Here is a 119,685-nt window from a genome sequence, read left to right on the forward strand (position 1 = left end):
AAGTTTGTATTGTCGCAAACCACAAATTATGAACTTATTAAGAGCATTAGCTCATCCAAACACATTTGACAATAATAAAAATACTACATCACTTTATTAATAAGAATGGTAGTAGTATATAAATACGAGTTCTTTTATGATTTCGTTTGACCCATTGAACTTAAACAAATTTAAGATGGGTGTCCATCACAATCCACTCCACAATAGGCTTTAAACTTATTCCTTGTGCTGACTCCAACACTAATTTTCTACAAAGGCCTTTGGTGAAAGAATCTGCAATATTCCTCTCTGATTTTACATACTCGAGCGATATCACATTATTTCTGATCAGACTTCGAATTATAGCATGCCTCAAGCGAATATGTCTTTTCTTCCCACTGTAGAGTTGATTATTCGCTAGTCCCATTGCAGTTTGTGAGTCACAATGCATTGAAATTGATGGAGTTAGCTTCCCCCACAAAGGAATATCAGCAAGTAAACATCTTAGCCATTCGGCTTCTTGACCAGCACTCCAACGCAATAAACTCAGATTACTGTGTGGATTTAGCATGACAAGTTTGTTTTGAAGATTTCCAAGTTTGTTTTGAAGAATAATATTATATAATACCAAATAATATTATATGGAAATAGTATTATATAATATCAAATAATTATATTATAATATTAAATTGTAACAAATAATTATATTATTTTCTCAAAATATATTATAATAATATTATTTTGATGTATTATATAATAATATAAAATCATTTGATATATTACATTATATTATTTGATATATTATTAAATTATTTGATATACTATTGTTTTTCTATTTTTTATTGTTTGATCGAAAATAAAATAATAACTTTATTTTTTATTTTTTATATTATTATATAATATATAATATTATTAAAAATAGGAAGATATTATATAATCCTCAAACCCTGAAATTCGTAAAATTACGGTATCAAAAGTGAATACAAAAATCTAATACAAGGTCACAATTAATATTATGTTTATAAATATGATTCAATAAACACTATTATAGTATATATAATCCTCGAATCCTAAAATCCGTGAAATTATGGTATCAAAAGTGAATACAAAAATCTGATATAAGATCACAATTAACATTATATTTATAAATATGATTCAGTAAACACTATTATACTATATATAATCCTCAAACCGTGAAATCCGTTAAATTATGGTATCAAAAGTGAATTCGAAAATCTGATAAAAAAGTCACAATTAACATTTGAGAACATACACCCAACTTTGGTTATACCAAAAGATTGAGAACAATTAACATTTGGAAACCTACGATGGGTCCAGTTTCATCATAAGGAGGACAAAGCATGGGTATTAAATGGTGGACCGTGGAGTTTTGACAATGCCATGTTGCTTATTGAACAAATACCGTTGGGGGAAGAACCTCTCAAAGTACCTCTCCGGTGGCTAAATATATGGATCTAGATTCATGATTTACCTAGTGGATTTCTGTCAGAGGCAGACTGGCAGTAGGTCAACAACTTGGTAATTTTTTCAGAGAGTTTCTTCAGTACGATGAGAAAAATAATGGTAGTATTTGGAGGGAGAGCATGAGGGTGAAAATTCGCCTAGATGTTAGAAAGCCCTTGAAAAGGAAGAAGAAAATCAAAAGAAGAAATGGAACTGAGTTTGTAGTAACATGCAAGTATGAGCGTCTTGGGGATTTATGTTTTGTTTGTGGGTTGGTAACTCATACTGAAAGATTCTGTAGGAAATCTATTGATAATCGAACTGAGAATGGTGTTAAGGAGTGGGGTGCATGGTTACGAGCACCGTCGCGTAGAGGAGCTGGCCAGGGCGGCAGTAAGTGGCTGAGGGAGGAAGATGATACAGGCTGGACGGCGCGAATTGGGTGAGAGAATAACCTCCCGATTGTTACGGGCGTGAATTCAGGAGAAGAGATTTTGGATATGATTGATAAGAGTGATATTCAGAAATTGATCCAAGATTAATGCTGTGCTGGCACAGGAAAAGATCCCAGAGATATCATGGAGTAAACTACTTCAAGTTCAAAGTAGAAATTTTGTAGTTATTCTTATCTCTATCAAAAGCATTTGGTGAAAATATAAATGTATACTGGGATAGAGAACATAAAATCTTGGTACCTCGACATCAATTGCTGATTTATCTACTGGGCTGGATATTGAAGAGAATACAGAATTGGACTTGGAAGAGAGGAAAAGAAAAATAATTGGCCCAAAATGAAACACGACTATGGATACAGATGATTTGCCAGGGTTTAAACTTATGACACATGGTGACCCACTTCTGTAAGAACAAAAGGAAAATTTAGCTTGAGCCGATTCTGGACAAATTGATCCAAAATTAATGCTGTGTTGGCACAGGAAAAGATCCCAGAGATATCATGGAGTAAACTACTTCAAGTTCAAAGTAGAAATTTTGTAGTGATTCTTATCATAGAGAACATAAAATCTTGGTACCTCGACATCAATTGTTTTATGTTAAAATGCCATCTCGGACATAAGATCATAAACTATAGGATTCTGTTCAATACCTTCCATTGACATTCCAACACCAACCTGGATTATACAGATTAGAGAATGATTATAAGAACATAACATTTTACATGTACTGTGAAAGAAACAACGATACAAGTATCAAATGATTATGCTAATGGTATCATAGGTGGTATTTGGGCTTATACTTTTATGCCAATTTAGTAGTTAAGAGAGACTAATAACGTCGGGTCAACAAACTTGCCATTGTTGAGTTTTCACTCATACGAGCTTCAACAGGTCCAGATCCTACAGTATCTAACACCCCGTACATTTCAACATTTGCAGCAAAGTTGTGTAGCATACACCTGAACAAAGCAATGTAGCAAAGTCGTGTCAGGGTTCACATTCAGCAGTATCACTGACACACGTTCACATTCAGCAGTATCACTGACACAACCTTTTAATCGACCACCATGGCCAAATGGTTCAAGTTACTCAGGCTGAGGACAGGAAATAAAGAAAAGAAAGTTACTTTAGTGCGATCAGTGGCTTGCGATTGATAGGAAACCTTTTGACCCAACTCAACAGATTAATACTGCTTACAAGAGCAGTTTACCAAAATCTTCACAATTTAAGCTAAATTTCAAGATCAGCTGGCATATTTTCTCACAAATGACAGAGAGGTGACATGTATATACTTAAAATTGAATTGTTATGTATCTTCTCGGCAAATTATATAATTTAGAACTAAGTTTTTATTTAACAACTGCTGAAGTACTAAAATCTGACTATTTTGTATGGAAGAGGTTTAACTTACCATATGTAGGGAACACCGTAAAACTGCTCTGAAGGAGGCCATATTGGTAACACTTCCGCAAACAAGTCGAGGACAACCATCTTTCCTATTGGAACAGAATGAAGATTCGCCTAAAAATTGTGTGTGATTGCAGCAGAGGATTTTAGAATCTTAACCAGGAATAGAAATGGAGAAACTAGAACAAATTGAATCTGATCTGTTAAATAGCCTCACAACCTCTAAATTCTTACATGAAACAACATATACTTAAAATCAAAATTTAGAAACAAATACAATATGATTAATGATTGGGATCACACATCTTGATAGATTAAAAGATAAACAAAGAACAAAATGTAAATGCAAGGCAGGGAGCAGACCTTCATTTGTGGAGGCCTCCAGAATGGGTCATAAGAATAGGTCATTTGCGCAGACCTCCATTAACCAAAAAGCTTTGTCATCTCCACTTTGCATTCCCTCAAAAATTGCTGCACCTAGTGAGGATATGCACTCTGGCTCGTCTACAGGGGGAGTGTTTTCGTCAAAAGTATTACTGCAAGTTAAGATAGATGTTACTGTATATGTTTCCAATATATTGCAAAATAATTGATAAAATCCTAAAATGTTAAGGTGCCATCTAGCAAAAACCAAAATTTTAGTCATCAATATAATTCCCCGTTAATGAGATAGTTTGTTTCATCCATCTTGTGGAACATAATACTCAGTGGAAGGCTAATAAAAATCAATATAAAGAAATGATGATTTACCAGTTGTATATGTGACCACCCCTTCCATACTATGAGCAAGAAGGTAAATTTAAGTATCAGGGACTGTAAATACGTTTTTATAAAATGATACCTGCTGTACGACTACCAAATCAAGAAGAGGTTTGCACAAAATGTCTTAAACATACAAACCTTTCAATTGTTGCTTAATGAAGGCTTTTCCAATTTCAATGAACGAGGGATCAGTTGCATCTAGAAGATAAGTGCAGCACCATCTAGGATCACTCCCCACAGTAAACCTTAATGGTGACAAAGAAAATTACACTGAGTTCAACAAGAGCAAACCACAGAAAAAAGAGTTAAATGGATCAGCATCATTTGCTTCAGAAAACACAAGATAGCTTGCTTAAGGAAGAAAGAGTTAAATGGATTAGCAGTTTTTGCTTCAGAAAACACCAGATGAATTACTTAACAAAGAAAGTGGAATAGTGGAGACATTGTAACAATACATTCTTGAAATTTCCAAGACATCGCAAAATAATACAATATTGTTTTACACATATTCTCTATCACAAATAGCAAGCAAAAACGTATCAATGTGCTCTAGTTGAAATTAATTCATAAGGCGACACTAAGGTGAATTAAAATTCCATAATGGAGATACCACTGCATGTTATACTGCTTTTTCTGTTCTTTTTATCATTTTCTTCCTTTCATTTGCAGCGGCAGTCAAGTCCAAAGATTAAAATATGTATCAAAATGAGTTCAATATCATATATAAACAAACCAGAAAAAGCTATACTTACCAATTTCCTAAACGTTCTATCTTTGCAGCGGGAAATACACTTTTTAATGCTGCAGGAACATTTCCAGAAAAGGCTGGAAGCACTGGAAAAGAAATGTCAATATTAGTAGGAGCCTCGACATACAATAAGAGCACAATAATTGGTTAACTAGTCCCCACAAAATATCTGAATTTTCTAATATGTATAATTTGTTTAGCATTAGAAGACGCTGCATATTAAATTAACCCAATGTTTACACTCCACAGAATGGCAAGAAAAGCAAAAACTCAACTAAGATCCTAAATTTATCGTCAAATACAAGTCTGTGCAGAACAATCATTTATCAGAAAAGAATATACCTGGAGTCATCCCCAGTTCATACATTCTTGCTAGAATTTTCTTCTGCATTATAAGCTGCTGATCAAACCAGCTCTGTGGTAATGGACCACCCCATCTAGAGATGAAAAATAAGATAGATAATTCTGAATTAATAAGCTTACATAGCGGCATAGGGACAGTTTACCGTCAGATACTTCACATCCCTTGTATTGACAAGGCTGAAATAAGCAAGAAAGGAAACAACTTGTATAACCAGTTTATTTTTCACAGTTCAATGAAAAATTCCGATACATTGTTCTTGCATAAGGTAAACGATCATAACTTACATAAGCACCATCGGTACAATTGTAAATTGTGCGATATAATATATTCCAGGAATCTTGCATGGTTTAAACAAATTTCCCATGCCGTGTTTTAGAGTACAGATTGACCCCATGTCTGTAAGAAGACAAGGAAAGTTAGCTTGAGCTGATTTTGGACAAATTGATCCAAGATTAATGCTATGTTGGCACAGGAAAAGATCCCAGTGGTATCATGGAGAAAAATACTTCAAGTTCAAAGTAGAAATTTTGTAGTAATTCTTAACTCTATCTAAAGAATTTGGTGAAATAGGAATGTATACTGGGATAGAGAACGCGAAATCTTGGTACCTCGACATCAATTGTTTTATGCTGAAATGCCATCTCAGACATAAGATCATAAACTACAGGATTCTGTTCAATACAGATTAGAGACTGATTATAAGAACATAACATTTTACATGTACTGTGAAACATATAACGATATAAGTCTCATGTGATTATGCTAATGGTATCTTAAGTGGTATCTTGGCTTATAATTTTATACCAATTTAGTAGTTAAGAGAGACTAATAAATTCGGGTTAACAAACTTGCCATTGTTGAGTTTTCACTCATACGAGCTTCGACAGGTCCAGTTCCTACAGCATCTAACACCCCGCACATTTCAACATTTGCAGCAAAGTTGTGTAGCATACACCTGAACAAAGCAATGTAGCAAAGTTGTGTCAGGGTCACATTCAGCAGTATATCACTGGCAACCTTTTAATCGACCACCATGGCCAAATGGTTTAAGTAATTACTCAGACTGAGGACAAGTAATATACAAAAGAAATTTGTTGATGTGCGATCAGTGCCGTGCGATTGACAGGAAACTTTTTGACCCAACTCTCAACAGATTAATACTGCTTAGAAGAGCGAGTTACTAAAATCTTCACAATTTAAGCAAAATTTCAAGATTAGCTGGCATATTTTTTCACAGATGACGGTGAGTTAGTGAGGTGACATGCATATACTTAAATTAAACTGTTATGCATCTTCTCAGCAAATTATATAATTTAGAATTAAGTTTTTATTCAACATCTGCTGAAGTACTAAAATCTGACTATTTTGGATGGAAGAGGTTTAACTTACCATATGTAGGGAACACCGTAAAACTGCTCTGAAGTAGGTCATATTGGTAACACTTCCGCAAACAAGTCAAGGACAACCATCTTTCCTACTGGAACAGAATGAAGAAGCGCCTAAAAAATGTGTGTGATAGCAGCAAAGGATTTTAGAATCTTAACCAGGAACAGAAATGGAGAAACTAGAACAAATTGAATCTGATCTGTTAAATTTCCTCACAACCTCTACATTATTACATGAAACAACATATTCTTAAAAATCAACATTCAGAGAATATAGTAAAAGGATAACCCAAATTGGAAACAAACGCGGAAGAAACTAGCATAACTATGAAAACTTCCCCGTTCCAAAAATATGAGAGATTACAAAACCTGAGTAGGAATAGAAAAAAAGGTATTGTAAAGCACAGATACCACATAATTTAGAATGGCCTTATGCTCTACAACATGAAAACCGGAGTTTCAAGTGAACAGTTGAGCTGTCTTTTAAAATGGCAAATGATCTCTTAGCGAATCTATTAATCGCAAAGGAGTTGTGGAGTGCTGACCAACTGGAGGAGTCTGGTTTTTTGAATAAATAGAGGTCATTCCTTGAAGGGAAACCAAACTAGGTGTATGTGTAAAGCAGTCGAGGATGAAACGTGGTGCAGTGCTCGGAATGCACTCAAACGTTCCCATCTTGTGATTGTAGCGGTAAATCTCAGCGTTATCATAAATTACAATCTCATCGCCATTCTTGAAACCCTGTTGCAGGAGCCTAAAACGCCTAAATTCTTCAAATGGCCCGAAACAGTACATCTTACTCCAGACACCACCACCACATCCATTCTCCTCGTCCAAAGAATATACCTCGAGCTTACGAACTGGACATAATTCATAGGCCATGAAACTAAGAAGGCCCTTCATATTGAGGACTTTAAATGTCTTTTCACAACTAAAATCGGAAGAGAAGTCAGGCAACAACTTGAACTCATTGCTTGTAGCATCAAATTTAAGTGCAACCAACGATAGATTAATCTTGTCCTTACGGGATGAAACTATAGTAGAACACGTCCAGTACGGAGAATCCTTAACCATAGTAGTTGGAGTGAAAGAATCCTCAAATTTAGAAATAATAATCTCGTAATCATGATGATCAAACTCATGATAAGTCCATGTACCCGAACGACACGAGTAAACAGCATAAAAAACACGCAAAAACTCAAGAGAGTTATAACAAATTGCAACCTTGTAATCATTACTTACATGATCAAAACCAAATCCTACGCGTTTCAAACAACCATAACCTAGCGGCGGAAGATGAAATTCCATAGATTGACGAGTGGCAGGGTTCCAAATTGACAATACCTCGCCACTGCGTATGCAAACTAAGCCATTAGCAGAACCAATCAAACGATAACCATAGCTACGTAGGACAAATTTCTCGCCGTAACGAGAGAGAATAGCAATGTGGTTTGATTTATGAACAACGAGGCAGTCATTATCGTCGGGATTTTGATAATTGTTGTGTTGTTTTACGAATCGCGGGTCGGAAAATAAACATCGCCATGATTTACATACAAGTTTGAAACGTACCAGTGATGTGATTGGGAGCCGTGGCAATATCTCCTCTTGGATTAATTCCTCTGGTAACGACACCGTTTTGTGTTTTTTACTACCTGGCTGTGCTCGTTCTGGAGAAACCCTAACCGCAAAGCTCTCAACGCCCATCCCTAGTTTATTCTTTCCCTCTCTCTCTTCTTCTTTGTCCCTCTCCCTCTCTACGGTTCTGTTTATATAAGCAAGTCTATCAAGTTTAATTCGACTAGAATTAGAATTATTTTTCACTTATCGAATTATATTTCGAATCCGAACCTGCGAGTCAGATTCCTTGTGTAAGTAGATAAATGAAAAATATAAATAATTATAATATTATAATTTATTATTATTATTATTATTATTATTATTATTATTATTATTATTATTATTATTATTATTATATATTCCCTCCATCCCATTTTAAGTGTCATGTCTTGACTTTCAACGGTCAAATTGACCAATATTTGATCAAGCATAAATAACAAATTCATTATTATTTTCAAAAAATAAAAATTACATTTTATAGTATATTGTATATACTTTATAATGATATAATTTTTTATTTTTAAAAATTATATTATATGTGTAAATTACAGTCAAAATATGATCAATTTGACCATTCAAAAGTCAAACAGGACATTTAGATTGGGATAGGGATGGGCATTCACCCCGCCCCGCTCGATCCCGATCCGATCCCCGCCTCGTTCGGATCGGGGATTCGGGGAATTTTTCGGGGTCGGGGCGGGGATCGGGGAAAGTTTTATAAAAGATTCGGGGATCGGGGCGGGGTCGGGGATTGGTGTCTCCCCACCCCGATCCCCGACCCCGATCGTATATATATAAATAATAATATATTTATATATATTACAATAAATATGTTATTCAAAATAGATAAATTTTATAATATAATTAAAATTAAAAAATAATTTTTATTTTTATTGATTAATTATTAATATATTGTGATACAATATATTTTATTAATTTAAATTGTTATTCATTTATATTATAAATCAATTTTAATATGATTTGATTTGATGTTGAAAATATAAGATAATATTATTTTATTAGGAGTTAGTAGTTTATTTTTTTATTAAAAAATATATTATAAATTATAAAATTATTAATTTTTATTAAAAAAATAAAATTCCCCGAAGCCCCGCGGGGATCCCCGTTCCCCGTTCGGGTCGGGGATCGGGGAGGAAAATAATCCCCGTTCGGGGTTCGGGGTGGGGTCGGGGATGGGTATTGTATTCGGGGATCGGGGTCGGGGATTGCACTCCCCGCCCCCGAAGTGCCCCCGTGCCCATCCCTAGATTGGGATGGAGGGAGACAGGGAGTATCTAACGGAACATATGTGATATATACCTTTGTTACTTTTCTTGTTCAGGACTTTTCTACGCGATCCATTAACAGGGCAGCACTAATCAGCGCCGTACATGACAACTTTTTTTTTTTTCCCTCCAAATAAGTCAGTTTTTGGCTTGTAAAGAGAAATGCTACATGCACAGAACATGCTACAGAAAATAGTTACAGAATGATGTGGCAGTTTGAGTTGGACGGAGTATTTAATATGTTGTCTGCCACTAACCTAGTTACAGGTCCTTTATCACTGTTACCTTTTATTTTCTTAACTTATGTTATCCTTTGTTTGTACTTTGTAATATCTTTTAATATTTTAATATTTTAAATAATTATTAATTTTAACATATTTCAAACTAATATATATTATTTTAAATTTCTTATTTGAATAACTCATATTTACATAAACATACGTATTTGTATACTATAATTAATGAAGATGAGGTGTTTAATTCAAATATTTCACTTGTGATTTTTCCAAAAAACTAAAATAATTTCAGAAAAAAATACTTTATATGAATTATATTTTCATTGTTTATTTTATCTTCTTCTTTATGTGATTCACCTTTTAATTTTTATTATATTTTTTTAATTATTTGTCACTTATTTTAACTGTATAATATTTTGAACTAAATTAATAACTTTACTACATTAGATTCGTGAAATATATAATATGTGAGGGTTTTTTTAATTATTCTTATACTTTTTTATATGTAATCAAACTTTCTAGTTTTTATTACTTTATTTTTCGATATATTTATGTCGGTTATTTGTATAATATAATCAATGAAAATGAAAAGTCTAATTTAAATATTTCACATGCGATTTTTTAAATAACTAAAATAATTTCAAAAATATATATTTTATATGAATTATATATATATATATATATATATATATATATATATTTGTATTTCACCTTTTAATTCTCATTATATTTTCCTTTTAAATTATTTATGTCACTAATTTTATTTTCGTAATATTTTGAGGTAAATTGATAAATTTACTATATTAGACTCGTAATATATATAATATGTGAGGGTTTATAGTTATTCTCTTGCTTTTTATATGTAATCACTTTTTTTAGTTTTTTATTACTCTATTTTTCAATGTATTTAAAGTATTTTGTTTTGAAATTATCTTAGTTTTTTGGAAAAATCAGAATTTAAATTAAACACCTAATTTTCATTAATTATAGTATACAAATACATATGTTTACATAAATATGGGTTATCAAATAAGAAATTTAAAATAATATATATTAATTTGAAATATTTAAGAATTAACAATTATTTAAAATATAAAAATATTAATTAGAAGATAGTACAAACAAAGGATAACATAAGGAACAGATTACAAATGTGAGAAAATGCTGGTAACTAGGAAAGTGGCAGACAACATATTAAATGCTCGGTCCACCTCAAGCTGCCACATCATTCTGTAACTATTTTCTGTACCGCTTTCTGTGTCCGTGGCATTTCTCGCTTGTAAATTCATAAGAATTTATTAGGGGTATTTGCCTAATCAATTTATTAACCCTACTTATATGCTGATAAGTTGAAAGTTAGTAATGACGTAATTTTTTCCCAACTTATTTCTTATTACTCGATTTCTTTGCTTGTTTAATAATTGATAACTTTACACTTGTATTTTAAAATGCATTCCAATGTTTGACTAGTCTTGTTTATGATCACACTCTGATGCACATAAAAGTAGAGCTAGTGATCGAAGGTCTCTGTTTCAGGATCACGCAAGTATTTGTGATATAGCCAGGTAGATGTGTTGAGGGCATTGCCGATGGCCTTAACAGGGAACAATTTTCGACTTTTCTGCCAATCGTTTGTGAGCTTCACCCAGTCCCTCCTCCAGCTGGTTAAGTCGAAACCAGTACCCTTCTGCAGACTCTCTCGCAGATATTTGAAATAGATTGCTGCTCTCGGGCCATAATAATCGCGTAAAAGTCCACTCCAGTACTTGTTTCCTGGAGAAACAATAACGGAGAAATAACAAACATTATGAACAGAAGGGTCCGGATCCTGACATACGTATGTTAGTAGCATATGTTCAGCAGATAAAAAGCGCTCGATAGCTTAACCCTAAGTTTGGTGGACGTATACTATTATCATTCGTATGTTGTGGACCAGTTGCCTTAATAGAATGAATGAACTAGACACGATATCACTCTTAAGTAAAGAGAGGTTTGCACATACCATAGTCACGAAGCAGGCTGGCTTCTTCCTCTGTGTTATCGAACCACATGGTTATTTGAGTCCTTGCATTCCACTCGAACTGTAAATGTGGTTGCAATAGTCATTCTACAGGTGTGATTGTGCAAGTACAGTTACGAAATTGAGAGGTTCTTACCTGTTTTTCTTGTTCTCTGTCTTGCGCCAGTTGTTTTGCACTCTCCAACCACGGGCCTAGTAGAAATCCCTCGTGGCAAGCTAAAAGTGTGTCCATATCGTAAACAAGCTCAAGAAACCTCTGACTGAGGAACTCAAGTGTGTCTGCGTCTTTCAATTTGTAAGATTCGATGACCTCTAGAAACAGTTGGTTTGCGTACTTTGCCAAAGCCTGTCTTGTCAGGTCAACGAGGTCGTATCTGAAGGATAAGACGAATACATCATGCACAGAGATTACATAAATGATCAATTAGTAATAGCTGGTAGAAGAAACATAGATTTGTTCACCTTTTTAAGAGGTGATTCATATATAAAGGAAAATTCACCTGTAGGTGTTACTTCCTGATAGTTGAGCTCCACTGGCAATAAAAAGTTCTAGAGCACGTATCACTTCTGAAGTCGAGTACCAGAGATGAGGCTGGTCAAAAGTATCAGTTAAATCTTTCAAAGAATCCCTTCTTGATAACACCATGCTATACTTTTGATGCTGCGGTGCAAATATCTGGGCTATCGAGATGAAAGATGGATCAACATCTGGGAATGCCACAATGACATCTCTGTTTTTATCCTGTTTCAGCAGAGACATGGATTGAGTCAAGAGAATGTTCATCTGACATTAAGCCTCTCTCATGGTGACAAAGGTAAACGATGAGAACTTACATAAGCACCATCCGTACAATTGTAAATTGTGCGATACAATATATTCCAGGAATCTTGCATGGTTTGAACAAATTTCCCATACCGTCTTTTTGAGTACAGATTGACCCACGTCTGTAAGAAAACAAGGAAAGTTATCTTGAGCCTATTTTAGACAAATTTATCCAAGAGTAAACTACTTCAAGTTCAAAGTAGAAAGTTTGTATTAATTCTTATCCCTATCTTAAGCATTAGGTGTAAATATGAATGTATACTGGGATAGATAACGTAAAATCTTGGTACCTGGACATCAATTGTTTTATGCTGAAATGCCATCTCAGACATAAGATCATAAACTATGGGATTCTGTTCAATACCTTCCATTGACATTCCAACACCAACCTGGATTATACAGATTAGAGAATGATTATAAGAACATAACATTTTACATGTACTGCGAAAGAAATAAGGATATAAGTATCAAATTATTATGCTAATGGTATCTTAAGTGGTATCTTGGCTTATAATTTTATACCAATTTAGTAGTTAATAGAGACTAATAAAGTCGGGTAACAAACTTGCCATTGTTGAGTTTTCACTCATACGAGCTTTAACAGGTCCAGATCCTACTGCATCTAACACCCCATACATTTCAACATTTGCAGCAAAGTTGTGTAGCATACACCTGAACAAAGCAATGTAGCAAAGTCGTGTCAGGGTTCACATTCAGCAGTATCACTGGCACAACCTTTTAATCGACCACCATGGCCAAATGGTTCAAGTAATTACTCAGACTGAGGACAAGTAATATATAAAAGAAAGTTATTGATGTGCGATTGATAGGAGACCTTTTTGACCCAACTCTCAACAGATTACTAATGCTCACAAGAGCGATATACTAAAATCTTCACAATTTAAGCAAACTTTCAAGGTTTGCTGGCATATTTTCTCACAGATGACTGAGTCAGGGAGGTGACATGCATATACTTATAATTAAATTGTTATGATCTTCTCAGCAAATTATATAATTTAGAACTAAGTTTTTATTCAACAACTGCTGAAGTACTAAAATCTGACTATATTGTATGGAAGAGGTTTAACTTACCATATGTAGGGAACACCGTAAAACTGCTCTGAAGTAGGCCATATTGGTAACACTTCCGCAAACAAGTCAAGGACAACCATCTTTCCTACTGGAACAGAATGAAGAAGCGCCTAAAAATTGTGTGTGGTTGCAGCAGAGGATTTTAGAATCTTAACCAGGAACAGAAATGGAGAAACTACAACAAATTGAATCTGATCTGTTAAATTTCCTCACTACCTCTACATTTTACATGAAACAACATATACTTAAAAATCAACATTTAGAAGGAAAACAATATGATTACATGGTTGGGATCACACATCTCGATAGATTAAAAGATAAACGAAGAACAAATGTAAATGCAGGGCAGGGAGAAGACCTTCATTTGTGGAGGCCTCCAGAATGGGTCATAAGAAAAAAGCCATCCCTGTGAAATAAAATACATCAGAAAAAGAGTAAGAAAAGAAAGAAAGAAATCCTACAGGAACGGAAAATATTTAGAGATCTTCGGATACAGAGAAATTAACAGTCCCATGATCCCTGTTATTTTTACACAAAAAAAACTGTAAGCACAAACAGATGAACTCCTCAGTACCATTCTAAGATTTTGTTTGCATATATTACTTGCACCAATTTTTCAGATGTGGATATTCACTTTGGTATGGACCAAGATCACTTAAGATATTCATATATAAATCATAAGACTTTTAAATATTGACCTGCATTAACCAAACAGCTTTGTCATCTCCACTTTGCATTCCCTCAAAAATTGCTGCACCTAGTGAAGATATGTACTCTGGGTCGTCTACAGGGGGAGTGTTTTCGTCAAAAGTATCACTGCAAGTTAAGATAGATGTTTAACAAGGTATATGTTTCCAATATATTGCAAAATAATTGATAGAAATTTTTAAAAATGTTAAGGCGTCGTATAGCAAAAACCAAAATTTTAGTCATCAATATAATTCCACGTTAATGAGATAGTTTGTTTCATCCATCTTGTGGAACATAATACTCAATTGAAGGCTAAAAAAAAATTCAATATAAAGAAAGGATGATTTACCAGTTGTATATGTGACCACTCCGTCCATAATCTGAGCAAAAAGGTACATTTAGGTATCAGGGACTGTAATTACGTTTTCATAAAATGATACCTGCTGCGCGACTAGTCGACTACCAATTCAATAAAAAATTCTCTGTAAAATGTCTTAAACTTACAGACCTTTCAATTGTTGCTTAATGAAGGCTTTTCCAATTTCAATGAACAAGGGATCAGTTGCATCGAGAAGATAAGTGCAGCACCATCTAGGATCACTCCCCACAGTAAACCTTAATGGCGACAAAGAAAATTACACTGAGTTCAACAAGAGCAAATCACAGAAAAAAGAGTTAAATGAATCAGCATTGTTTGCTTCAGAAAACACAAGATGGCTTGCTTAACGAAGAAAGTGGACGACATTGCAACAATGCATTCTAAGACAAACAGAATAATACAATATTGTTTAACTCATATTTTCTATCACAAATAGCAAGCAAAAATGTATCAATATGCTCTAGTTAAAATTAATTCATAAGGCAACATTAAGGTAAATTAAAATTCCATAATGGAGATACCACTGCATGTTATACTGCTTCTTTTTTTTTTTGTTGTTGTTCTTATTTATCATTTTCTTCCTTTTCTTTGATCTTTTTTGCTTAAAAAAGGGATTCTTCTGTCATAAGTATTTCAATTGCAGCAGCAGTCAAGTCCTTGGAGTAAAATATGTATCGAAATGAGTTCAATATTATATAAACAAACTGAAAAAAGCTAAACTTACCAATTTCCTAAACGTTCTATCTTTGCAGTGGGAAATACACTTTTTAATGCTGCAGGAACATTTCCAGAAAAGGCTGGAAGCACTGGAAAAGAATTGTCAATATTAGCTGGAGCTCTCCACATACAATAAGAGCACATCAGCACACAAATTGGTTAACTAGTCCCCACAAAAATCTGACAACAGAATTTTCTAATGTGTATAATTTGTTTAGCATTAGAAGATACTGTATCTTAAATTAAACAAATGTTTACACTCCACAGAACGGCAAGAAAAGCAAAAACTCAACTAACATCCTAAATTTATCGTCAAATACAAGTCTGTGCAGAACAATCCTCCATCAGAAAGGAATATACCTGGAGTCATCCCCAGTTCATACATTCTTGCCAGAATTTTCTTCTGCATTATAAGCTGCTGATCAAACCAGCTCTGCGGTAATGGACCACCCCATCTACAGATGAAAAATAAAATAAATAACTCTGAATTAATAAGCTAGAATAGCTGCATAGGGACAGTTTACTGCAGATACATAATATCCCTCATATTGACAATGCTAAAATAAGCAAGAAAGGAAACAACTTGTATAACTAGTTTCTTTTTCGCAGTTCAATGAGAAACTCCGAGATATTGTTCTACAGCAAGTATTTGTGCACAAGTTGCAAACATACTTCTTTTTCAGACCTCACAGAATTATTTAATAGTATCAGGATTGTTTAAAGAGACTATTTGCTGCCTAGAATTGGTTGCTTGGACAGTATTACTGAGGAGATATATGTATCTTTGCTTCCCTTGACATCTTTCCATTAAAAATTTGATACGTATAGGCTATTAAATGAAACTACATAGACTTCAAAGCATATAATTAAAGTAGATTATAAATAAAGTGCAAAAGCCAAGAACTAACCTATGTAGATTTCCCATACGTGACCATGCAAGGAAAGCTGGGCCTCCAAAGAAATCATCCAACTCGGAACTAGTTATATTGAAATTCTGCAAAAGGAGAACAAGCCCTTGTGTCAATTCTATAATACAGTTCAAACTTCCAAACTAAAGCTCTTCTATCAGAGTATTGATATGTACTATGGAATATGATAATACTAGTTTAGCTTGTAAATTTGCAATCAGAAAACCTTCTCAGATTCAATTAACATAATATCGTCTGAAGTCTAATATGGCACCATCTCCGTGCCTTCTTGCACACAGAAGGGCTGCCTCTTCTGCCTCAAAAGGATTGGGGCTTTTGGAAGATCTATTGCTAAGTAATAAGTAACTACATTGTGTCTTTGGTAAACTGTGTTTTCTGTAGTGCTAAGTAATATTCGACATCGGTTGGCATCAAGATGAAATTGACTACCTTCGAATATTCAACTTATTTTGCTATTTAGGAACTACTATTGTGGTTTCAAAGTTATCATATCAATTTAAAAGTTTCTTTTGGCCTTTATATGAAAGAACTTACGGGGAATGATGTGGTCAAAGGATGTGTCATCTTGGCTAACAAATTCTAAATATGTTTAAGATTTGGTAATACATGTCATTCAGCTAAGCCTTTTAAGTTTTCTATGCTATGAATTACAGAGTAGAAGTAGGATAATTAAGACCAAGCTAATATGATGAGTGAGTGTAAAATAGATAACAACCTGGAAAACTTTTTGCCAAATTGCCTCCTGTCCGGTAAATGCTAATGGCAAGTTAATACCCTGTAGAGCCATCCAATCGATCTCCTTTTCCCATCTTCCCCAGTCCCACCAAGCAAACGAATCTTCCAGGTAAAGAAAAAAGAAATTAAACTTTGGGTGAATAAAACTTATAGAATTACTCTATGACCATTATAGAATTCAATAGATGAGCTTACAGCTTGATGTAACTGCATTCTGGTAATAATTCCAAGGGACAGGTCTCTTGATCAATATTCCTGCATCTTGAATCCGAGGAAGGGAGCCAGTATTTGGAACTGAAGCTAGTTGGATACCTCCAGTTTTGTCCCATGATATATGTGCTCCACACCAGTATTTCAAGTACCAGTGCAGACCAGACAGTAGCTCTACCCCGGTGAACCCACCTATTCTAGATAAACCAGAAGCAAAATGTATGTAAATTAGCACATCATCATAGGATCAACTTCTCTGTAGTAATAGTATTTCAACGTTTTGCTACACAAGTAACGGTAGCAAACCTAACAAAAAGTATGTGTTGCCAAAACATGTAAAATTGAATACTCCTCCGTTCAATTCGTTTTGACCACATTTCCTATTCCATCTGTCTGAAAACTACTGTCCACACAGTTATTATGGTGAATGAAGTGTTAATTATGTTAATATTTTTGAATAAGAATACAATTTGTTGGTGACTATCAGTATCTTTGATATAATTGAGTAAAAGGTGGAAATCTGACTGCGGACAAATTGAATGGGATGAAGGAGTACTGAACATATTTTACTTACTTGACTACACTTCACCTGGGCTGATCTACCATCTATTAACATATAATATAGAATTTCCCACATTTCAAATATAATTCGACATAGTTTAGAAGGCGAAAATGCAGATTTGTAAATCGATCAACATTGTACATCATCATCTTTCGGCACACCTGTACAAATCATGACGTATGTGAAAGCACATTACTAACATAAATGCAAAATGCAGGACTTACAAAATTGCAGGAGTGCCGGGTATATGGGAAGTGGGATGGTTGCTTAAGGTGAAGCATGATTCACCGCCACATCGTTCCTACACAAGACAAAAGAAATATTCTTCCTTCGTCACAACGTAATTATTATTTTAAAGAGGTTTAACTAAGCAATACCTTGGACATAATATAGATAGCGTATTTTTATTCTCGATAAAGTAATATTTTTCATTGCTCCCAACGTTATTTCTTTAAGGAGGTTTAACTAAGCAGTACCTTGGAGATGATTTGAAAATCGAAGCTAGAAGAGAGTGAAGGGAAGACACGTTTGACAACAGCACGAACTGCATCAAGTTGAACTGAAGGAGAAGCTCGCTCGCTGTCCTGAATTCGCACGAGTTTAGATATGTGTCGGACCCCGAGAGTCGATGAGTGAGCTAGGCCGAACAATAATACTGATACCGAGAACAAGGTGAGAAAGAAAAATATTCGACAAGACGCCATGAATGCGAAAATGCAATCGTGCAGAGTTGATTATGTGAATATGTAGGCATTATATGAATTCGAGATTCGCAGGTGAGTGATACGTGACAAAATGGAAGCCGGCAAAAAGAAGACAAATATGAAATGTTAGAAAATGACAATGTGGAGGTGATCACAGCGACATCTCAACTACTTATATCAGTTTGGTTTTGAACAAAACCTGTTAGATGATAATGTAATACATATGTATCACAATACTTAACGTGATTCACGACTTAGAGTGACTTATTTGATAAAGTTAAAATGTTTATTTGGATAATTTTGACTTATTAATGAAGTTATTAAAAATTTAATAATAAAAATAAAAGTGATTTATGAGTAATTTATGACTTAAATATAATTTTTATGAAAAAAAAAGTTCCAAAAAAATTTAGTCACCAAAAAAAGTACCTCAAATTAGCTTCTATCTTATTTCTGACTTTAAGCCGACTTCTAACTTATTACACAAATAGATATTTTTCAGCTTAAAGTCAAATATGACTTAAATTCCTGGCGTTAAGCATAGACAAACAGGCTCCTCAATCCGAAGAACACGTGGCATATATGAATAGGGGCGTATAAACCAATTTTGACTAGAATCCGGTGAACTCTGTACTCCCCACCTTAACAAAAAGCAGAGATCCGAAATACCCAACAAAAAGCAGTTGTTATTGTGTGCCCCGGAGCACACACTAGAAATACGCGATAAGTATCAATGGATAAATCTTTTACATGCTCCGACTGTCCGACCGACGCCATGCTAGAGATCCGAAGTGATTCACTTTGCGAGTCAAGTAACTGGAATTTCTTTGGAGGTGAACTATAATCATGTCCTATAACTATAAAGTCGGCCTTATTTTTCTAAGTCAGGCTGTAACACTTGCAAGCCTGTTTCATTGTCCAGCCCAACTAAACTTTCCTAGTAGCCACGTGGCCCGCGTCAGTTCTTAACTATAGCCAAGGCCCAAGTAGCTAACTATACCCTCTCAATCATTCTGATTTATTTTATCATCAGTTAAATAGTACTACAACTTTCTCTAACCACTAGTTTCTTCTTAATTCCAGTTCAATCAGTAAAAGTCGCACCACACTGATGTGCATCTTTTTATAATCAAGGGAAAAGAAGATGCCTGGGCTCCAGGCTCTTACATAAATAAATGTAACAAGCTTTTCCTCAGAACCTTGTGACTCCTCACTTCACATTCGTTTCTTATGAAATCTTTTGTTAAGATTTTCGTTCAGCAATGTCATAGGTATAAAATTAAGTACAAAATTTTACAGACATACACTGTCTATTCAAATAAAATTTATCATATGTCATTTTATATAAGATCTTATGTCTAATTTTGTACGTGAAGCATTTTGCTTTTACTCAAATCATGTTGTTTATTATATTCGAGAAACAAAAACCTGAACTTTCGCACAAATTGAGCTGAATCAAATTTTAATCTCAAGAGTCGAGTTCAAAACCTAGCAATCCAACTTTCCAAATTATGTTTTAAAAAAATATCAAAAATGGAAAATTGCTAAAAGTGGAGGGAAGAGAACATCAAAAAATTAAACTACAAAAGGCTGGGTGATCTTTTCAGGCCTTTGCTTGCTTTATCAGGGTCAAAGATACAAGTCATTCGGCATATATTAATGCCAGAAAAAACTGGGGGAGTTTCGAAATCTAAAGACAACTGGAATCTTTTACCCTCATTCCATTATCCACCTTTTCAAATTTATATTCTCGAAATAAATTATACCATTATAAATTATAAAAAATTTTGATTCCGCTGATATATCTGTACCATTGATTCCTCTGGGGCTTTCTTTCTCTTACAACCATACGGATACTACTTGTATATGTCTCTGCCACATTTTCTCTTTACCGATATTCGATAAAGCTCAAATATTCTAAAATATTATCAGGATATATTTTATTACTAGGAGAATGAGACACCCGCATACGGTCACAACCAGCCTTTTTGCTGGTGCTTGATTATAAAATGGTGGAATTACATTAAATATTATTTTAATTTAATGAAATTGGAGTCATCTCCCACTGAGTTATGGAGTCTGTGATGTTTAACTAACCTCATGCATCCATGTGAAGCCACTGATAAAGGTTTAAGACTACGAAATTAATCAACAGTGTAGGGCTCAACTTGTTGCATGAGATGTTCATTCGAAATGATTCGAAATCTTTTAGAATTGGATTTTTGTTTATAAAATAAAATCAAATTTTGACTCTTTTAATAATAGAGTTTTTCTAGTGTGTTATTAGCACATATTATCAATTACTCTTTACATTCCTCTTATTTCTTGCAGTTTAATTTTCTTTAACTGTTTGACATGTAGTTTAATGTAAATACAAAACATAGGTTCACAATCTTTTTATAAAAAATTCTTGTTCATCAAACATTAAATTTATATTAAGAAGAAAAAAAATTAAAATAATAATCAAATTATATTTTAAGAGAGTCTTAAAATATTTGTCGAGTCCTCATCCCCAATATAAATAATTAAGGGAGTTAGAGAAATTATTTTTTTACTTGGACGAAAGATTTTGACTGATAGGAGATTTTGTGAATGGAGTGACCATCATTGTTAATAGGATTCAATTCAATAAAAATCCATCACCTAATTAAAAAATATATGTTAATATATCTATGAATATTAAAAATCTGTTAATAATTTATCAAACAAAATGAGATGGAAAATAACAATTTTTCTACGAATTTTTTAGTGACTCCATGACAACCACTTTTTATTCGGGTGTTTCATTTTTATTGGCTTTCATTACATTAATAATGATGGCCCCCTACATGCACGAAAATTTTCACCAATAAAAAATTTTTCACCTATCTAATCTAAAAAAATAGTTGTTGTGTGCTCATGAGTCATGAGTACAAATTAGAAAGACCCATTTTTCGGTCTAAATAGGTTCAAGTTAGCCTTCCTGATTCCGCGCTCATACCATATAATATACATAAATTTCATCATAGTTGCCATGCTTGTATATAAATATACACTTTCAGGAGCAGTCCACTACAGCAGCAATCATGATGCTCTCTACTTCCTCCTTCTCTTCAACTTCTACTTTCACAGGCTTCAAACACACCAGCTTCATAACTCATCATTATTATCTTCATCATCAGCAATACTATGATCATGATCACACCCTCATGCCTCCTACTTTTCTTGTCATCCACCAACCCAAAAAGCCTTCATCATCATCACATTCACCAAAGTTACACTTTTAAACAAGACTAGAAGAGAGATGATGATTAGTGAAGAATGATATCAGGGTTTGCTTTAAAAGAAACCAAAACCTAATCATCTCATAATCCAATCTCTTTCTAGCTATTGCTGCAATTATCATGCAACGTTGTAAGTTGTGTGTCGATCTCGGGGAATCAAGCTGTCTCGGTCCGATTGTTTGCTAGATCAAGCAATGTTTAGTTAGTTTAATTTCAAGCTCTCAATTCTCTTCTTCTTGTTTTAGATGTTATTATCGCGAGTATTAAGCGTGTGTATCTTTGTTCTCTAGTTTTAACAGTAGTAATCTGCTAGTTATATTTTTTTTCATAATCCGGTGTTAGCACACTCGATCATATCTACCAAGCTAATCTGGAGAACTACTAGCACACTCGTATCAACTGAGCATGACAGTTCACTTACTTACGTGCTTTCCGGTGAAATTGAACATGTAATCTTGAAGGAGTAAGCCTCTAAAATCAAAGTCACGGTCTCGACTAACTGAGAAAGTCGTGGTGCGTTGTGATCTACTAGTTCTTGCTCACATACTTGAAATTTGGATGAAATTATGGTTTGTTAGAATTTTTTATGTCCTGCGTAATGTAATGCATTTTTGTCTTGTACTTTATGTATACACTTCTGCGAGTTATGTTGTCAGTTTGATTTGCGAGTTCTTCTGCAGAATACTACTGCATTCTTGTATTTATGTATGCGGACGCTCAATTTCCAGATAGTTTATAAAAAAAGTGACTGGGTTTCAAAAATGATAATATTGTGGTGTTATATATATATGGCTGGCCGGACTTTTCCTCAGTCTTCTAAGATAATGGTGACCTGTCAACTCCTCACTAGCGGAGAAGGGGCAAAGTGGTCTCTTAGCTGAATTCCGTCCGGGAATAATATTAGATTTTGTTAATTTCCCATGTCTTCCCCAAATCATTCATTCTCTATAGAATCTCTCCATAATCTCTCCAATTTTCAGCACAATATCAATAAGTTTCGTGATGAGTTTGTTTTTAACGGTGGTCGTCGGCGACGCCCCGTTCTTCTCGAGATTCAAGGAGTAATAATTTTTGAACCCTAGATTATGAGATGTTTTTGATTCTGTGTCTGTCTGTTGATTTTGTTATTGTGTTGTTTGCCAATTATATCATGAAATATTTTTTATATTTAATTTGCATTTCAAAAATAAAAAATATACTTGACAATATTACGCTCTAAATATATTCCGGTCTTCCCTGTAATCCAGTAAAACTACTCCCTCCGTTTTGAAATATAAGTCGCTTGACTTTTTTGTACGAATTTTTAAATTTTTTGACCGTATGCTTAAAATTATTATTTTTGAAATTTTCTTTTTTAACAATAATATCAATCATATATTTTTATTCAAAAAAAAAATGACAAAAATATGATTTTTATCATGCGGTCAAAGGATTTAGAAACGTGTCAAAAAAATCAAACGACTTATATATGTTTTAAAACAAAGAGAGTATTATAAATGATTATATTTATCGAAACTCTAGTGTAAAAATTTATAGCAAGAATATACATAATTTGTTACCATGCTGAAGCGGCATATATAGGGGCCGTTTGGGCAAATTTAAAAGAAGTGATTTTTTTCTTAAACTGGAGAAGTGATACAGAAGTGAAAAATAAATAAGTGAATAAAGTGTTTGGAAAAAAAGCAAAAGCTGTGAGAGAGAAGTTAGGATTCTCAGCTTCTTAAAAGTGCTTCTGTTTCTTTACACAAACGGGTCAAGAAAAGTAGAAATCAGAAGCAGAAGCTGCTTCTAGCAAACAAACAGACCCATAATTAATATTATTTTTTTTTTTTGACAGAAAATACACTTGCTCGTATCGATAAAACGCCAATACTCCGAGGAGTTTCTTTCATTCAAAAAAGCTTATCATCTAACCGAAAGACATGAAAATGTCTCCGGAAGTTTAGACAATAAGACCTTAATGTCCGAAAAGAAATGTCCCAACTTGTAAGACCACGCTACCTGAAACAAATACAATTCATTAATAACATGAAAATATAATAAATTTAATAAATAAAATCAATATAGTTTATCAAATTAAAAGATGGTAAAAGTGAATGAAATGATAAATATAAAAATCATTCGACAAAAAAAGATAATATAAAAAACAGAAAAAAATATATATCTAACCAAAGGGAGACCCTTTGGCTAGATATATCACAAGATAAATAATTACTAAGAATAATTAATGATAAAAGTATTAATATATAAAAATTGCAATCTTCAAAAAATATCTAAAATTTTAAGTAACAAATTAAATAAAATGTAATAAACAAGCCAACAAAATGGCACTGAATTGCCGTTTATTAGGCCAAGAATATACGCCATCAATCATGGCCACCCATAAATGGTACAAATAAAAGCCAAATCAAGACTGCAAGTCAATATACACCAGTTGATATTAATTGAAATACAACATCTTGAGATTTCAATAGGTTTTAAATAATATCATACTAGCCTATAACCCGTGCGAAGCACGGGCGACCATATAATTTTAATTTGATTATTTATAAGCTTAATATCATTTTATTAGTGTTTTTTTATTAATTAAAAAAAATGATATTAAATTATATTAGTCGATTAATTATATTTACTTTTGAAATTTTGTCTTGTACAATATTTTTCTGTATTATAAGATATCAGTACAAACAATCAATTTTTTTATATATATGTGAATGTTTTCTTAATATTAATATATGATAATGTGGTTTTTGATTAATATTACCTCATATTTTTCACATTTCATTGCATAGCACATGATACCATTGTATTGGAAAAAATTTAGTTATATTAAAATATTGAGCTAAAATTTTTAGTTATTGGAAAAAAAATCTATTCATTTAAAGATTTTAGTTATTAAAATATTTTTATTATCCATATGTGAATTTTTTTCTTAATATTAATATATAATAATATTGGAAAATGCTACGACAATAAGGGTGATGACTCCAGAGCAAAAGCTGCTCTTTGTCTGTATTCTTGTTTGTCTAATGTGTAGAGCAGGTGAACTAACACGTTTGTTGAGATAAAATAAAATAAAATTATTTTATTAAATCTTTGTTGAGATATACAATTTAATCTTAATATTCCATTATATAAAATTTTATAATTATTAAAAAATACATAAAAGTGTATATTGAAAAATATTTATCAACTAAGATATACCAATATCACCTAATCACCCATTCAATAATATTTAAACGATAACTAAAAACTTGTAAGTCATAACTTTGTTCAAGGTCACAAAAAATTATAATACTAAGTATTAAATTAAATTGATATTATAAAGATATAAGGATACAAAGAAAAAGCAAAGATATTTTGACAAATAAATAAATTAATATAATATTGTACAAATATTTTAGATGCTTACTATTTATTATGGATAACAATTTTTGATTTCCATAAATTCTAATTCAAAATATATATGTTCTTGTGAGAATATTATAGTCTCCCTGTAATTGCTTAGTCTTCAACCAAACCCTCCTGTTCTAGAACCAAAAAACAATTTTGCTGGACTATAGTCCTAAAGATCTAGCCAGCATTCTCTTCTCAGGTTCAATGTTAGCACCTTGAATCAAGAAAATCAAAAGATTCATCTTCAACAGATATAGACAACCACAGTCTGGTTACACGAATCAAAATCTTCCGGTCCGTCTTTGTACTGTTAAGGCTTGTCATGTTTTGATACGACACGACCTCATCCACCATTGCCATGTTGTGATGACGAATGAATAAGGGACTCTGCACCTACATTTTTTATAAACAAATTAAAAAAGTGTATTATTATGACACTCCTTATAATGGGCAACATTAAATTTAAACATTACCTAGGAGTTATATCAAAAAATAGCACAACTATATTGCTGACAAACAAATGACAGCACATCTATATGAAATGCCAACATATGACATATTTGATGATATAAAACCTATATCACCAATTGATTCAAATTATAGAAAACAACACTTCAGCTAACAGACAGGGAGGGAGGGAGATTTTAGGTAACCCTGCACTACTTTTGCCACGTTATCATAAGTATAAACAAATTCATCATCTTTCAATGCTACAATGTAATCCAGAGGAGCAAGTCGTTCATGGTTGTCCCAAGCGTAGTCTGTTAAGGTATATAAGACCTTATAAAATAAATAATCTAGGCAAAATATTTAAAACTAACCACCAATTAATAACACCAGACCTTCCATTATATTAGATTCCCGAGAATACTTTGGTAATACTTTTAATGATTATATCTCAACTATTTGGGACATAAAAAGTCACACAACAGTCTGTTATTATTATAGGCATTTTTAGTAGTCAAGACTTGAATATATATAAATATAGTAGCAGGAACATAAACACAGTAGCAGCAGTTGGAGGTTACTTCGCTTTTAGTCAATCAAGTAAATACAATGAAAATAATTACAATATATATATAGCCAAAATATAATCTTTAAGCGAAATAAAAAGCAAGCTCGACAATTAAATGCTAACTAACCTGGTGATCAGTTCTTGAATCGGTCAAAATGAGGAGACGGGGTCACTAAACAACGTCTGCAACTGATTAGTAAAAGTACCGGGAGTGTGACGGCCAGCAATAGCATTGGCACCCGTGTACTAAGCAAATTTCAACACCGCTCTCTAACCATAGGGCCTGGCAGACTGGACAATAATGTCCTGGGGGTTCTCCATGGCAACACTGACTCTGGCTGCCATCTGAAGCTTCTCCCATGTCTTGCCCAAATTGATAATATAAATACCTACTCATTAAAATACACCTAATCAAGCCAACACAATAAACTATCTAATCACTCTATATCCTATCTGACCCTTAAAGTACACAATTCCGACATAAGCTACTCCCAGATTTAACCAATATCAAGACATATATACAACGAAACTAATTATTCATCCTTCACGGGAGTAATAAACAACATTTATTAAAATTATTAATTTACCGAGATTAAAATTTCTATGTGAGCGCGATATACCAAATATGTTTGGTTTGGTTTGATTTATATATCGGATATAAGAAAGTAAAGAAAAACAAGAAAGAAACAAAATGTGATGTAAAAAGTACCATCGTTGCGGCGCTTGAAGACATAACGTTCCATTTGAAAGTCACAATTTTTGGCACCGAGATGCACCTCAGCCGCCAACATCTTCTGAATGTCGGCCTCTTTGGAAGTGAGTTCTCTAGCTATGCCGCCGCTCGCCATTTTCAGATTTCGATCAACTCACTTTAAGCGGCAAGCTCGACTTGTGCATATGTGTTGTATATAGATATATAGATGACCCAAAATTGGTTTTGTCTGCAATCTCTATTGGGAGAGAGAGTCCTGAACAGGAGATTACAACTACAGGGCAGCGTATAAGTGGGTGAAATGGATTGAAATTCATCAAAGATATTATTAAGACAAACGAGATATGTAGAATAAATAAGCCAGATAGGATGTTCCCACGTTATGAGAGCATTAGAGCAAGGATTGACAAATATACCCAAGTATAGTGTTACAAGAGTCACAGCGACGACGCACTAAATGCCAGCTACGAATTTTTTAACTCGAAACATCAAGAATTGTGATATGCTAATTCCCAAATACCACATAACTTTTAGGCAAATGTTACTGTGATGCATAAGTTTCGGTGATGCCACCCAGTCAGTTAACAGCTCGAAACACAACTTGCTAGGAAAACATTTGCAGAAAAAGAAGCCGCAAAAGGAAAACTTGAAACTGGATAGAGCCGCATAAGCAACTTAACAATTTTTATACTTGCCAAGTAACTGATTTTATTTCACAGCTTCTTCAGTGAGGCTTTTAAGTGTGGCTGAAGGCTTACAGATCCAGTTGCCATTTCAACTTCATAGGTGAGTTCTCCATCAACCAGCTTAAAAGTCCGAGTAATATCCTTCACCTGTTTGTAACAAGAGAAACATGAAATATTTTTAGCTTCACCTTCACCTGTTTGTAACAAGAGAAACATGAAATATTTTTAGCTTCTCCAGTAATGCCAAAATTTAACCTTTTTATCCAAATTTTGCTATGAATGTACATATGTTCAACTATGGAAACAGAGCCACTCTAACCCAGAGAAATTAGTTCAGGAAACAGAGGATATGCGCTAGATAAAATATGTGCAGTATCACTGAGGAGCAGAGGCTGCAAATTATCTCCTCAGTCCTCATTGTGCAGGCGTCAAGAGTATAATAAATGAAAAGGAAAGACAATCTCAAACTTATCAACCACACAAAAACCGACTGCTAGAATCCGGCAAACGTTCAATTACCAATAGCAACAACTGTCTGATCTCTGCTAAAATTCTCAATTGTTGATAGGGCTTTTAATTAGCACCACAACAAATTAATATCTGCCTAACAAATATCGTGCACTTGTATGCTCCAGTGACCATATAATACCTTAGCAGCATTGCCCACGAGTTCACTCCTAAGCTTCACCGCTTTCTCTTCTGCATCAAATGTTCCTTTCTGGAACCAGTAAATCCAATTAACACAACAACACAACAAAAACAATACTCGAAAAGAACACGAAAAAAGCGGTATACCAAAAAACGTGAATAAAAAGTAGAACTACAAAATATACCTATGTTGGCTTATCCAAGTGCATATAGTCAGCCTCAAAATAAAAAAATCAATAAAGAAAACTGCATATAGTAATTTGACAGTGTCAGTACTCTGATGCATACGTGTAGTACAACATTATCTGACATATATTCCATATTTTTTGTAATCTAAAAATAATTAATGTACAAAGTATTATTTCTTTCAACTCTGAAAATTAAAGGCAAAGAAAAGAATTTTTAATTTAGAAGTAGAATAAATCATAAATATTTGTTACAGAAACCGAAATGTGAATCCGAATAGAAAGCCGTGACAAATTTTCATGTTAATTCTCGTCAAAATGTTTAAATCAATATCTAAAAGAGATGTTAAGATTTTAACTCAAATTTATGTAAAGATTGATGAAAAAATCCCCCTCTTTATTTTTATGCTGGCTCCGCCACTGTTTACAAGTAACAAGTGATATCCAAACTTAACAACTGAAGGCAAGTAATGACTAACCTGCATGATCTTTTGGACTAAGACTATCCCCAGCCTTAGCTCCTGGATCTCGACTGGAAGATCTGATTAGAAATCGCAACCAGCATTAGTAAAGGCAATGGAATCAAATAAAACAGATTCACAAGAGCGAATATAGCTTACATTCGATATAGTACCATATAGACACGCCTACTTAATTCATACTCCCCAACAATAGTTCCTGCAACAATTCCTCTAGCTCCGCGATATGGAAAATCATACCATCTAGTTCTAGATTTCAGGAAACTTTCTAGAAAATCGTGCAAGGATGTATCACCTGCCACTGTAACAACAATAGAAAAAATAAACAGAATGCTGTAATAATTATTCCATTCGTTAAAATCGAAACAATTGTTCTTTTTTACACTGGATTAGTATTTGATTTAAGACCAATGTATCACCTCAAAGTCTTACCATATTCACTCTTCTATTTCTAATATATCATTCTATTTTATCATAATAAATAATCATTTGTGTGTGAAATATAAGGTGTCAAACATACTACTAAGTACGAACTAAGTTGTATAAATTCCAGCAAAACTGTGAGCTGAATACTAAGCCACTTAAGATTATTATTATTCGTTAAATTAACAACGCTATGATAAAATTGTAAGAACTACTCTGCAAACTTGAAAATTGACATCAGTAATCAGCCAAACATTCAAAACAACAAACCACCAAAATATGAAAGCTATGAATTTACAACAACATTCTTTCCAGAATTCCCGAGGATTCAATTTCAGCAAACGCGACAATTCTCGATTAAGCAAATCGACAACACGTTGCGACTCAATAGGATCCAATCCACATCAGCAGCCAATCCGATCCAGAAGCAACCGCCTCATCATGTGGCAAATATTTTACAAAATTGCCACTCCACGTCTAATTAGGCACCGAAGCGTCGTCTTTCCGTGTGAGCCTGTTTCCGGCGGTCGCAGACGATGCGACGGCGCTGGAATCGGAGTGACGGAGAGAATCGGAGAGTTTTTGTGCTGATGAATTAGGGTTTTTGGGGACGAATTGTTGTTTTCTAGGATTGAATGCGCCTCTTGAGCCTTCGTTTTTGTTGTGTGTGTAGCGATTAGACATTGTGTATGTATGTGTGTATAACTCTGTGATTCTTGTGTGGAGTTTGATGCGTCTGGCAGCAGTGTCTTTTAGAGATGCATATGTATGTACTGGGAATTGGTTTTGTCTGCAATGGAGAGAGAGTCCTAACAGGACACGGTTTTTTAGACAGTAGTATAGCACGAGCACGGAAAGACGAAACGGAGAGACGAAACCAAAAAATGTGAACAAAACGTAGGACTACAAATTATACCCATGTTGGCTTATTATAGTATAGTATAGATATGTTCAATTTAGTCAATTTAGTCAACCCCAACCGGAGATGCTACTCTCTCCATTTTAAACTATATGTCCACTTTTAAAAAAAAAACACAAAAAGATGACGGTTTATAAATTAATTATATCAAATGATTATAATGTATGGAATGAGATTGATCTAAATAACATATGTGTAAAATAGAATTGATTTTGAAAATATAATTTTAGACTGAAAGTTGAAACGACACAACTAAATTGAAGGAAAATTTATTCTTAAAAATTAGAGCTTTTTTTCGTAACTGTCTAACCATTTTGAAATTTTTTACAAAAATAACTTTCAATATTTTTAAAAATACCATTTTTTATAAATTATTTATAAAAATACGACTTGCGACTTCTGCAACCTCATTTGCAACCACATTTAACAACAATTGCAACAACTTGCAATTTCTTTGCAACACCATTTGCAACAGTTGCAAATTAGAAATTTCATTTGCAATTTATGCAAACTCATTTGCAAGTTGCAAATTCATTTGCAACTTCATTTGCAACAGTTGCAAAATGAGATTGCAGAAATTGCAAGCCGTATTTTTGTAAATAATTTGAAAAAAATTATATTTTTAAAAAAAATTAACTTGACAGTATTTTTATAAATAATTTCTAAAAAATTAGTATATTTATAAATATTCCTAAAAATTAACATGTAAATTAAAACAGATATATGGAGTATTACATTGCATTTCAATTGTGTACGTGTAACATGTTAGCGTGTTTTATGTAATATGAGTTTCTTGATGATTTTTTTTTAAAATTACGTATTAACTAATCAGAATACAAGATTATTTTTTCCTTTTCTTTGTAGAAATATGGATTATCACTCAAATATAAATTGAATATTTTTGTTAATTAGAAAATTGAATATTTTATCGTTTTTAATATATAATTAAAATAAAATAAATTAATTAATATATCTTGTTAAATGGGAGTACTGCTATTACAAAACCATGTTTAAATTATGATTTATTGAAAAATCACCGATTAATTTATAAATAATTTTTAGAAAATATTACATAGAAATTTGATTAATTTTTTTCTATAAATTTTGTAGAGGTCAACTACATAATTTTAATTCCCAACTGAGTAGTAATTTTAATAATCCTCAAAAAGACCAAGAATTAATTATTGGCCCACGTTGCTGACTTGTCAAACACCCATTGGACCAAGCTATGCGGTATCCGACCAGCTCACCCGAGTTCAATTGCAGTCCTAAATACACACAAGACACAACACAACTCGATAGTACTAGAATAATACTACTCCTATATCCAATACCTTGTGTATCTGAATCCGAAGACCAGGAACTAGTTTCACCAACAGTAATAAAGAAGTCAAGAACTGGGTGATTATTACATGTGATGATGATGTTGTGTTCTGGTGATAAAAATATAGGTTTAGCTACATGGGCCATCATGTTTCTCTTAATTTCTCCGACCCTTTTCTCTACCTCGTCAATTTCTGCTCTTGATCCCAAATGGGCTGCTAAGAAGAAGCGGATGAGTCTCAAAGTTAGAGATATGTATGTGACTTTGAATTTTTGCATAGCCTTTTTGCTCATTTTCTTGTTTATGATCTATTTGATTCCCCTTTATTGATGCTGATTCATGTTATCTTATGTAATTGTTTGTGGATTGTGTTTGGTGATGTATAATTGAATGTAATGTTTATGATTGTTGGTGAATTTTTCAATTTGGGGTAAATCTTGAGGTTTGATTTTAGTTGTTTTTTGTGGTTGTGCAGGTTTTATCATGCCTATGATAACTACTTGACACATGCTTTTCCGGTTAGTTGAAGTTAAAGTTGCTATAATTATGCATTGGTTTTGCTTTTAAGGGTAGAAATTTGATTATGGTTGTTGTCGGTTAACAAAAAAGTGGAATTGCAGCATGATGAACTTAAACCTATGTCCAAATCGTTCACAGACTCTCTTGGCGAGCTTGGCAATTTGAAGGTCGTGACCGACTTAGAAACATCATAATAGTTATCCGCCAGTTGGTAGATTATCTAACTTTTTGCTTGTATCTGTTTCAGCTTGAACACTTATCGAAACAGTACAAGGGATTAGCCCTTACCCTTATTGAGTCACTATCGAGGTACACTATCTCTGTAATTCTCTTCTTGGCACTCTCTGTCTATGTTGCGACCAATGTGTATTTATACTTTGTTTTCTGGTTCCCTCTATATAGTTTAATACTTTACTTGATTACGTCTTTGATGATCATTTTCTTATCCTAGTCTTGTTATCATGGGGAACATCACAGAGTTTGAAAGAGCAGTCAATTGGCTATCTGACAACCTTACATTCGATGTTGATGTGAGGGTCAATCTTTTTGAGGTATGCTTATCGAAAAGCCTTTGTCACATTAAGAAGCTTTTTTCGAATTACACAGTTCAAAATTTCCCTGGTATACCCTTTATGGCAAGAAGCTTTTTTTCGATTTAAGCAGTTCAAATTTTTCTCTGGTATATAGCCTCATAAACGAGTGATGATAATCATAGGTTTAGTCAAAGTAATTCGATTTAATTTCTCCCTCCATTTCTATTGTGTAGTGCAACATAAGAGTTCTTGGAGGACTTGTTTCTGCTCATATACTTGCAACTGATTCTACAAACAGGTTGGGTCAAAGAGTCTACAACAACGAGCTGCTCAGCCTTGCTGAAGATTTAGGGCAAAGATTTCTTCCGGCATTTAATACACCCACTGGATTGCCATATGCATGGGTTAATTTGAAGGTACTTTTGGCAATGTAGATTTTTGGATAATTTGTACATTTACCATTCTTGAATGTTACTTTAGGAAACTAATATTTTGCATTAAAGATTGATTGGTTTACAATTGTGTGACTATATTTAACATATTGCTTTTAAAAACTATCTATCTAGCCTGTATAGTTTTATTTGCGTCTTATAAGGTGTAGGTGCATATATCATTCTACTATTGTTCTTACCTTTTACAGGACATACTTGACATCTTTACATAAATATTTCTTTAAACAGTGGAGTGCATGAAAATGGTTTATTGGTTTTGTTTGTAAGAAGGATAATGACACCGCATCAATGCGGAATTCTATGGACAGTATGGCGTAATGGAGAATGAGACAGCTGAGACAAGCACTTCCGGATGTGGTGAGGAACATATATTGGCAGTTTAGGAAGCTATCATTGAATTTTATGTCCAAAGGCCAACTATTAAACCTTTTTGCGGGTTCAGGTTCACTTATTCTAGAAATGGGAGCATTATCACGATTGACGGGGGACCGCAGATATGAAATTGCTGCTTTGCGTGCTCTTCGTAAGTTGTGGAGCATGCGTAGTTCTTTAAATCTTTTGGGAACCACTCTGGATGTGGAAAGTGGAGAATGGCTTGAGCACTCATCCGGAATTGGGGCTGGTATGTGCAAAGTCTACCTCTTAATCCTTCTTCCCTGCAAAACGTTTTTTTTTTCCATTTTGAATCATATAGATTCTTGTCTTATTACAATTGATGATATATTTGGTATAATAGTGTAAGTGTATTTTGTTAATATTCACCCATAACTCTGTTATATTACTAAAAGATGATATTGAAGTGCTGTAAGCTGTTTATGTTGAGATCCAATTTCCTACTTTTCTGAATGCAACACATTTCTTTTGAACTTCTTTAAATGCCTCGATATCTAATATGTTTGTGTTACTGTATCACCTTATTTGTTCTTCTACAGGTGTTGATTCTTTTTATGAGTATCTGATCAAAGCACATATTCTTTTTGGAAAGGATGAATTTTGGATGATGTTCCAGTCTGCTTATCTTGGTGTGCAGAAATATTTCAGACATGGGCCATGGTACTTCGATCAGTTCTTGTTTACAACCAATATATTAAATGTTACTGCTTATGCAAGACATGAGTATTATTTCAGACATTTAATGGAAAAATGATCGATTTGATCTCTTTATTATTGGAAACAAAAAAATACTAGTATTTGAAACCAAAGAATGATTTGCTACTCTGGCAGGTACCATGAAGCTGATATGAGGACAGGAATGGCAACCTTTTGGCAACTTACTAGCCTTCAAGCATTTTGGCCTGGAGTGCAGGTAGGTTCAGACAATTTGATCTTTTGGGCAGTTGTGCAAACTCCACCTATTGTAACCGTCTTTATGGTAATTAGGTTTTTGTTGGGGATATCGCAGCCGCTAATTCTTCGCATCGCGAGTTTTTTTATGTGTGGGAGAAATTCGGTGTACTACCCGAAAGGTATCATGCATGTGCTTATTAAATTCACAGAATTGTCTATAATTAGTTTATCATGGACCCAGTTTGCTCTCAAGGTTCTTTACTGTTTTAGTTTTTCACTGGCTTGAAATATAACAATTCAGCGTTGTTTATTAAGGTATTTGTTGGAACATCGCATGGTACACCCAACTGAGAGATATTATCCTCTACGCCCCGAGTTAGCAGAGTCCACATTCTACCTCTATCAAGCAACTAAAGGTTAGCAGCTGTTCTACTGATTTTAGTTCTTGATTTGATTGAATGTAACTCTCTGAGCAAAGCCTAGGCAATGAGATTCTTCATCTCTTTCCCTCCCATCTCTCTCCCTACATATATTAGTGCAGTCAACTAACATACATTGACTTACGCTACAACCAGTACTCATATTGTGCATTATACATCTGAAGTTTTAGACTGCATTTGATTTTTGAAAATTTGACGAGTCAGCTGTTAACAGATCCCTGGTACATGGAGGTAGGAGAATCAATTGTAAACTCTCTTAATCAATACACAAAGGTTGAAGGTGGATTTGCAAGCATTAGAGATGTGACAACTATGCAATTAGAAGATCATCAGCACAGTTTCTTCCTCGCTGAGACGTGAGTATTCTGAATATCTGGTTTTTCTGTATAATTTGTAAAGATGTTGTACTTAATCTCATTTGGTTTTTGTGGATCTATTTCTACCGGGTTTTGGCTTTCAATAAAAGTTCATTAGCTATCTTTTCCAGTGCATCTTGATTTGTCTCATTTTGTTTTCTATTTATTGTAGGTGCAAGTATCTATATCTTCTCTTTGATGACTCATTTTTGTCTGGGCGGAATTACGTATTCACAACGGAAGGTCATCCTCTTCCAGTTTTGAGTTCTTGGCATGAGAGGCTTCCCCAGACATACCTCCCAAGCAACTGGACTTCTTCTGAGGTAATCTCTACCTTTCTGCATACTGTATTTCTTGAAAAGCTTTCAAACAGTCAAACCTTTTGTTTGGTGATAGTTTTGGTTTATAATGGTAGCCATTGTTATTTAAGGTTTAAGGTGAGAAGCGCACTGAGGTGCAAAGGTTTCTAACAAAATCTACGCGCCATGAAGTGAGGCACACATCTCATCGAAGTTAGGCACACGAGTTACAATAATTTATTGTATTTACACACGCATGACGCATACTACATGTAAACTGAGTAATTACTAAATAAAGCATATTAAGAAGTTAATAATGAATTTATGTAATTAAGGAATTTATTACCTTTAACAGCAAGAATAATAATAATTCTAATAGCAGTAATAACATATCCAAACAAAAGTGCATACACTAAATTAATATTTACAAGTTGAATACACAACAAAATACTCCCTCCGTTTCAAATTAGATGTCCACTTTCAAAAAATCACACAGTTTAAGAAAAGTGGATGTTCACAACTTAATTGCATTAAATGATCAAAATATGTGGAGTGAGATTGATCTAGGAAATATAAATAAAAGATATGTGGAGTAGAATTGACTTAGGAAATATGAATTTGCATTGAAAGTTGAAGTGGACAAGTAATTTGAAATAAAAAAATTTCTTAAAAGTGGACATGTAAATTGAAACGGAGGGAGTAATAAAGACTTGCTGCTCAACATATTTAAATTGTTTTATATAGAACGTATAATTTTGTATCTCTATCAGATGAATTTTCAGCAAAACGTTTAAGAGTAAATTCTACATAAATATGTGAAATGTGTGTTTGCAAAAGATTAGAACCATAAATTAACTTACAAATTTTGTTTGTTATATATGTATATTCATTTATATCCATAATTAACAAACACATTTAAAAAAGTAGTAGCAGCAGATTGTGTAAGGTAAGCAGAAGTTATTGCAACGATGAGAGGAGTTTGTAACAGATCGGCCTTCTGGTGGTAGCCTCTCATTAGGCATACCTATAACAACAGTGGTGGTAGCGAACTAGCTAGCTGTGTCCGGTTAATTACTTGCGAGTTTCTGTCTTCGTCCTCCTTTACTCTAAATTGATGCAGATATGAACAAAAAGAAAATGAGTCAATTCCTACCGATTGTTTGTGCATGATAATATTAGCTAATGTTCCGAGAATGATATCTCATTTTGTGCAGAGTATACACCAAGCTAAACGAACAAGTGCAATGTCCTCACGCATCTGCCCTGCTATTCCATTAAACTCTCAGCACCCTAATCGACAGATCGAGAGTGCTTGCCATGTCTTAGATGCCCGTGAAGATCACAGATGTCTAACTGATGAGGATTGCGGAGTTGATGGTATGAGTTGTAGGCGAAGAACTTGCAGTATAGCAGGTTATTGTGGCCTATGGTTGATCATATAAAGTCCATCGAAACTAAAATTCTTTTGCACCAAATCAATAAGCTCTGACATGGTTCAGGACTGCCTGCAATATCTCTTACTCATACAAATGTTGAATTTAAATCATAGCAGGGAGAGAAAAAGTATAGTAGATATGTACACAAGCCATGTAACTTCACAATTTCATACTCCACATGTATGTCTGATACACACAGCCAAGTAGATGCACACATCTTTTGACAGAAGACACACAAACAATTTACTGATTTACTCCGACATTCTTGTGTATCGGATTCCATTAGTCCCATGGTCGGGAACTAATGATTTAGATATATTAGTCACTTGATTTTTTGACCTTCGCAAAAAAAAAAAAAAAATTGATCACGTGATTAAAAATATAATTTTTCCTGACTAAAAACAAAACTGATATTTATGTCTCTGATCATTTTTTTCTTTTAATTTCTAAACGTGTCTGAAAATCAGGTGATTAACATATCCAAATATGAATTATGATCATATTGACAGATTAAATCTCGTTGAAAACAAGATGTGTGCGAGGGGATAAATGATTGAAACAAAGGATCGTGATGATTATTTTTTATTTTATTTATTTTTGTCAGGGATCGTGATGATTAATTGAATGAATAGATTGTGTGGCTATGAGTGAATAATTATACGAAAAAGGGGAAACGAGGAAATGTGGATCACACAAAATTGACAAGACGTGAAGGAGGTGAATTGGGATGATTAGTCTTGTTGATGCAGCTCTTTCATGGTCTATTTATTAACCACCATCTAGTGATGAATGGTGAAGCATAGCCTAACGACCAACCTAATATACAAAGTTCAATTGCCATGTGATGGGCAAATAGTTGGATATTGACAAACTTTAGGTTGTTTGGAACTTGGAAGTAACAAGTTACTCATTTTATTTAGCAAAAACAAAACAAGTTACTCATTTTGTAGTTGCAATATGTTAGGTTATTAAGATTTATTTATTTTAACATCTATAAAAATATTAGAGGTCAATGTTCCAAAAATGTTTTATGTTTATCTAGTTCTTTTGATCTATGGCTTAAATATTTTATAATTTTTTTATATAATTTGAAAATCGATTCAGCTTGATTTGATCTAAAAAGATAATAAATATTTAAAACTCACAAACCGAGTTCTGAGTCTTTTGATATTATTTATGATATAAAGATTTATGTCTCATACTCTATAGAAGTAAGAAAAGTATTTAATTTTTTTGTTATTCAAGTTTTGAGTCTTTTCGTATAAATTTTGATCGAAATCTACAAAAATCAAATTGTGACCGAAGTCATTTATGTGAAATATAAGATTCAACATTTTATATATCTGTGATATAATAAATAAAATGGAAGTTTTAAATTAATTATTTATTGATACGATGTTTTGAATTTTGACACCTATGCTTAGGTGAATTCTGTTTATCAAAAAAAATTTGTATGATCAAAATTCTCGAATGTCAAAATTAAAATATTTATAAAAATAAGAAGCGACTAAATTGTTTAGGATGAATAAAAGATTACGTAGATGGAGTCATGGAGATCGCAGACTTGTGTAACATTAGGGATGAGTAAAACCGAACCGAAACCGGAACCGAAACCATAAAAAACCGAACAAAACCGCACCATTAAAAACCGAACCAACTAATAACCAAACCGAATAAAAACCGAACCAATAATATGGTTGCGGTTTGGTTTTAGATTTTTTTAAACCGAATACAAACCGAACCGAATAAAATTATATATATTTTTTATATATATTTATATATTAATTCTACTATTTTGTAATATTATTCTCTACATTCTATTTTATAACTATCATCAGGTGCTCATCTATTCCCTGACTTCTGTAATTGTTTATATGCATATGTGGCACTAGCCATTCCATTCTGTATATTGTACAAAGTTACATAAGATGTGTTCTTGTGATTTTTACATTAGGAATCAGATTACATTCAATCACAGCATGTCTGGCAAGAGTTGTGCAGTCACTTCCTCTGCATATTTTTATGTCGATGTTTACTGATGTTAATTGCAATACTAGTACTAGTCTTACTAAAATTAGATAAATAAACACAACAAAAAAACATTATATATGTTCGGTTTTGAAAGCGAAACCGCACCATTTAAAACCGAAACCGAATTAAAAAAACCGAACCGCACCATTCATATATGTAGGGCTGTAAATCGATACGGACTATCCGGTGTCTCGGCTCATATCCGGCTCGAAAATATGATACATGTCTCATATCTGTTTTGAGAACGATCCAAATCTGGCGAAAAAATTAAGTCCGTATAATATATGATCCCGGATACGAGCACACCTATACCCGCTCAGATTCGGTCTCATATAATTTTTCATGATATGATCCTACCCGAATAACCGAATATGATCCACGGTTCATATTCGATTCAAACTCATATACATATTATATTTTAAGACCATCATATTTGCAAGTAAATAGTCATCATTTTATAAAATTTTAATATCTTATTTAAGTTTATATCTTCATAAAATATGATTTATTTAATGTGGTCATGCTTATCTTCTTCATATATATTTAATAAATGATATATACCAAAATATAACTATAAGTTTAAATTAAAATTATTATACTTTATAATATTATGTTTACTTAGAATAAATGATAATTATTTGAACAACTAAAATAATAATGATATTTAATGTTAGTGGATCATATCCGGCTCATATTCGATGGATCATAAACTACCCGGTAAAAAAATAGAAAATGCGATATTGGATCATATCCGGCTCAGATCCGAATCTCAAATACCAGGGATCGGTTTATATCCGGATAAAACGATCCCGGACCCAAATCTGGACAAACTAAAAATAATATGATCCGGTACTTGAGCAGAGGGGTACCCGGGATCACCCGGATCATTTTACAGCCCTACATATATGGTTTGGTTTTGGTTTTTGATTTTAGCAACCGAATTAATATGATTACGATGCGGTTTTAAGTCAAAACCGAACCATACTCATGCCTATGTAACATGGCGTATCCCTTTGACTAAACAACGAACTTGCAACTAAAACTCTAAACGATAATTTCATCCTCTGATCTCAACTTAATAATCTCTTTACAAAACTATTTTAAGTATTTTTACATAATAATAATTATTATTCATCTTTTCATTCCACACAAAGTTTTTCTCATTTTCTAATAGTAACTCCACGTTGACCCCACTTACCATAATGTCTTGTTTTTTCCTTACGCTGTATTTACGCGCTTTTGTGGGCCCCGCATCTTCTCCCCATCCAGTCATCTCTCTCGAACCCAATCTCTCTCCCTTAATCTCTCTGCCCCTGACCTCTCTCTCTCTTTGTTTCCCTACCACGCTGTCCACGCTCTCACCACCCCTCTTATCACAATCACGCTGTAGTATATACGCAGATAAATCTAAGAGCAGCAGTAGTAAAATAAAATAAAAATAAAATAATTGAATAAATACAAGAGACCTAATATTATTCCCCTATTATCTTCATCTGACTAACATCGCATGTTGGTTCTTCTGTCTCCTCAACAAACACACCCTCATCATTCCACTTTCATCTTCATGGTTACTCCTCTTCTCCGTACACATCCAACGCTGTTTAACCGCAAACCTACTCTTAATTATGTCGCAGAAGCGACATCAGCGGTTGTTGCAAGACGAGGATGGTTATAGCTCCGATGATATGCGCCGCAAATCTCCTAGAAGGTCATCTCTCTCTCCCTCCCTGTCTCGTCTCTCTCTCCCTCTCTCTAGTCTCTCTGTCTCATCTCTCTCTCTCTCTCTCTACTTTGAAATTGTTAATTTTACTCAACTGATGTATATGTGTGATTTTATTGGTGACAGTGCAATGCGGGAAGTGATGAAGTTTCGAAACCTTCAGCAGCATATTGTTCCGGTATTGGAGCCCTTGATCAGGAGAATTGTGAGTTTAGCTTACCTAACTTTCACTCACTCGTTTGTTTAGTAAATTAAGTGGGCGAGTTTTACATAGCTAATTAACTAATTAGCTACTGTGAGTTGTCATGATCTGATGGCATTTTAATTGCATAGTTAACTTCTGGGTATTAGTGGACACTGTTTAGCCATTAGGTTAAAAGCGGCTTCAATGAGGTAGGAATGAATAGAGAGTTTGTGAACAAAATTAAGAGTTTGTGAAAATGAGTAGGAATAAGAGTTCTATCCCAAAGTAAAAGTTTGCTACGAATTTGGTCTAAGATGAGCTATCTGAACAACATAAGCAGGAATAAGAAGTTGATCTCAATATAAGAAGGAATATGTTCAAAATAAGAGTGGAACAAAATATGCAGAAATAGGAAAAGAAGTCTATCTCTAATTGCTAGGATTGAGTTGATTGACTTCTAGTTTAAGGCTCCGTTTGTTTTCCCGAAAATAACTTGATTTTGGAAAATATTAAAAAAATTCTGGAATTTGACGACCATGAAAAAAATATGAAGATTGGTGATAAATGTTCAATTTGGAAAATGTTTTCCTCTTTTGGGAAGGGGCAGTGTGTTTCCAGGAATTTATAGCATTTATCTCTTCTGGAAAACATTTTATTTTACAAGGACCAAACAATAGCACAAGGTTTATAGAATTTCTATTTTTCCTTCGCTTGTGTGACTGTAGAAAATATTTTCCAAATGCTGAAAAGTCACATCTTGGAAAATATTTTCCGACAAATAAGCGAAGCCTATTGTGTAAATGATATGGATGCGTGACTGAAAATTTTAAATCTTGCTGACAAAAAGTACAATTGCATCCTTTAATAAAAAAGTAAATTTTTTTTCCATCCCATACAAATTCATTCTTTCAAGTAAAATTCATTCCTCCAACTAAACTGAGTAAAAATCTAAATATTTTGAGGGAACCAATGAAGTAAGGAGCAATTGATTCTTGGCATGTTATATGACCAAAAAAAGGACCAGTCCTGTTGCCACTAATAATGAACTTGTGTTTAAAATAATAAAAATATATAAATAACGATTGGTAAACTTATCCTGTTACACTAATGATCGAACAAACCATGCACTTACTCCAACATCTTATGTTTTAATTAGCATGAAATTACCCCACCAACCATATTTGTTGGAGATGCCAAGTACTTAAAATACAAGTCCATAATTTTACTCTAATCCTGAAAATGGGGGTGGCACAATACATGATTTTCATCATGCAAACATGCTCTGGTTTCTGTGTTCTCCAGTTGTGGCTCTGGGAACTGTTGCTGATTATATGAGCTGTTTGAAATTTGTTGCTCATCTGTGGCTGTTGGTGGTGCAGGTTAAAGAGGAAGTTGATTTGGCTGTGAGAAGGCACATGGACAGTATAAACTGGTACACATAATAGTTATTAGAGTCCTGCACTATTAAATTTACTTAATGGGGAGAGTCTCGTATATAAGAATCATACTTCGTTTTGATATGCTTCCACCTTGTTTGTTTAGGGACTCTTCTAACGAGGAGATGCAGCCTCCTGACTCAAAGAACTTACAGTTACACTTTGTTAAGGGTATCTCACTTCCAGTATTCACGGGATCTCGTATTGAAGGAGATCAAGGCGCTGCCATGGAAATAGCTTTAATTGACGGTGTATCTGAGCAGGTTGTTACTAGAGGGCCTATATCCTCGGGAACTGTTGAAATTGTCGTTCTTGAGGGTGACTTTGATGGTAATGAAGGTGAAAACTGGACTGCTGAGGAATTCAAAAATAACCTTGTCAAGGAGAGGGCTGGGAAAAAGGCTCTTCTTACTGGAGATGCATTACTGACTCTTCAACATGGTGTTGGTTTAGTTGGTGAGATTTATTTTACAGATAATTCAAGCTGGACAAGAAGCCGCAAGTTTAGGTTGGGGGCAAGAGTTGTGGATGATAAAAATGGAATTAGAGTAAGAGAAGCAAAGACAGAGTCATTCATTGTCAGGGATCACCGTGGAGAATGTTAGTATTATGAACCTCATCATGTTTTATGCCATTATCATTACTCTCTTGCCCTTTTTTTTATTTGTTTTTTTCATTTATCAAATTCAATACTCACAACACAAAATTGCCATTTCCAGTGCAAACAGTTTAGACAAAAGAAATGAAAAACCAGTCAATAGTATTTAGGATAATTATGGGAGTTCGTTGTTCAGTTACTGGTTTTATAAAGAGGGAGATGAAAGATAAGACTTGCTATAAATTTAAATTGGTATCTATTATATGGTGATGTGGTGCAGAAACTTTTATAAATTCCTTGTAATGATCAGTTTATATTGTCCATGTTGCATGATAATTACCTCTGTATTATGTACTGTAGTGCATGCTAAATGTTGTCACCGACAGCAGTCTTAGTGTCTTACCAACTGTTATGCTGTTAAAAGAATGCATGATGGATAAACCTGCAACACAAAACATGCTAAACTGGTACAATATAGGTCATGTAGCTGAATACATATACTAATAAGGTCTTTCCGTCTTTTTTCAGTATATAAAAAACACCATCCTCCATGTCTGTCGGATGAGGTTTGGCGGTTAGAGAAGATCAGCAAAGATGGAGCTTTTCACAAACGTTTGAGTGTAGAAAATATCAAGACTGTCAAGGATTTTCTGACCTTACTCATCCTAGACCCTGCAAAGCTGCGTGATGTAAGAATTTGCTTTCCAGTACATCTTTATAATTGCAAGTTCATTATATAAGTTGGGATTTTGCTAAGGAAGTTAAGTCTTCTTCCAGTGTATATATATTGAAGTGCAATGTAATATATTATGTTTAAAAATTGTTGATTGGTGAATAACTCCTCTGCTGTGGCAAAACAAATAACAGTTTTATCAGTGCCTCTTTTCCTTCTATATTGTGCACGACTTAACCACTTTGAGGACACGTTCATGTTAAATTTCAAATGCATAGCTACAGTTGGCAGACTAGTTTTAAAGTAATATGTGATCTTTGGCAGATAGTCTTCATTTGATTTATAATGAATAAACTTCATGATGTTATTACCTCTACTAATTTTTAAATATGAAGCTTCCTGTTGGCGCGCCGGGGAGGGGTGGGGGGATTGGTTCCTTGGCATTTAAAGTAATTGTACGCTGCTCCTGCAGATCCTTGGCGCAGGAATGTCAGCTAGAATGTGGGAAGTTACTGTAGATCATGCTAGGACATGTGAACTTGGTAGGACAGTACACGTGTACAGCCATACAGCTGAGAAAAAGACTGCTGTGGTCTTCAATGTTGTAGGACAAGTGATGGGAATGGTTTCAGAATGTCAGTATGTTTCTTCCGATAAGCTGTCTGAAACAGAATTGGTACGCCTGTGCTTCCTTTATTATGCAAACACCTCAGTTATGCTTGTTGAATTAAGACCTTTGTTTTTAGGGATGTACTAGTAATAATACTAATCTTTTATAATATACATTGTCTTTAGGCGGAAGCCCAACGTCTGGTGATATTAGCATTTAAACAATGGGAGGAAGTAACCTCTTGTGATGATGAGACCTTTCTTGTTAATGGATGTTCGTTGTTATCAGATGTTCACTACCCTACAAATTCATCACCAATGGCCGAGAGCTCTAATATCATTGATATTTCATCTCTTGATAGAATTAGCTTTGATTATCCACAACTGATTGCCTCTACTCCAAATATTATGCCATCTATTTTTTCCATTGGGTGCTCCAGTAAGGTTGATGACCATGGCATACATTTTATAGAATCCATAGATTCAAGGTTTAGCGAAACTATGATTTTCCAGAATCAGGCCACAGAATCCCTCATCTGTGAACCCGAACCCTTCACACCAAGCCTATGCGATGAACATCTGCAGTATCTTGACACTGATTTCTCTCTTCAGAATGCAAGTCTAGGATCACAATCCGATCAACATGGGATGGTTGACGGTTTCATGTATGCTCATTCTGCGGCTGCTGTTGCTATTGTCAAAGCTCACAGGAGATGGATAATACTCTTCAGTGTTCTTAGATGGTTCTCAATATTGAGGATCGTTGCAAGGAAATCCCTGTAATAGGACAAATAAAGAAGCATGTCGTCGGAACAAATTCATTCGGACCAGGAATGCAGACATTAATCCTTCCCGACTAATTAAGGTGTGCAGTTTTTTGAGGGAGAGTTCTAGGCGTATATACAAACTGTTAGTTCACAAGTCATTAAGCTTTGTACTAGCGAATTGTCAGAACTTGTCTCTTTGAACCGTTTGATTGCACCTTATTTTCCTTGATTTTCAATGAATAAGCTGTGAATTGTAGTTGCACAATGGTATGTAATCTTCATTGTATATAATTGTGGAGTTGAAATATAATTGTCGTAAATGCAACATAAATCTAGATATTCTCGAACTCCCACTTACATAAAATTATATTTCGAACATGTATCTTTTCATTTATAGAACAATGTATACACTGAATCTATATAATCAAGGAGATATTCAATCAATAATTATAAATACTTATGTGTAAATCAATAATTATAAATACTTATGTGTATTTAGATATATCTTAAGTACAATTCTTTTTGAAATACATCCTAATAAATACGTCTATTTTTCTGTTGATTCTTATATTTAATATTTTTTAAATTCTCTCCTATATCTCGCAACATTAAATATGAAATTAGATTTTTTATAGATAGCAAAATAAGCAATAAAATAACTTTACCTACTATTTTATGATATATGCCTCAGACAAATGTATATATGGAAGCCTATCATGTAATTATTTCCCAGCTTGCGCAAATATAATCATGAGTTCGTAGTTATAATGAAACATCAATTCATATTTTCTTCGGTTCACAATGTCACGCTACATCGGCCGTTTATTGTCAATTGTCATACATTTGCTCTGCTTTCATATATTTATAACTGTACAAGTATAAAATTGAAAAAGTTATTTAAATTTGTCAAATTTAAAATGAATTCTATGTCCTCAAAATAAAATGAAAAAGATAATTTACCTAAACCAAGACTCCGAGTCAATGGCTAACCCACACAAACTCCAAAGATTCTATATTTATACGGTGTGAGCTTTGTAAATTTGCCGTGTATACAACACGCGTAAGGGTAGCTTAAACTGTTGTTAGGTTCCTAGAAATTCTGATTATGAAACCTTTTCTTTCTATAAATAAACGCTCAGACACCATAATCTAATTATAGCAACTCACAACTAACTTGGCCACTTCAACCTCAAACACTTGCACAACATACAGTTAAGTACTACTCAAGTGTAATTATGACTAATCACTCAAAATTTCAGGATGAACTTTCCAAGATCCTTGCAATAAGAAAGTAAGTGATTTCGAGCACACTATTTTCTCAAACTGCATTGTTATCTAATTACTAGTATCTATGTTATCCGGACTCTAACTAAAAGTGTTCGATATGTGTACGAGTGTCGGACTCGGTAATATTGTGAGAGTTTTACATGTTTTTGACTTAAAATAAGTGTCAATACTCATGTTCAAGTGTTACGACGCAGGTTTCTGACCCAAATTGAAGAGTCGGATAAGATAGAGTATATCTTTTGATTTATTTGCTTGCTTGTTTTCCAGGGTGGAGCCTGAAGTGATTGGGGAGTTGTTCCGTGTGTTTGTGCCAGAGATTGTGAGTTCATTTTTCGTGTTTGTTGTGTGTATTAGTAATTATATGGTCGCAGTTTATGAGGAACGGGTCTTAATGCGAGAACGGTGAGAATAGTTATTTTGTATTCTTGAAAAATCACGGATTATGTATTTTTTCAAGAGTGCAAAATAATTATTCTCACTGTCCGACCTATAACTATATATGCAGGGATTTGTATCTCTCAGTTTATAATGTTTTTGAGCTCAATTATGTATAAATTTTATGTCTTTGCTGGGAGATAGCCGGCTGCCTCGGAAAGTTCTGAATATTGCTGCTGCTGCTGCTTCTTTTTTTCCTTTTTTTTTTATGTCAGAACTGAATATTGCTAATTGCCTGTGTATTTTAGGTTGAAATGGCATTGGAGTTATCTCCTAAATGGTATGAAACTGTGAATTGTTTTTGATTAAATATATCTGTTTTTTTTTTTGAATTCGGATGTGGTAATAAATAGCGCCCAACCAAGACTACTAGACACTTGTGAGTAATACAATTTTAACCCTTGATTCTGTAGGCCAGCCACAGCCAGGCTGCGAAAAATAATTCTACTGATATTTGAAAAACAATTGGGATATGGTTTTTATTTCAATTGACTTTTGAAATTTAGCCGAGGTCTATTCTAGCTTTTAACTCTCATATACCTGACAAATCCTTTGCTCCTAATAATCCAGCAAATGTTGTAAACTATTGTTAAGTAGTTCGGAGTCACAAAGGTTCGAATTGAAGTTCTTGGACAGGATTTCTACCCCGGTTTTCACTGGACAGAAAATCAAAGCAGAAGGATGTGCCTCAATCAGAGTGGCTTTATATGACTGTGCAACTGGAGCTGTTGTTACGTCAGGACGTGAAGCCAATGCAAATATTGAACTAGTGGTTCTCCAGGGAGATTCCGATGGTCATGGAGGAGATAATTTGACAGTTGAGGAGGACTTTGAGAAGAAGATTGTCAAAACAATAAAAGGAAAGAAATCTTTACTCAAAGGAAACACTATGTTGAAGCTCAAAGAAGGATGTTGTGACATAGGTGAGCTTTCTTTCATTCATAATTCTGGCTGGGTGAAGATCTGTCAGTTGTCACTTGCTGCAAGGGTTGTGGATAACTTCCCTGGTACTACGATACAGCCAGCAATGACAGAGGGTTTCATGCTTAAAGATTCCCGAACCAAATGTTAGTATCTCATACTTTCTTTTGTTTGTCGTATTAAATTACTTGATGCTTCCATTTATATTATTGCTGCAGTAATCGGTTACAATGACAACCAAGTATACTTGATGCTGGGAAAAAAAACATTGTGCATAGACATATTGATTGTATTATAATCATTTGATTTTGGATCTTTATGTGTTGGAGATTGGATTGAAAACAATGGGAACTACATTAGCATCCTCCGTGATGTATGTCAATTCTGTCTTGCTTTCAACCCAACTTTCTCTCAAGATGCTAGATATAAATTATATCTTAATATAGTAATTTAATTATTTACATATTGAATTTGGATTTCATTTGGATGAATTGTATTAACAACCATTATTAAGCTTTAGTTCGAATGCAGGGAAGTACATGGATTATCTTAAGCATATAAATATTAACAAAATTCGGTCACTCAGAATCCTATGAAGTTTTATTACCAAATTATAGGAAATATGCATAGCATACTTGTTTTTGCCTATCTTGTTAACCTGATGGTTTTCATTTGCAGTATATTTGAAAAAATATCCACCAGCTTTATCTGATGAGATATGGAGATTAAACAAGATAGGCAAGAGAGGTACATTTCGTGAGCGTTTGAGGGGAGAGAACATAGAAAGCGTGGGGGATTTTCTTAAACTCCTTGTTATGGAACCTGAAAGACTTGAAAATGTAATTCTGCCTCTTCCCAATTTATGTTCTTAAAAGTATTCCATAAGTATATTGTGAGATTATATTAGAAATTTTCATAGCTAATGAAAGGTAATCATAATCATATGGTTATTGTGATGTCCGTAGATACTCAGAGCTCATCCTAAAACATGGGATGCGATAACAGAACACGCACGTACATGTTTAATTGATGAAACTGTGCGATATTGTTATCATCCCGATCCAGAACATACACATGGTGTGGTTTTTAATGTTGTGGGAGAGTTGAAGGGAATACTCAGGGAATCCCAGAGTGTTCCTGTTGATAGACTGTCTGATTTAGAAAAGGTGCAGTCTCGACTCTCAGCCTTTTCCTTGATATTCTTTTATTTCATCTGTTCTCAGGAAAATTATGATATTTTGAATTAATTTGATGACAGACGAATGCCCGCAAGTTGGTGATGCGTGCATTTCAGCGAGGCGAATTAACCCCTTATAATGATGACAATTCTTTCATAAAAACCAGTCCTCCCTTTTCAGGGTCACTAGGGCAGAAGAATCCTAATGAAAATACAGATGATTATGCACAGCCTGCAGGTACCTTGCCTCAAGCTAACATTCCATCCATTAGTTGTGTTGCTGAATCAAGTAGGCCGGATCAAGGTCGCATTCGGAGTGATGGTAGCATGGACTTTCTTCAAGTGCTCCTTAATTACCCAATGTACAGTCCAGAGAGTGCTCATCATCACAGCAATGACACCATGCTGCCACCGTTAATCAGCAACCATCAATGCCAGACCCCGAGCATGTCGCAGGGTGATCAATCCACCCCCGGAATCCTTCTTCTTAATCCTCAGGCTATTTCCACTATCGATGTCTGGCAAAGATGGAGGAGAGTTCTTACTATTCTGAATGCAATAGTGACAGTGAAGTCCATCGGAGCCATGGGAAGGTTTGGTGCTCAGAAAAAACGCAAGTTTTCTTCAATGGTACACAAGTAAAACCTGGACAAGAAACATTATGTCACATTTCTGCAATTCTGCTGCTGCAAAACTAGGAAAGAATTTGGTTCCCTATTTGTTTACATTGAATTCGTTCTCTTTGTTATAGTTCCTTAACAACTGTTCATTTGTTCCTACTTATTCTTCATGTGTAATTTCTTTTTGAAGCCTAAGCTTATTGATATGTTGGACCACATTGTTCATACTTCTACTGCTATGAATTTGTTCCTTCAACTCTTATCAGAAAAAAAACAGTGGTTAGTTAATTTGTTGGTGCATTTTTTGAGTGTAAATGTGCAGTACCCCAGTGGTGCTTTTTGAAACTTTGATGTTATGTTTGGCTGATAGAAATAATGACTAAATATTTAAAAACCTGAAAATTTGAAATAAGTCACTTATTTATTTTGAAAAAAAAACATATAAATATAATTTTTAAAAATAAATGACTTATTATTAAAAACGCTTATTAAATAAGATATATAATATTAAAAAATATTATATATATATATATATAAATTTTTCTTTTTAAAAAATAAATACAGTACTCATTTTCTTAAATATGACGGCTTTAGAAAATATACAGTATTAGCCTATAGTTTCGTTTCTGGAGTGGGGAGACTGAAACCAAAAATCTCAATGGCTTTCTTATGCAATAATTCTCTCTTCTCTCAGCTTCGATCCCATGCTCAGGTACCTCCCTTCTCTCTCTCTCTCCCTCTCCTCTCTCTCTCTCTCTCTCTACCTCCCTCTCCCTCTCTCTCAAATCATATAGATCTATGTATGTAATTTAATCTATGTCGTGTGCAGAAAACAAATGATTTATCACGTCAACTGAGGCGAGGAATACACACGGAGCTAGGTGCTCGCGAGAAGGCCGTGAGTGTTTTTCTTTACCCTTTTAATTGAATTGTAGTAGATAAATGATTCAAATTTTATGTTTATTTTTCGTGATTAAATTTGTTTTCATGAAAAAGAAATTTGAGGGGAAATTTTGTAGTTTAATAGTTAAGATACTAGTAGGTCAGTTAATGTGCTGGTAAACAATAATCACGGATTAATATAATTTGCTAGGGTTTAGGCTGGAGGAAACTAGTTGATTGAATTGAAGGCGTAATTGGCTTTATGAGTGTAGTTTTATGATGATGCTTGGTTTTATTTCAAGTATTCCGATGCTCTTTAAATTTGTTCAACTGTTTAAATTTTCATCTAAAATGACTTTGTTCAACCCGGTGAGGGAGTATGAGTATCCCCGCTAAAATGAACAGGCAAGTGTTTAAAAATAGCCTATAGGATTACTATGGCTAAGTATGATTTTACTGCACCACCGCCCAATAAAAGACTCCAAGCCTAAAGTTGAGTAAATGACTCTTTATACTTTGCAACCTGACCAGCATAAAGGATGATATTGGCTACTTCTGTATAGTTATGGTGCAACTTCGAATACATCTTGTCTTGCATAGGACACATCTTTGGGCATAGCAGTGTTCAAGCTGCTCATTCGTGAATTCATTATAGAATGAATAAAGCAGAGTTGAAATATTTATATCTAAGTTTTAACCAATAATCGTGATGCAGTTGTGTAGAGGACAAAAAGTGCCGCTGTTTGTTACTCCCTCCGTCCCCCTGAGTTATATACATTGGGGGACGAGGACGCGGCACGGACTTTAATGTTCCTGTAAATTATAGTTCTATAATTTATTTTTAAGATTTTTCTAATCTGAATAAAAGTTTGAATGTTATATTTTTATTCAGAAAAAGAAAATTTTAAAAACAAGTTATAGAACTATATTTTATAAGAGTATTGAAGTGCGTGTCGAGCAGTGAAAAAGAAACATATAGAATTAAATTAGACAGAGGGGGTATTTGTTTTTGTATTTTTCTCTTCATATAATTTTTGGTTATAAGTAGGGCTCTGAGCTCCTTATGGATCATTAAAATGGAGCACCATTGGCAAGATATTTATGATGTTAAAATAAAACAGTTCTAATAGCAGGGGATTATATTGCTGCTTTCTGTTTTTGTTTCATGGCGCTACTGGTTAGCATGTTTAAAGAAATTCAGTCCTATCTACCAGTAGAATAAGATTAAAGTTATGCATTCTTTCTTTCTTTTCTTATTTGTGAGAGATGGCAAAATTTGTGCACTCTCTCTTTTTTCTATAAGAAATGTTCTTGGCATGTCACATTAAACATATTTGATTCATGTAATTCACTTGATTTGATGGTTCTTCTCCTATAATATCCATTATAATGATTGTTTCCTATTTTGCAGCTATTAGCACCAGACCCTGCTCTAGATCGATTTAAATCATACAAGAAAGATGTGAAGCGTGTTAAGAGGATAGGAGATGTTCTCACTGTTGTCGTTGTTGCTGGTATAATATTCTTACACTACAAGCTTAGAAATGAATTATTTGGATATATGATTAATCTCTGTTAGAAGCTTATAATAAAATATATATACTGCCAAGCATACATACTCTAGGAACATTCAAGATTCCGTCTTATGGTAGAGAAGATAGGGATGATTGCTTATGTAGAGTCTGTACTTATTTGAGCAGTATCTTCTCTACAGTTTAGCAAATACTCCAAACATGACCTCTAATTTTTTTTAAAGTCAACTCTAATATGTGCTTTCTGCCTTACCATTGGTATTTTATTTAGTGAATATCAACCTTGTGAGTTCGAAATGCCTAAATTTGCCCAAATGCTTAATGATCTGTTGTTTTTCATTGCATTCACGTGTAAAAGTCATTCAAACAAGGAGATGGTTTTTCATCAAGTTCATTATATTTCACATGAACTTGTTTAAAAATTTTATCTGTACTATGATACTATTTATGTTTTCGGTGGCTCTGTTTTGGAGCTTCACATGCTTGTAAGTGTTTTTCTGTGGTGATTTAGGTGTTGCTAGCAGTAAAGTTTACATTTTTTTCTGGTATTTGTTTCAGGTTGTTGCTATGAGTTATATGTGAGAGCTACAACGTAAAAAGAGGCTAGGAGTTGAGCTAGTTGAAGTGCATAATGAGCCATTTTTCTATTATTCATCCGCGCTGTTCTACATTTCAATAAACCATAGAAGCTATTGGTGGTGGATCGTTCTAGGTTGTTAACGGAAGATAATGCTATTGTAATTCGAATTATTTGGCGGCTGATCTCAGCCATTGTTGACTTGAATTATGGGTTGTTCTCCTTGTTTGATGGTTTTAATAATTTCAGCATGAAATGGTTGTTTCTTTTTGGGAAATTAAAACCCAGAGAAACTTTCTTGGAAAGGACTTGTAAACCTGAGAGTTTTTTTGCTCTTGTGACCGCAGCGATTTGTATCCGCTTGTATTCAATGATCAAATCCACCACAAATAAAGTGAAATTATTAGGAGTAACAGTGTTTTATTACCTTGCTGACTGGCCTAAATAAGATTATCATTTTTGACGTGCAGTCTCGAATTTGTCATATCCAAAAGAAAGAAAAAAGTTAAAACCACCTGCTCAACTTTACCCAAATTTCCAAATCTGAATTTTTTGCAATCAACTGTTTTTCATATATGTGTATTGCTTATATATCAATTTATATTTTTTTTAATCGATAAATTAATTTATATTGAATATATGTAAATGCATAATTATCATTTTTTTTAAATGGAGCAATATAAAAACATATCGGGTATACTCTTAAAAATTCGCTGTAAAAAGCTTTTTTTATACAATGATATATAGACGTCAAGCAAGCTAATTTAGCTGTGTATAATTTCGCAAATTTTTTTATTACCGGTGTTAAGTTATATTCTTACAAACAGTACTACGTAGCCGACAGAAGGGCCATTTGTTTGGCTATGCAAACTACAAGTTTACCCAAGACAGGCCAAGTACTGTACTAGTACCTCCCTAGTCTAACCCAAAACCTCTATTCACACCTTTAAAACCCTGCACCAAATATACAGTCCAAACCTCTCTACTTTCTTCACAAACCCTTGATTTTTCATTTCTGTTTTATGGTCTTAGCATCTAGACTTCATAGCTTTACAAAAGGGTGATCTCAGGAATTTGAAGGGGAGCAAGAAGGACCATGGCAAGCTTTGCAGGAACAACACAGAAGTGCAAGGCATGTGACAAGACTGTGTATTTGGTTGATGAACTTACTGCGGATAATAAAGTTTTTCACAAGTCTTGTTTTAGATGTCACCACTGCAACTCTGCAAGGGTACTCTCAAGGTCTGTTCTTTATTTATTTTTTTATTTATTTTATTGCTTTACATATATGATCTGATCACAAAACCATATTTAGTACATATGCTTGATGATATAACTCTTCTTCTTCTGTTAATGATAGAGGGTTCTACTTGAAGCTAAAGATTGTTGAGGATCAGTTTTATTTTTACATGTTTAATTTGTAAATTGCAGAATTGTGTTGAGTTCTTTGTGATACTATTAGTGTATGTTACCCCGGCTCTTCATTTTGTTTGAAGTACCCCTCTTCATTTTGTATGAAGTACTCCTGTTGGACACTCGATACTTGGACATGGGCATGGACTCTCCGACACTTATTTTAGGCCAAAAACATGTAAAAATTTTCAGAATATTGCCGAGTCCAACACTCAGACACGTATCCATGTGAGACACTTTCAGTCGAGTCCGGATAACATAGCTATTAGTTGCCTATCTTGTTATTAACAAGCTTTGTTGAAATTAATTATCATCCGGGTATGGAATTGGATTGAACTGTGTGACTCTTTTATTCTGGATTTGTTTTGTGAGGCTCTGTCTTACTTTTTTTTTTTTTTGCATTTTGTGAAATATGTGATATTTTTGATGTTGTGTTGGACCCGTGTAAAGAGCGATGGATATCTTTTCTGAACTGTAGTCTGTAAAGCTTATCTTTCATCATAATGTTAGGAGCTATATCTGTTAATGTATCTACATAATCAGGTTCTCGACGAGCTTATATTCAGAACTAATAAATCATTTGTTGCCAACTTGGTCGAGCATCATAGTGAAAGGAGTCTTATTCTGACCATAAATTTACAGTATATATTTATGTCTTCCTTTTAACATTGATCTGCTTACTTTGTTAATCATAGATATTATCGTTAGCTTGTACATTTTATGTCAGGAAACTTTAAAATTGAAAGTTCTTAAATCACAACTTTACCTTGTTGGGTCAGCTATACTATCTGAATCTAATATGTGCAAATTCATAGATTCCCTTTATTTTAGTACCAGCTCTGTCTAAATCTAATGAATTCGTACCTGTTAGAGCGCTCACTTCTCTTTAGACAAATAGCTTCTCCGGTGTTTCTTAAGTATAGGTTATCAATGTGTTCTCAGTTCTCACTGCCCCTTTACTTGCAGCTCAGTAACTATTCCTCCTTCGAGGGAGTTCTATACTGCAAACCTCATTTTGTTCAACTGTTCAAGATGACTGGCAGCCTTGATAAGAGTTTCGAAGGTATTTTTTCACTTTCCTGTTACATTTTATCATGTAACTCTGTTAGCTTGATGTATCTTACGCTCATTTACCCCCTTGGATTTCACTAGGCACTCCCAAAACGACCAGAGTGAACAGATCTTCTGAACAGGTAGTCGAACTTTCAAATCACCTCTCCAACACATTTGTAAATCGGTTTGCATGCATTTCAAAGTTGTATCAATATGTCGCTTAGTGATTACATTACATAATTCTCAGGGCCATAACAACAGCAAAGTCTCGAGTATGTTTGGCGGGACTCAAGAAAAGTGTGTTGCTTGCAAGAAAACTGTTTACCCTTTAGAACAGGTATGAGTTTATATGTGATTGAAGAATTTTAAGCTCACAGTGGCTCATTACTTTTTTGGCTGTAAAATAATAGTTGGGAACTCGGGAGTCTGAGCTCTTATACCATGTAAAGTGATTCTCCTAAAAACCTCAAGGTGTTAGGAGGAGGCTTACCAGGATCATATTGTTATTCTAACAGTATTTCACATTTAAACAAATAATTTTGCACTATTCACTTGCACATCGACAGTTCATTTTACGTTTGCAATATTAATGTAATTCCTCTTGAAGATGCTGATGGCTGTTACTTCAGGTGGCCGTTGATGGCACTGCGTACCACAGGGCTTGTTTCAAGTGCAGCCACGGAGGCTGTGTGATAAGTCCGTCAAACTATGTGGCTCATGAACATCAACTTTACTGTAAGCACCATCACTCCCAACTTTTCAAGGCAAAGGGAAACTTCAGCCAACTGGACAAGCATGATTAATTTAAGTTAGCGCGATGACTGAGAACACTAAACCTATGCGATTTCACCTAAATTTTCGGAGTAACCTCCCAAAGGTACTTGTTTCCGCAAGTAAGGATTGTTTCGATGAGATCTCCCTACCAAGCACCCTCAAAATCATATAGGAAGGTTATGTCATGAGACAATTTTGAAGAGGACAAGTCAGGTTTTTAATGCTTTTTTTTATTAAGCTTTTACTAGAACATGTGGAATCTGAATAAGTAAAATTTCTGTTTTCTCCACATTACATGTAATTTTTTACATCATTGTGTATCTTCATAAATAATTTCAAAATATAATACATATAACTTTGAGGGGTCATAGGGTTAAGTAGCTGTTAGAATTTAATATACACATTGTTACATCTTAAACAGTTAAAATTAATGCTTGTATTTAACGGAGTGATGGGTCAGGGTTACAAACTGAAAGCTAATACAAACTTTAGGGTACGAACTGTCACGTTTCAAGATGTAGATGTGGGTACTGATTTGCCAATCACTCAAAGTCCAAAGGTACAAAGTGCAATATTCTCTTTATAATATTGAAGGCATCTAGCTACCTAATTATCAATCCATGGGCTAGGGCTCTTTACATCCACAGATAATCCAAGGCTTTGTTAACTAATAGTGCAACTTTAACTTTCCCTTATTAAATCAAAAGAAATATCATAAATTTATCTTAATTGTAGTGGAAATGTATGTGTAGAAGGATCTAACGGCTATGTGGGTCTGGTCGAATCTAAGAATGCACTAAAGATATGGTGGATATGATTGCCTTAAGGAGTCAAAGTTGTAAAGCATGATGATCACTTATTTGTTTACTATTCAATTGTTATCCAGTGTTTTAGAGTTTAATTTCATGATTACCCTGTGTTAAGCATGAATGATTTGATTATCTCGAAGTGAACATCTTCTTGAGCTTGATAATGATGTTAAGCATGTTACGTGTGGCTCAGGGTTATGATTTCTAATGATGGGACAGTACACTCTTAATTTTGTTTTATTAGTTTCTTCACACTTTCATATTAATAATCGTGCTTGACCATAGTTATCTATTACGAATTTGGTTCTTATTTTTTTTTATATAATCTCATTATGAAAAAGAGTCAAAACAAGGATGATCAAAATATAAAAATACGAGAATGAGTTTTATACGGGAGTCTTGTGAATTAGGGCTGTAAAATGATCCGGGTGATACCCCTCTGCTCAAGTACCAGATCATATAATGTTTAGCTTGTTCAGATTTGGGTCCGGGATCGTTTTATTCGGATATAAACCGATCCCGAGTATTTGAGATTCGGATCTGAACCGGATATGATCCGGTATCGTGTTTTTTATTTTTTTACCGGGTAGTTTATGATCCATCGAATATGAGCCGGATATGATCCAATAACATCAAAAATCATTATTATTTTAGTTGTTCAAATAATTATCATTTAGTCTAAGTAAACATAATATTATAAGGTATAATAATTTTAAATTAGAACTTATAATTATATGTTGGTATATATCATTTATTAAATATATATGAAGATAATAAGCATGATCACATTAAATAATTCATATTTTATGAAGATATAAACTTAAATAAGATATAATTTATAAAATGATAACTATTTGCTTGCAAATATGATGGTGTTAAAATATAATATGTATATGAGTTTGAATCGAATATGAACCGTGGATCATATTCGGTTATTCGGGTAGGATCATATAATGAAAAATTATATGAGACTGAATCTGAGCGGGTATAGATGTGCTCGTATCCGGGATCATATATTATACGGGCTTAATTTTTCCGCCAGATTTGGATCGTTTTCAAAACGGATATGAGACATGTATCATATTTTCGAGTCGGATATGAGCCGAGACACCGGATAATCCGTATCGATTTACAGCCCTATGTGAATTTGTCGAGAATTAGGTATACATGTATTTGAATTTGGCGACAACTGGATACTCCCCGTTTCATTTTAGTTGTCATATTTGGTATTGTACCGGTCAAATTGACCAAAATTTGAATGAAATTTATTAATATTTTACGAATTGAAAATATTAAAAAAAATGTCACCGAAAGCAACTTTTAATTTATTTTAAGATGTAATTTTTAATTTTTTAAAATAATAAAAGAATGACCTATAAATTATAATCTTTGATCAAAAGTTAGTCAATTTGACTAACAAAATAGAAATATGACAACTAAACAAAATAGAAATGTGACAACTAAAATTGAACGGAGGGAGTATATTTGTTACGAATTTAGTTCTAACTTCTCTTAATAATCTCGTTATGAAAAAAAGAGTTAACATAAGAATAATCGAAACACGAACATACGAGAATGAGTAGAAAGTCTTGTAAACTGGACACGACTACTATCTGATCCCTGAACAACGTTTCCGGACAAAAAAAATCAAATCAGTTGAAAAAAAACAAATACCAGGTTACATGGATTTGAAATCGGATTGCCCTGCTTATGCTTTACATCGCTCTAAACTTGATTATAGCCCTTGATAAGGCGATCTGAGACGTGTCTCGACTTGTTAAAACAGAGCTTATCAATCGCAGAGGTCTTCAAACATCTAGGATGTACTGTTATATTAAAATTCACCCCATATGTGAAAGCTTAAACACAAAAGATCAGCTCAAAGATCAGCTCGCAGTCTCGGTGATGCTATGCAGTGAGGGATGCCATCCTCTTGGTCTCACAGAGCTGGATTTTGATGATGTCTTTGTCGGTCTATCGTGCTTTATCACCTGCAATTTTAAAGATCAGTAAGGTACAAGTTGAAGAAGAAGAAGATGTTAATCAAGGTTTAACAGAGGATTAGCAAATGAGAGTCTAAATTAAAGTGTAATTAAAGCATACCAGTTTGTTTTTGTTCTTCAGAGTACTTTCAGCACTTGAATTAATGACTTCAGATGATGCTTCTGATTGTTTTTTCTTCTGCATCTTTGCATGCTTTTTAGCCCACACCCCTTTCATCACCTCTACAAGTTCACAAATCAACAAAATAATTTTCCGAAACATAAAAAAAATTAAAAAAATTTAACTGTTCTCCACAGAGAGCGACCCTGGTACCTTGGGAACTGACGAGTCTATAGGTATGGCCAAGAACAAGAGTATCCGTGGGGCGGAGAAGTTTGATCCGAGTAACGCGAAGAGGAGCCGAGTCAGCAGTGGTGGTGGAAGGTGGATACAGAGTGGTGGTGAGGAGAAGAGCAACATGGTAGCCAGGGTTGGTCTTCATGACATAGCTAGCAGGGAGGGGCCAGTAAGCTTTATCTACTCTACCACAAGGCTGTTGTATTGCCAGACTTGCATTATCTATGGCTTGGCAATTCCCCATCTCTTAGACTCCTAGCCCTTTTCTGTGTGTTTTTAGTGTGTGTAGCTTTGGAGGCTGCAGAGCAAGATGGATGAGCAAGAAAATAGTGTATGAGAAAATGGGAAGAGTTTGTTTATATTGTGAGAACCAAACTCAAAGTCTCAGCCCCTCAATAATAAAAAAGACTATTATTTCTAGAGGGGCCAATTCTATTTGACTATATTGTATAATAATGTAGGCTTGGTATGACAACAATGGTAGTTAGGTATATTAAATTATTTCACTATCATCCACTCTAAATTCAGCTCGATAATGAGTGAGAGCTTGAAATTGAGTGAAGTACCCTATTTATTCAGATATTTATTTAGGCAGGGTTCAAACTTTAAAATTATACTCCCTCCGTTTCAATTTACATGTCTACTTTTAAGAAAATTTTTTGTTTCAAATTACTTGTCTACTTCAACTTTCAATGCAAAATCATATTTCCAAAGTCAATTCTATTCCACATATCTCTTATTTATATTTCCTAGATCAATCTCACTCCACATATTTTGATCATTTAATGCAATTAATTTGTGAACATCCACTTTTCTTAAACTGTGTGATTTTTTTAAAGTGGACATTTAATTTGAAACGGAGGGAGTACTATTTATATAATGGAAAGATTTTTAAAAATTTTGGAAAATAGATATCATATCGTGTACTTATATTATATAAATGATAAATATTATATGTAGCTGTTTATAGTTCCATGAGTACTAAAATTATTTAACATTAATGAGTTCGTTAAAGAGAATTGGAATCTCAAACTCGTATATTAGTGTTTGGATTAGTTTTTATGAATTGAAATGGGAATATGATTCTCCTTAAATACCCTATTTTTTTACTTCATTTCCATATATTCTCATTTTCGAGTTATATTCTCGCTCACGATCTAAGTATCATTTATCTACATTTTTATTCCGATTTTCATCCTCGCATACAAAAACCTTCTTAAAGAAAGAAATTGTGTGGAGTAAGAAGACAAGTGAAGTGGAAATGTGCACGGAAATGGAGAATGTAGAAGTGGCAGAGAATGTTTCAAAGATAAGTTATGATGATGACTATAACATCCGTGAATCCATTTTTTTTATGGTAGGCCATGACCACATGTTAAGCGCTATTGATTGATTCTCACTTCTTAATAATGGTGAATCTTCTGCATATACACCAATCACATTAATCAAAATATACAAATGTAAAATTTTTCGCGATTAGCATGTGTCTATGGGGACACACTAGACAAACCGCAGTCATCTAATTATAACTTGTTGAACCGCTAAAATTCTGATTAATCTTCAATCAAATTGATTAATTTCCGTTCAATTTTTTTGAGCAAATTAATTTCTGTTTAATTATTTTTTTTTTTGTATCGTGACTTTATTAATCATATCCGATTTCCGCTTTTTACGATACTCTATATATTCTTCAGAATGTACAAGTTGATACATTATTTTAGTTAGTTACGTGTATGGAAATGGTAGTGAGAGATAGACACGTGTTAATGATGAACATCAATACATCATAATCGTGGCGCACGTAAGTTACGCACGCCCGTCCCAAAAATAAATGCAGTTCCGTTTGTCTTTGCACTCCGGTCAACAATATTCCCCTTTGATTGGATACCGTTTATCCACTCCTTACTTCTATTCAAAGGTTACCAAACACTTGTTTATTGAATCTTTAACTGAGTTTAACAATCAAATATTAATACAAGCACAAAGCACTCCCTCCCTCGCAATTCAGGTGACGTGTTTATGTTGTGTTTGGTTGGGATGAATGATTCTGGAAAGAATTGAATGAAAAATGAACCATATGATTTTTAAAAAATTTCATTCTTTCTTCCATTCCATTCCTTTATTCCATTCCCTATATTATATGCTAGATATCACCCCTTCCATTTGAGATGGAATGCTCTATTCTCTCTCATCCTCAATTTATTCTCAAATCTCATCATAACAATTTTGCACTCCTTCAAATTTTTTCAAAATTTTCTTCCTATCTCTATTAATTTCAAATATTTTTTACTCATTCCATTCGCCCCAACCAAACACAACATTACTTATTTCACACATGAGAAGAAGTATTATAATGATCGTGTCTCATTCCATTTTTTTTTGTTAACTCGCTCCATCCTTTTTCAGTTGACATATTTATTAAAAAAAAATTATCTCTAAATAATTGTCTCATTCTTGTTCTAATACATATTTCTTCATATTTAACTCTTAATTGTTAGTTTTAATATTTGACTTAAAAAAATATATATACTATTATCTTAGCATTCAATATATTAAATAATTAACATTGAAAAACATCGAAAACGATATTCAAGATAAAAAATGGTAAAGGGCGAGTCTGACGGAGGACTATTATTTTCGGGGCTCTCGTAAGCTCTAAATTTTTGTACAAGACTGCTACAATTCTTAAACTCTCTGTCTCTCAATCAACAACAGAAGCCCTAACAATCGCCTGTTGTTTTCACCATTCCTGCAAGTTGCAAACCTAGTTCTCCAGGGATATAAGCTCACAGAAGAAAAAGCACACGATGAAGTAGAATAACATGAAATATATGGAGTTGTATAGGGATGTAATTGTGTTAGAGAGAGCATCAATTATTAAATAAAGCATTCAATTTGACCAAATATACGGAAGTCATGAACGGAGGTTGTATTTGCATTACAACTTGCCAAAATTTATATCGAAACAGAGACATCGAATGTTCATTGGACACCGGCCACCATATATGTTGCCAAGATTTAAACCCATTTTGTGCCATGAATTTGTATTACAATATTAATGATAACAATATTGATTGTGATGGATTAGACATCAGTAATACTCTATCCATCCCAAATTAGATGAGCTCGTTGACTTCGGACACGCACTTTAAAGTCCATTAACCGCATAGCTACATTACTTATTTTTGAAATATTATTTTTGCAAATAAAAATTTAATTACGAAATTTTTTTTTATAAAAGAAAAGTTAAAAAAATAAATTTCATGATTATACGGTCAATGCACCTTAAATTACGTGTCCAAAATCAACTAGTTCATCTAATTTGGGATGGAGGGAGTATTATGATCCATAAATTGCGTAGATAAGTCACAATACTTGGAATAAATTTGAAAAGTCCATGTATCCACCACCATTCTCGTGCTACTGGACACCGGCTGAAAGTATCCCGTTTATTATGTATTTACGTCCGAGTGTCGAGTGTACGAATCGCGGGATGAAATTTACATGCAACGATACCTTACCATGGATTTGACAATTCCCAAGAATCTGATGGGCATCGGAAATCGCACCACATGCTACAGAGTGGGTGGCTAAGCTTTTGCGCAGAATGACTTTAATTTGGCCTTTTATCAGATTGAGGGGGCATGAAATATATGGTGAATTGATCCCTTGCATGCTCTTCAGTGTTCACCTCCTCCACAAGCATTTTTATATGTACTGTAGCAGATATCAGAGGGCTTTTTCACTTTTGCTCAGTAACTGCACTTGTTTGGACTCATGTATCTCTCACACACAAATCACAAATGATTTATTATTCTTGGATGATTTTGCTTTCGAGAAAAGCTGTCATATATTTAAAAGAGATTTTGTGTGCTAAGTATAAATCTCTCACTGATACATGATGAATGAGATACTCTATGTAAAAATTTTAAAATTTTAAAATAAGTTACATCGTTTATGTAAAAATAAATAAATTTTCAAATTCTAAATCTAAATACGTATTTTAAAAATTATTTTAAATTGTTTTATATCGTTGTGTGTGTTAAGAAATAATTTCCAAATATGATACATAAATTTTGAAGGGTCACGTGGAGTAAAGTAGCTGTTAGAAACTAATATACACACTGTTACCTCTCAAACCGTTAAAGTTAACGGCTCTCAAACCGTTAAAGTTAACGGCTGTTTTTAACGGATGTGTGGGCCAGAGTTACAAACCGAAAGCTAAATGAAACTTAGGGTTACAAACTGTCACGTTTCAAAGTGTGGGGTCTGATTTGCTAATCAGCCAAAGTGTCGGGTTACAAAGTGCAATAAGTTCTATAAATAATTACAAATTGTGAAAATATAATCGAATATGCGACCTAAAACTCCGTCTCCGTTTTCATCACTAGACCAGAACCTCATCGACAACGAATTATGTGCAGCAAATCAGACAATTGACGTAACATATATAGCGCCCAACAGTGTGGACTGAATAAGTGTACTCTGCCTATGGAGCCTAAAAGAACCATTCAGCATATTATACCCTTGCGCTAGATAGCATCAACAAACCACCAAATTTCTGCACATATTCAGCAACTAACTCTATCCAAGAAGATTCTGATTTAAATGCTTTTGGGTGTGAGGTCCCCTCCCAAGAGTCTGATTTGTGGATTCAGATCAATGAGAAGAAGAAAGCAAAAGAAACACTGATTCATTACTGCCATACTACATGCACATGAAAAAGGTTGAGAGATTTCTTCACAATATTATCAGATGCAAGCTACTTGGTCCAGCAGAGTAGAGAACTCGACTCTGGCAGTCTGGCTCACAAATTCGCAAGCCCGACAGCCTTTCACAAAGTACTCAGAGAAAAGAAAAGGTCCCGATTTATACAACCTTCAATCCGACAAATATCAAGCAAACGGAGTCCATCCTCCATATACCTATTACCTAAGACTCTAATCGAGGACCATCTCTGTAGAGATATCTAATATTTGGGAAAACTGTACTCAAATACTAAGTTACTGCACTATAATTGTATTTAGGTAACTTAAACTTATCTTCGGCTACCAGGAGAAGGGGAAGAAGTGTTCTGGAGTATTTTTGCAAAATTGTTTCTTGCTTATTCATATCCATGTTTGTCATTTAGAATATACAGCAAGGAACATAAACGAATTTGCTAATCACACAGCATAAATATCCGGATACATTTATACTAATATCGCTAATTAGATACATCAACTGAAAGAACAACAATCATTTTATACTATGGTAGCAAAAAAACATAAAATAAGTTAGAAGAGCTCCTTCCAAGTCGACTATCTGTGAATCACACCGAGGGAAAATATTTATTCAGGTTAAAGGGTAGTGAGTAGAATTCCTCACTTCTTGTGTCCGTTTTGTATGACCGGAACTTGTCCCACCAGTGTTTGCCTCTGTCCTTTCTGATTGAACTGTCCTTTTTATGTAATGTGTTGTCCAGGAAATATGCTAGAACGCCAGCTACGAAAGCTTCTGATTGAAATGGGACATTTACAATGTCGTTGAACTGCCAAATTAAAAGAATGTAAACATTTTAATATCTTCTTGAGCAATGGCAAGTATGACAGAAGATCAAAGAACTGAGGAACAAATAAAGAAAATTTTAATGGTTAAAAATATTTAAGTTCCTACCCATCTTCCAGTAGTGTGCACAGGGCCATAGCCTTTTATTGCGGTATACTCATTAAAGTACTGGGGAATTGAAAATCCCAAAAATATTGAGAAGCCAAGTATGAATTTTGTCCTGAAACTGTTGAGGTTACAGAATTGAAGGAAACTGACACCTGCTGCACCTGCACGATACGAATTAGTCGATTAACCATCTATATATTTAGGTGGTAGAACAGATAATATTAAAGAATCAACCCTGGTTCCCATGTAATAACATACCAACGTAAGCAAAGAAAAGACAATACAATGCGGCAAAAATTGGCGATGGAATAGAAGCAAATACCGCCCCAAACTTTCCTGCAGGAACATAGTAATGTGTTTGACATGTTTAGAACTGATCCCAGAGCAGATTTAAAAGATATCAGGCACTCGAATCAGTAAATCAAAGAAACATACCCAAGATGGAGAAGAAGATCATAAAGCCTGCAGATATCTGTACAACTCTTCGACTACCCACCCGAGTTAGTGCTAAAAGGCCAGCATTCTCACTGCAGATGACCCATAACTTGATCAAAACATATATTTTGCACAGTTTACCAACATACAGACAATATGAAGCAGAAACGTTGTCAAGTTGTAATGTAGCTTACATGGATACTGAAGATCCATTTCCAGTCCCAAATAACCCTGACAACAAAATTCCAATTCCCTGATAATATTACAAAGCTTAATTCAGTACTAGGATTATCAAGTAATTAATGGGATCTTGTGTGCTCTCTTTCATCTTTTGTTGGTTTTATTTTCTATGTGGGGAAGCCGAATATTCCTTCTCTTTTAAGGATAATTATCTAGTTTACATTTTGCATGTCTAGCGAGTAGAATGCACACCTCAAAAGTAAGGATACTAATTATCAGTCAACGAAGGTCACAGAATTAGTGAGTGTGCGCCACCTAAAAGTAAACCAGGCTGCCATCCTTTATAACATTTAAACTCGATTGATTTAGTTTGTGTGCATGAGTGTCAGTGTACTATTTACACGAGCATAAGCAGAAACATCAGGACATAAATGCTTGAAGGACATGAAATTGACAGAAAATCTGGTAACCTCATATAGATCTAGCTGCTTACCTGCCAACCCACACCACGGCTAAGAATAGAAGGGGGTAGTGGAGTTGCACTTGCATATCTTGCTACTGCAATAAAGCCACCAGTGGACTGCATAAGAAACACGCTGGAGTCAACAGTAATCAATTGAAAACTTGATTAAGGTTAGCTAGAGTTTTAATGATGCATCATTTTTATCAACAGAGAAGATGCATGTCTGTATCTGTGTTCTGACAATATTATTATTCAGTAATAATATACAACATTTTCCGAGATACCAAAGTTTCAGCAAAGAATATAAAGATGGAACAGACCTCCACAAGAGCAACAAATGTAGCCATCATCATGGCAAAAGCTTCACCCGCATCAAAGGAAGGTGCACCCCATTGAAATGGATATGGCACCCTTATCCTGCATAAGCAGAGGGGTTATACTCGCCAACAAGCATCCTAAGAATTGTAGAATAGTTTGGTGCCCCTCTTCTCTTGACAACAAAAGGCTGAGGGTTCAAGCTTATGTGGGCATCCGTGTATGACTATTCAATTGTTGCAATCGATCGTCTAAAAAAATTGGAAACATGCAGCTGAAGCTACATACTTAACATACTACAATAACGGGTAGGATAATTTTAAAAACTCATTACTAGGATGAAAAACCTTGATTTTATATTTTAAAATGTGTATTTAAAAAATTGTGAAATAAAAGCAGTACACAATATTGAGCAAAAACTTTACATAACCACACTTTCCGCAGGTCGAGCATGCACAGTTAAAAATCTTTAGAATCTATTAGTAGTGTTTTAATTTTTATATATTGGTAAACAAGCTCATACTATCTCTAACTAAAAGAGCAATAAAGCTATGGTAGAACCACAATCAACAGGGGAACTTGGAAAATATATATGAACTTATACACAGTACTGCTTTTGAGCTCATGGAATAAATTGCCAAGCACTCAAGGCCATTAGGATGCAGAGCAAAATATTACTCACCTCTTATTCTTTTGAAAAAACTACATTAGTTGAAAAGGAGGGTTTGCTGCTATCACACATATATGCCCAATGCATCCACAGCCCTAGTAATAATCTATGAGGATACCTCATGAATCCATGCATTTTAATACAGAATGTTCTTACCATGGAGCTCCACCAATAAGTCCAGAACGATCAGTACGGCAACTTATTTGTGTCTGTGGTGCTGAATCATCATAGGCTTTACCAACAGTAAGTAGGTGAGCATATATCCATACAATCACCACCGAGAATAGAACAGCGAAACGGTCAAATATATTCTTTCCTGGTTTTACAACATGAGGCAAATACTGGAAATAACAGGTAAGGCAAGATAAGTATTGTCATTTATGAATGGTTCCAAAAAATATGGAGCAAAGAAAGTATACAGGCCAAAAATATCACCTGAGAAAATATAATTAAAATGATCAGCTCGGGCAATCCAATTTCAACACATTTGGCAACCTAATACACAGACCCAAAAGTTCAGAGGCCCTATTTTAGAATGATCAAACAGGTAAACATATAGATGCACACGCGCGAAAGCAGTCTAATATCAATGAACCTAGTCATCCATCTAAAGAGTAGTGAACATAAACAGGACACGGGTAATGTATGACTTACACCAGGGAACCCAAACTCGTACAGTCCAAAACCAGCCAGGGAAACCAAGGGAACAGCAGAAAGAGGACTCAAAAATCTGTAGCAAGAGGAAACAGAGAGAATAAGATATCAAACAGAGTAAAAGGCTGACTCACAATACTACAAGCAATTATATCTTTAGTAACACTGATTTTTAGCAACAGTGTGAAAGTAATTTAAGCATAAAATAATATAAAAGTTGTGGTTGCAACTTTTACGGTAGTCCTGTATTATTGCTTGCATGCTTAAACAAGTCTGGATTAGTTATATATATACAGTAGAAATTCAACTATGACTATAAGTGAACTTAAAGCTTTAGTTTATGTAGTGACAATCAAATCACCTCGCAACATTACGCCAAAGACCACTAAAACCAAGGACTATTTGAAGCGTGGAAGCAACAATGAGTGCACCTTGGACAGCTCGCATTATCTTCTCGAATCTCTGAGTGAGTGAGATAAATAAATCATAATCACGGAAACCAGGCAGGATCTTTATGTATGAGATATCCAACATAAACGCTATACATATATTTGCAACATTCTTCAATGTTAATTCCAAGATATAAGCAACAAAAGAAAAGATTTAAGATTATCTTTCCTTCTCTAAATACAATAGAAGTAAAGATATGTGGTGAGAATATTTACACAATGGCGCTGGTTATATAAATTATATATGTATGCTTATCAGCGGAGAATGCAGTTTACTCTATGTAACTAGTAACATAATGAGGTATAGCATGATACAATATGCTAAACAAGCTTCAATAAATCAACAAAGAAGTTTTCACCAACCGCTACTGGATCTTGGTCACTCCATCTACCAGACAAGATAATTGATATTGTTGGCGCAACGAAGGTATATGAGCCTCCTATGACAGTCGGTAATCTAGTCCCAAAATTAGTCTGCAGCAATGTGTTTATCCCAGCTACAAGGAGTAGGGTTTGAACAACTTTGGCCTTTTCCTCCTACAAGAATGATTTGCAATTTCAGTTAGATTAGAAAAAAATTCTAGAGAGAAAAGCAGAAAGACTAGGTTCCATTCATAATACTCACATTTCCACCCCCCATTTGAGGAACAAGAGCTGTAGGAATGATAACTGTCGTGGCCAACATTACTATAAAATGCTGAAATCCAAGAAGTATAGCCTCCGCTGCATAATAGTAGTTACAATATTAAGCAATCAAATGCACACTTATCCAGTATGAATCCTGCTCATGGTATCACAAGGTGAGCTAAATATTAATAAATCAAAATAAACTTCTAAATATGAACAAGGTAGGCTACACTAAAAGTCTAAAATGACTAACAATTATATCAGTCTTAACAAATTAATGATAGAGTACTAATCTTTAAAGCAAATTCTGCACAAAGAGGACCAAATGGGTTCACTTCCAACTTAATTAATAGGGTTAACAATTGACTCTACTTATCTTAATCCTTTTTGTTCTGTACATACACCCTGTGGCTCATTCAAAATACTGTTAAAATAACAATATGTATGTATAATATTACATAATCAGAACTCTGAACTTAGAAAGTTCAATATACAAATAAAGAGAGATTCTAGAGCAGAAGACAGAGAAAGTAGCTTTTAGTAGAATATTAAAGCTAAAACATTTTTCGGGAAGAATCTGAAACCATAACTTTAGTAAGAGGTAAAAACAGAATCAGATAGACTAATGCACCACAAACTAAGGAGAGAGATAAAAAAGTTCAACTGAATATCCTGAATCAAGAAGAATGAAAACTAATACCAGTAGTTTCATGTCATGACAGTGTTAACTACTAAACTAGTAAAGCCAGTGAATATATATGGAGAGAAAGAGGGGGAGGGGGGGAGAGGCAGAGGGGGAGGGGGAGGGGGAGAGGGAGGGAGGGAGAGGGAGAGAGAGGGAGAGAGAGGGAGAGAGAGAGAGAGAGAGAGAGAGAGAGAGAGAGAGAGAGAGAGAGAGAGAGAGAGAGAGAGAGAGAGAGAGAGAGAGAGAGAGAGAGAGAGAGAGAGAGAGACTAACGCCATGGGGGAGGACTAGTGATACAGTAGGAAACATTAGGAAGCTGGTCTTTGGGAGGGTGTGGTGCTGGCTCTTCAACTTTAGCTCCTCCACCTGCCATAATTTTTTCTCTCTAAATATCCCTACAATTGAGGTAGCTCTCTGAACAGCACTAACAGATAATCCAAACCTGCAAACAACCCAGATCCTCAATCTCTCAACAACAAAAAAGCCCACAATAAAAACTTCACTGAAAACCCAGAAAGCTCAATCACTGGCAAGACCAAACCAACCAGACAACACTACCAAAATTGTACTACTTGTACTACTAGTACCCACTATTATTTTTATGCAAAACTGTGAAAAGAATGATAAGCAAGACAGAAAATACACTCTGCAACACTAAATTCAACAAAGGTTGAAACTTTATGGGCCTTTGTAGCTGGCAGAGAAACAAAAATGCAAGAAAGTCAGAAAAAATCAAACAGCCCCACCTCAACTAAAAAATTTCAAAACTTTAAATTCTAGAAAGAAATAACTTTAGAACTAGTACATTTCTTGAGGGGCCAAGAAGCAAAAAGTGAAAAATAAAAATAAAAAAGTTAACAAGATTATAGTGAAAATAAGCTAAAGCTCCGATCTTTGATGCATTAAATCACAAAGATTGAATTTTTAACATGAAATAACAATCTTGCAGTGAAAAGAAGTGAAAGCTTCAATCTTTAATGCAATAAATTCGCAAAGATTGAATTTTTACTTACCCAACAGTGCATTTATGTTGTTCTGCACAATAATTTCACCACCCCCATTATCTTTATTTATGTGTTTGAGTGTTTTCAGTTACAAGATTGATAAATGAATGGTGTTGCCAATAAGACATGATTAAGTATAGAGGGAAGGAAAGAAACGGCGCCGTTTGACTGTTTTTCAATGTCGTAGAATGGTGACAAACTCCACCGATTACTTTTGGCTCTATATCATTTTGCTTTCTCTCATTATCATCATGCACAATTATATTACTTTTGACCGACGAAATATTATCCAACCATCGATTTCGTGGAAATGGCATTACAAATTGGTAATCGAAAATAAACTGTTAATTTATTTTTGCACGGTTAATTTATTGATATCAATTCAGAATTATCAGAAATTTGTCGGAATTTTTTTATTAATTAATTTATAGTCAATTCGAAATATAATTAATGATATAATTTTTAGAAATTAATCAATTTTTTAAATAAATTGAAAAATCTTAGAACATTAGATGGGTTCGATTTGAGTTTTAATTGAAATACGAATAACAAAAGATATAAGATAATTATATAAATATATGTTAACAAATTATATTATAAATTTTCGTGAATTTAAGTCACTAAGATATATAATTTATAAAATTTCTATCATCACTTTATCATTTATAATATATTACATTTTATAAATAATTTAACAATATCAAAAAGTAATAAATATTTGAATCGAGTCGGGTTTAAAATAAATACCGGATTTTAACAATATCATGAGATATATATAGGGGCCGTTTGGATGAGCTTAAAATAAGTGCTTCTTGCTTAAAATAAAAAAATGAAGTAGAAGTTAGAAGTTAGTTAAGGCTTATAAGTGATAAAAGTGTTTAGGAAAAAAGTAGAAGTCGTGAAACAAAAACTAAAAATCGTAGTTTTTTATAAGTGCTTCTCGATTTTTTACACGAACGGTACGATATACTTTCGGACAGGAAGCGTACCTACATGTAGGAGTAAAAATGAAGTAGTTTAGGACTTGTCTAAAAGTACATAAAACCGGATTAGAGTAAAGGTTTAGTTGATTTTTAGTTTGACTATTTGGTTTTGTAATTGCTATGTGCTGTTAAAAAGTACTCAAACAGAATATTAAATTTGTAACTGTTGAAAATGTGAGTGAACAGAGGAATAGTATAAAACAAAAGAACCTGTCGAAGACGCACACATTTTTTGTTCCTTTTCTTTTTAGTATTTTAACTTGTGTGAGACCAAATTCATTTCATTTACGTACTCTTATGTTATTTAATATGAGTGGTAGTAGATTCTAAAAATATTATCACTTTTTAGGTGTCTTTTTCATCTTCTAGGATGTAAGATAAGTTTAATTCATAAACTCTGTTTATATAATTATTGCCCTGAACACAAGAGATTCAAGATAACCCTAGATGCAAACAAATCTATGATTCGTTTTAAAAAATATTTGTTGAGTTTTAAAATAAAAACTAGCGTAAAAGCCCGTGCAAGGCACGGGCATCGTTACATAACTGAATATGTTTCTGATTAAAAAAGGTGTTTCGCTGGTTTTGCTGGTTTGGGTTGTATATTAATCGTATGCCGACCTCTTGTATGAATTTCTATCCGCGAAGGGTGCATCGAGCGAGACCATAATGCCGATCCTTGTAGAGGTCCCATTCTCGATAATTGTAGAGAACTATAAAAAGATTAGCATCAAATTAGATACGTTCATACTTTCTATAACACATATATATCATCCACCCAAGTCTTGAAAGTGTTCTGCATGATTTGTCTCTTTAAAGCATTGTTCAAGTAAGATAGTTAGATTTTAGATGATCTTCGTTCCAAACCCTTATGTACTGACCTTAAAACAATGCCAGAACCCAAGTATAGAAAAAATGAAATCCACATAAGACGACCCATATCTCAAGAGTAAGCATATAAAACACAAACTTATTAGCCACAAAATTCTCGTCCTTAAGTCATACTAAAATCTGACATGTTATAATAGTCTGAAATACATATGAAATGTCAAAAAAAATTTGTAACTTGGTGGGGATTGGCTTCAAGGTCCTCCTGGGATCACAGGTCGGTGATATGTATAGAATACATATAAGCACCGCGACTTTCATGGTACAATTTTCTGAGAGCATGCTGTGGGCCAGAAAAAATTATTATTAGAGTCACGAATAAAAATAAAAAATAGTAAAAAATTAATTTATTTAAAAGCGTAGTGACTGATGAGCCATAATACATAATATATTTGCATTGACTGTAAGTAATTGGAGAGCTTGGAAGTAATTGGAGAGGTTGGACACATACTTGGCCTCTATGCTTTGAAAGTGAGATATTAAAATTTGTAGTTCTAAGCTCCTTCTTAACCTCTTCAGTTTGTTGCTGTTAACAACCCTCTTCATAAATTCGAAAGTTCCTATAGTCGATAAGAATTTTCAGATATACCGTTTGTTGGACATACCAAAATATACAACTAATGGCAAGACAAGATTTACTCGCACTAAAATTTGTCTCATAAAATCTAAACATGGGGCTCTAAGCTAAATCCTTCTATCTCAGTAGAAAATGGCAATTTATAGTTAAAAGAGATCTCTCAAGTCCATTTGCTTGGCTTTATGATTATTAAGGAACATGGTATACCAATTCTGAGATTTTTTCAAAAATGTGACAGCTCCATGTTTAAGAAATTTAAGACCTTACCATAATAAACACGATAAAAAAATTAAACTTGCTAAGCAAAAATATGATATCGCGATAATTAACTAACTTGTGAAAACATTACAATAGTCACCTGACTTTTATCCAACTCATTCAAGTCTTAAATCAAGTCGTTACCTGTACCTGTGCTTTCAATTTATGAAACAAACGATCTGCAACTCACCATATACCAACTTCGTGGTCAGGAGCTCTTCTCATGAAAATCCTATTGTCTGCTATTCACTATGTTAGTTATAGTTAGTGTCCTAAAATCTGTACACAATGTAAATAACAATGCAGTTCCATGTTACATCATATCTAGCAAAACAAATCAACTAACAATCAAATTCATATCTCAAATTAAAAGTTTATATATGTAACATACAAGATGAGCAAGTAAGTCACTTTCAGTACTTCCAGTGAATAAATATCTACATCCATAGTTATAAGAAAGAAGTAGATTGTACTCTCTCTATTTGTATAATTTTATTCGTAACTTCTAAAAGTAATTTTTATTAGCGTTTACTTCCCGTGAAAGCAGGAGAACGGAACCTTTTGGCTTCTAAATGAGCTCGAATGATTCTTCTCATTCCAGTCATACTAAATTCAAACCCGATACAATTTATTATTAACATGATCACATCAATCCTAAATGACAGGCCCCAACAGCACAGGTCAACCTAAAAAGACTCTAGAATTTAGTATTGCGACTTAATAGGAAGGAGGAATAAAAAAGATTATTATAACAGGAGCAACCAGCAGTAGTTTAAGAATTATACAAGACAATTAAAAAGAAATAGCGACAGAAATATAACCTGAAGCGCGGTACGGGCCAAGTCGTTATCTCCATTAGAATAGCCAATTGAGCTGGTTGGAGCCACGACGCCATTCCATTCCGAGTCATCCACCTCTGTTAATATCTGAAGGTTAGAAACAATACTGTTAGTAACAACATGATAATAGAATGAAACTTATACAAGATGACCAAATGAGATGATTGAACCTGCGCCATCAGTAACCACCTGATCAGCACTAAAAACCCAATTATGCTATTCTTCTTCTGAATAAAAAATAGACACACGTATATGCTTTAAATAGCCAACACAATATAAGCATAACACAATGACAACATCTGATTCCCAATCTGCAAGAGTAAAATCAAACCTTCACTCTCAATAGGATCTGGATTCAACTCAGCACATTCGCAGAATACACCAAAAAGTATGTCCACTGAGAAGCAGAAGCCAAAAATGATTTTATAAATATAACCAATCAAATTTAATCTAGCAAGAAAACAAAAGAAATCTAGTGGGAAAACATACACTATACTATAAAAAGCCAACATAGGTATAATTTGTAGTCGTACAAAATTTTGGTTCGGTACTCTCCTCTAAAACTAAAAGTCTACAAATAGATATCTATTAAACAGTTTCATATACTAAAAACACTCCTTATGTATATTAATATATTTTTAAATATAATTTATAATTAGTTAAAAAAAAAGGTGAAACTACTGTTAATAACATATATTAATATTAAAAATTACTTATAAATAAACGTATAACTAATCATATATATACAATTTTGAATATCTTTTGTCTAAAATACATATAAATAATTAAAGACGCTACTTTTTAATTATAACATATTCTACTCGAAATTTAACACTTACGTATTCTATTTCATTACAAACACGAGCCATTATGTAACAGCCATTATGTAACATATGAAGATATATGAAATATGAAAATTTTGATTTAAATTGAATAATAAACTGTCACATATTAATATAGATATAGAAAAATATTTATAGATAGATAATAAATTGTGAAAGCTAAATTTCCGTTAGGAGATATAACGAGTTGGTTAATATAATTTAACTAAAATCCAATTCATTAATACTAAAATACTAATAAAATGGTGTTAAGAATTAAATTATAATTAATAAATTACGAATCATATATCAGTTGGTTAATATAATTTAACTAAAATCCAAATTATTAATACTAAAATACTAATAAAATGGGGTTAAAATTTAAATTATAATTAATAAATTACGAGTTATATAAGCGTCCGTGCTTTGCACGGGTTAAAGGCTAGTATGCTTTAAATAGCCAACACAATATAAGCATAACACAATGACAACATCTGATTCCCAATCTGCAAGAGTAAAATCAAACCTTCACTCTCAATAGGATCTGGATTCAACTCAGCACATTCGCAGAATACACCAAAAAGTATGTCCACTGAGAAGCAGAAGCCAAAAATGATTTTATAAATATAACCAATCAAATTTAATCTAGCAAGAAAACAAAAGAAATCTAGTGGGAAAACATTGAGTACATACATATATTGACTATGATCTTCCGGCACAAGCCTCAACTCAGAATCTTACTTAAGTCTAAGACATCATTAGATTCTGAGTCCGAGCTGTCAGATTCTTCATCGGCGCCTCCGGTATCAATCTTCAAGAAGATATTGCAAATGGAAAAAGTTTACCAAGCAATATAACATGGGAAAAAGAAGGGTTGAAAACAATAAAGTTGGCTAATAGTCTAATACTGCTGGAACTCGTCATATACGATGTAAAATTGCAACATTTCTAACAGACAAAGAATATTACAAATGGCAAATGTCTATCAAGAAAAATATTATAGAGGGAAAAAAGTGTTGTAAGAACTAAGAAATACGTTTAGCCAAAAGTGACCAAAACTGCAGGGACTTTGTCATATATTAGACTGAAAAATGCAACATTTCTAACAAATAAAATCAGCCCTCTGCATTCATGAAAAAATGAAGGAGAATATTCTGAACCATATAATCCAGATTCCTGGACCATAGACTCTGCTCAAATCTCAAACCTCTAACTGGAACATAAGATCTGCTTTTTTGAAATGAAAATTCTATTGAAATGCAAGAGGTCAACTCAATACACGCGTCAACTTCCTACATTGGGTATTCATGATAACTAAGACCTAAACCCAAAACACTTGTAAAGATTGTAAAATAGAGGCAAATAAAAACTTCAAACCTGGGCGCATAAATACAAGGGGAAGGGTAAGCCTCTTGATCTCTGGACACAGCATGAAGTGACACCGAATAAAATATCAACTGCATAACCTTTAGTCCTGTCCGAATCACTCAACCAAATCACTTGCCTGATATAAACCATTGTTCACAAATAGTTACGTAAGTCGGGGTGTTCGTGAGAGAGAAAGAAGGAGAGAGACAGTTCTTGGAGGTCATGTAGAGAGTCCCTGGGGCCTCAAGGGAATGATTGCCAAGGGCAATGGAGACAGAGGGCTGTACATGAATCCATTCCTCATCATGGCTAAATATTGGTTCTCCAGATCATAAAGCATAATAAGACCTAGAGACCAGCAATCCAAGTCTGTAAACTGCATGATATTAAAGTTTTAGTTAAAACACTACTCTGTGAATGATCAAAAATGTGTTTAGCTCAAAAATTATATATACCAGTTGCAGATCAAAGAGAGATATTTCATTAGAATACAAAAAAACACAATGAACACCACAACCTAGTTTCTCCCAGAATTGCATATTTGTTCTTGATAGATTAGTATCTTCCTTGCATAAGCGTCCCTTTATATATTAATACTTATACATATATATATATATATATATATATATATATATATATATATATATATATATATATATATATATCTGCAAATTAAGTCTAGACAAAAACCTTTTGCAGATTTAGTAAACTATCATTGTATTACAACTTTCTCATACCAGATGGTAGAAAAGCTTGATTTTTCTACAATTGTAAAGATAGCTAAACAAACGTTAAATATATCCCGAGGAATAAGTTTAATTTTATTAATACAAATTACACTAAAGTACCTTATAGAACAGTGTAAACAAAAGAATATAACCACCGGTCAGTGGTCAGTTGATGGGGAACAACTGGAAGAGGACAGCAGAAAAATGTCACTATAAGAAAACAACACTTCCTTTCCAGATTCATACGACTAAAATGATTTTTCTGTTGACAAAATCATGACCATTGCATCTTCCTGATAAAACAAATACTGCCATCAAACCCTAATATATAACTTCATACCCGTCATAACCACTACAGAGGCCGACATGTATTATGGCATCAATCAACCTAGAAACAAGAAGACAAACATAATCCAATTAAATAACTAAATAGCTTTAAGGCATGTAAAAGGAAAAAAAATAATTTGCTCGGGAAATTGCTGTATTAGGAACATTTACCAATCTTTTCTACATGTCGAACTTGCGTGAGGAAATGACATAATCGGTGGTGGAGGCAGAAATAAATATGAGTTGCACTAAAATAAGCAATAATTTTTTTTATTAACATACAATCAGCTATCCTGCATAGTTCAGAAGTTGCTATGCTATTCTTGAGACTATATACACATGAAATATCATCAGACATAATCAAGGGGCAGAGGAGACGACCATAAACTCCGGTAACAATATGTAAATATGTTAACAAAAATTCAGAATGGCTAATGAGTTTAAGGTCTATAGACTATTAAAAAAATTTGGGCTAGGCACACACTAAGTAACACCCACTTTCTTTACTTGTACCAACTATTTTGTTTGCTATAATGTATAAAATATATAAAAGAAATTTAAAACTCAGAATACTTGAGAGAACCCTCTCGGTTCTCTATCCCTCCACCCCTGCACCTAATTAAGGTTTTTAAAATAAATCAATTAGTTTGTCATAGACTCCTAGCTAATAAATTCTTGCTACTGGTATTTCTTCCGGTTTATAAGCTTTTCTGATGTCAACTTTTCTCACCTCCTCGGTGAGAGATAAAAAATGGTAATTACTCAGATTGCTTCTCGCGCCCCAGTTCCCAAAAGGATGGTCGAGTTCGGTTTGAGTGTTCATCGATCGGGTGATTATATATGCACCGGGGTGGCAAGGCGAGGTGTAACAAAAACTCAAATTCTATTCATATGCATTTAATCAAACACCATCTAATCATAACTGAATTTCTTTATCATACCAAACTATTGAACATAGTTCACCGATATAGAAAGCATCTGTATAAAAGTCAGTTGTTCAAAATTACGGATCATAACATAAGCCAGCATATAGTAAAAAGAAGCTTTTCAATTTCTTTCACCCAATCAGTATTAGATTCTCCAGACTCGCAAATGCAAATAACACTTTAACAATACAACATAAAAGGAGAATGCTTACTTACGGAGAATCGTAGATAGAAATAACTGCAACACAAGCCACCCACACTCTAATCCTTTATTCCATGTGGCAGCCACGTCAGATTACACCTGAGATCCACTTAAGGTCAGTCACTCATTCTGCACTATAATAGTATCAAATTACCTTCCAAAAGACTATTTTCAACTGGCTGATTATATCGCCTCAATGACCCAGATAATAGTTGCCGGTTTGTAGGCTCTACACCATCTAGATACTATTTGGGCAGAAAGAACCAGAAAGCATGCGTATAAAGATGGCAGTATAGAGATTTTGAGAGATATCAAACAGGCATGCTTCTCAATTTTCATCAGAAGTTGGGCAACAATGAAGCTAACATTGTAAGATGATTATATTATTGTAGCAAAGCTAATAATATAATTGGCACAGTATATATATAAACGGGGTAATCGAAACATACAAATACAAATAAGGGCAGAAAAGAATAAAGAGGGAAAGAGAAACCAAAAGGGATACTTCATACTTCACAAGCTTTTTATCATGAAACAAATCCTCGGTTCACTATTAGATGATGCCATATTTCTCGACTAAATGGAGTTCCGAATAGCGATGATGGATACCCTAAGTCGCAAGATCCAATTTCATCACCAACTGTGTTAGTGCGTTTATGTGTCTGTATGCTTCGGTCTCCACGTCCGCCTTCTCAGCCATAATGCTATAGACGGTGGCCGGCAATATAACCCAGGAGGTTGTGTAATACACAGCGGAGGTTGTGTAAATTGTTGGTCGAAGAGGATAGCTGAGGTATATCAAAAGCAGCCGGGTAATATACACAGAGAAGAAACTGTTCGAGAGTACAAAGAAAATGAAGAGTTGAGGGCACTGCAGAAATTATGTGAAAACTGAGGGTATATACGTAATTTCACAGGCATTTTCTTTGCTCATTTTGCCCCTGGTTCTCCTTTAATATATAGAAGTAGATAGATTTCAATACTTTTACCTAAAAATTGAGATCTAGAAACAAATATTATGGAAATTGTTATTGATCAGGTTCTTATAAATATATTGACCCATTATTTATGTATATCATTTTTATTAATTAAAATATATATTAAATATATTTTGAAATTATTTTAGGATCTAATCCTACTTTAAATATAATACGAATATGTGAATTTTAGTACACCTCTTTGGTTGGGCAAGAACGCTTATATTAAATAAACATTGAAGTGTTATGAATTTAGACTACCGACAGCAGATAAAATGTAATGTCAGATGTGGCTATTACACCTTATACAGCATTGCGTGTGGATATAATATGTGTGATTTTCAAAATTATCAATTTAATTGGTTTATTATTGTAAAATATTTTGTCCAGTTGATAATTTAAATTTGATTATTTTAAATTTATTCAAATTCTAGATTATCCGATTAGTCGATGGATTGTGGCTTAGCGAATAGTTCTATTCGCGTTTCTAGAATATCTTACTTCACTAATAATAAAAAAGAATTAAAGTATAAAACTGTGTAACGATACGTGTACTAGGGGTGTTCACCGGACCGACCGCCCACACCGCACAAACCGCCCACACCGCACCAAACCGCACCACAAAATGCGGTTTTAAATTTTTGTGGTGCGGTTGCGGGTTGAATTTTTTACAAACCGCGCGGTGCGGTGCGGGTTGTGGTTTGAGATTTAGATATCGCAGTTCAAACCGCACCGCACCACATATAATATAATATATATATATATATATATATATATATATATATATATATATATATATATATATATATATATTATAATATAATATATGTATATATAATATTTATATCATATATTTATTTTGGCCCATATTTCAGATTAGCCCAGCCCAACAATAGTGTAACCTAATATTAACCCTACGACTCTCATCTCTTCACAGTTCATTTGACATGTACTTGTTTTTATATACCACTGTAATAGCTCCTGCCACTGCCTAGTATGCCAAATATGAAGCTGTTTTTGAGTTTGTAATTGACTATTTGTAATGTGATTTTACACTCGGATGTTGATTTGGCCACTCAATGAAGAGACGATTTATTTAGTCACTTCTAAATTTTATTGTAATTTTTAATTTTGAATTTTTTTATAATTTTAAAAGTAAAATTGTTAGACCGCACAAACCGCACTGCACCGCACCGCATTTATGCGGTGTGGTTTACGTGGTTTTTGATTTACGCGGTGCGGTCGCGGTTTAAGTTTTTAACCAAACCGCATATGCGGGTTGGTCTGCGGTTTTAGGTAAAAACCGCACCACCCGCACCGCGAACACCCCTAACGTGTACAGTTCACAAAAGAGGCTTACTTGAGACTTGAGAGCTGGCATAATTTCAGCCTGCCTTGCATGCAGATTAGGGGTGCCCGCGGGTCGGGTTGGGCGGATTATAGGTTAAACCCTAACCCAACCCATTTAGTTCGGTTTTTTTTAATTTTTAACCCAACTAAAGTTCGGTTTAAATTTCATCGGGTTGGGTCGGTTAGGATTTATTTCGGTTTGGGTTGGGTAGAATAGGTTACTAGAAAATAAGTGTGAGGTAAGGTCACTTAGTTTTGTAATTTCACAATTTTTTCGAGACAAGCTGAACTCATTATCGAGTTTGTTTGCCAATAGCTTAGTTCTTATTAAGCGGAACTCATGATTCGTTCAAAATAGAAATTGTTTCACGCATTTATTATAAATTTAAGTAATATGTGATATATTTTTAGTTTAGATAGACACCTAAAATTATTTTAGTAAAAACAAATAAAATATATGAAAATTGAATAAAATATGCGGGTCGGGTTAGAATGGGCGGGTTATAAGCAAAACCCTAACCCAACCCATTTAAATCGGTTTTAATAATTTTCAACCCAATCAAAATTCGAGTTAAATATTTTCGGGTTGGTTTAAGGTCGGGTTGGGTCGGTTCGATCGGTTTGGGCGGGTTTTGATAACCCATGGGCACCCCTAATGCAGATGAATGTATGCGTGCCAGCGATACTATTATATTCCCGATTTTAACATATACCTAATACCGGTACTTTATAATCTGTCAACCCACTTGAAGAAGGCCTTTCTCACAGAAAAAAAGTTAATGTTGAACCATTTTTTGCAAGAGGCCCAATAAGGCAAAAAAGGCCATTTCTCGTACCACTTGAGTTGGGCCTTCGAACACTTAAAACAATTCCCAGGTTTTGTAGTCATATGATCGCAGGTCTTGAGTTGGTTATTGCAGTTCACAAGTTTTCATCCCACACTTCTTTCTAAAAGCAATGAAATTTTAATTCACCCAACATAAATGTTTGTTTATTTTCGAGCAGCGGACTAAATCCAATTTAGTTGACCTTCGATTTCGAATACTCGCCCGGCTCGACTAATAAAATTTTTAGATCATTTTAGTGTTAAAAATTGATTTAATTTAGTTTTATTTTTGAAATTCGGGTTCTTAACTGAATCTGTGAATACACATTTTCAGATACTTTTAAATTTCCGAGTACACATTTTTTAATACATATATTTGACCAAATACTCAATCAATCCAACTTCATCTCGAAAAATTTCAAAAATTTTGGAGTATTCAGCTGAATTTGTGAGCATACACTTTCAACACGAATATTTGACTGAATACTCCATTAAATCCAACTTGACCTCCGATTTCAAGTACTCAGCCCAGCCAAGCGAGATTTTTACAGCTTGTAACTCAGTTATATCTGTGAACTCAATGACTTAACTAACTGGACTTTCTGTTCATAAAATAAAACCGGAGTTACTTACAACAGCCTGTTAACCAGGTATTGCATAAAAATTGGCCATCAAACCTGCCTAATATTGAATGAAAACAAGCTTATCACTAAAGCGTTTACATACAATACTATCAGAACAACTTAATCAAACAAGCTCATAACTACAGTTTTTACACTAGTATCACCCCAAACTTTACATTAAAGCACAACAAAAGGACTATAGATCCGTCTGGCTAAGTGTTTTTTGTGACTCTGGTTGGAACAGGTCGCTAAAACATAGTTCTTACAACAAATTTCAACCATAAGTCGGAAAAAACAGCTCGCCAAACAGAAGCGATGTCAAAATTTACATTGAGTTTAAGAAAACAAGCCAAATATGGAGAAAATGTAAGCGTCTATTGGACGAACCAAAATGTGCTATATTCTCCTCGAGTCTAGCTAACAGAAGTGAGCTTCAAAGATCTGACATTATGTAATGGTGATGAGCATCCGAGCTAGATGTTAGTATATATTGCTAAAGGGGGAGGAACAGAAAATTGTGTAGCCAATAGCCAAGCAGTTACTTGAGACATGTGATCTTCCTGCGGACATTTCTGCAGTTGAAGTATAGCACAGAGTCAGCAAAGGGGATATGAATGAAGGAGACAAGAGGACTGAATCTAACAATTTTGTCAGAAGGCGGAGGATAGGTTTAAAGAGAGAATATGTACGACTGCTGAACATGACACATTAATATGTAAATACAACATTAAGAAAGCATATCAGACTATCAGAAAAGTATGTTACTAACACTAGACATCCTTGGCGTGGCTTCTTCTTCTCTTTTTGTTTTTGCGGTGGCTTGATCACCACTTTGATAGCAGCATCGAAAACTGCTTTTACGTTCTGGAGTATCATATCATATATTAGTACAATCAGACAAGCTAACAAATTATACAGAATAGCTGATCAGATATGAATGAGAGGTCTCCCCTCTGAAAATAGAAAACTGCAACGTCATTGTTTTCGGTATAAATAAGAAAATTGTAAATAACGACACTTGCACTACATTCCTGAATTCTACTGGAACAAAATGTATGTGCCGCCTGCAAACATTTTCCGAATTTTGTGGGATTTATGTGGCATATAATAACCGACAACTAGGTAGCCAATTAGCCATTATATATGAATTTCTATATGCAGCGATGAACAAGGCCTACAATTTCTGACCCACCACCGGGGACAAAGCCAAAATATATTTGCATGGGAGCAAGTCAATTTTATTTATTTTTGGATGGGCGGAGAACAATAAGATAGCAGTAGACCAGTGGCGTAGACTACAATGAAATATGTGTTTGAATTGGGTGGTAGAACAAGATTTAATTGTGTAGAAAAGAAAGCATAAGAACAAATATGTGGGCAGAGTAGGTACTGATTTATGGGCGCACGTGATCAAATAAACCATATGACCTTTTAACTATGAATGAAGCATAGTAATTATATTGCGGGTTAAATTGAAATGGCAGGATGGCAGGGACACGGGGTCTGCCACCATCCCTGCTCTCCACGCCCTCCCTTTCTCCAATATTATTATTTTGTGCATGATCCCTATGTAAATGCAGGATTTGGAAGATACATTTCCAGATATATATGTAAACAACAAGGGAAACAAGACCCAGAAAACCTTAAGAATTATATTCTCAAAACTAACGGCAGAATCTAGATAGCCATAATGTCTCACGAAAAAAGTAACTGGACAATTAGTCAATTGTTACCAATCAAAGAGATGCTCAATTATTCGTTTTTCTGTGAGCTGTAAAAAAGAAGAAGAAGTATTTTGTAGTACCTGTTGAGTTTTTGAGCTGCATTCAACATAATATGCAGCACCAATCTGTTTCCGGAGCTCCTCTCCCTAATTATGATAGTTTGCTCTTAGAAAGTTACGCCTAAAAATGCTTAAAGTAATGATACAAAGAAGTCACTGACAAGAATTAAACCTGTGCAGTGGTCACGGGCACTAAACCTGGATGATCAGCTAAATAGTGCTTATCTTCGCGGAGGTCTATCATTCATTAATAAAATATGAAATAACAAAGTTTAGTTGCAATTCTGTAGTTGCTGTGGAAATCACAAAAAACCTGAACATTAACAAAAATTATAATATATAGTAAAGTCGAAACATGCCACATTTTTTGTTGTGCTATATGGAGTATTGTAAGGTCATCTTCTCCAAATCATCTTATAATTGTTTGTTTGTTTACCAGATATGGTAAATTAAGATACTTACCAAATTACGGTTCATGTAATCTGATCCCACTGAAAATAGCACTTTTTCTTTAGGTGTCTTCTTATCACTTCTGAGTAGTATTTGAAGTTTAAGTAAATAGCTACGTAATTGTAAGCCTACTAAAAACTAGTGAATTCAATTATAATGTTACTCCAAGTCTCCAACTATTAATATATACTTTTCAAATTGTGTTTCCTAAGTTTGAGAGCGAGCACGCATGTCACCCACAAATTTTGCTCAAAAGCAATTTATTAAAACTAAAATAATTTAAATAATATAAGAAGATCATATTAGAGCTTTGAGGTAATTAACTTACCCAGTTTGGTACCAGCCAATACAACAGGGACTCCAGGGGCAAAGTGTTGAAGTTCAGGGATCCACTGATATATCAGAAATCAGAGTTATTGGCAACAACCCCACTAGAACAGTAAATTGGAAGATAACGTTTTGAATAGAAATAATCACACCAAAAACAGTATCGGAAAATAAATAGCAATCAATGTACCTTTTTAAGTATGTTCTCATAGCTTGCACGGCTAACTAATGAAAAAGCCAATACAAAGACATCAGCCCCGCGGTAACTCAACGGCCTTAATCTATTGTAATCTTCTTGTCCTGCGAATAAGTTAAGAAATCCACACATACACATCGATGCATCATAAATCAGCAAAAGTGTGCTCTTCAAAATTGACGCTGACGATACAATCATGAATAAATTTGGTCATAGAAGCTTCAATTTAAAGACAATAATATTACCAGCTGTGTCCCACAGTCCCAAGTTGACAGTTAGGCCTTCAACTACCACATTTGCACTGAAGTTATCAAAGACTGTTGGGATATAATCCTGATTAACAATAATACTACAATCAATTTCCTCAATTAATGTCAACAAATTAATTATATCCAATAAATTCAATTAAATTAAGAAACAAGGAAATTGAGCATCTAGAACCCTAGAAAAGCACAGACCACAAAGCTAAAGCATTAAAGCAAAACCCATGATTAAATTTGTCAGCTTTACAACACAAAATCAAAGAAAACACAAAAATCTGCAAAACCCAGATGCATAATCACACACACTGACACACACACAACAAATCTTGAATAAACAAAGCAAAAAAAATCCAAACTTGAGGAACTGAATTGAGAAGAAAGAACAACTTACAGTGGGGAATTTGTTACTTGTGTAACAAATGAGCATACAAGTCTTTCCCACAGCTCCATCACCAACAGTGACACATTTTATGAACTTTGAAACACTTGAAGCCATTTGAATTTCAAGAAAACTCAAAGAGGCTTTGAAAACAAAAAAAAAAAGTAGTTAGCTTTAGGTGAAATATAGGTGAAAAAGGACTTTTTTTTAAAGATAAAAGAGCAGGTAGAGTTTGTGAGGTTAGATGAACAAAATATATCACATGATCCTTGTTCTCACCCTCTGTACATATCTATCTATACTGGCCAGTGGCCAGTTGGGACTTTTAAAACTGGTTGTTAATAAAGTCGAACTTGAAAATTTTAATTTAAGTCAGGTTGAGTTCGAATAATGAAATTTAATGATAAATTTATGATGAAATAATTTTTTTTATTTTAATATTTATATATAATTTTTAATATTTTAGATAAAATATTGATATAAGTGCAAGATATTAATACATTCTTGTTGGAGGGACCAGAGAGTTAACAGCTTGCATGACACTTTGGTCTGAGAAGAAAACTAAGAGGGCCCGAATGGTGTACCCCGTGACTTGGTGCTGGTCACTTGCTTCTTCAATTATGTTTTATATATTTTGATTTTTGGTAGTTTTGTTATCATTTTTATATTTGCAGTATGAACACTTTGTTTTTATCGGTTGTTTTTAACTTTGATGCTGTCTTGTTGCCGAATTAAATAGGTGTAGAGATGCAAAATAACTACATCGCGTCGGTTTCGATCGGTTTCTTGACTTTAACCGGACAAGATCTTATTTTCGTAAAATAATCGGCCGATGATCTATCATACTAGAATTTTGTTAAAATTTGATCGGATTTTATTGAATCGTAGCGAATTTTATACAAAAATATAAAATCCGGGACCCTTTAATCCGCGACGAGACGGGATTAGATTAGATTTTTTGTGCATCTCTAAACTGATATACGATTACGGATGCACAGTCATGATAACAACACAGTATTATTATAGAATTTGATGTTTGACTTAATTTGCAACCCAATTAAAACTTAAAATCATATACAATTTGTAATTCGATTCAATTTGCAATTTGAATTGAAAGCAGCCTAAAAATGACATAATCAACTTAAAACCAACACGAAATTTTCAAAATTAGAATTTCATCCGATCTGATACTTTATGTTTTAGCTATAATAATTTATTTTAGAAGAAATATACGTCGACCTGTTTCAAGCAAGTGGTCCGCAAAGCATCAACTTGACTTTTTGAATTGTGAAGCATAAAAAGTGAAACGAGAGACAAATCCAAAGATAATGGTGTGAATTGGTAATGGTGATGCAAAAGGCCTATAGGTTGGTAATTTATAGGTCTTCTCCAAAGTAGAAGGTTTGTTAACAAGTAAAGTAGAGATTAAGCAAATTAAAGAAATGATTGTAGAGTTTGATTGGTCGGCCAGTGGCCCAAGTAAATAAGATTAAGCAGCACGTTAAATTATTAAAAAGAAGATTCACTAGTTGTTTAGTTAAGATAGGTGTATTTTTACGTATCTAGCAGAAACGAGTTCAGGAAAAATATATTTTCTGAAATATACATTCGGCCCGGTCTTGGATAAGTAATTGATATGATAATATTTTTAATCAATTTAACGATTGCACTCCGAATTGATTAAAAACTTATGATTTATCTAAAAAAATATTTGATATATTTTTAGTAAATTATAAACCGACTAGCTAATCGATTAGTTCTGTTTTTCAATTTTTACGATCATGTCTGGACGTCTGGACCAGATATTATGCAGAGAATATTGTTTGAAGTTTGAACAGCCAGTCCAAGCCAGCCGTTCAAAACAGCTGTGGCCTGTGTGTGATGTTACCTTTCACTCTGCTTTTTTCAGCAAGCGAAACTTGAAAGAAACTATAATCTCGTGTCTACAGAACACACGAAGTTCCCAGACCTGATGTAGACCTGATACGAAATTTATAAGTCTTTCCGTCCGTAAAGTATGAAACGGTGTCAATAAACTCCCACGTCAAGATCATATTATATTCTAACAAAAAATTCCCGATATAAACAGCATGATCCTCACCAATTTTAATTTTCCGCAATACAGTGATGTGGAAGATTAGATCCTGGTATAAGTTTTTCGAGGATTAGGATGCCACCTACATTGCCAGGTCAGATTGAAGAAACTAGTGGATCCAAATGAGCTCAAGATTTGCAGACAGTGACTCAAACAACCATCTCCAAATTCCCTCCACAAGTGACAAGTCCTAGCTTTAGTCCACTTTCTTTCACATGGACATGCCCCCGTGCAGTTTTCGTATATAAGGAACTGCTAAATAGTGAGCATTCTGTTCATACCGATATAATTCATTCAATTAATGGCTCCTTCAAGATTACAAGTAGTCGCGAAGAAACATAGCACAAGAGGGGTGAAGAATATTAATCTTGAGAGGAAGATGAAAAGGCTGCAGACGGTTGTACCAGGAGGCGATAAATTGGATTCGGATGAGGAGATCCTTCTTCACACTGCAGAGTACATTGTTAGTATGAAGCTGCAACTTATGGTCTTAAAAAAGGCGCTTTTGTTATTACAAAATGATCTATAGATTGATGCAGAGTATCACAATTCTTTACCATGCTTCAGTAATTTATCTTTGTATCTTCAGTTCTCCGGTTCTTGTTGTCTGTATGTAATTATCTGGTGAACTGATCAAATCTGTATTCATCACAAATATAGTACTGAATAACATCGAAAACTGAATCACAAATATAAGTACTTAACCTAATTTACAAGAAAAAAGGATTCTTCTATATAAGAACAGAATTTCCCTATAACAAAGGATTATACTATTGAGAAATTTCAGTTCAAGGTACTAGAGTTATGAGAAAGTTGTTTATTCAAACGACGCTATTATTCTGCAGAAAATCTTAAATCACCATGCATTGTTGTTCCAAGCTTCCTCCTCCTGCACCCTACAAACTTAAACAAGACCAACTGGGCTACAAGGTCATGATGTCTCTATCGGGATAAAATAATCTAAGAAAGGCTTGAGTCTTGACATTTCGGATATGAAATTCTCAGGAAGCTACCTGAAATGTCAAAGTATGAAGACTGTTAACATTTCTAGCTGAAAACAGTCAGATTAGTGAAAAGTTACATATAATTTTTTCTCCAGACCCTAAGTCTTGCTGATCCGATTACTAATGTTCTTGGTTTTTAAGTGAAGAATTTTTGCGTACTCCTGGTTTATGTGTAAACCACTGTCTAATGTTTGAAAAATCAGTCCTAGAAAGAAATCATCGACTCTATATCATCTAAACTGTGGCATATTTGTTACTGTCTTAATTGTGATGCTTGTTTTAGCTACAAAGTGATCATGGATATCAATCTGAAAACAAAACGGCCATATAGAAGATGATACTAGTGATTAAATAATTTATTTCTGTGATCTAAGCATTTAGATGATTTCTCACATGCATAAACAACAATCTTGGGCTGACAAGAATACACAGATCCATCAGGGCACCCTATATCACAGTAGTAAATGTCAAATTAGTACCAAAAAATATATATAAACCCTCAAATCTAATTCAGTTTAAGGTTCCAGATTATAGTATCATCTACGGAAGTTATCTAGTCGCTAATGCAGTGTAACATGTAGTACTAGGATGCTGATTGTAATCATATGAATTACAGAATTTACAGTGAAAAGTAGCAGCTCAAAGAAGAAATTTGTTAGTCTTATATATTCATCTTGGCAGCCGAAAGATTATGACGATTGTTTACTGCTATATTTTACTCCTTCAGTATTACAGCTCTAATATATGTTAAATGACCGGTTCTCTCCGTAACCTCAAGTTCTTAAGAGGAGGGCTTACCAGCATTAAGCTCTGATATCATGTTAAACGACCAATTCTCCAACTTTTCTTTCAAATAATAATAAAATATGAATAAAGAGCATGTATAAAGAGTAGGGTTAAAGTTGTCACGATATTTAATGTATTAACTTACCAGGAGCCACATATTACTCCCTCCATCCCAAATTAGATGAGTTCGTTGACTTCGGGCACGTACTTTAAAGTTTATTGATCGCATAGCTACATTACTTATTCTTAAGATTTTCTTTTTGCAAAAAAAAATTTAAATATGAAATTTTCGTTTACAAAAAAGAAAATAAAAAAATAAATTTTGGAACTAGACGATCAATGCACCTTAATTTACGTGCCCAAAGTCAACAAGTTCATCTAATTTGGGATGCGGGAGTATATTATTACCGTTAGAGATGCTGTTGGACTCTAGTCCAATCATAAATTTAGCATTATCTTTCACTTTGTCCTTCCCAAGAATTTCTTCTACTAAAGTAACATACTCTGAAGTTGTTGAGATCTTTCGTTCTTTTCTTGGTCGGTTTTCCTACTTGTCTAGCAGAATAATATTCAGTTAGTCCTCCTCTTTGATACTCTACTATCACTCAAGAATCAAGATTGCAAAACACGGGCTTGTTTATAACCGAGCAATGAATGAACAGGAGAAACATAAGGCCAATCCTGTGTTTAGAAGGTCCATTTCCCGGATGCGTAGTCCATCATCACTATCCATTGCAGTGAACTCCCTGGAACCTGATGACCACAAATTTTCTAATACACACGGCTGGGCAAGGAGAATTCTATCTTCACTGAATCAATGCATTCCGGGGGTAATGAATCCTTATGCTCAAATAGTTCAAAAATGGAACAATATCTTGATCTTCTCGTATTTGTTTTCTGGTTTATTTGACTCTCTGTTTCTTTTTCTGCTATCCGCAAAGCAAGGGAACAATTGCATAGCTGTTAATCAGACAACCACAAAAGCACTTATATTTCTGCGAAGCGTGACTAATTTTTTTTACTTATTGCGTATACTTGTTAAGTTTAGATTGGCTTATGTTGCGCCTGGAGACTCGGGTTCTTATAATCTAGTCGACCATCCAAAGAAAATAGCTCTCAACTATCTTTCTGGTTATTTTCTTATTGATTTTTTTGTAGTGTTACCTCTTTCCCAAGTGATTATGGGGTTGGTCCTCCAGAAATCAAACGGGCATTCTGGGGCAAATGATGTCGTGAATGTGTTGCAAGTAGTGATGATTTTTCAATACATGGCCATGCTAAGTAGAGTTGTTCCTATGCTCGTTGGTCAGTCTCAAAGCAGCTTCCTACGTGATTCATGGTCAACAAAGTTTGTTATCTGTCTTGTTGGCTTTGTTCTTTTTAGTCATATGGTTGGTTCATGCTGGTACCTCTTTGCATTACAGAGAATAGACCAATGTCTCCGGAATGTTTGTAGCCACTTTTGGTGTTTAAAGTATATATATTGTCAACAAAACGACCATGGAAGATTCAGAGAAGATCCGGCACTATGGAAAAAGTGGAAGGATAACACCAACGCTACTGCTTGTTTTGGTCCAGAAAATTTCAACTATGGAATCTATGTTCAAGCTGTTAGTCTGACAACAAAATCTCTACCAATGAGGTACATATACTCGCTATTTTGGGGGTTCCAGCAAATTAGTACTTTGGCTGGAAATCAAACTCCAGCTTTCTCTGTGTTGGAAGTGCTCTTCACAATGTTCATCACTGCGACGGGTCTTCTGCTCTTCTCTCTTCTCATCGGAAATATGCAGAACTTTGTACAAGCTCTGGGGCGCAGGAGTTTAGAAATGTTTGTAAGGCGTTTGGATGTTGAGCAATGGATGAGCCATATGAAGTTTCCAGACAAACTTAAAATGGAAGTTTATGATTCAGAACGATATGAATGGACTGTCACGAGAGGCCTAAATGAATCGATGCTAATGGAGAATCTACCTGAAGTCCTCCAAAAAAATATACGTCGACATCGCTTTGAATTTGTCAGAAAATCCCCAATCTTTTCTCTGATGCATGATTCCATCTTAGATGCCATATTTGAAAGACTGAAACGAAAAACATATCTCAGGGGACACAGAATTATGGTTTGTGGAGATCTAATTGATAAAATGTTTTTCATTGTTCAAGGAAAGCTTGAGATCATTGGTAAAGATAAGAATGTAGCTCCTTTGCACGAAGGGGAAGTTTGTGGTGAAGAACTAATTACTTTGTGCCTTGAGCATATTGCTTCAAATGGAATCTGAGAAAAAAATTACGATTCCAGCACACAGACTGGTAAGCAATAGGTTGGTAAGATGCTTAACAAATGTACAAGCATACACAATCCAAGTTGCAGACCTTGAGGAAGTCATTAGTCTTTACTCCGGCTTTCTGAGTAATAATCCTCATATTCAAGGTGCCATCAGGGAGGAAGTTCCTGATCGTCGGCAGGGCCTTGCTCGCAGCAAATCGCTTTAAACTTTCACAGAGAAGTAGGGATGAGCGGATGTAACTTGGAACTCGTTTTAAACTTATGTAGCTAGGATAAATTAGCTGGATAACATAAATTATGTCTACATGTACTCTACTTGATATGTGCCTCCCGATCAAACACTGGTGCAAGTATGAACTAGTTCCAAAGAATGGAATGGATGAAGGAATGAAATTTCTTAACAATTGTCCTTAATATAGTTCATTTTTCATTATATTTCTTCCGGAATCATTCATCCCAACCAAACACAACGTAAGGGGCAAGTGTTAGAAACATCTTTGTATGTTGCCCAAACTTTTTGGCAGGCCTGTTGATAATACAATACTATCAAACTTAAATTTAGAGATTTGTCAGTGAAGCATGAAAATAATTCTCTGTTTGTACATTATGGACGCAGAAAATGAGGCCAAGGACTTGAAACAGAAATGAAAATGCACTACTCTGACCTTATTTTGCTTCGTATTGGTTCCTTCACTGATCTTCTCATTGGCTATATCAGAACCGAGGTTCTCTAGATGTGAAGATCACTTTTGTACAGAACTTGACTTCATGAAAAAGCTCTCGTCGAGACATGTGCAGAGAGGCGTGAACTGGGTTGGAACGCAAGTTCAGATGCTTGCATTGACAAACAGGAAGAAATTACGCGAAGGAAGTATGCACTCGGCCAAGAAAATGTTCATTTTAAGGCCCAATCTTGCCAGTTTTCATGCTGATTAGCTTTGCAAGACAAAATGCTGGTCACTGGAGACTTATCAAAAGACATCTCAGGCTGCAGAACTCGAGTCACTTGACACTTTTGCGCTTAACAGTTACCTTCATTCAGAAACACAGCTGAAGTCTCTCTCGCCTCCCGGGACCAAATATCCGTTAAAGTCTGAGATTTCAGAACTAATGAATTTCCAGAAAAGCTGCCTACTGATAATTTTTCTCTGGCCTTGTGGAGTACAATGTTTCCAACAATAATCCCAGTGATCCAGTTTTTAACGTTAGTGGTTGTTGCAGTCATAGCAACTTTCCAAGTAGTTCTGGTTTGTGTAAAACCATTACTCCCTCCGTTTCTTTATACGTTTCTCGTTTGAGATGTCGGTACTGTTCATAATATTAGATAAATTACTAATTTACGGCTAATCTACAAGACTAAATATAGTCATGAGTGATCTTGTTAGTTTCGTATTCACAAGTACTATAATACAGTGAAGTTTTTATATTTAATGCTAATACGAAATGAAAGTTAGTAATGATCAAAAATGTGTGTTGGCAAACGTGAAAAACACAAACAGGAAAAGTATTTAGAGACGGAGGGAGTACCATGTTTTGTACAATTGCTCCCAAAAACAAATAAGAAGCAAACAACATTCTGTTTACCACAAAAATTGAACTCAAATTTTCACTGTCCCAAAAACACAGATAAACAAAGAATTGAAGTTCATTCTCCCCTCGTTTCATTTCGTTCTCCCCTCGTTTCATTTAATCCAAGTGAACACGGTCTTAGTAATCATAAACAAAGAAAAATAATGTATGAAAAGATTTAAACTATCAACATGACGAGAACGTACCATTTGGAGTAAGATATGATTAGCATACCAGCATAATTTCTACTACACATTTTTCCAATTTTGCAGATCTAATACAAATATTTACAAGAATCTTACAATAATAAACAAATAGTTCAATTAGGCCATAAAGCATAATAATAAACAAGATAACGATGAGTCATGAGAGCTAGCACGGCTATGTATATTAAATTGACTATATACACCCCACCGCCTACACAATTCTTGCACGCATTATCGCATCATTCGCCATCACCAATTTAATTATTCACTACACTCCAAAAAATATACATACATTTTAAATTTAAAAACCAAAAATCAAAAAAACTTAAAAAAATAGAGAAAAAAATAAATCTTCCCAACGCGATGACGTCACCACACCATCAGCTGAAACTCGGACCTTCCTTGCCTAGATCCATGGATCCTCTCCCCAGACCCGGCGACACGGTGGCGTATCTCGCCGAGAAATTGCGCGCCAAATACTCGTCCACCTCGACCGGGTCTCCGGCGGGGCCCTCGTCGAAGTTGAGCGCGTAGCTGAGCGGGTCGTACTGGTACTTGTTCGAGCCCCCGCTCTTGTTCCGATTGAATCGCCGGATGAACGTCTTCCACCGCGGCCCGGCGACAATCTCCGACCACTCGCGAAGCTTCTTGAGCGAGCTGACGCCGCTGCTCCACAGCGACTTGAGCCCCGCGGCCGCGGAATTGTCGGAGCCGTAGGGGATGCAGAAGCAGAAGCGGCGCTTCACGAACAGCGACTCCGGGACGTCGTCGTTCGATTCGACGTCGATGATCGGAGAGAATTCACGGCTGGACATTTGTGTGTGTAGATTAATTTTGTATGTGTGTGTAGAGGTGATTTGTTCACTCAAACCCTAACGCTCACGCTCATATTTATTTATTTATTTAATTTCTGGAAGGCTCTATGAAATTATAAATTGTATAAGTGAGATGTGTGTATATATACGTGAGTTGTTTGGGAGACATAACGGCGTTGTGTAAATGAAACCGTGACCGGTAAATGCAGGTGATGTATAGGTTATTGTTTTTTGGGCCCACAGGTATAATCAGAGTAATTGTACTGAAACTAATTTTTTTAGGTGAAAAATACATTTGTCAAAAAAAGAGAGTAAAAAATGCATTAATTCTTTCGATAAATATAATTAAGTTTTGATTATTGGGCTAAAATATTGAACATTAATAGAATTGTTAAATAAAAGATTAACCGAGAATGAAAATAATACAGAACTGTTATTATTTTTTGACTCCTCAAAGAGTGGTTACAATAATTGGACATCCTTTTGTTATTTTTAAATATTTTTATATTTAAAATATGTGTGTATGTTTAAAAATATGTGCATACGGGTAAGAAAATGAGAGTGGAGTATTTTTTTTGACAAATATGGCTTATAGCTACAAGTGGGTATCTGTTCTAAGAAATCTCAGGGTGAGCCATGGTCGAACATAGGACTTGAGACGACCGAAGATAAGCTCTTAATCTATACTATATTATAATAAGCGAACATGGGTATAATTTGTTATCCAAGATTTTAGTTATATTTTTTGGTTTGATACTCTCCTTTTGGTACTACAAGTCTATAAATGTGGAGTTTATTAGTATTATATTGTTAAACAGTTTCAAATACTAAAAACACACATAACAATATATTATCATATAATATTTCATTAAAAAAATTATTATGATGTTATAAATAAAATTATAAATATACAATTATTACGTTTGAAATTCGATTGATTAGACTACTGAATCTTTCAAAAGTATTACACGATCGGCTATTTTTGGAAAAGATTTGAATTTTCTGATTTTTTTTATTTTTAAATCTACGTGTACTAAATTCGGATTAAATGCACTAATATATAATCAGTTGAATAATATAATATAATTTAAATTCAATTCATTAATACAAAAATACTAATAAAATGTTAAAATTTAAATTATAAATAATAAATTACGAACTATATATCCTGTCGCACGGGTTAAACTTTAAAGGCTAAGTAAGTTTAAGGCTAGTACGTTTAATACGTGAAACTAGACATGCGGAGTACATGTTACCGCGACCGGGAGATACCGGTGTGGTTGAGGGGTTACTTGTAAACGGGACCCACGGGGAAAAGCCCAGAGAAACGTCCGAAGATAGTGAAGTAATGAATCAGAGATAAGTATGAGGTAGATGGGTTGGAAGTCGGATATTTATCGGATTATGCGGATATTGTTCTAAGATATTTGTAAGGCTGATAAAATTTATTTATTTCAGTTGTCTAGAAAAATGTAGAAGATATTCGTAAATCTATATTTTTTTATATGGATATTTCACACAGAGTAATCGATTTTAAATTTAACAATATGAGAAACAAGAAATGGAATTTAAATTCAAGAACGATGATTAAAAAAGTTCGAGTAAGTGGATTACTTTATTAGAAATGATTTAATTTCGAATTTAATATTTTCGATTTTTTGCAGCCCGATCATCCGGGATTCCGGCTAATATCAACGCCGTTTGTTTTTTATTCTTGTAAATTATTTCAAGAATAAAGGAAACTGGGTGAGCTAATTATTCTAAAGCATAGTGGGTCATCTTCATTGAAGGCAACATGGGATGACACTGCCTTTACTAACAGAAACTACCAGCTAATCAGAAAGCAAGATAAGATGCTACTTATTTTTCTTTTTATTTTATTCCTTAGATTATGATATTTGTATGACTGCCAAAGTTTGGGTCGTTTTTTATTGTTTGGACTTGAGTTCTTTATGAATGTTGGTTTGGACTTTGGTACACCTTACTAGAGTTACAATAATTTTGTATAAACAATGGGGAGGAAACAGGGGACCAATAAAAGGAATAGCGGCCCACAGGGTTGATCCAAGTAAACTGTTGGGCGCGCCTACTCTAACAAATTCTTTATGTTTGGTCAATAATTTTTCTACTGCGGTATAAGACTACGGGGCGTTTGGATTAATTTAAAAAAAATGATTTATTGCTTAAACTAAAAAAATGAAGTTGAATTGAGAAGTAAATAAGTTAATAAAATGTTTGAAAAAAAAATAGAAACTGTGAGAGAAAGAAGATAGCATTCTCAACTTTTTAAAAATACTTCTGCTTATTTACATAAACGCTCACAAAAAGCCGAAGTCAGAAGCAGCTTATGCTTAACAAACAGCCCTACAACACCAATCAAAATTTGAAACTACTACTGTTTTAATCCAACCATATGAATTATGCTAGGTAGGTGTGACAACTGACAACCTCACAACTTGAATATAATATTACTAATCCCAAGCAATTTAGAACATAAATAATGAGTTGTTTAGGGAAAAAACATAACGAGTAGTAATAATTAAATTGGTATGTTTTATCTTGTATTAAATCGTCAGAACGAGGAGTATAATGTAATTAAATATAAGAGAGTTTAAACGAATCTAAATGTAATTATACTCAGTAATGATTACTCCCTCCATCTCAAAATAGTTGATACGTTTGGTTTTGTGCCTGTCAAATTGACTAAAGTTTGACTGAAATTTATTAATATTTTATCAATTAATAAAATAAAAAAAATATGTTATCAGAATAATTTTTAATCTACTTTAATGTGTAATTTCCAGTTTTTTAAAATAATAAGTGATTAATTTATAATCTTTGGTCAAAACTTAATCAATTTGACCAACAAAAATAAAAATGTGACAATTATTTTGGGAAGGAGGGAGTAATGATTTTTGAGATACAATCATAAATATAATAAGATATTTTATCTTGATAGTTTAGATATTGTTCTATATTATTTATCGAAAAATGCATCAAAAATCAGTAGAATAATGTGATACCGGTCAAAATCGGTCAAAACGGCCGTCTAGACGGTACTGATAGCCCGGATTCGGTCCTAGACGGTGAATTAAACGTTTTTGACGAAATCGATCCTAGGTGGTCAACATTCCGCTTAGGGGTCCATACGACAGTAACAAAAAAATTAATTTTATAAATAAATTCTAAAAATTATGATTATGTTATAAGAAATTAATTATTCATGTGTAATTAACTTAATATCCTATAAAAAAATGCTAATTTTTAACCGACCGGTTTAACTTGCACTATAATCAATTAACTTTTTCTAATTAAAATATATATTTTTCATGTGAAATTAAATTTCACAGTCTAGTCACTCTGATCTCCAAATTTTATGTGCTCAACTCCTTTTTCCCCTAAATTTCAGGGTTGAAGACAATTCCATTTTACTGGCTAAAATTTCTATTGGACTCACAGTGTCTCTTTTGAATAAATTACGCATATTAAAAAAATATTGGGACTGTTTGTGTTAACTTAAAAGAAGTGACTTCTTGCTTAAATTAAAGAAGTAGAGTAGAAGTGAGAATTAAATAAGTTAATAAAGTGTTTGGAAAAGAAGCAGAAGCTGTAAGAGAGAAGCTAACATTCTCAGCTTCTTAAAAGTTCTTCTATTTCTTTACACAAACGGGTAAAAAAGCATAAATCAGAAGTAGAAGTTACTTGGGCACACTAATTACATAATATTTTCTCACTTGTACCCCTAATAAATGCATGAATGTACCCTTATTAGTTGTTACACAACTTTTAAGAAGAGTACTTTCGAACTAATGCCCATATGTTTGCATTGGAAATTAAAAGTGGACAAGTATTATGGAACAATTTTTTTTTTCAAAACAAACATGTATTGTGGGACTAGGGGTGTTAACGAAACGAATTCGAAACGAATACTATAGTTTTTGTATTTGTATTCGGTTTAAATATACATATTCGGATTTGTATTCGTTTATTATCCGAATAGTTATTTGTATTTGTATTCGTATTCGGTTAAGTTCACGAACTATTCATATTCGTTTAAGGCACTCATTTAAAAGAAAATAAAAAAATAACTAAACTGCTGACACGTGACAAAAGTTATAAACTCTCATACTTCACCAATTCAAGCAAACTATAAAAAGTACAAATAATACGGACTACAGTCATCCAACTCAAATAATATAAAATTCAAATTAGTGATTGAACAAACCTGGATAAACCAGAAGGTGTGACATTTTGTTTCTGATTTGTCGATCTGTGGCTATAACTAGAAGAGCTCCACTCACCAATACATAATCTTATTAAATAAAAATATAATATTTTTCTATATAATATAAAATAATATATATATATAATTTAATTTTCGAATAATTAAGCGAATAGCGAATACGAATATTTATCTATTCGAATTTGTATTCGTTAACAAACCGAATATTTTTTAAGATTTAAATTCGTATTTGTATTTGTTAACAAACGAATACGAATAATGTTAAACGAATTCGAATACCGAATATTTCATTAAATATTCGTTTCGTTAACAGCCCTATGTGGGACGGAGGGAGTAGTAAACAAAAAAAATATTCTACTTACAAAAAAGTGTAAGAAAACATAAAAGAAAAGAAAAGTATACATATTAATATTTGAAAACTTAATTAATTAAATTCATACTCCCTGTCAGTATTTTAAACATTTCTGATTAATTTTTAAAAATTATTTTTCCTATCCATTATGTTTTAATTAAATTTAAAATATTCAATTTTCAAAAGCATTTCAATTAATTTTTACATAAAATCGATCAATTCCCAATCGACAGAATTCCTTATGTCTAATTGTCTACAACATGTTCTGTGTACAAATTGTTGTTGCAACAGCTTCCCAGTACTTTGTCTGCTGCATCAGATTTAGAACACTCCAGGGAAGAAAAAACACAAGATGCCAGGACCAGGTCCGCACATGATGTACACTCTGGGCACAGGCCAAGCTCTATCCAGAGTCTCAAATGGTCGATTCAGCCCACACCACTGCATCATCTACTCAATCAACGCCTTTTTTGGGCCAGACATGGGCTCTTTCTCACTCTGGCTCACTTCCACTCTTGGCTTTGGTGCCGCTTATGGCTCTGCAATTGAGGATTTCATTCACCACCCTTTTTATTATTTCGTGTTTCTTGGATACCCACTTTGTCTGTTTTATAGTTGGGTTTCTAGATTTTTGCTGCACAAGGGCTTTCTTGATTCCATTTCTGGGGTTTGTTTTAATTTTTTTTTGATTTGATTGTTGATTATGTATGTAGCTTAGTTGTTTGATTATATGTGTGTGTGTGTGTGTGTGTAATGTGAGGTAATTTTGGTTTGTTTGTAGGCGCCTCTTACGAAGAGACAGTGTTTCTTGTTGATTGCAGCTGGGTCTTTGTCACATTTCTTCTTGGATCACTTGTTTGAGGTATGATTACAAGATTTTTATACTTCAATTTTGTTGTTCAAGCATGCTATTTCCATTTGTTCATTCCTTTCTGCATATATTACTATGCTGATCATACAAAATGCCGCAGTTAGCTTGCACGTGTAATTATGCCCCGTAGAAGGTGGATTACTCTGTTGAGTTTGTAAATCATTTGCTCGCAGATTTGTGGTGAAGTTAATGATATTAGCGTTAGCGTTTTATTAACTTAACAACTCTCCCCAAACTGTTGTTAGGTAGACTTAAAATTTGTGGTATTTATGTGTGAATATGTCTCGTCACTTGAAAGCCCATTTTGGGATTCAGTGGTGAATTACTAGGTGCCCATCTTTCTGAAGTTACTTAGTAACCTTACTGCCCATACTCTTAGTATGTAATGAAAACGTTAGTTAAAAGAGCTATAAGATTTTGGGAGAGTTCGTAAGTAGCAGCTATGCTTTAGAATTCAATTCTAGCTGATATCTGATTGCTAGACAATAGTTGGACGATTCTGCATACTTCAACTAAGCTATTCAAACAATTCGTGTGTTCATTCCAAGTTTTCATTAATGTAACCCGCCGAAGGCTAGTACCTGAATAAGTATGGCTGGTAGTGTATAAGAGCATCTCCAGCCAGCTAAATAAGTAGCTAAAATATAATAAATATTCGCAGCCACAGTTTTAATAGCCAAATACTTGTTTTGCTCCAATCATAATAGCTACTTTAGCTAGCTACTGAATTATTCTATTCACAAATATAGAATATTGGTTGATAATAAAACTGTGGGTAGGAGGCAAGGCTGACAAAGACAAACTAATATGAAATATTTGTATAGCTAGTAAGAGAACCTGACTTCTTTAGCGTCGGATATTCTTGCTAGTTAAACCTTTGGTGAGCCATGTCAGGGGGTTAGAGGGAGCATACTAGCTGTTTTACTTACCAAAATGACTAATTGAAATGATGGAGAGGAGCATTGGAGATTACTTAACAAGTTACGAATAGGGGTAGCTCCAACACAAGCCACTTCTTATTTTAACGACCAAGATGGCTAGTTAACCACTCCTACTCTCTGACCTGGCTCTGGTTTACATAGCCTCAACTTCTTCGCTGCATTTGACATGTTGCATTATACAACTATCTGACTTGCATCTACTCGCTACAAAAATTATTCAAATAGAGAGCCATTTGAACTAGCATGGTTCAAGCAAACTTTACATTTGACTAGAAATATTTTAGCTAGTTAATTTTTAATTATTTTTTAGCTAGTGATTTGTTAAGGATGATTGAAGATGCTCTAAAGCCGATAAACAGGTTTCTTTGCAGAAAATGGGTTGAAACCCAGATAAATTTGCAGAACGTATAACTAGGATACTCAATCAGCTCCTGTTCGCCTATATTCAAAATCTGTTTATGACCCTAATATTTTATTTTAAATATAAAATTATACATTTTTAAATCAGAATTTAATTTTATAAGAAGATGGCATGGTTGGTTGTCCACTGTGTGTATTTTATCTTGTATACTCATTGAAGACTATATTAATTTGTAGGAAAATGGTCATTCCTCTGTATACACTTGGGTTCTTAGCACTGGTTGGTGGACTAGTAGAGCTCCAGTAAATCCAGATGCTGTTGTTGTAGTTAGCTTTCTGTGTACATTACTTATAGTCGGCTTCATTTACATTAACAGGTATATTATTCTATTTATCATCTATTTTGTAACGTAAAATGTTGTCGATGAAATGAACTATTGACTTGATTAACTACTGATCAACCTGCAGAGTAAAATCCTTGAAGCAGTTCACTAAACAATCAAATCAATCGGTAAAACTTACCATTATCGTTGCTTCCCTGTACGGTATATGGTGTTGGAGTCAGATATACTTTGTTGATCCTCGGAGAGCAGCAGTTGGTGAAGAGGCTGATCTTGGAGTTCTTGTGTTTTTAGGTATTTATTTCTTCCTTCCTCACTGGTTGTGTATTATGTCTATGAACGAAACAAATATAATTGACGTGGAGAAACAACTCCCGCGCTAAATTTTATATCTGTAATGAGGTGAGCATCACATCACAGCTACTTTATATAGCAGAATTATCAGTGTTTGACATACAGCTGAAGACCTTGTGGAAAATTAGTTTTCCGTTTTCTTTTTCAGTCAGCTAGCAATGATATATGATTCTTGTTCTTAGTAGTTAACTCCTCAACAGAAAGATTAACATAAAACCTCGTTTAGTATTAAAAAAAACAATGAAAACTAAAATGAAGTTTCACTCATCTCAAGTGAGTTGACACCCCAGATTTATTCAAGACTGAAACACTGAAAATTATTTGTTCATCGTGTAAATTCCTATTCCAAATGCCACAATGACCGCAAGTAGGGTAAGGTATAAATTGAATCTTCTTGTGCTTGTAATATCTGCAATGACATGCTCTGCCTGGGGAACAAATCGGATATAAGCCTCGATCAAGTCATCTCTATTCTCCAGAAGCTTGAGCATCTGCAGGACAGACATGAATATACAACTGGTTAGAAATCAGCATCATCAAAATGCCCATTTCCTATGCTATAGAATGCAGAACAACTTTGCGGCATTACCTTTACTGTCATGTCTTTAAGACTCAATATTCCGTACTGAAACTTCACAATCAGATTCTCAGCCAAGTCACAGCGTTTCTGGCTGTTCGGAAAGGCTGCCTGCAGATATAACTCATGTTCAGAAGCCCGAAAACATCCAATATATAGCCACTCATAACTTTACCTCGAGGCTACAGATGAATTGATTTGCTCTATCAACTTCGTCACTTGTGGAGACCCGATACAGACTCGGCAACACTGCATTGCAGAAATTTCTGTAAAGTTTGGGGTGATGCAGAAACAAGTTTTCAGACCTTGGTTCAGTTTCTCGTACTGTAATCCTGTAACGCATATGAAATAATATCAAAAGAAAATTTGACATTTTATTACAATTCTATATTTTACGAAGTACAAAATTATAGAATTGTCTCCATAAAATTTAAAATATACATAAATATTTTTCAAAAATTTGTTTGATGTCTCGAGATTTGGATCTTAGATCCGTCATAGACCACATGAAGAAAGTTCTTGTAACAAACCCATGGAGTCAGCTTATTACCTTTGTTCCTTGCAATCTTGAATCAATTTCTTGAACACGCTGAACTTCTTACTATATTTTCCAAAATCAAGCTCAACAGACTTGATACAGTCTTCATAGCGTTGTGTTGAACTTTTTGGCGTCACATGTTCAGACTCTAATGCACTGCAACAATTCGGTGTTTTTTCCGATTATTAAACACACTCGCATATATCTATTTGTGAACAAATCTTAATAAAATCTATAAAATCTTAGTAGATAAAAGAAAATCAAAATTTTATGGTTAAAAATGAAAACAAATTTTATTTTGAAAAAATCTGAACTAAACATATGAATACGAGATATACCTGAGGCCTAAGATTTCTCTCTTCCTCGATATCAACTTTATTCTTCGATCAGCAATATCTATTCTTCGATCAACTGGTGACTTGTGGGAAGCCATATTTTGTTTTAAATTGTGTAGAGGCTACATAGATTTTTTGGGTTTATATAGTTGCAAGAACAAAGAATAACCCATTTGAACAAGAATGACACAGTAATGTTTAAGTAACGTTCAAATTCAAAAAACAAGAAGATTGTAACTCATGATTTAATGAAAATATCAATCAGATTATCAAAAAAAAAGAAAAAGAAAATATCAATCAGAGGACGTAATAGTGGGCATATATGATGATCAGATTTTATATGTGGAAATCATTATTAATTGGCTTTAGTTGATGATATTTGGTATTTGATGGAAACTGTATCTTAAAAACATTTTTAAGAAGATTGTAACCGATGATTTAATAAAAAATAATAATCAGGGGATGTAATATTGGATATGATGATCAGATTTTACAGATAGAAAATTGTTAGTATTAAATAGCTTTAGTTGACTATATTTGGTATTTGATTGAAAGTGTATTTTAAAAATAAAAATAACGAGAATCTCCTGCACACTGCACACGAGGATCCGGGGGTATGTATAGTAAACAAAAGATATAAAATTTTTCAGAACACCAAGATTGATGCTTGTTTGTTAAATGAAAGTTATTTGCTTCAGTGTGAACATTTCTTGTAAATTTATGTGACAAACTCAAGATCACTGACTAAAAAAGGTAAAAGAAAACACTCGTACAAAGTCTATGTTCATCTTTAAATTGCTGTTCCATCTTTAGTTGAGTTTCTCATCATGTAATCCAGCACAGAACACTATGCAGTGCATCCAAAATTCTTGCGTAACAGATTACTAGTTTAGTGCAATATTAGTTTACATCAATTAGGGTCTGCCTAGTATTAGGCATGATAGATGATGAATAGAGACTTAGAGAGGCTGCAAGGAGTAACTGCATAATTCGGATTGTGTTTTGGATGGAGTTTGTTCAGGACTTGGGGTATTTAGCCTTTTTCATGAAATAACTTATGGAAGGATCGATATCTTCCCCCGATATCCTTATATCTACATTCATTATTTATGACAAACAATTTCAACATGTCCCATCATATTTGAAGACTTGAATAGCTTATTACCTGCGTTCACTGCAATCTTGTATTAATTTCGTAAGAACACTAACCTTCTTACTACATTTTCTATACTCATGTCCAATCCCGAAATTTGACGATTACAGCTTTATAATTTGAAGGGGTTGTCTGATGTGTGCATGGACGGTTCTAGAATTTCGAGTGTCATAGATGAATTTCTAAAATGGTGATCTTTTTTCATAATCTCAAAGAAACAATTTACATACATTCAAATTATACGGTGACACAAATAAAAATATTATTTTAATATTAGTAACACAATCAATTCAAAAGCATTTAAATATATAAGTGCATAAATTTATCATTATATACTACATATGCATAATTTTTTTTGTGCAATGTCCTAAACATTCGTCTTGATCGTCTTATTTAAGAACCGGTCCTGTGTGTGTTTACGGACACACGCTAACAACTATTTTTTAGTTAAATGAAAAATTTAGCAGAGAATTTTGTACATAATAAATATTATTATTAACGAAATTGGAAAAAAAAAAAACAATTCATCGTGCAACAAAAAACGATATTTAGTGTGTGCACACATATATTATAAAATCCATAAATCTAAAAACAATTACACTTAAAAATACATAATCAGGGTTTATCCAGCTAATTGAGACACATGTCAGGGAATAAGCAGTAATCTTAAGTTTGCTAACACAACGAGGAAAGCACGCGTTAATGACATTTACTAATATGGAAAGCTACCACTCAACTTAGACCATGCAATACAGTGGTGTACGTGTGCATAACCGTTGTTATAATATTCATTATATTATGGCTCAATATCCATTCGGCTCCCATCTTCTCAACACATTAGTACATATGTTTTGTTGCTGCGATGGAAGCGATAGTGACTGCGATATCTTATCCGTCAAAAAAAAAAAAAAAAAAAAAAAAAAAAAGACTGCGATATCTTAAAAATAAAATTATCACTTAATTAATAAAGACAAAGAAAAAGGGATACGTAGAAAGTTGAGAAGGAGATGTAAAATTGTAAATAGATAAGGCGCGTTTATTTGTCACAAAATTATTTGCACAAGTCTTCACTTCGTTTTTGAATATTCTCGTATGGTAGAATTCATATGTCCCCGTATATTTTAATTTGTTGAATTTCGTAGTTTTCGTGGTATTTGACTATTTGTTTAAGATAATTTATAACTGAGATACAGATGTGTGTATGTGTAGTGTTCATGGTGCGTACGCATTACGATTCATTTGTCAACTACAGTAACAAGAGTAGCAACAACTAACAAGGAGGAGGGAACATCAATCTGTGGTACATTCTCGAAATGCGTTGAATTTGTTATCAGTTGGGATTACACTGTTTCTTTCCCGAATAAAGCTGAGATTATACTATAGATTTCACACAAAATCCTAAATATTGCATACACATGCATGCGTATTCCCGAATAAAGCTGAGATTATACTATAGATTTCACACAAAATCCTAAATATTGCATACACATGCATGCGTATATTCCCTTTCGATTACGAGTCGTGAGTCCTGAGCTGTGAGTAATTTATATAGTACAATTGAGTGTTGAGTAGTTGTAGTAAGATATTGTCGAGTCAAAGTCGAACCTATGACTTTTGACAACAGATTTATAACATTTCAATATAATATGAGGTATCTTTTTGTTATATATTTGGATAGATGTTATCTTAATTTTGGGAAAATGTATATATATTAAGAATTATTACTTACAAACCAAAAATTTAAGTTATACATATACTTTTAAAATAGATATTATAATATACAATTGAAGTAAAACATGTTATAGTTCAATAACAAGTTGAGAAATTTTCAAAACTAAATCTAAATAGCTGGAATACAGTTCTTCATATAATTCTCCAAGTACAAGAAATATTCTGTCTATCAAAATATATATGACAGTGAAAAAGATGATAAGAAATGTTTTATTCGGATTTTCTAATAAATAAATATAAAATATTTATTAAATCAATAAATTTTGAAGAATAATTAAACAGAAAACAGACCTCTCAAGAACTCCCATTCAAACACCAAAGCAAGTATTTGTCCAAAACACGTCAAATCCTTTTTGACATCCACGCGTACTCATAGTCGGCAAAGTGGACCCCACAAACCTATGATTTTCCTTAATCCTCAAATTTATTTCCCTAAGCAACCCCTAATCTTCAAATTTAGAAACTCCCAGGAAGCAACACAAGCTAACTGATCCCCGACACGTGTCACACGGTTTCCGCGACAGCAAGTACCATGCCCGCAGCCATTCCTTTAAGTCCACGTTTGCATATCAAAATCCTTAAAATTTTATCGCCACGTGTCCTTCAAGATTTTCTACTTATAGACCAACTGAATCTTCTCACTTTCATGCTTTGCACAAAAACATAACACAAACAATATTTTTATTTTTATCTTATTCGTTTTAATGATCAACAATTTTGATCAGAATGATCGCCGGATATTAACCTTTCCGGCGATTCACCCCTGCGAGAATATTTATCCGGGGACGCTGTTGGAGTCATTAGTCACACTATCCCGAAAAATCTCGAATTACCAAACGAGATTTTTTGCGACACAGAGGAAAAATTCGAAACAAGCGATTCGGCAAGTGGGGATTTTGTTAATGTTCTTGGAGGAGCTTCAAGAGTCGAGAATTGTACTGCCGGGATCGATAAATCTCTGTTTCTCCGAGCTGCACTTGACTTTTCAGAGAATTTTGTTCTTGTTGGATGATATTACGCGAGAAGGCGCGAGAATTTGGGTTTTGATGAAGGCCCATTTTGTGGCGAGCCAGTTCTTGGTTTTGGTGAGGAGTGTGGCTACTGCGCTTGATGTTCTTGAGATGGATTCGGTTCGGGTTTCGAGTGAAATTAGGGAGCTGGTGGAATTGGTGGCTATTCAGGCGAGGAGGGTTAGGTTGGAGCTTGATTTTGAGGATGAGGAAGTGATGAAGAAAGTGATTGTGATAATTAATCAGTTTGAGAATAGATTTGAGCCTGATCAGGGGATGATCAAGGGGGTTCTTGATTATTTAGGGATAAGGAGGTGGGATGAGTGTCATAAGGAGGTTAAGTTCTTGGAGGAATTGAGTGGTTTGATGTGTTTGGATGGGAATGAAAGGGAGATGCCTTTGATTAGTAGCTTGGCTGGCCTAATGAGGTATTGCAGGGGGGTTATTTTCACGAATTCGGGTTTTGGAGAGGGGGGGCAGGTGGATGGGAGGGGGAATGTGGAAGTAGAAGTGGTGAGTTTCTTGAATTTGGAAGATTTTCGGTGTCCGATTTCTCTGGAGTTGATGACTGATCCTGTGACAGTGTCGACTGGTCAGACTTATGATAGGGCTTCTATACAGAAATGGTTTAAGTCAGGGAATTTGATCTGTCCGAAAACTGGGGAGAGGCTGGAAACCACGGAATTGGTGGCTAATTCTAGTCTAAGAAAGATTATTCAGCAGTTCTGTGCTGATCATGGAGTTTCATTGGCAAAGACTAGGAAGAAGAATAGTGATATATCAAGAACTATTGTTCCGGGGAGTCCAGCAGCTGCTGAGGCAATTAGGTTTCTCTCCGGGTTTTTGAGCAGTAGGCTTAGTTATGGCACGGATGAGCAGAAGATGAAGGCGGCTCATGAGGTCCGTTTACTGGGAAAATCAAGCATTTTTAATAGATATTGCTTGATTGAAGCAGGCACTGTCCCGCCTCTACTGACACTACTGGCTTCATCTGATTCGCCTACACAAGAGAACGCGATTTCAGCTATATTGAAGCTGTCAAAACACTCCAAAGGCAAGAAACAGATCATAGAGAATGAAGGGCTTAATTTGATTGTCAATGTCCTGAAGAAAGGGCTTAAGCTGGAAGCGCGACAAACAGCAGCTGCGACTATTTTTTATCTGTCCTCAGTTGACAAATACCGGAAAATGCTGGGAGAAACAACTGAGGCCATCCCAGCTCTGGTTGAGCTGATCAAGGAAGGAACCAATTGCGGAAAGAAGAATGCTGTGGTGGCCATCTTCGGGCTTCTTTTATACCCCCGAAACCATCACAGAGTCCTTGCAGCTGGTACAGTTCAAGTCCTCACCAACTTATTGTCCACTTCAGACAAAAAAGACGTTATCACGGACTCATTAGCCATCCTCGCGAAGCTATCAGAGAGCTTTGAAGGATCAAGCATGATCGTCCAGGCCTCGGCCTTGTCCATAATCTTAAGAATTTTCAAGAATTTGGCTTCGCGGTCAGGGAAAGAGTACTGCGCCTCAATCCTGCTGTCTTTGTGTCACAACTGTGGAGCAGATGTGATCAGTGTCCTAGCAAAAGACCCTGGCCTAATGACAGCATTGTATTCTCTCTTGAGCGACGTCGATGGCACGGCTCATTCGAACAAGAAAGCTCGGATGATCATCAACATTGTGCATAGGTTCCATGAGACAAGCACTTCTCAGTTGATCAATCATCAGGTCCAGGAGCAATCCATTCATGTGCAGTGAAGTGTTGTAAATATTACCATGATACTTGTGATCTTAGCTCGATTTTTGCAGGAGCTGAGTTCTAGTGCTTGGAAGTTTTTTTGAAATAGTTTATACAGACATACTGTAATGGTAGTAAGATACAAACATTTGTATTAGAATTTGGTTTGCCGATAATAAAACATTGAACGGTTGAAAACAAAAGCAACTGATTTGTGCTTTGGTCGAAATTTTCAATAATTGAATACACTCAGTCAACCATTTTACTCTCTGCTTCTCATAATTGGAATTCGACTTCTAATTAGCAAAATTCCAGTCATTTTCAATAAGCGGAACTGGACATAACTCAATTTCTCAGTTTGATTTAATTTAGAAAAAGTGTTTGTTACTTGTAATTGAGAAGTTATTTATATGTGAAAAGTAAATTTTGATTTATGCATTTGGATAAATTATTAGATATAAAGATTATTAATAATGACAAAATATTATTAAATTATTTTTTAAAATAATTTTTAACATTTCTGTAGAATCAAATTTTAAAATTAATTAGAAACTAAGAGAAAATTGGAGGATCTTCAGCTTGTCGGATCATGCTTGTTATAAAAACACCAACAACCCCATGCATGTAATATAATCAGAGAAATTAAATCCTGGGCCAGGTGTGCCGTTGCTTAAGTGGTACATATAGTTTTGGGCTTCATTGTTGGGTCATAGGAAAATATTTAGTTTAAGTCATTTTCATTCTTGTGTGGCTTAGAATATGAATGGGTTGGGTTTTATCGTATTTTGCAAGTGGGCTAGGTCCAGTTGTTCTTCCGCCAAGATTCTATCACTGCACAAAATATATTAAAAATGGTTACCTAAACCTAAACGGCAAGGAGAGTAACATGTTACTATTCACAATAAAAAAAAATTTGTTTAAATTCTTTCAACAATTAACCATATCACCAGTCAGTTTCTAAAAACCAGATTAAGATCATCGCACATCGGTTACAATAATATAAAATAATAATATAAAAATTTATAAGATATTGTGATTCGATTGTCGTAGTTATATTGATTAACTATGTTCAAACTATTTTAATCTGCTACAGATTTATCAATTTAAAATGATAAAAGATTACGCGGCAAAAAAAAAATGATAAAAGATTATGTGGAGTTTTCTTAAGATCTCGACAAATTGAAACACCATAAGATGATAAGAAGATTTCTTTCCACATAATTTTTGCAATTTTGATTTATAATATGTTTGAACTGATTTGAGCAAAGAATTTTGTATATTTGAAGACACTCAGCAACAATATTGCTATATATTATTTTGATAAAAATAAAATAAAATTGCCCAGGTACGATAGTTATATTTACCCTTACCCCCTAATCATTTGCTGCTCTGCATATTGGTGGTAGGTACACGTACTTACGGCGAGGACACTGAAAATTTTGTAACCCTTTTAGGCGGCATCGGTTCGCAATAATTTATTGCCAACTGACCCAGCCATTTCATCATTGTCATGGGCCTCATGGCCGAGAAGCTAAATGTCTCCAAGTTCTGCCTTTTCTATAGCTGTAGCCTGTGGATGTCACGCAAACATGAAATCTAAATGGTCGTTTGATCGAGTTTAAAAAAAGTGAATTTTTGTTTAAATTATAGAATTGGAGTAAAAGTGAGAACTAAAAAAGTTAATAAAATATTTAGAAAAGAGTAAAAGTATTTCTACTTCTTTACACAAAATCAAGAAAAAGAATCTTTTTAGCAAATAAACAGACCCTAAATCTTGATAAACTGTTTTTTATATGAATCACCTGGATGCAGTTCTATATAGATTTGTTATATCAAGTGTTTAAAATTTATAAAAACATGTGTAATGTTATCTCAAATCTAATTTTTCTTTTTTTAAATATTGTAATAAATAAATGACTGATTTTAGTTGGATAATAATATCATTATTATTATTATGAGTGAAAGTAATAAAACATTGACAAATACTCCTTTTATTTTTGAATATCTGACTTTGGATTTTTTTAGCACATGTTTTAAAAATATTTTAATCACATCGCTACAATTATTTTAAGATATTTTGAATATCGACTAAAATTATAGTTAAGGGATGAGAATGCCTGCAGTATAATATTTTCAAAAAAAATTTTATTTTTTATTTTTTAATATATCAACTCACTTTTTAATTTTTTTTACTAAAAGAGTTTTTTGGCCTTACCCTACGTCTTTCACTAAAAAGGTTAGTTAAACATGAACAGGGATGCCCAGTACTGATTACTGAATGTTGAGTAGGACTTTACACCAGCTACATAACCTAAATTATTTGTTTAATCATGCATCCTTTTTGGGTTGCAAAGGACATCTGTGATCTAACGCAGTTCCAACTAAAATTTTCTCATCCGTTTAAAAGTAGATTTTAATGGACAAAGAAACTCTTTATTTCTTCCACGCACATGCGACCAAATTAGTACTACAATTCAATCAAGCATGCTTAGAGCCTTAGAGGACCACTTGTGAAATTACCAGAACCAAGTGAAGTGACGTAATTAAAAATGTCGATAATTTATTACATGGGCCGGAAGCATATCAGCTATTCAGCTGTCATAATTGGAACGGAACCAGAATTTATTTCACACATATCCCATATACTTTATCAATTATTTTCTTATTAATATGTTGCCGACTGGAACTAGTATTTTTTCTATCTTTTGTGATATATTCTTAATTAGAAAGATATCTAACAAATTTTAGTCGATTATGTCTCATATATTTGTATTTCCACCTAAATGTTCCTTCATGAATGTGTCCCCTGTGGAAATTAATGGTTATCGATTGGCTGTCAGCGGATTGAATTACATATTTTAACTAGTTGATTCAAATAAATGTTTTGATTAGCTGATTAAATTAGTGGTTTGTCCGTTCTCGTAATAAATAGCTAATTGATATTTTTTTTGACACAAACCAAAATTTTAACCCAAAAAACTCCTCAAATTAGCTTTTTTGAAATTAGTTTTTTGAATCTGAACTTCTATTTCAGTCCGCTAACTACCAAACAATAATATTAATGGATTCTAATGGTTAATCCTCTGAAATACCTAAAAGCTCTAATTTTGCTCAAAACCTCTAATTTCCAAACTGGACCTATATTTTCCAGTGTTGTAAAAAGCCATTAAGCGGTCGATTAAGCGGCCGCCTAAGCAGAATCGGCCCTAAGGCTCTTCGATTTTGTATTAAGCGGGAGATTAAGCGTTTTTGAAAATTAAGCGGACAATTAAGCGGATTAAGCGGTCGTTAAGCGGATTAAGCGGTCAAAATGATGTTGATTTGCTAATTTTTTTTAAGAAAATAATTTTGAAATATTTATTTATTAATAATACAACTATAATTATATTTTAAAATTAAAAGAATATATTTTATTAAAAATGCATATTATTAACACAACATAATATTATTTTAAAATATATTAATATTATAATTAAATATTTAATTATATTTAATTAATCCGTTTATTGACCCGCTTAAAATTCCGCTTAAGCGTCCGTTTTACCGCTTAAGCGCTAGAAGGTCCTCCTGCCGCTTAGAACCGATTTGCGCTTTTCACAACACTGATATTTTCTAAGAGTGCTGCATGATGATCACGAGAGACGTGAGTTTCCATTAAAAAGATTTTGACATTTTTTTATCTAAATTTTATAAAATTATAAAAATTTCCGTAGAAAATTTGAAAAAGTATATAATATCTAAAAACTTTCTTGATCACGTTCTCAGAAATCCAATGTTAATTCCGGACCTCCTGATACTGATAGGGAGAGAGAAAATTGAGGAGGATAATCAAGGAGGAACACGAGATTGAGCTATGAGGAAGTGTTGGGATAAGATGGGGTCACTTGGGATTTTTGTTTTCTTATAAAAATGATAAAATACGCGTGGCAATCTGGCAATGGCTCAACTTCGTAAACCCTAGATGCTGGCCCTCCCTCAACTTCAATATGAATGTAACGTTTTGGTATTTTTCGTTTATATTTGTAGTTTTTTTCTCTTGCAAAGGTGTTTATGTCTGGACCTTATCTTTAGCTGCAAGCTGTCTGCAACAGTCTAGACAGAAAATAATAAATACGAATACATATCTTCATGGAATAAATTATGTCTAATATATATTTATTTATCTTATAAATTTTTGTGCTGTTTTATTATTACATTGAGGTCTGTTTTATTCCTAAAAAAAAAAAAACTTGTTTGATTCAATTATTTTTTGAAGTAATCACTTTAAAAGAATCTATATATTACTTATTACATGATTTTTACTCTATTTTCTTAAGAAAAAGTCAATATTTAAAGAAAACAAAAACTTCAAAAAAACACAAAAAACCAATAAACTCGAGTGTCCGGTCAGTTTGGTCCATATTATTTTTTTTTGTGAATTTGAATTTATATATATATAAAGAATTCTTCCAACTAAATTAAAGCAGATAGAAATAGGGGATGCAATGTAAACACAGCACTGAGTCACTGACTGGTTGAGGGCTCTGATAACAAGCTCATCGAACTTGATAGCTAGATAGAGACTCGAGAACACAATCACATCAGGTCACGCGTTTGCCAAGTTTGTCTCATTTTATAGCAGTGAATCAGGGCGCTTTCACGAACTTGGGAAAAAAGATTTTATATTTGATTGGGTTGTATCAGATCAGATGTGTGAATATACTAAAATCATATTTCATTTTATGTTCAACTTTTTATTATTCTCGATCATATCTCAAATCTCGAGTATGAGTTTTTAAATTCAAAAAAGGATGTGGATATAAGAAGATGGTATGTGTATTACTTTTTATATATGTTATTTTCTTTTTAGCAGGAAACATTTTTAGCAAATATGACACTAATATACTCCTTCCGTCCCAATTCATTTGTGCTGTTTGACTTTTTGTGGTCAAATTGACTCAACTTTGACTGAATTTTACATATATTAAAAAATTGAAAAAATTATATAAAATATATTATTAGAATCAATATTTATTCCACTTAACATGTATTTTTCAATTACTAAAAATCATGTAAGGATAATTATTAGTTAACAGTCAAAATTGGGTCAATTTGACTACAAAAAGTCAAACAAGACAAAATAAGTGGAACAAGGAGAGTATCATATAAGTGTAATATCATATAAGTAACTGTTTGACTAGCATTTCTAACATCCAGAAGTATTAGTATTAACCGAAAAATTTGAACTTGCGGTTTGCAGTTTGGAATAGGTGTTCTTCTCATCTCGATCATTTGAACTATATTCCGCTTCGATTAAAAAAATGTTATTAAATAGGGATAATTTTATAAAAATCCAGAAATCAAAGATTCGAAAGTGGGAACGCAAATAACATTTCCTTACTTATGGTTCTGTTCTCGTGTACGATACTCATTTGTCATTTGAAACCACATGGATTTAAATTGCGCCCTACACGGCTTTAAATTTTGATATTTGTACATGCAATAATAGCATTTACTATATTAAAGTGCCATAATGCAGAAGAAACATATGACGCTGAAAGATTATGATACGAGCTTCACATGTACACCAATTATACATCATCGTCGTCATCGTCAACGCGCCTCCGTCTTCTGGTCAATAAGACTGTGCATCTTCACACAGGTAAGCTAAAGACATTAGTTCTTGTAATCTCTGCCAAACCCTTGTGATGTCCACTCCAACTCTACACACTTTTACCTGCAAAAAAATTCAGTAAAAAAAAATTAACAAGATATTTATATAACGTTAACAAGAGGTCGGAGAGTTCAAGTCTCAGTGGATATGTAATTTAGTCCCTTATTTGCTATGTTATCCGGACTCGACTGAAAATGTTCAAATTAAATAGATGTCTGAATGTCGGACTCAGTAATATTTTGAAAATTTTACATTTTTTTTTTCTAAAATAAGTTAATGAGATTCTTTTCTCATGTCGTAGTGTCGAGTGTTTGACACGGGTATTCGAAGTACGTAGCCTACCTGGGCATGTAGTGTGTGGAAAACTCGATCTCCGACACTGGAAACATTAATGCTGATTACATCTGTTCCTTCTTCCTGAAGAACACTGATGACATCACATAACCTGAAGTTCTTTGCTAAACCACTGACCACGACTACTTCTATGTTACTCGAACCCAGCTCTCGTAATTCAACCACGGGCACTATGAATGATGAGGATGCCGGGCTGCTCGTATGGCTGCTGCTGCTCATTGGAGTTAGTAATTGCTTCTTCACCTTTAATTCGTCGATCCGCTCTTTTAGTTCCTTAATGTAAGCGGCTGTCTGGTCCAGCTGAGCTTGTTGTGATAACAACTCCTGATTCATAATCAACTTAATTTATCAGTTATTTGTTTATTGTAATATGCATTTTTGACGAAAAGGAAAGAATTCATTAAAGTACTGAAATCCAGCCAGGATAAACCCCCACCTGTCAATTACAACATGATTATAAAACAAATTTTGATATTCGACGAAATGGAAAAAAAAAACCAGGGCCTAAGTATTTATCACATCCAAAATTGAGCACGTGGACTAAAATCGAAGGTACAGTTGCCTCCTCAGGGACCATTGTTGATAACATTGCAGACTTGAATGTGAGGTGCATGCCAGCTAAAGATGAAGCTATTCTTTGTTTCATACTGATAAGGAGTAAAAAAAATATCTGCTAGCAATTATTCAATGATTTTTCAGAAACGCTAATTAAGATCATGATTATGCTTTTGGCAAAAACTGACTCATTATAATGCATGGTACCACCTATTATACAACTAATTAATACATGTCCTAAAAATAAAGTCGGGCTAGATTTTGAAGTTCAGTCGGGATTTCAGTCTAGATCAGGATACCGTAAACATGCATGATATAGGGAAAGAATGATTTACGTACCCTGGAGGGGTTGAAGTAATGAGGAGGGACAAGAGAAGTGAGTCGGAGACAAAGTCCTTTCATATGTATCCGTCGATTCCTCTCCACCGTCTTCCGGTCTAGTTTACTCCTGGTTGCTGAACCTGGTGATGCTGCAGCACTAAAATTCATAACCTCCCCCATCATTTCCATATAACAAGTTCGTTATTATTTGTAAATTACAAGTTCACTATTGGAGTCTAAAGAGAGGTTAGATATGTTTGGAGGTAGTACTAAGTTAGGATAGTGTTTGTGCAATCAACATACAAATGAGCAAATTTATAGTATGAGAGTGAGCAGTAGAGTACATGATAGGAAAGTGGTATGAATTTTCTGAGTTGTGTGGGGTCAGATGAGCTTAATGAATCAATACAAAGCTTAATGAATCAATAGTCTTGCAAACAGAAGCGGTACCTTTCGCTCTTAACTGCGTAGACATTGTCACGTGAAAGAGTGTTGATATTTCATAAGCAGCTAAATTCTATTAATGCCTGAAATGTACGGGTTGTTGGGCCGTTAGCTTGACCATTCTTCTTTGTTTACTCCATCGAGGTGAAATTTCAGTGAGTACGTATGACACAGGCCTGCTAACGGCTTACCCGGAGGAGGGCAAATTTTTTTGATAATTGATTTAAAATTTTAATTGAATTGGTTAAGATTTTTGATTTTTTTTTAAATTTTGAGTAGAAAATCCCTCTATTTCATAAATAGAAAAATATTTTAAAATTTTAATTGAATATAGTCTAAAAATTAATAAAATCATATGATATTTATAATATGGGTCTAAGATTTTCTTTTAAATCCTGAGTTGGTATTAATGTTTATTATTATAATAATTTTCAAATTTTACGGTCTTCGTTATAATTAACTTTATACTATGTAAGTCTCATTTATATTTTCCAAGATAAACTCGTGAACATTCCTCCAATATAATAGATATAATTATAAATAAAAGTATCTTATAAAATTTATTTTTTAATATTCATAATATTTTAAAATTATGTGATTTAAAACTAAAAGAGTAAAAGCTCACACACTTGTCATCTTCTACCCTATGCCCCAAAATAAAAGTTGTGCTTTCTGCCCGTAATTTAAGGTGTGAAAATAATTATATTTATTTTTAAAATTTTCTTTTTTTAAATAAAACTTTAAGATATGTGTTTTTATTTTGCAAAAGAAAATGTTAAAAATAATGTGTAAAAATATTATTGTTTATATCTTAAATTACTTTTTAAAAATTAAAACGACTATTATTTTGGAATAGGAGAGTTGTAATAAACTTCTTAGGATCAAAAAATTGAAAACCGATTACAAATTTTTCGAGACAGAGAAACATGGGAATGAGAAAGGAGACAAGAAAAAATAGAGAGAAAAATTTGTAGATAACGCAAAGGTTCACAGCCTAACACTTAGGGGGTGTTTGGCCCCCCTTTTAAGCCGGACTTCTCGACTTATAAGTTAAAAGCACTTATTTCGTACCGTTTGTGTAAGAAGTCAAGAAGCACTTAAAAAAAGTTAGGAATGCTAGCTTTTGTTTCAGGGCTTCTACTTATTTCTCAAACACTTTGACCACTTATAAGTCTTATCTTGCTTCTAACTTCTACTCCACTTATTTATTTTAAGCAATAAGCACTTATTTTAAACTTACACAAACGGCCCCTTAACACCGAGTACCTATGTTACGACAAGAATTAGGGAGGCGGGGCCCACAAACTGTGCATACTTACAAACGGAATTTAACGTCACCGCGCTTACACCGGCCACATACAGTATTTGTCTCCGAGTCAATGACAGTGACCTGCGCTCCTGATCGTGAGCTTACGCGGCCGATTCATAGATAACAACGACAAAACAACCAAAAATAACAATGTGCCCTCCAAGTCCAAATAAAGAGTAGACTGTGTTGTTAGGTATATTCTACGCCAAATTTTAAGATTGTGGCTATGGCCTATGAGTTTCTATGTATATTTCAAAACTTTGTGTGTAGCAAAAAATTTATCTGTGTTTTCTATATGCATCAAGGATCGATATTAAATTCTTTACTCTTTGTAATTGTTTGGATATGATTATCATGGCATTCAAATTCCGGATATTAGGTCCTCATCATCTTAATTTTAACGAATAATGTCTAAAAAATCACATTCTATAGAAATGACTCTAAATATCACTTCAAAACACAATTTTCAATTGTTTTTATACAAAACGTAATATCGTGTGGTGTTTTGGGTTAAAAAATATTTTTTATTTTTTTAAAAGTTAAAAGGCTGCTTAAGATGATTTTTTTGGGTTCAAACGCTATTTTAATTTGTGTTTCGATTACAAAACGCTACTTTACTATTTAAAAATATTATTATTTTTTAAATTACTTGACATATAAATTATATCAAAATAATTTTTAATTTATAAAATTGAAATTTTGATTATAATATAAACATTTACATATCACTTATGTTTTTAGTGATTTCTGAAATAAATTATAAATAAAAATGTAAAATAAAATAGGATGATAAGGTTAGTTAGATAAATCAACAATAAAAAAAGGAAACGAGAAAGATAATTTTTATAAAATAAACAACAATAAAGAAAGTTAATTTTTTTCCTTTTCCCTTTTGTTGGTTAGTCGTGAACAAACGCCTCTTAGGTGGGATTGTTTGCTTAAACTTAAAAAAAATGTTCCTAGTTTAAAATTAAAAAAAATGAGAAATAAATTAAAATTTATAAGTAATTAAATTTATAAGTATATTCATGACAAATAGCAATTAAATATTATTTTGAGAAAATAATTGTTTTTGCATTTTAATTAAAAAAAATTAATTTAACTAAACCTATTACACTGAAAATCGATTAAATATTAAATTGACAAAAAAATTGGACAATTGACAACACTGTATTTACAACGGTGGACCACTTATCACTTGTCCACGTATTTTTTATTTTGCTTACATTTATAATTTTTCTAAAAATAACTGAACATGGAGAAAACCTGAGACCTTGAGAGTCGTCCGATAAACTCAAATATTTTACTAGGGAGGTCTTCGATCAACTAAAAAATCTCGACCAAATATTAATCAAAAAATCTAAAACTGAAAATTCAACCAAAGACTGATATGAATTTTGCATTCCATTCTCTAAGTCTGTAACCAGTGTGATCAAATTCGCCCCAAAAATTGACCGTCGCTCAAAAATTTGCGACTTTCTAAAAATCAGATAGGACAATCGAAACCAAGTTATCAGGGGACAACGAGGATGCCCGCAAAGTCGCTTTATAATCTGGACACAGATGCTTATCATTTACAAGTTACAACTTACAACGTTTGAAGTATGAACACATGACTGGATTATGTGTAACATGTGACATTAAAAACAAGAAAGAATATATTTGAAATTGAACTTCTTGATTTTGATAGTAGACTAACTTATAATTTGCTGATTTTTATTTCTGAATTAAGTACATGAAATCCCTCATTTTTATATTATTTCTGATAGTAGACTAACTTACTGCACATATATACATTTTTCAGTTTAAAATTGAAAAGATTTGGAAGCCGAATTTTAAACGCGGCAAACATGCTCCTTGTATGAAAACATCACTTTTATTATTTTTTTTATGTTTATATTAAGACTCTTCGACTACATAAATTAAGGTTTTAAACACGATAAACAGGCTCTTTGTATGAAAACGTCACCTTTATTTTCTTTATGTTTATATTGAGCCTCTTTGACTACATAAATTAATGTTTTAAACACGATAAACATGTTTTTTTAATGAAAACATCACATTTATTTTCTTTATGTTTATACTGAGCCTCTTTGGCTACATAAATTAAACCCTTATCAAGAACTTATTTTTTCCAAAAATATATATCATTATAGTTTTATTAGATATAAAGGTTAAGGAGATATTTAATATTCATTATATGGGTAAAAGTTAAGGACTTGTTTTATAAAAAGATAGGATTTCATGTACTTAATTCAGAAATAAAAATTTATTCTTAAAAATAAATTTTGCAAAACGTGTCAGCATTATATTCCGTACTCATAGCTAGGGCTGAGCAAAAAATCGAAACCGAACCGTAACCGATAAAAACCGGTAAAAAATCGATCCGAAACCGAAAAATAAAAAACCGAACCGATGTTATGGGTTCGGTTCTGGTTATTGGTTAAAACCGAACCGATTATTTAAATAAATAAATATAATATAATATATTATATGAATTTAAAAATAATTTGAAAGAAATAATCTACTTCTATCTACTTATCTACTTATATATATAGTAGCCCAACAGGTTCGTGTCAAGCCTCCCTCCTGAGCAAATAAATTACCTAGCTCCGAACCTGAGCCTAACTCCGAACCTAAAATCTTCTCATATATATAAAAAAAAGGATGTTATTCATGAAGCTCGAACTCGGGACGTCTCAAACCACTTGAGCTACACAAACAATTAGTTTATTACTCAA

General features: G+C 33.8%; 15 protein-coding genes, 3 long non-coding RNA genes and 2 pseudogenes across 31 annotated transcripts; 8 read left to right on the forward strand and 12 right to left on the reverse strand.

Annotated features, from left to right (window-relative positions):
* Nucleotides 1-2,579: 2,579 nt before the first annotated feature.
* On the reverse strand, nucleotides 2,580-8,277 carry LOC108196204 (alpha-N-acetylglucosaminidase-like). 8 transcript variants are annotated; one of them, XM_064081041.1, is made up of 12 exons: nucleotides 8,137-8,277; nucleotides 6,569-6,678; nucleotides 6,032-6,134; nucleotides 5,788-5,850; nucleotides 5,464-5,575; nucleotides 5,299-5,355; nucleotides 5,158-5,200; nucleotides 4,820-4,901; nucleotides 4,206-4,312; nucleotides 3,669-3,841; nucleotides 3,310-3,419; nucleotides 2,580-2,857 (listed from the first exon to the last, which is right to left on the reverse strand). In XM_064081041.1, exons 5-10 carry the CDS (start codon nucleotides 5,521-5,523, stop codon nucleotides 3,810-3,812), a joined length of 381 nt encoding a protein of 126 aa, XP_063937111.1. In that variant the 5' UTR covers nucleotides 5,524-5,575; nucleotides 5,788-5,850; nucleotides 6,032-6,134; nucleotides 6,569-6,678; nucleotides 8,137-8,277; the 3' UTR covers nucleotides 2,580-2,857; nucleotides 3,310-3,419; nucleotides 3,669-3,809. The 8 variants fall into 8 exon arrangements, with proteins under 8 accessions (XP_063937111.1, XP_063937112.1, XP_063937108.1 ...); XM_064081042.1 differs by lacking the exon at nucleotides 5,788-5,850; XM_064081038.1 differs by lacking the exon at nucleotides 5,299-5,355 and having other exon boundaries at nucleotides 5,158-5,252.
* LOC108196203 (F-box/kelch-repeat protein At3g23880-like) lies at nucleotides 6,814-8,411 on the reverse strand. The gene has a single exon (XM_017363376.2). The coding sequence runs from the start codon at nucleotides 8,269-8,271 to the stop codon at nucleotides 7,048-7,050; it is 1,224 nt and encodes a 407-aa protein (XP_017218865.1). The 5' UTR covers nucleotides 8,272-8,411; the 3' UTR covers nucleotides 6,814-7,047.
* Nucleotides 8,412-11,061: 2,650 nt separating this feature from the next.
* On the reverse strand, nucleotides 11,062-18,659 carry LOC108196202 (alpha-N-acetylglucosaminidase). The gene is made up of 19 exons (XM_017363375.2): nucleotides 18,340-18,659; nucleotides 18,088-18,164; nucleotides 17,287-17,498; nucleotides 17,072-17,193; nucleotides 16,336-16,421; nucleotides 15,788-15,882; nucleotides 15,435-15,516; nucleotides 14,840-14,946; nucleotides 14,681-14,711; nucleotides 14,340-14,457; nucleotides 14,000-14,047; nucleotides 13,642-13,751; nucleotides 13,119-13,221; nucleotides 12,840-12,938; nucleotides 12,561-12,671; nucleotides 12,227-12,468; nucleotides 11,863-12,100; nucleotides 11,709-11,787; nucleotides 11,062-11,479 (listed from the first exon to the last, which is right to left on the reverse strand). The coding sequence occupies exons 1-19, from the start codon at nucleotides 18,565-18,567 to the stop codon at nucleotides 11,217-11,219; spliced, it is 2,451 nt and encodes an 816-aa protein (XP_017218864.1). The 5' UTR covers nucleotides 18,568-18,659; the 3' UTR covers nucleotides 11,062-11,216.
* A 6,623-nt stretch (nucleotides 18,660-25,282) lies between these two features.
* Nucleotides 25,283-30,224, reverse strand: LOC135147688 (uncharacterized). Of its 4 annotated transcripts, none has more exons than XR_010285417.1 (8): nucleotides 29,679-30,224; nucleotides 29,107-29,252; nucleotides 28,952-29,013; nucleotides 28,473-28,533; nucleotides 28,289-28,357; nucleotides 26,951-27,786; nucleotides 26,369-26,630; nucleotides 25,283-25,619 (listed from the first exon to the last, which is right to left on the reverse strand). It is a non-coding gene; the product is annotated as an uncharacterized LOC135147688 (long non-coding RNA). The 4 variants fall into 4 exon arrangements; XR_010285415.1 differs by having other exon boundaries at nucleotides 25,284-25,619; nucleotides 29,093-29,252; nucleotides 29,679-30,223; XR_010285418.1 differs by lacking the exon at nucleotides 28,473-28,533 and having other exon boundaries at nucleotides 25,284-25,619; nucleotides 29,679-30,223.
* Nucleotides 30,225-31,584: 1,360 nt separating this feature from the next.
* On the forward strand, nucleotides 31,585-37,201 carry LOC108196936 (alpha-mannosidase I MNS5). 2 transcript variants are annotated; one of them, XM_017364440.2, is made up of 15 exons: nucleotides 31,585-31,871; nucleotides 32,093-32,135; nucleotides 32,238-32,303; nucleotides 32,384-32,445; nucleotides 32,588-32,687; nucleotides 32,903-33,085; nucleotides 33,430-33,478; nucleotides 33,564-33,743; nucleotides 34,054-34,174; nucleotides 34,346-34,427; nucleotides 34,502-34,587; nucleotides 34,724-34,824; nucleotides 35,063-35,204; nucleotides 35,377-35,527; nucleotides 36,718-37,201. In XM_017364440.2, exons 1-15 carry the CDS (start codon nucleotides 31,711-31,713, stop codon nucleotides 36,943-36,945), a joined length of 1,755 nt encoding a protein of 584 aa, XP_017219929.1. In that variant the 5' UTR covers nucleotides 31,585-31,710; the 3' UTR covers nucleotides 36,946-37,201. The 2 variants fall into 2 exon arrangements, with proteins under 2 accessions (XP_017219929.1, XP_017219930.1); XM_017364441.2 differs by having other exon boundaries at nucleotides 31,784-31,871; nucleotides 32,227-32,303.
* Nucleotides 37,202-40,270: 3,069 nt separating this feature from the next.
* LOC108196673 (calmodulin-binding protein 60 A) lies at nucleotides 40,271-45,267 on the forward strand. The gene is made up of 7 exons (XM_017364070.2): nucleotides 40,271-40,678; nucleotides 40,817-40,895; nucleotides 42,254-42,306; nucleotides 42,417-42,910; nucleotides 43,437-43,597; nucleotides 44,054-44,257; nucleotides 44,377-45,267. The coding sequence occupies exons 1-7, from the start codon at nucleotides 40,596-40,598 to the stop codon at nucleotides 44,971-44,973; spliced, it is 1,671 nt and encodes a 556-aa protein (XP_017219559.1). The 5' UTR covers nucleotides 40,271-40,595; the 3' UTR covers nucleotides 44,974-45,267.
* An 828-nt stretch (nucleotides 45,268-46,095) lies between these two features.
* Nucleotides 46,096-49,626, forward strand: LOC108193813 (calmodulin-binding protein 60 A-like). The gene is made up of 7 exons (XM_017360637.2): nucleotides 46,096-46,248; nucleotides 46,512-46,563; nucleotides 46,928-46,959; nucleotides 47,250-47,746; nucleotides 48,279-48,439; nucleotides 48,566-48,766; nucleotides 48,859-49,626. Exons 1-7 carry the CDS (start codon nucleotides 46,193-46,195, stop codon nucleotides 49,417-49,419), a joined length of 1,560 nt encoding a protein of 519 aa, XP_017216126.1. The 5' UTR covers nucleotides 46,096-46,192; the 3' UTR covers nucleotides 49,420-49,626.
* A 362-nt stretch (nucleotides 49,627-49,988) lies between these two features.
* Nucleotides 49,989-52,693, forward strand: LOC108194101 (succinate dehydrogenase subunit 7A, mitochondrial-like). Its single transcript, XM_017360999.2, has 4 exons — nucleotides 49,989-50,109; nucleotides 50,227-50,295; nucleotides 51,691-51,793; nucleotides 52,370-52,693. The coding sequence occupies exons 1-4, from the start codon at nucleotides 50,056-50,058 to the stop codon at nucleotides 52,405-52,407; spliced, it is 264 nt and encodes an 87-aa protein (XP_017216488.1). The 5' UTR covers nucleotides 49,989-50,055; the 3' UTR covers nucleotides 52,408-52,693.
* A 655-nt stretch (nucleotides 52,694-53,348) lies between these two features.
* On the forward strand, nucleotides 53,349-55,801 carry LOC108194186 (LIM domain-containing protein WLIM1-like; annotated as a pseudogene).
* A 2,272-nt stretch (nucleotides 55,802-58,073) lies between these two features.
* On the reverse strand, nucleotides 58,074-59,167 carry LOC108194196 (uncharacterized). Its single transcript, XM_017361115.2, has 3 exons — nucleotides 58,754-59,167; nucleotides 58,541-58,662; nucleotides 58,074-58,428 (listed from the first exon to the last, which is right to left on the reverse strand). Exons 1-3 carry the CDS (start codon nucleotides 59,019-59,021, stop codon nucleotides 58,324-58,326), a joined length of 495 nt encoding a protein of 164 aa, XP_017216604.1. The 5' UTR covers nucleotides 59,022-59,167; the 3' UTR covers nucleotides 58,074-58,323.
* A 4,754-nt stretch (nucleotides 59,168-63,921) lies between these two features.
* LOC108196081 (nucleobase-ascorbate transporter 6) lies at nucleotides 63,922-70,107 on the reverse strand. The gene is made up of 15 exons (XM_017363179.2): nucleotides 69,924-70,107; nucleotides 69,184-69,352; nucleotides 68,224-68,321; nucleotides 67,962-68,135; nucleotides 67,511-67,611; nucleotides 67,150-67,225; nucleotides 66,931-66,990; nucleotides 66,652-66,836; nucleotides 65,831-65,927; nucleotides 65,541-65,627; nucleotides 65,062-65,120; nucleotides 64,868-64,959; nucleotides 64,691-64,768; nucleotides 64,433-64,593; nucleotides 63,922-64,307 (listed from the first exon to the last, which is right to left on the reverse strand). Exons 2-15 carry the CDS (start codon nucleotides 69,281-69,283, stop codon nucleotides 64,089-64,091), a joined length of 1,587 nt encoding a protein of 528 aa, XP_017218668.1. The 5' UTR covers nucleotides 69,284-69,352; nucleotides 69,924-70,107; the 3' UTR covers nucleotides 63,922-64,088.
* A 1,573-nt stretch (nucleotides 70,108-71,680) lies between these two features.
* Nucleotides 71,681-73,685, reverse strand: LOC135147712 (uncharacterized). Its single transcript, XR_010285497.1, has 3 exons — nucleotides 73,630-73,685; nucleotides 72,237-73,546; nucleotides 71,681-72,068 (listed from the first exon to the last, which is right to left on the reverse strand). It is a non-coding gene; the product is annotated as an uncharacterized LOC135147712 (long non-coding RNA).
* Nucleotides 73,686-73,716: 31 nt separating this feature from the next.
* LOC135148012 (chloride conductance regulatory protein ICln-like) lies at nucleotides 73,717-76,744 on the reverse strand (annotated as a pseudogene).
* Nucleotides 76,745-81,637: 4,893 nt separating this feature from the next.
* LOC108196073 (rac-like GTP-binding protein 3) lies at nucleotides 81,638-85,318 on the reverse strand. The gene is made up of 8 exons (XM_064081025.1): nucleotides 85,018-85,318; nucleotides 84,609-84,696; nucleotides 84,358-84,467; nucleotides 84,169-84,232; nucleotides 83,563-83,627; nucleotides 83,412-83,477; nucleotides 82,377-82,471; nucleotides 81,638-82,179 (listed from the first exon to the last, which is right to left on the reverse strand). Exons 1-8 carry the CDS (start codon nucleotides 85,120-85,122, stop codon nucleotides 82,146-82,148), a joined length of 627 nt encoding a protein of 208 aa, XP_063937095.1. The 5' UTR covers nucleotides 85,123-85,318; the 3' UTR covers nucleotides 81,638-82,145.
* Nucleotides 85,319-89,335: 4,017 nt separating this feature from the next.
* On the forward strand, nucleotides 89,336-91,614 carry LOC108196072 (probable cyclic nucleotide-gated ion channel 20, chloroplastic). 3 transcript variants are annotated; one of them, XR_010285520.1, is made up of 2 exons: nucleotides 89,336-90,195; nucleotides 90,315-91,614. XR_010285520.1 is itself a non-coding variant. In XM_017363167.2 (2 exons), exons 1-2 carry the CDS (start codon nucleotides 89,708-89,710, stop codon nucleotides 91,167-91,169), a joined length of 1,134 nt encoding a protein of 377 aa, XP_017218656.1. In that variant the 5' UTR covers nucleotides 89,336-89,707; the 3' UTR covers nucleotides 91,170-91,614. The 3 variants fall into 3 exon arrangements, 2 of the variants coding, with proteins under 2 accessions (XP_017218656.1, XP_017218657.1); XM_017363167.2 differs by having other exon boundaries at nucleotides 89,336-89,720; nucleotides 90,049-91,614; XM_017363168.2 differs by having other exon boundaries at nucleotides 89,336-89,720.
* Nucleotides 91,615-93,332: 1,718 nt separating this feature from the next.
* On the reverse strand, nucleotides 93,333-93,767 carry LOC108195030 (uncharacterized). Its single transcript, XM_017361967.1, has one exon. It carries the CDS (start codon nucleotides 93,765-93,767, stop codon nucleotides 93,333-93,335), a length of 435 nt encoding a protein of 144 aa, XP_017217456.1.
* Nucleotides 93,768-98,622: 4,855 nt separating this feature from the next.
* On the forward strand, nucleotides 98,623-101,333 carry LOC108193879 (uncharacterized). The gene is made up of 4 exons (XM_017360725.2): nucleotides 98,623-99,029; nucleotides 99,144-99,224; nucleotides 100,772-100,911; nucleotides 101,003-101,333. Exons 1-4 carry the CDS (start codon nucleotides 98,715-98,717, stop codon nucleotides 101,256-101,258), a joined length of 792 nt encoding a protein of 263 aa, XP_017216214.1. The 5' UTR covers nucleotides 98,623-98,714; the 3' UTR covers nucleotides 101,259-101,333.
* Nucleotides 101,334-101,870: 537 nt separating this feature from the next.
* LOC108193880 (uncharacterized) lies at nucleotides 101,871-102,558 on the reverse strand. The gene is made up of 2 exons (XR_001801295.2): nucleotides 102,357-102,558; nucleotides 101,871-102,138 (listed from the first exon to the last, which is right to left on the reverse strand). It is a non-coding gene; the product is annotated as an uncharacterized LOC108193880 (long non-coding RNA).
* Nucleotides 102,559-106,203: 3,645 nt separating this feature from the next.
* On the forward strand, nucleotides 106,204-108,511 carry LOC108193714 (U-box domain-containing protein 19). Its single transcript, XM_017360500.2, has one exon. The coding sequence runs from the start codon at nucleotides 106,268-106,270 to the stop codon at nucleotides 108,326-108,328; it is 2,061 nt and encodes a 686-aa protein (XP_017215989.1). The 5' UTR covers nucleotides 106,204-106,267; the 3' UTR covers nucleotides 108,329-108,511.
* Nucleotides 108,512-113,662: 5,151 nt separating this feature from the next.
* LOC108193859 (transcription factor bHLH162) lies at nucleotides 113,663-115,490 on the reverse strand. Its single transcript, XM_017360696.2, has 3 exons — nucleotides 115,210-115,490; nucleotides 114,304-114,639; nucleotides 113,663-114,024 (listed from the first exon to the last, which is right to left on the reverse strand). Exons 1-3 carry the CDS (start codon nucleotides 115,378-115,380, stop codon nucleotides 113,923-113,925), a joined length of 609 nt encoding a protein of 202 aa, XP_017216185.1. The 5' UTR covers nucleotides 115,381-115,490; the 3' UTR covers nucleotides 113,663-113,922.
* Between the last annotated feature and the right edge of the window lie 4,195 nt (nucleotides 115,491-119,685).

Source organism: Daucus carota, chromosome 7 (genome assembly GCF_001625215.2).
Source record: "Daucus carota subsp. sativus chromosome 7, DH1 v3.0, whole genome shotgun sequence".
NCBI classification, from domain to species: domain Eukaryota; kingdom Viridiplantae; phylum Streptophyta; class Magnoliopsida; order Apiales; family Apiaceae; genus Daucus; species Daucus carota.

What these genes read in the sequence shown, in the direction of transcription:
- LOC108196936 (XM_017364440.2), top strand. Translation starts at nt 31,711, where the DNA reads ATGATGATGTTGTGTTCTGGTGATAAAAATATAGGTTTAGCTACATGG. An exon ending in TATTTCAGACATGGGCCATG is followed by an intron (nt 34,175 to 34,345) that starts GTACTTCGATCA and finishes CTACTCTGGCAG; the next exon opens with GTACCATGAAGCTGATATGA. An exon ending in TTCGGTGTACTACCCGAAAG is followed by an intron (nt 34,588 to 34,723) that starts GTATCATGCATG and finishes TTGTTTATTAAG; the next exon opens with GTATTTGTTGGAACATCGCA.
- LOC108196202 (XM_017363375.2), bottom strand. Translation starts at nt 18,567, where the DNA reads ATGGCGTCTTGTCGAATATTTTTCTTTCTCACCTTGTTCTCGGTATCA. An exon ending in TGAACTGGGGATGACTCCAG is followed by an intron (nt 15,517 to 15,787) that starts GTATATTCCTTT and finishes ATTCTTTTCCAG; the next exon opens with TGCTTCCAGCCTTTTCTGGA. An exon ending in AAGCTGTTTGGTTAATGCAG is followed by an intron (nt 14,048 to 14,339) that starts GTCAATATTTAA and finishes TTTATTTCACAG; the next exon opens with GGATGGCTTTTTTCTTATGA.
- LOC108194101 (XM_017360999.2), top strand. Translation starts at nt 50,056, where the DNA reads ATGGCTTTCTTATGCAATAATTCTCTCTTCTCTCAGCTTCGATCCCAT. An exon ending in AGCTTCGATCCCATGCTCAG is followed by an intron (nt 50,110 to 50,226) that starts GTACCTCCCTTC and finishes TGTCGTGTGCAG; the next exon opens with AAAACAAATGATTTATCACG. An exon ending in TAGGTGCTCGCGAGAAGGCC is followed by an intron (nt 50,296 to 51,690) that starts GTGAGTGTTTTT and finishes CCTATTTTGCAG; the next exon opens with CTATTAGCACCAGACCCTGC.
- LOC108193879 (XM_017360725.2), top strand. Translation starts at nt 98,715, where the DNA reads ATGCCAGGACCAGGTCCGCACATGATGTACACTCTGGGCACAGGCCAA. An exon ending in TTCTTGATTCCATTTCTGGG is followed by an intron (nt 99,030 to 99,143) that starts GTTTGTTTTAAT and finishes GTTTGTTTGTAG; the next exon opens with GCGCCTCTTACGAAGAGACA. An exon ending in TCTTGGATCACTTGTTTGAG is followed by an intron (nt 99,225 to 100,771) that starts GTATGATTACAA and finishes ATTAATTTGTAG; the next exon opens with GAAAATGGTCATTCCTCTGT.
- LOC108194196 (XM_017361115.2), bottom strand. Translation starts at nt 59,021, where the DNA reads ATGGGGAATTGCCAAGCCATAGATAATGCAAGTCTGGCAATACAACAG. An exon ending in TAGACTCGTCAGTTCCCAAG is followed by an intron (nt 58,663 to 58,753) that starts GTACCAGGGTCG and finishes GTGAACTTGTAG; the next exon opens with AGGTGATGAAAGGGGTGTGG. An exon ending in TGAAGAACAAAAACAAACTG is followed by an intron (nt 58,429 to 58,540) that starts GTATGCTTTAAT and finishes TTAAAATTGCAG; the next exon opens with GTGATAAAGCACGATAGACC.
- LOC108196203 (XM_017363376.2), bottom strand. Translation starts at nt 8,271, where the DNA reads ATGGGCGTTGAGAGCTTTGCGGTTAGGGTTTCTCCAGAACGAGCACAG.
- LOC108193714 (XM_017360500.2), top strand. Translation starts at nt 106,268, where the DNA reads ATGATCAACAATTTTGATCAGAATGATCGCCGGATATTAACCTTTCCG.
- LOC108193859 (XM_017360696.2), bottom strand. Translation starts at nt 115,380, where the DNA reads ATGGAAATGATGGGGGAGGTTATGAATTTTAGTGCTGCAGCATCACCA. An exon ending in ATTACTTCAACCCCTCCAGG is followed by an intron (nt 114,640 to 115,209) that starts GTACGTAAATCA and finishes ATTATGAATCAG; the next exon opens with GAGTTGTTATCACAACAAGC. An exon ending in TCCACACACTACATGCCCAG is followed by an intron (nt 114,025 to 114,303) that starts GTAGGCTACGTA and finishes ATTTTTTTGCAG; the next exon opens with GTAAAAGTGTGTAGAGTTGG.
- LOC108196204 (XM_064081039.1), bottom strand. Translation starts at nt 5,573, where the DNA reads ATGGGGTCAATCTGTACTCTAAAACACGGCATGGGAAATTTGTTTAAA. An exon ending in ATTGTACCGATGGTGCTTAT is followed by an intron (nt 5,253 to 5,463) that starts GTAAGTTATGAT and finishes TTTCATCTCTAG; the next exon opens with ATGGGGTGGTCCATTACCAC. An exon ending in ATAGAACGTTTAGGAAATTG is followed by an intron (nt 4,313 to 4,819) that starts GTAAGTATAGCT and finishes GTCACCATTAAG; the next exon opens with GTTTACTGTGGGGAGTGATC.
- LOC108193813 (XM_017360637.2), top strand. Translation starts at nt 46,193, where the DNA reads ATGACTAATCACTCAAAATTTCAGGATGAACTTTCCAAGATCCTTGCA. An exon ending in GTGTGTTTGTGCCAGAGATT is followed by an intron (nt 46,564 to 46,927) that starts GTGAGTTCATTT and finishes TGTGTATTTTAG; the next exon opens with GTTGAAATGGCATTGGAGTT. An exon ending in AACCTGAAAGACTTGAAAAT is followed by an intron (nt 48,440 to 48,565) that starts GTAATTCTGCCT and finishes TGATGTCCGTAG; the next exon opens with ATACTCAGAGCTCATCCTAA.
- LOC108196081 (XM_017363179.2), bottom strand. Translation starts at nt 69,283, where the DNA reads ATGGCAGGTGGAGGAGCTAAAGTTGAAGAGCCAGCACCACACCCTCCC. An exon ending in CATTTGTTGCTCTTGTGGAG is followed by an intron (nt 65,628 to 65,830) that starts GTCTGTTCCATC and finishes TTTCTTATGCAG; the next exon opens with TCCACTGGTGGCTTTATTGC. An exon ending in GATCTTCTTCTCCATCTTGG is followed by an intron (nt 64,769 to 64,867) that starts GTATGTTTCTTT and finishes ATGTTCCTGCAG; the next exon opens with GAAAGTTTGGGGCGGTATTT.
- LOC108196073 (XM_064081025.1), bottom strand. Translation starts at nt 85,122, where the DNA reads ATGGCTTCAAGTGTTTCAAAGTTCATAAAATGTGTCACTGTTGGTGAT. An exon ending in CAAGTAACAAATTCCCCACT is followed by an intron (nt 84,697 to 85,017) that starts GTAAGTTGTTCT and finishes ATTGTTAATCAG; the next exon opens with GATTATATCCCAACAGTCTT. An exon ending in CCACGCCAAGGATGTCTAGT is followed by an intron (nt 82,180 to 82,376) that starts GTTAGTAACATA and finishes CTTCAACTGCAG; the next exon opens with AAATGTCCGCAGGAAGATCA.
- LOC108196673 (XM_017364070.2), top strand. Translation starts at nt 40,596, where the DNA reads ATGTCGCAGAAGCGACATCAGCGGTTGTTGCAAGACGAGGATGGTTAT. An exon ending in CAGGGATCACCGTGGAGAAT is followed by an intron (nt 42,911 to 43,436) that starts GTTAGTATTATG and finishes GTCTTTTTTCAG; the next exon opens with TATATAAAAAACACCATCCT. An exon ending in ACCCTGCAAAGCTGCGTGAT is followed by an intron (nt 43,598 to 44,053) that starts GTAAGAATTTGC and finishes CTGCTCCTGCAG; the next exon opens with ATCCTTGGCGCAGGAATGTC.
- LOC108195030 (XM_017361967.1), bottom strand. Translation starts at nt 93,767, where the DNA reads ATGTCCAGCCGTGAATTCTCTCCGATCATCGACGTCGAATCGAACGAC.